Source organism: Lepisma saccharinum, chromosome 19, assembly GCF_977018435.1.
Source record: "Lepisma saccharinum chromosome 19, izLepSacc3.1, whole genome shotgun sequence".
NCBI classification, from domain to species: Eukaryota; Metazoa; Arthropoda; class Insecta; order Zygentoma; family Lepismatidae; genus Lepisma; species Lepisma saccharinum.
The window spans coordinates 68,612,272-68,756,450 of NC_139247.1; the positions used below are offsets into that span (position 1 = coordinate 68,612,272).

Here is a 144,179-nt window from a genome sequence, read left to right on the forward strand (position 1 = left end):
TCAAAATCTGCCTAAAAAATTGTGTTTGTGTGCTGATTGCCTAGATTTACCAGAGATGCAGTGAGTTGCCAATTATGTTTTAATTTCCACAAAGGCGTAAATCTGGCATAATAATAAAAAATGAAACTTAGGATAATTGCAGTGAACCTCACAATATTTTTAGTATTTTCCCAATACATTCTTCGGTTAAAGGGATTCTGACTTAATTTAATACCCCACCCCCATCCTAGTCGATCTTCCCTGGAAGATACATACTGACTTTCCAATAATGGGAAATTCGAAAGTACGGCTTTGCATATTTTTGGCTTTGCTGGGAATATTTTTGCATTTTTCTGACATATTTTTAATTTTATGAGATATTTTTCAATTTTTGTGACATAATTACATAGGTACATATTTTACAGTTTTATTGGACATAAAATCCGAGCCCTATGTAGTAATTTACATTCTCACCTTTGCTGGTTCACATACATTACCCATCTGGGATTCATATTCTGTTAACCTGATTCAGCCTCATCAAGTGGATACTGGTAAAATAAAGCATTCATGTATTGATTCCTTCAAAGTTTTAATTTACACATATTCAATACTTAACAAATAGGTAGTAAAAAGTACAGAATTGTAACAAAAGAACTGTATCAAATATATTTTGAAGCATTGATTTGGCCTGATGAAATCGTTCATACTAGAAGCTTAGGAAGTAATCGCACCCGCAAAGATGTTTGTTATTCGGTGACGCTCAGTTCTGCAGATCCAACAATGTCAACAAGCTCAATGGATGAGAAAGTTCCAACTAGTTTCAAATTCCCCACAGCTGCTGGAGTTATGTTGATAGTAACGTCCACAACGGCTTCAGGGGCCACGTTTCTGAAAAGTAAGTGATATACATGCATAAACATAAAGACATATACACAAGTCTATCAATTAACATGCTACTTTACGCTACTTTTCTCTGCTCTCTACGTTAATCAGGGCCAAGAGCCCAGGAATGGAACCTAAGAACTCTGATTTAGCCACTTTACCAAGCAGCCGGTTAGTGTCTTTCTTTCTTGTGTAAGTAGAGCCGCGAATGTGCGGGACCCTACCCCTCACATTTCTTAAATGTGCCTTCATGGCACGGTGCTATATGCACGGCGAACTTTAAAAGGAAGAAAATATGTAATTATTGCGTAGGAAATATTCCACAAACATCCTGTGTAATTATTCTATAGAACATAAATGTATGTTTATGTAGTAGTGTGTTTTGTGCTATTATAAACCCGAGAAAGGATGAACCCCTCTCAGGCAGATTTGGCTACACTTAAAACAGGCTCAACATGCCCATATGAGCTTTTTGCTCAAGTGTGGAACCCTGTCTAATCCAAGATTTTTGTGAAAATGCCCTCGGGAAGTTCCCGTGAAATGATCACCCCTCTCAGATTGATTTGCCTACACTTATAAAAGGCACTTCTGTGAGATTGTTGTCCATAAATTTGTTAAAAATATGCCCCTCTTGATATTTTTTTTGCCCACACCTAAAACTAGGCCAAACGTATTAACACACACACACACTTACACACACACACACACACTTACACACACACACCTACCCACACCCACACACACACACACACACATACACCTACACACACACCTACACACACACACCCACCCACACCCACACACACATACACCTACACACACACCTACACACACACACACATACACCTACACCTACACACACACACACACACACCCTCCCACACCCACCCACACCCACACCCCCACACACACACACACACATACACCTACACACACACCTACACACACACACACACCTACACATACACCCACACACACCCACACCCACCCACACACACACACACACATACACACACACACATACACACACACACACACACACACACACACACCCACACCCACCCACATATATTTACTTGTGGCCTATTTCTGCTTTATTTCTGTTGCATTATGTTTTGCAACGAATTATTACCCAATATTATGCATTAGACACGTGTTGTTTTCTGATTGGTTGCTTATGACATAATGTGATGATGTGTTAAATTCTGATTGGCTTATTGTTTCAGATGTTTTCAATGCGGTCCGTGCTTAGGGTATATAAAGAGATTTTGCATTGCATATCAGCCAGTATTGAAAAAGTTGTTGAAGAGTACAGATGTGTTGTTGCAGTGCTGCTCATATTTTTTAAACACAAAAATATTGCAGATTTGTATAAATTGAATTACAAATCTATTTGATTTAATATACAGAATTTTTGACAACCTGTCATAGGTTTATTAAGTATAAAGTTTTGATTTGGACCCCAAGAAATTTTATATAAATACCAAAGCCAAAAATATTAACACACATACACACACAAAATATACAAATCACACTGCTGAACCCAACTGATATTTTTTATTAAGCATAGAATTTTGATTTGGACCCCAGGAAATTGTATATAATAAACAACAACAAAAATGCCAAATCAAAAATATTGTAATCAATGCAAAAAGAATATATCCAGCCCCAATTGGGCCAGGCATCAAAGGAATTGTAATCCAGACAAATGCAGAACTCCCATAAAAATATGCCCTAAATGCCATAGAGAATATAATCTGGAATATTTCACATATAAACATAAAGGTACTTGCTCTGCACAGTTATCAACATTGCCCCCTCAACCATTTACATCTGGTCTGAAAAGGAAGCATGAAACACCTGTTAATGCTTCACCGGCAAAGCAGCCACGCTATGAACCCATCCATAGCAGTTTTAAAGGCCAATTAAGGGATTACCGGTTTGTATCAAAGCAAAAATGTGGTATTAAGAATTTTTTGAACAGTGTAAATCCTGATGTGCAGGCAATTCTAAATGCACAAAATGGCTCTTATAAGCTGTCCCTCAAATTGTTTTCACAATATAAGAAGCCAAATGGCACAAAATTTACACAGCCCCACATAACAGAAACTGTACCGGTATATTCAAATGCAAATTCAGACAAAATAATAAGCAGTTTGATAGAACAATTGAATATTAAACACTCTGAATTTGCAGCAAAAGAGTCAGGATGGAGCCTATGCGGATCTCCACACAAGCTCTATGTTAATATTTCTGAATTCAACCCATTACAAGGTTCCACTTATGTGCCATTACCTGCCAATATTAAAAACAAAAGAGCCGTGGTCAATATTGAAAATAATGATGAGAAATGCTTTTTGTGGTGTATTTTAGCTGCTTTGTATCCAGTTTCAAGGCATCCTGAGCGAATAAGTTATTATAAACAACATGAAAATGATTTTGATGAGGCAATGGAGGGTTTAGAATATCCAATGTCTGTTCAGAATATTGATAAATTTGAAAAAAAGGCCAGGCACATCAATGGCAAACAATTATCTATTAATGTATTTACTTGTTCTAGTGGCCGTGACAATTGCTTGATAGATCCTCTCAGAATCAGTACACTTGATGATGAATCTGCTGTTCCGATTGATCTGCTCTTAATTGAAAAGGATGGCACAAATCATTACACTCTGATACATAATCTTGAAGCTTTAGTCAGAACACAACTAGACAAATTTAATAGAACATTTAAGTTGTGCAGAAGATGTTTGTCTGTATTTGATGGTAGAAAAATGGTGAATGGTGTTTGTGAAGTGAATGCAGAAATTGCTAAAAACAAGTTAATTGAGCATCTGAAATACTGTGGGAATCATAAACCTGTTCATATGCTTATGCCTAAGCCAAGTGAAAATGCCAAATTCAAAAAGTTTGAAGCCTTGTTGGAACACCCAGCATATATTGTCTGTGATTTTGAATCAAACCTCAAACCTCTTGCATTCTGCAATCCAGATCCTGAAGAATCTTCAATTACACCATACCAGCTACATGAACCTTCCAGCTTTTATTATGTGATTGTACAGGATGGTGTTGTTAGTAAAGAAAATTTATACATGGGAGCAGATGCCATCAAAGAATTTGCACTTAGAATAGAAAATGAGTGCCATGACATAGCATCTAATATTTTATTAAAATCAAAACCCATGTTGCCTTTAACAGAGAAACAGATTGAAGATTTCAACAATGCAGAAAAATGCCCGGTATGTGATTCTGAATTTTCAGATGCAAATATCAAGGTGAAACACAATTCTCATACAGATGGTAAATTCTTAATGGCCCTGTGTAATAGCTGTAATATTAAGATCCAGAGACCAAAATTTGTCCCTATATTTTGCCATGGAGCATCCAATTATGATTTTCATCATTTGATCAGGTACGAGGGGTTTGACAAGCAGAATTTAAATATTTTAGCTGAAAATGATGAAAAATATATTGCCATTAACAAAATAATTAAAGTTAATGGTGTTCCTATTCACATAAGATTTCTTGATTCTTACAGAATTTTATCGGCTAGCCTGGCTACACTGGCCACTCAATTATCTGATGATCAATTCAAAATCACATGTGCTTTGTTTCCAAATCAGGACCTGAAATTAATTAGGCGGAAGGGTGTATATCCATATGATTATGTTACAGATTTTTCTAAATTTGATGAGTGTTCTCTGCCACCACAACAAGAGTTTTACAGCAAAATCAGAGCATCTGGAATCACTGATGAAGATTATCACCATGCCCAATTGATGTGGAACAATTTAAAATGCAAGACATTTGGTGATTATCACAGGGCATATTTAAAACTTGATGTGACCCTCTTAGCTGATATACTGCAGGCATTCAGAAAATCTTCCATGCAAAATTATGAACTAGATCCAATATATTTTTACAGTGCCCCGGGCCTAGCATGGTCTGCAATGTTTTTAAACACTAAAATGCAATTGGATCTGATCCAAGATCAAGATATGTATCTGTTTATGGAACAATGTATAAGAGGAGGCATGGTGCAATGTTCTCAGAGATATGCCAGAGCAAATAACAAATATATTCCTGATTATGATCCAGCACTGCCATCAAATTATATACTGTATGTAGATGCAAACAGCCAGTATGGTTATGCCATGATGGATAAACTGCCATATTCAGGTCTTGAATGGGTTGAAGATTTCAATATTGAGAATCTTAAGGATTTTGATGACAGTGACTATGGCCTCTTCTTAGAGGTTGATCTGACAATTCCTGGTGATTTACACAACAAATTTTCTGATCTGCCCCCAATTCCCGAGGTTCAGTGCTCACCTGGCTCTAAACAGAAGAAGCTCATGATGACACTGGAGCCAAAACTGGGTTATGTTATATATTACAAAAACCTCCAGTTCCTGATGCATCATGGTGTTCAAGTGACCAAAGTTGGAAAAGTTTTGAGGTTCAGGCACTTAAAATGGTTGAAGCCATATATTGATACAAACACAGAGCTTCGAACATCTGCATTGAGCCAATTTGATAAATCTTTGTTTAAATTGATGGTCAATTCTGTATATGGCAAAACTATTGAAAATGTCAGAAAACATACCGATGTTAAAATAATTACTGACCCCAGCCTGAGCAAAAAATTGGTTGCAAAGCCTAATTTCAATTATAGAAGAATTTATGATGAAAATATGGCACTTTTCAACATGAAAAAAACAAAAATTAAGTTTGATAAACCTATTTATGTAGGGGCTGTAATATTGGAATTGGCCAAATTACACATGTTAAAATTGTATTATGATGTGTTGAAACCTTTTTATGGTGATTGTGTAAAATTGATGTACATGGATACAGATAGTTTTGTTCTTGATATTAAAACAGAAGATGTTTATAAAGATATGGCACAGCCTGCATTGCTTGAATATTTTGATACCAGTGAACATACAGAGATTCAACACCACAACAAAAAGGTGCCTGGCAAGTTAAAAGATGAGACACTTGGTGATGTTATTGTGGCATTTGCTGGGTTAAGAGCCAAGATGTACAGTTTTGAAACATGTAGTGGTGCTGTTGCCAAAAAAGCCAAGGGCATTGGCAGAGTAACTGTTGAAAAAGAGCTCCAATTTGAAGATTATAAAAATTGTCTCAAATCATGTAGCACAATCAGAACATCAGAAAATAGAATTCAGAGTGTGGATCACTTATTGACTACAAATATTGTAAGAAAAGTGGCTCTGGATCCACATGATGATAAGAGATGCATTTTATCATGTGGCATACATACTTTACCTTGGGGGCATTGTGATTTGAAAAATGGAAATCAATGCCCAATTACAGAGCATGATTTGAAATAAATAAACATGCCTATGAACTTATTTGGGTTCAAAAAACAGGCTATTATGGACCTGCCAACACCACAACCCTCTTCTGATATAATATCTAAACTGAGTGGCTTGTTAATTATTCATCTGAACAGCATACTTACAGATGTTGATGATGAAACAGGTAAAATATTGTACATATTTAACAATAATTTAAACCATTACCAATTACCTGTAGGTGGGCAATTACAATTTATTACAACCCCTGAGGGTGATGTCAAGATTTCAGTAGGGAGAAATATTTATAGAATTAAGCACTCAAACATGATTTCTGGCACTGTATATACTGTTTCTGCTGGTGACTGCTTATATATTGAGGTCCCGGGATCATATGACAAGCTTATACCTTTTTTTATAGAATTAAGAATCAGATATTCAATAATAAATAACCACTAAAACAAAATGCCTAATGATATATTTGGCCATACAAGACATGAAGATCACAGTGATGAGATTCTGATGCTTGATGTCAGAGTCAAGAAATTAAGAAGTGATTTACAAGCTTTACAAACCACACTCAATGCCAGTCTTCAATTAGAAATTACAAATTTACAATCACAATGCATGGACCCTCTTCTTAAAATTGATTCTGAACTCAAATTGTTGCTTCAAAAATATACTGATCTGGCAACATTAGATAATTTTCAAAGTTTAGAAGAAGCTGTAGCAGCTCTTCAAGCCAAATTTAAGACCCAGGCCACCAACTCTGAGCAATTGAAACAACAATTGGAAGAGCAGATAAATAATGTCCAGACACAGCTCCAAACAATTGTCAAAAGCATAAAATCACAAGAAGATTTTGATCTAGTGATTTCCACTCTAAAAGAACAGATTCAATCACTCCAAATACCTAATCTGGATCCTCTGCACAATGCCATAGCCGAGGTTAAAGAAAAAATTGAGACACTTGAAAATTTTATGAACAATTTGCCATCTTCTGATGCTTTGAGTGCAATAACTCGGAGTGTAGCAAATATTAAGCTGCAACTTGAAACATATGAAGATTTTGGAAAAATTCAAAGTACCATAACCCATCTTGAAGGTACAATAGCAGCAGTGCAAAGTGATTTGGCAAATGTACAAGAAACTCTAGAATCTCGCCTGCCCGGTATTGTAGATACTCTTGTTAGTGTCCAGCACCAAATCACAAAGCTTGAAAACCTCAACACTGAATCTGAGCTATCTCATTTTCATCATTTGATTGATGATATTCAAACAAAACTTGAAATTTTACAACAATCCACACCCACTCAGGCAGATATAGCCCTGCTCCAAAATGCTATGCAAAATGTGGCTGATGCTTCTGAATTAAACAATGTAAAATTGGCACTTGAATTTTTGCAAAATACAGTATCAAATCTTCCCACATCACAGGAACTTAAAAATATTAAGAGGGCAGTGAATAGGATATTGAAATCAGAAGATATCAAGAATATCCAAGCAGAGATCAAACATCTCACTCAGACAGTGGCCACTCTACCAACCAATCAACATATTAATGAACTGCATGCCCTGTTTGAGGATATCAGAAGACAGGTCCATGATCTTACTGCTCAAAATTCAAAATTGGCAGTTGTTGAAAATTTGCAACAAATTGTAGCTAATATCAAGCAACAGCTAGGGACCATGGAATCCAATCAAGCAAATGCTCTGTCTGTTTTTGCCACCCAGCTTCAAGATATTGTGCAACAATACAAGAAACTTATTGTGGACATAAAAATCAAGCCAGGCCATGATGATGTTGTTAGGACCATCAATGAGCACCTTGAATCTGTAACAAGCAGATTGCTTACAGCAGAAAAAGAAATAACAGGCATAATCGAGAATCCAAAACATTCAGTAATTCTTGAATTGTACAGCATCCCCAACAAAGAATATGATTCTCCATTTACACCAGGTGGCAAAATATATATGCTGTCCCCTGCACAATTTTATTACCAGTTTTTTGTTGGGGGCACATTGAGACCAATCAAGATCAAATATTGACTTCAACCACAGGCATACCACTACCCCAACTTATCAATAACAAATGCTGATAACAAAGCAAAAATCACCAGTGTAGAATTGGAGGATTTTACAGATCCCAATACATTAGAAACAGCATATGTTGAAGATGATGGATCTCTGGAATTTAAAATACAAATAGGGGACAAATTATATTTAGAAAATCCTGCAGTATCAGCTGCTGAACACCCCATAGTTGCAATATTCTTGTTTTCATATTATGTCTAGAGAAATTATTGTTGATGAACTACACAGACAAGCCAGACATAATTTTAAGAGACTGCCAGTAGTCACAAAAGGCATAGATGATTTATGGCAAGGGGACTTGATTGAAATGGCAAGTGGACAGTTGAAAAACTTAGACAAAATCAACAAGGGCTACAAGTATCTACTCACTGTAATAGATACATTTTCAAAATTTGCCTGGGCTGTGCCACTCAAATCCAAGACTGGAAAATGTGTTACAGAGGCCATCAGGACAATTATCAATCAGAGTGGAAGATCACCGCGCTATTTGCAAACAGATAATGGCAAAGAATTTTATAATTCTGTGTTCCAACAATTTATTAAAAGCCAGTCAATAAAACATTATTCGAGTTACAGTGATCTCAAAGCCTTAATTGTAGAGAGATTCAACAAAACCCTAAAAAATCTTATGTATAAACAATTTACACTTCAAGGTAATTATAAATGGCTTAATATTCTTCCAGAACTTCTACATAAATATAACAACTCGGTCCATTCCACAATCAACATGAAACCCTCTGAAGTAACTTCATCTGATGAGCAAAAATTGATCAGGACTGTTTATTATCCTAGATACCAGCCAACAACAAGAAAGGCCAAATACAAGGTGGGTGATCAAGTAAGAATCAGCAAATATAAGCACTTATTCAAAAGAGGCTTTACAAGAAACTGAAGCACTGAATTATTTACAGTGGTTCAAGTTAAACCTGGGACCCTTAACACATATATAATAAAAGATCACCGAGGAGAAATTCTCAAAGGCAGATTCTATGAAGAAGAACTCAGCAAAACTAAACAGCCTGACACTTATCTCATAGAAAAAATCATCCGCAGAAAAGGCAACAAGTTATTTGTCAAATGGCTAGGACTTCCAGAACACAGCTGGATCGATGCAGACAAAGTGATAATATGAGCACCTGGGATGTTATAAAAAGGCTGCCAGAACCTGAACAACAGAATAAGAGAAATGGCAACTTGCTGCCTGATAATATTAGGTGTCTTATTGTTGGGCCATCTGCTTGTGGTAAAACTACACTAATGGTTGATATTTTTTTATTGGCAACCAACTGGTTAGACTGGAAAAACAGGCACTTGTATGTCTTCTCTAAGAGCTTGGAACAATTAAAATATCAGCAGCTGATGAAGCTATATGATGGATTGGATATTGCCACTTTTGAACCAGATGTTATGCCACTTCATGAATGTCTCGATAATTCTGTTGTTGTGTTTGATGACATTATATTGGATAATCAAATCAAGGCTAGAAATTTTTTTACACAGGGGCGGCACAAAAACATTGATTGTTTCTACCTGGCACAGACTTTTTCTAAAATACCGAAGCAGCTGATCCGAGACAACAGCAATTTTATATGTGTGTTTCATCAAGATCATACCAACCTCAAACACATACATGATGAATATGTAGGTGGGGACTTGAGCTACAATGATTTTTCCGAGTTTTGCAGTAGGTGCTGGAATCAAAACAGTTATGGGTTTGTCACAATTGATATGACAAGAAAACCCAATAGTGGCAAATACAGAAATAAATTAAACAATTTTCTAGATATTGAAACATATATAAATAACCATGAAAAGGCCAATCATTGATGATCTTAAATTAAGAGATTATCTTGTAAAAAGATTTAAGGGATGGAAATCACAGAACCGAGGAATTTATGAACAACACAAACAAACAGAACAGCCTATTATTGATGCTATTAGTGAATTAGGTAAAAATATCAAAACTGTTACAGAGCAAAATCAAAATTTGATCACAGAGCTTGTACCTGTAGCTGCAAGGAACATATCAGATTATCCAATCACCCCACTTTCCAGTATTCATACACCTAGTCCTGTTGCTCCTCGAAGAATTGAAGCTACTCAGGATCCTATTGAATTGGGTCTTCTTGCTCAAAAATATTTAAGCACACCTAAAGACAACAAAGATGAGGTCTTTGGCTTATATGCTGACACAGAGCGTGATGGTAGCATCATACATAGAATTGGCAATTTCAGAGTAACATTTATGGGAGATGATATAATTGTTTATTCAGAATCTCATCTTGGACAAAGAGGTGGTTTTGTTAAATATCCCGGCACACCTGGGTTGTGGGAACTGATGACTAGGAAAAGGCCTGGCAGCTATACAGATCAAGATTATGAACATTACAAAGAAATATTAATAAAATCAGATGCTCTATACCAGAACAATGATCCCACACAAAAAAGTGTCAAGTCTAGCAGTGGAGCAAAATACAACAATTTAATCAAGCCCATATGGTCACAGATCAAGACTGGCAGTGGAATCAAACAATACAACACCCTACCTAAAGAATTTGTCTGGGTTGATGATGTCAGGAAACTTGTGGATAGGTTATTGGTGATAGCTGGGGAGGAAAATGCTGGGAACCACAATTTTTACAATGAAAAGGTTGGAATTATGGACATGATCAGCACAAAATTGTCTAATTTTATAGTGAATGGCACTAAGGGGATTGGATATCTTATAAAAATTATTAATACTCTACCACCTAAATTCTGGAATATTTCTGAGGGCCGGGGGTTGGTTAATGACATTATAAACAAGCTGCCATTTGAACTACATATTCCAGGCTATCAGTATTGTGGTCCAGGCACAAAATTGGACCATAGATTAAACAGAGGTGATCCTGGTGTAAATCCCCTAGATGCTGCTTGTAGAGACCATGACATAGCATACAACACACATACTGATCTTGACAAGATACATGTTGCAGACAAGAAATTAGAAGAGGCTGCATTTGGTAGATTTGTAAGCAAAGATGCTTCTTTAAGTGAAAAAATAGCAGCATTGGGAACCACCATAGCTATGAGCACCAAACAAAAACTGGGGTGGGGTTTGTGAATATGTATATAATAAACCTACAATGAAGGCCAAGGGTGTTATGTATCAAATACCTTATGCAGGTCTCAAATCTCTTGGGCCTATTGATAGCCTTTTGACCAAAAAGCAGCGCAAGAAAAAAAATTCTTGTCTTGCAAAGGGACATGGTATGAAATTGTTGCTTAGTACCCCCCAATTAAAAAAATTACAGCCATCAAGAAAAAAATCACATGTGGGGGGTTTCATATTTACCATCCCTGCCATCTTAGCTGCTCTCGGGGCTGTTGGGAGCTTGGCTGGGGGATCAGCTGCCATAGCAAAAACAGTAATAGATGCCAAGAAAAATAAGGCAGAATTAGATGAATTGAAGCGCCATAACCTGGCCATGGAGAAACAGGGCAAAGGTGTTAAGAGAGCCATGAATAAGTTTAAAAAAAACAAGAGCCGCTTACAAACCAAGATATTGAAGCTTTAATCAAGCCACTGGGCATCAAAAATTTTAGAGGTGTGTACATGTCTGATTCTTTACCAGAACAACCACTCAACAAAGAGTGTGGCATTGTTAATTTGGATAAGTACAAAAATCAGGGCACTCACTGGATCTGTTATCTTAAATATTTAAACAATAAGGCATTTGTGTTTGATTCATTTGGAGGTGTTCCACCTGAAAATTTAATAAAATATCTAAATTCAGCTAATCTTTATTACAATAATGCCCGTGTTCAAAATTTCAAAGATGTTAATTGCGGACATTTGTGTTTATCTGTTCTTAGATATATGTCTCAAATAAATAAACCATCAATTGAAAATTTTCAAAAGGCCCTGTGGTATTTAAAACATCATGGGGGTATTCCATCTCACCAGCCAAAATTCAATATTGAAACTCAAATTACATGATGACATAGTGTATCTCAAAACAATAGCTCTCAGAGCATTTTATGGCATGTACTTGATCCCTAATATTACACACCACAACAATACAATTGCAGTAGGGGATCAAAAAATTGTCATCACTCCAGGGCAATATAATCTGTCCACTCTAAATGCTCAATTACCCAGAGGTGTAGTGTTAAGTCAAAATTCTGTCACTCACAGAGTAGAGATTGTATCTGCTACAGAAACAGTGGATCTGGGTACTATAGGAGAGTTGTTAGGCTTTGAGAACAACACAAAACTTGAAGCGGCCATCAAACACACTGCTATTAATATACCTAAATTCTTAGCCATAGAGACTCTGAATATTCACTGTAATGTGGCTGAGGGTATGATCACCAAATCAAATGGCATAGGCACTCACAAACAAACTGGCATCATTGCAACATTTAAACCTAATTCTGAATTTATGGAGCCAATCATCTACACTCCATCCCCAACATTATATTTTCCTGTGTGCCATAATAGAATAGATAATATTGAATTGATGGTCACTAATGAAAAAGAAGAATTAGTTGATTTTGCTGGAGCCACAACAACTGCAATCATAGAGATTAATATTTAAATAAAAATACATACAAAAAAATGGAAAATATTGAGAGTTATGAGCTACAATCATTCCCTCCAAACAGGAGGACATTTGCAAATTTAAATCAACCCAACACAGAAATTGAGGTTGATCTTGATGTAGGGGATGGCTTTATACACCCCCACAGAGCAGATCTATACATCAAATTTGATGTTGTAAAGCTCGATGGAACAGATTATCCGGCAAATTCAAATATAAGATTGGTAGATAATTTTGTGCCGCATCTGTTCTCTGAAATTGAGATCAGAAAGCATGGTGTTGTTATAAACAGAGTGGATTATCCCAGCATTACCTCCACAGCTTTGGCCACACTAAAATTATCCAAAACCGAGGCTTCTTACTACAAAATAGGTGGATTTGAGGCTGGTGATAAAATATTAACCAAGAGCCACACAGTGCTGTTCCCTATGCGCCTGTTGGCAGGATTCTTCTCAGATTACAAAGATATTATGTGGAAGGGTGGTTTAAGAATCACATTTAGAAGAGCTGCCAATGATAATGCTTTGATGAGGTACAGCACATTAAACTCTACAGGGGAAGCTCTGCCCAATACCCTACCTGATGAAGGCAAATGCATTATTCAGACTATGGAGCTAAGAATCCCAGTTGTTGAATATGAGGCCAGTTATGCTCTTAAATACAAGGCAGATATAATAAAAAATCCACAAGTACCTCTACAATTTTATACATATCAATGTGTACAGAAGCCCGCAACTGGTACTTATTATGAGTTTGATGCTACAAATTCATTCTCCAGTATACAATATGACATGCCGGATTTTGTGGTGGTATTGTTTCAGAATGGAAGACACAATAATCAGGAAAAAAATTCAAGTAGATTTGATAACTGCAACATCAAGAACATATATCTTAAAAATGGCAGAAATGAGGTATTTCCTAGAGAAAATTATAATTTAGACATTTCCAAGGATGGTTTCCTTAAATTATATGAAGCATTTACAGCATACAAAAGGGTCACTACTGGCAATACTGATATGTATTACACACCAGATGAATTCAAAGCACAGAGACCCATGTTTGTCATCAACACTTCAAAAAGAAAACAAGTTGTGGTGAATGACAGGACAAACATTAAAATTATCTGTGAATTCCATGAGGCATTACCTGATGACACTATATGTAGTGTTATTCTCATAGGTGAAAAATCATATGTTTATGATGTAAGAAATGAGAGAGTCACAGAGCAATTCTAGAGGAGCTCTGCACAATACATTGTTTTAATAATAAATAAACAAATTGAACCTGGTGCCCAATTGAACTTAAACCGGAAATGGATCGGAAATAAATATGTATGGGTGTGTGGGTGTGTGTGTGTGTGTGTGTGTGTGTGTTAATACGTTTGGCCTAGTTTTAGGTGTGGTCAAAAAAAATATCAAGAGGGGCATATTTTTGACAGGATTATGGACAACAATCTCACAGAAGTGCCTTTTATAAGTGTAGGCAAATCAATCTGAGAGGGGTGATCATTTCACGGGAACTTCCCGAGGGCATTTTCACAAAAATCTTGGATTAGACGGGGTTCCACACTTGAGCAAAAAGCTCATATGGGCATGTTGAGCCTGTTTTAAGTGTAGCCAAATCTGCCTGAGAGGGGCTCATCCTTTCTCGGGTTTATAATAGCACAAAACACACTACTTTATGTTATAGTTACATTATTACCTACTCTAACTTCAATACTTCAATACACAGCAATAATTCACAAAGTAGGGAGCTTTGAGGCGAGGATGAACTTTATGATCTAAACTCCGGCGTGGAGTTCAATCAATTCCAAGATTCGTTTTTTTAGCTTTATTAAAGTATTACGTTTTTCACAACCAATTATATCTTTGTGTTATGCTTAACCTACGTGTGAATATGCACGGCATGAAATAACAAAGATCAGAAAAATACAAACTATACAAAACTTAGTATATAAATTACTTAGTTATCTCTCAAAATTTTACCTGAGAGATATAATTTTATTTCTTTCGAGGCCTGGTCCTTCATAGCGTAGCTCACACTGGGTAAGCGGTTTCTTCAGTGGATTCTTGAAGCTGAATTTCACTTTGCCTTTCTTGTTAACTTTCATAGAGGATGGAACCTAAAAAAAAAATCAGTGAGGGCATTGTTAATATCTAAACATGTAATGAATCTAAAATCATTATGGTAAAGATTCATCGGTGCCCTACCTATAACGGCTGACACAGGCATAGCAATGTATTGGTAAAACCGATCCGATATTTCTACAAATATACTTAATTTAGTGCTTATGGCTGCTGTTTTGTTATTACTTCTGTGAGTATATGCGCCCATTCATTTTTTGAGAAAGAATACAAATTCACATATTCATTACCAAACATACAACCCATTGCAGAAACCTCGTTACATACATTAATTAAGAAGGCAAGTGGACCATTTAAAACTTATATCGGACCAGTTGAGTAATCGATTTTCAGTATTGATATATTTTATATTAATCATAAAGGCTCATCTCTATAAAATACTCTTTATTTAAAACATCCAACACTCGAGACATTACGAAAAGGAAGCATTTTAACACAGAGCTTTACTGAGATAAAATTAACAGCTTCGGTAAATTTTGGAGTTTTTTATTTGTGAAGAGCTTAAAACTGCAACTTTCAAAACGAAAAAAGTCCTAACTGGCCATTTTTGTTAACGTTCATTAACGTTTAATGTCCGATTGAAGTTCTAGCGCTATATATTGAAAAATGTTCTCCCTTTCGTAATTCTATCATATAATCTTAACACATTATACAATTAGGTACCTAAAATATAATATAAATCGGGGAAAAGCGTAACTTTATAAATGAACTTTCAGTAGAAATCTACGGTATTGATTGTAAAAGAATATATATACACAAGGAGATAATTTTACATCTTTTGATTTATTGTGAGTATATCAACTGGACGGACGTCAAAGATTATCGTTGGAGCTAGCGAGGGAAGAAATGAAACTACCAGTAGATGCGTGATATCCTTGAAAAGTAGCTGTTCTGAAGAGCGAAAATTCAAATAAAAGTTCGCCGTAAGGCAAATTGTTATATGCAAGTAAATGTCAACATGTTTTGTACTCCCAGAATTTCCACGGCGGTACGAGCGGTATAACAACCTCCTCTATTTTTGTCTTGTCCTCAGCTATCCTTTTTCACTGTGTTAATTTATTGAACGATAGCTTGTTAGAATTGTATTCTTGGGAAATTATTGGTAGCTATTATATGGTAAAAGTTATGCTAAAGCGTTGCGATTGTCGATTAAGTTTAAAATCCGCACTATCGAACTTCAAGTAGACAATAAAATCTTTATAATTATAATCGAACGAACAGTTATTTCAAGCATGCATTTTCCATTCTTAAGGTTGTAATAAATGTAGCCCCGTCTCACTGGCGCCTCTATCGGAAAAGCTCGACAGTGAACAGCCCCATTACGGTTATATTCTAGTGATAGATCAGCAACTGTTGGCCACATGTTCTGGCGTCACTGCTTCTGATTAAATCTCTCAAGGTGTATCGCACTGGTGCAAAAATCCGAATAAGGTTAATTTCGGAATTCATTTGTTCGTGCATGAATTAACCAGCTACCAGTCGGCACCACCATCGATGCTAAATCCTAATTTTCTCATTAAAAATTTAGTTTATGTATCTATTAATCAATGATGATCACTTGTACGTGATTTTGTATTTTATTAAATGCCTTTCCCTTCTTAAACATGTATAAGAAAAATCGTATTTTTAAAGTCACTAGTTCTACATGACGTAACATCGTTCCATATGATCTGTCATGGACGTACACTAACTATTTTAATAAGGATGTAGAAGAACAAAAAATAAAAACAATGGCTTATTGTGCAGATTTTTATTGTAAAAACTTTCAGAAGAGGAATCCAGAGCTTTGTTCGTGTTCTGTCATATCCTGAAAGGTTAGTTATTTATGAATTCTGTTCGCTCTTTATGTAAAAATAATTTCCATAAAGTTAGTTTCCACGGAGAATAATTTCTAGCATGTCTTCGTATTCTGTATTTTGCTTCATTTAAGTAAAAGGACATGTGTTAAAAAAAAAACGTCTGAAAGATTAAAGGTTCGATTTTGTAACTTATTGTTATTTATAAGTTACACAGGAGGATAGGAAGCCAACGAGAATAGTAGGAATGACTTGAAGTTTGTTTGAAGTTCGGAAAAGCTCATTTGTGCATGTTATAATACAGAAAGTTGCAAGTTATCGTGCTCCTATTCGCTTCTGCATGAAGTTTATTTCTTCTAGCATTTAAAACTTTGTCAACATGTACAGGAGATGAAAAAAAGCGTGTAAATATTAAAGCACCTAAGGTAACGGTTCCTATCGTTCTATGATTTTTTTAAAAATTCTCTTAGCAGGAAGACTAATTATCGTAGAATTTTAGAAATCATTGTCACACGAAATTTGAACCTTTCTTAAAGTAATTAGCACTCTTTGGATTTTTTTTAAAAAAATATTTATGTTGAAAAACAACTTAAAAATTACCTTACGCAAGCTTGCAAGCTTCCCAAGGACAATGTATTTTCCATTGACAAGGGACTGTAAGTATCGTAGACTAGTGGGAATTAATGTAGAAGTAAATCGGAACCTTAGTAAAATGAATTTAGGTAATTTATTTATTTATTTATTTATTTAATTTAAGAGAACCAAACCTGGCCTGCCTAACCTAACTACGAAAGCATACATTGAACCAAATCATAAGTAATCACTAGTTTTGGAAACGAAATGAGTGTAACTAACCTACATGTGCAATATATGCAAAATATTTTACGAACATTTACACATGTGTTACTGTAAAGAAAAATCCTTTCTCACTGGTGCCACGGGAGGAAGATTTTGTGTTTCAAATCGCATTTTAATCTATGTGCTTTAATCCAACCCTACAGAATTATGGATGTTACTCCTATTATTAATAATAATATATTTTGTTGATGGAATCATCTAATTATACCTGTAGTTAATATTATTGCTGTAATAGCTCCTGTTGTTGGTCATGGGCTTTGATCTACTAGACGGTATGGGTGATTTTGATTTGTTGACATATTTCCTGTCCTGGTATGTTCTTCAGAAATATGTTGTGTCATAACATTTTTCTTGAAAGCACTCCCGGGAATAGATTCCATGATCCATTTAATGACAAAAATTGCATTGTTAGCCAGTTGTAGGTTAGGCAGTAAGCTTCAGGGACTCTTTCTAAAAGATAATGTGGTAAAACTTTGCTTCATATGTTAGGAAGTTTAGTGCAATATCTATAATATTTTTTTATTTGCATTACCACACACTGTATGGTGCCACAAGAAGTAGTTACGATGAGAAATAATGTGAAAATTGAGTAAAAATAAATCAATTGAATAGTGACAAGCTCATAAGATTTTGCGCAATTGTTGAAGGAGCTATCATAGAATGGACCCTTATACATTTGACACTTCCTTATTCAACAGATACAGATAGTGATCTAATGCATATTCATTTTCAGTAACTTTTCTTTGTGTTGACACGCTTTGACCTTAGCTCACTAACAACTCTTGCATCTTGGAATTTATCTTTTTTGAGTGACATATAATGCAGAATGCTTTGTCTTGCATAGTTATATGTTTCTAAAATAATTTTTCGTCTTTTATTTTTCTCGTAGAGCTGAGATATAGTTGGCGAAAATATGGCGAAAGGACTTGAGGCACAAAACATACAAAAGTTACAGAGTTTGTGGAGACAATTTTTCAGAGAAAATGTTTATGAATTCTAATAGAAATAAGTTAGTGCATGATGCATACCCAGATGTAGAACCAAGTAAGTATATTGCATTTCTTATGGAATAATATTGTCATCAGTTATGTGGCTCATGCATAAGAAATTGTATTTTCCCCTTTCTGCATTAAAAAAATATATGCTTTAGAGATAAATTTTGCTTAAAGTACATAACACCTAACAACACGATACATTGCTTGAGGATGTTAGAAACAAATGTATTTAATGTTTCACTAAATATTCCAAGCAGGATGGATGAAAAAGATAGGATTTTCAGCTACACAGTCCTGTAAAATATTTGAAAAGTTTGATTAAAGGAAATAAAAATGCACATATTTTTCTGTTTGAGACTGTACATATGTGAACCTACTATGGAAATGTTTGTTGAGTGTGTTAATGATGCTTTAATAATTTCAGTAACTTTTATTCCAGTGAAAGTCTGTAGGACCTCAAAGAGATTATCATACCTTATGCAAAATATATTAATTACTAGTGATTCAATAAATATATATATACCTGAATAACAACGTGTTTGTTTATTTTCCCTTACATTTGTTATTAGCAATAGAATATAATGTTTTACATTTGCACAGTATGAGTATTAAATCATTTAGAGTAAAGTACTTACTCTGAAACTGTTCTCTTCTTTTGGAGTATTTCAACATGTAAATTCATTCTTGGTGAAGTATAACATGTCACCATAGTGAGTGTCCGACCAAGAAACCTATCAGTATGACACAATGGTTTGTCTAATGGAATTTCATTAACAATATTATGATAATATTCAATACAGTGGAAATTATTTGATGTAGGGTTTTAAGGATTTCTTATAGTATTTTACTTTATATTCCATATGTTTAATGCTAACAATACAATTTATATGTGTAATTAGAAGTAAGATGCTTGAATAAATTTTGGGACTTGTAGGCATAATGACCATATTGGGCCATTCAATGTATGTGAGGAAGAATCCTCTTATCTAATATCCTTACTTGAGTTTGAACTGTTCTTTTAGGTCTACTTTATGCACAGAAAGGCTAATTTGGTTGAAACTACAGTTTAAAGTGGGATCCGAAATACTATGGGTCTCCACCGGGTATCGAACTCATACCTGAGTTAAAAAATGGGTGTGAAGAGCCCCTTGAGAAAGGATGAAAGTGAAATGTTATAAAGACTTGAAAAGGATATACACAAAACTACGAACTTCCTCAGAGACAGTATAAGAGCCCCGGTCTTCTCAAAAAGGTAATGACATTTCTTAAACTGCTTTCATTATCTCCCAACCTGGTCAGTAATTGGTAAGATCAAAAGTTTGAGGAAAGTATAATCTACACATTAGGTAGGAATAAGCCAATCACTTAACATTTAGACATGACACATTGGATGGTCTAGCCCTTGCAGCAAATCATCATGAGTGAGACACCTATGTTCCATACGAGGCCAAGTTAAATTTACTTCTTGATGGAAGAGATGATATGAGAAACATGCACCAATGATCGACCTGATAGTGTGAAGCTTGAAAGAATGATTATTTATTAACTCTTTATGTTCACTTTCTTTTAGATTGACTAGAAACATGTGTGACATTATTTAGAAGTAGCAGGGATTTTGTCAATATGGCATCCACTATGAGTGAAATGTTGCTGTTCATTGGTTCATTTCCAAGTGGCATATGTCACATGTCACTTTGGTGTGAAATCTCTCTAAATTGCAAAAAATACTGTTGGTTTCTTTGTCATCAGCTGGAAATTTGCACATTTCTTTTGTTTTTTAATTAGCTTTAAAAATTCATGTGGAATATTTATTCTGAATGCATGGATTGTATCATCTTCAGTACTGTATTAAGTATATGAATATATAAAATACATATCTGTGCAGGATAAGATCTTTCAGTGGTGTATTTTTAATTCCATTGTGTGTGTGTTTAGGAGTGGGGGGCTGGGAGTGTGATTATCTAGCTTGATCCTACATACTCAATGACTGCTTTGTTTTTTATTGTAAGACATTCATATTTCGAGTCCAGATTTTTGTGTAACTATGAAATATGTAATGCCATATGATGAAATTGTAGTCAATATGTAGAGTGGTTCCAGTAAGTAACTTCGAACAAAACTCGCTTGTATGACATACTCCTACTCCCATTCTAGATTAAAAATTAGGGATTTTTGACAAATACTAAAATGAATAAGCATGCAGTGATTAGTTAATAATATATCTTACAAACATTCACACGTTTTTAGAAATGGGTTGAAATTACTCTCATGCAAACCAGAAAAGTGAAATTTCATACAACTTCGATTGATTGATTGATTTGGTGTTTTAAGTCAACTTTATTCACAGTAAGGCCAATCGGGACTGGAACTACAGTTTAAAGTGGGATCCGAACCACTATGCGTCTCCATATAGGTACAACTTCGAGATGGGGTGGTTGCTATATAGGCATTCTAGGTTAACTTGTGTAAGGTGTGACCTTTTCTTACTCTATTTTCCTATAACTATTCATTATCAGCATCATAGTAGTTTTTACAGAGAAATAGACTGATAGAATTAAAACAATTACAATTTTATTCCAGAAATTATTCTGTTTGATAACTTCCCCAATGAGCTGTGTCACTCATAACTATTTTTTTATTCTATTCTCTCATGGCAGATGGCACTGAACTAGTTTCTATGTCGTATTGTTTAAAATACTATTTCATCTACAGAACACTGAATGTAAGTTGTGATAGAAATTAACTGTAGTGTAAAATATTTACTTTCATCTACAGCATAACATAACCCATGGTTCTACAGAATAGTTTCTCAACCTATAGGATGCGACCAACTCCTGGGTCCTGAGGGGACATTTGGTGAGTCGGGAAGTTGGGTTCGAAACTTTGTTAACTGGGTCTTAAAAACCTATTACCTTAAATTACTTAGATATATTGTTTTAACAATTTAAATTCAGGCTGTGTTGTCGTGAAAGAGCAAATATATGATTACAGACTAGGTGCACACCCCTACAAAGTAATTCCGCTTGTTCCCATCTTATGGGTCCCATGAAGTGTAATATCCTTCAAGGTGGGTCCCCGACTGAAAAAGGTTGAGATCCACTGCTCTGCAGCCCTGGAAGGTCCTTGGCCTATCAACTGACTGCCAGTCTGCCTCCCACAACCCTATAGCTCGACCACAAGGAAAAAAACCTTCCGTCCAAAGCGTTCGCGCAACTTCCCTGCCGTTATCGGTGTTCGGGGCACTGTTGCCAGGTCAGATTTGAAAAATTCGGGAGATTGTTCCTTGGGAAACCAGAAGATCTGCTACAAAATCCGATGATCTAATAGTAGCGGATGAACGACGTTCTTGGGGGAGGAGGGGTGGCATAGTCGTGCGCACGGGGGGGGGGCAAGGCGAGTGGCGCGCATTGTTTACGGTGTAAACGTTACAGATACTTTTGTAACAATGGTGCTAAACCCAGCACCCTGTGTTTGGCAAAAATATACCGAAGATCTCAATTTCAGGAGTGGACATGTTTCAAACAAAAGAAAGTAAACCGCCCGAGGGAACCGACCAACATCTTTCATCTCTTCCGCATTTTCCGGTTAGAGGGTGCGTGGAAAACACCCTCAAATTTGCCATTTCTCAGCACCGACACAAGGGGTTTGCGATGCCTCTATTATCACAAGGAATTTTTATGACAGGAAGTGGTAGAAAGTTGTGTTCACAGATGAAGCTAACGTGTCGCCTTTCGTTGTCGGCGATTTTCCACAATCTTTCAAGTCGAATGCTGACAATAACAAATCAATTTGCCTTCTGCTGGTGTTCGGTGTACAGCTATCGATAGGGGTGGGCACGCGTCCTGCACCATAATGAGAAAATGCATTACGTATGTGAAATATATTTGGTGAATTAGACAGCATGTCTTCCTCAATAATTCAAGATAGCAACGCTTATGCTAGGTTGCCACCCATCCTCCCCATCTGCTAGAAATACACACACACACACACCCACAAACACATACATGTATAAAATAATTTGCCCACGCTACGAAGTCAGTTTTTCTACCTCGTAAGGCAAGGACCTTTCACTGTGTTTGTGTCACTTCATCCATTTCATTAGTTTTTCATTCATCCATATTGTCGTACTTACCCGTAGAGGCACAAAAGCGACGTAAAATAACTAAAATAGAAATAGAGTTTAGGGTGGGATAAAATACAGCCATCTAAAAATAGCAATGTAGTAAAAGTAATAAAATAATGTCCTAGCACAATTGAGTAGCGTTTGACATAATTTCACAGTTCAAACAGCACTTGCCATGGCTGAGTAGAGTTCCACTCCACATCTCCCCTCCATGTTCAAGTAAGATGAGCAGGAAACGTGTTTTTATGCTGGCCGTTGGAGGTTCCATAGCAATAGTTTATTAAGGAATTCTTCCGAGAAATCAATAGGCCTGGCAACGCTGACGTGAGCCAGCGCGAATGTTGCTTATCCCTGCCCTTTTCCGCACCCGCAGGCGCGATGTGCTTCTGCGCAGGGTTTTTTGCTTGTGGTTCCACTATACCTAGAGGTGTGGAGATCTTCAACCAGTAATGGGGTGACGTAGGGTCAGCACATCGAACCCTCAGCTGTTATAGGAGATTTCCCAGACTGGGTTACGCTACTCACTTGTAGGTCCCCAATTTTCTTAGGATGGTGGTTAAGTATGGAAAACAAGTACTGACTGACTGTATGTATATATCTTTTATTCCAGCATATTTCATACCTACAAGCCGCCAGCCGATTTGTAATGGTTTCGTTAGATGAATAGCGTTAATGTTCCATCAGTAGTTTTTAATATACGTTTTATGATTTTTTCTTATTTCCTGAGACAAAACCTTCGAATCCTGTCTTTTGTTTCCCTGGCATTTTCAGCATCAAATTTCCCCCCTCTCAGGGTACTCCACTGATATCAATTACAGAGAAAGTGGATGCATTTGTCTTTCGTTTTATGAGGCCATAGACAGATGAATGGAATTTTCTACGTTGGTAAATCAGAAGTGTCTACATCTTGCGATTCAATATGGTAGGCCTACACAACGGAGAAAATTACAGTGACGGCACCAGAAACAGTTGCTGGTATTAAGATGCTGTATCCTGCAGATTGCCACCCACGTTAAACTGTGCAGCAATTGTTATGAAGAGAAAGAGACAATTTGGGAAATGTTGCAACATGGCTCGAGCGCCCTTTAGAACACCTTGGGTAGCGCAATGATCTGCTCACCCCACCTTTCCATTCCGGCTTTTATTTTCTGCTAATAATTCGGGACATATCTCGTAAGGTCGTAGTATTTATTTTATTTAAGTTCATAAAAATGTTCTACAAGGATAAATACCATTGTTCGGTTAATGCAGGGGTCCTGGGTTCGAATCCCTGTTAGAGCTTTCTTTGTGTCATCAATTTTTCATAGCATCGTCGCGATTAGCCAAAAATCGGAAAAATGCGACGCTAAATAAACAACGACGAGGGAGGGGTAAAACGCATTGATCTACGAACAAAGTAATCGCTGTAAGAGTTTACACAAGATAAAATCGCGATTTGCCCAAAATGTCAGAAAAGCAACGCATAATAGGGAGAATACGACATAAAAATACTTATTACCACAGATAATACACGGACAATTTTTCATGCACAACAGAATGATTTACGTGCTGGAATTTCAGGAACTTGAAATTATTTTCGTATGTTGTGCTTCTGGGCTACTTATTCTGTATATCTCGTAACTTAGATGTAGAAATCATTCAAACGTAACGTGCATTAACTGAACAATGGTATTTATCCTTGTAGAACATTTTTATGCACTTATATAAAATAATTAATTCGACCTTACGAGATATGTCCCGAATTATTAGCAGAAAATAAAAGCAGGAATGGAAGGGTGGGGTGAGCGGATCATTGCGCTGAGACGCATTCAACTGTCACTGCCAAGAGTAAGATATGATTGGCGGAGAGGTTGCTATGACAACGCTTTACGTTTCGAAACAGCCGTAGTGTGGCTCCACATGTCCGGTTTGGTATACGCACAGATTACAAAGGAGAGATAGGAAGTAAGCGATCTTATTAATCTGTGGTATCGTAGCTGATCGTAGCGGGCAGAAAACTCGGGCCGACGCGGTACTGTATGAAATGAATTTGTAAATTCTCGTTCGTTTTTGTGTGGAAATATTTAATACTATGTAGTTTATATATTCAGTGTGTTGTTGTTATCGAGTGTTCTTTCATTGTTATCGTGGCTCTAATGCTCGTGAACCACATCAAATAACCTGAATTTATTTATATTGATAAGCTCTCGAGTCACAAAGAAGCCATAAAATGACTTCAACGATTTCCATTGTCTGTATGAAAAGGTAAGTGAGAATTGCTATTGTTTTAATGTATGCAACCTCTTAAGTCTTTTTATAGTTTATTAGTTTATACGAGCTTCCAATGGATAGTGTAAATTAGACAGATGACTTTCATTACGAACATGTCAGAGCACTACACTTTTATATCTTCCGATGTAAAAAGCTTCTCTTCTTACTCTTTTAATAAGTTACGGAGAGGCTAGTCGTACGAAGATATATCATTTTCCTCATTATAATTAACATAAAAATTTCGTGGTCTGTGTTCATTTAAATGGTGTCCAGGTATCATGTTTACCAAAAGACTAATAAACATTACTTTGAATCAAATCAAAACTAGTTTCGGTACGAACGACTAACGCAACTGCGCCGAGGATTACTGCGCAGTACACATTTAGCCTCAAAACAGGTTTCGTGCCATCGAAGCGGAGGGGCTCTAATAACTAAGGTCCGGATCTTTACGAATTACATATGTTTTCCTTTAAATGTAACCAAGCAAAGTGAGTTTAGAGTACATATTTTTACATAAACTGCGGCTTTTGCGCCACTCCTCTAGTTTTCATTGACTAATGCAGATTTATTTGTGGGTCAAATATTCAAGATGTGATTGATCTCGTAATTTTTTAATCGTAATGTGACAGGCCCGTACTGCCATTCTCAAACAATGTCTGCTGATTCTGGGAACACTGACTGCAGGTTGAAAGTTTCAGTGAGTGGCCCTGAGGGAATATATGAGAAATTCACTTGAACCTAAATAACAGCGCAAGAATGAAGGGAAATATACTTACATATATTTTATACGCATGTTTCTGTCATTTCTTTACACATTTATGTAGTATATGTTTCGGATGTTTTTGTTACATAAAAATCGACAATTAATATGCTGACTTCTTTTTTGTAAGCCCTTACTGATCCGTTACGGAATTTTAATTGTAGAGTTAAACATTTCCTCCGTTATTTATTAAGCTTGTTGGAACTTAAGGCCTTTATGAAAAAAAGAGGTGTAATTACAGTATTAACAGCGATTCATTTGTATATGTCGCAGTTAATCTGAAAGCAGTTACATATGATGAAAGTGCATACCTTTTGAACTCTTTCAGAGGCTATATGTTGGAGATGTAAGTTACGATTATATTTAATGTAAATATGTAGTAAATAAATCTGGCATAGTGAAGTAGAGAAACAAAATTGATAAAAAATACGTGAACTGTGAAGGAGATGTTTCCCAGTGAGAATCTAAGATAGGAGGACATTATTCACAACTACAAAACGTCTCCGCATAAGATAACAAAATTTGTGACAGGCACTCAATTATACAATTCGTTACCAAATAGTTGCAATAATATTGTGATATCCACAGTCTTCATAGTTGGAAAGAATTAGAATTACTGTTGAAATATATCCCAACAGTAATTATTTACATTTGCACATTATATGCACACACATTATATAATATTGCAAAACTGTGCCCAATTTATTTATAAATATTATTTGTGCTGGCACCAATAACCGTCAGGGCCTCTCCAATGGCGCAGTGGTAGCGTCATCGCTTTCTTCCGGGTTCGATACCCGGTGGAGGCACATGGCACAGTGGATCGGATCCCACTTTAAACCGTAGGTCTAGACCCGATTAGCCTTACTGTGCATAAAGTGGACTTGAAACACCAACTCAAACCAAACCAATACCCGTCAGGGGTATTTTCGGTATCAAAGATTCTCAATAAATCAATCAGAACTTGCGATAAATCGACTATTCTGTCATCTTGCGTCTCCTGACAGATTTTTTCTGATTTTAGAAATCCAGATTTTCATATTTTTGTAAAATCGTGACAGCGAACAAGAGCGTAAAGGAATTTTAACAATTAAATTAAATCTTTTGGAAGCATTTTGCTCTTTCAAGACTTACTGAACGACAGTCAATTCATAAGGTTCTACGTACATGCGAAGTACAGTATAAAGTTTAATCTATTTTCTTACCTCCACTTTCAGTGGCGGCTTCAACAGCTGGAAGTCGTCCTCATCGGCCCACGTTTGTCTGGTTTCCTGGACGCTGGCAATGGCGTAGATCTTAACGTTGCAATACTCGACTAATTTGTCCATATAGTGGTCGGGCGTAATGGTCAGCGAGAGCTGTTCCACTATCAAGCAAGACAATTAAATTACCAAAAACATAATAAACGTAATGGTATAGAATTATAGTATTCACTAATCAGTGGCACCAACTTGTATGGGTCTGTGGGTCTTGAGCCCAACCACTAATTTGCCTTTTGTTATAATTTATTTTAGAAATAAAGTCCCTGCACAAAATGTTTCATAATTATATATTTAAAGAATTTTCACAAATTAATTACTGAGTGGGTGTTATCAAAATATTTCATACTGATTTGTTACATCTCCAATATGATACTTGTCAGCATGGTCGTCGGCAGAGGGGGGGAAGGTCGAACAGGTTGGTGGACACCCCCGGGAAATTTACATCTTTCAATTAAAGATTCAAGAAAGCCGAAAGTTTGTTACTCTTATTGTTAAGAACAGAAAAAAGTTAATTTAGTTAGTTAGAACAGAATCATCAAAAACTCAATTTGCTGACCAAGGCAGAAATTTATTTTATTATAAAACATAAACTAATGATCTTTTTTTAAAAAAAATCATGATTTTTATGCACCCTGGTAGAAAATCATTATAAAATTGAAGTAAGTGCACCACAAATATACTTCTAAAAACAGAATAATTAGAATTATATTAATTACATTATCCATGTAATGACCGTTAATACTTTAAAAACGGTCATGGTCTTTTTTTGCGGTGGTTGAATTGAACCGACAGTTAAAAGGAGGATCCTTACGACTGGATATCGAACCTGGGATCCCTTGATGCCAAGGCGAGAACGTTACCACTGCGCTATCAGGGAGACACTTACCTGCATCTGGTGGTAGCTTGAAGACACCCGAGGCCTTCTTGATGAAATTGGCTTTCACTCCGTTGTAGTAGACGCTGCTGGTGGACAGCACTGCCTGGACAGTACGTTCCGCTCCGGAAACATTCTAGAAACGAAAAGCTAGTGAATTAGATTGGCGGTTCTTATCCTGTGGTCAAAAGGTCCACACAAATGTTTAAAGGAATATTAAGGCCTGTGAGTTTCTGCACTTGGTCAGGTTTGATAGCAACAGTATGCCAGTTATTACACTTAAACGCACGGCCATGAAATTAGGCGGGTGGCAGAAGTTCGCGCTGTTGCCACATCAGAGCACAACCCCGTGTGTTCGAAGGTTTAAGAGAATGAAAGATCTCGTTGTAGAGTCGGTCTTTGTAGTCCATGTGATACAAACTGACAGTATTTGCTCGAAAGGTCAGGGATGACACAAAAATGCCCCGGAGAGAGGTCGCGCAGCCCGGTTGACGTTGCCACACAGTGCGCGGGAACCAGCGACTTTTGTCCTTCTCTCGCTTTGCTTTCCCATATGTGGCACCAGCGCAATTCTGCTCAGCCGCCTATTTCCATGGTCGTGACTTTAGTTTAAAAATTACGTGTTAGATTGGGCCTATAGTTCAAAATAGGATCCGAAACACTGTGCCTCCATCGGGTATCGAACTCAGGATCCATTGATTACAAGGCCATAGCGTTACCACTGTGCCAACCTGGAGGCCTTTATTTTTTATTATTAATATTAGAGATTGTTTTATAATTCAAAGTGAAGAGGCGTTAGACTATATACGTAATTCAGTTTCAACTATGAATCTACCCTGAATGACTGCACATAAGCACTAGAGAATAGGGAATACGTTTTTCAAGGGCTGGTAGCGTCTATGTGAGGCGTCAACGAGCAAAACGTTGGTAAGAAAAATAGCTCGTCTGGTTGTCCCGTACAGTCACGGACATTTCTGGGTTTTATTGATACCATTGAAAGCCAATGAGGTTATTACCATCCAGAAGTGTACATGCTGTGAAAGTTTGTAACGTTGTTCTACAAAACGTACTGTTTTTTTCGTGCAAAGATGTTCGTAACTTACTTTTAAGTTGACGACAATGGAGAACTCTTCCCCTAAAGGCACTCTGTCGATATCCAGGAGTTCGAATTCCAGATCCTCTCCCGAGATACTTGGAATCCTGAAGAACTGCCTGGCTCTCTCAGTTCCTCTCACTGCATTCAACAGAGCAAGTCGTTCGGGTTTTGTCCCTGAAATAATATGTAAGGGAACGGATTTTAAGGTGCAGCACCTTTAAAAAATATAGCTGTTTATATACCGATCATTTGAGATATGTATTTTAGGACATGAAATCAAGTAAATTGAACACACTTTGTTGCACCTTTTTGTTAGATTAACACATTTATTCCCTTTTTATCTCCTCTTTGATGGTTCAGTACCTTTTCCCTTCATTTTCTCTCATGTTTTGTTAAAGAATTCCACAGAAAAATAAATAATTTTCACTCTTCTTCAGCAGCTACGTAAAATCCTATAGTCTCATTTTGTAGACCAGAAAGAGAACTATAAAATGGTATAATATAATCACTGTAGCCCCAATAGTTCCCAAGATAATGCAGCAAAAACCTGCGAGAGGAAACACAAACGTCAACAAAACCTATTCGGCAGAAACACAGTTCTCTACGCGGTCGACGCATTATACACAGAAGGCGCAGAAAAAGAGAGAATTGAATAGAGGCATTTTATCAGCACATTTTATAACCATATGCAAGGAGTACGAGTGAAAAGAAAGAAAGGTTTAGTTAGTTTGCCACCAGATGGCTTTAAGTTGGAAAAAGGGGCGTGGCTGAAATTCCGGTGGGTCCGAGGAAAGCCAGCCTCGTGTGGGAACTTTACTTCCCACTGATTAGCAGAGGTTAAGGCACGTTAAGTTTGTTCTCTTTGAGTGTTGAAAGGGGTCATCTCGGAATAGAACAAAGTACAGGGAGTAGTTGTCTTGTAGTGGTTTAGTATTTTAAGTTTTCATGTAGAGTATTTAGTTGGTTTTTTTAGTTAAAGCACTGCACACTTTGTTCTATTCAGAGATAGGTCTTTTGGGGGGAAATTAATATAAAAATGAAATTACTAGAATCTCTTTTTGGTTAAATAACGTGTAAGGAAGTCTAAATTATGTAACGATTTAATTCGATAATTTAATTGTTTCTTTATTATTTATTGTATTTATATTGGGGGTTTATATTCTTATAATCATTATTTATGTAGTCTCAAGCCCTTCAGGCATTTTGTTGTTAAATAAACCTCTATACTATCAAGCCTTTTATGTATAATTTATCTAAAAATACAATTTACGGCTTAAGTCTTCCACTGCAATATCTTTATATTTCTGCTAGGTTAATAGACCGACTTCGGTTGCAAGCCTTGTGTCCTAATGAAGGGCAATATTTCTTAGTGAATAATTGTAAAGGAACCTCAATAAGAAGCTGGTCATACTTTTTATGCACCTTTTTTTAAAACATTTTCAGAACCTTTCTTTTTTCCTTTGCCGACCATAATTTTGTACTTTAACATCCTTTCCCTAATGCTAAGATTTATAATTTTTATGCAAGGTTTATATTTGCGAAGAATGTATGAAACCGTTGTGTAGAGAAATAATTTTCAAATATAAGAGAAATGTGTAAGGGATTATCCTTTTTCAAGACACCCAAATGTCAAGCTTTTTCGTAGGACGCCCTGGACTGCATTTTGCAGACAAACGAGGCTCTGGCGTCCGAACTCACAGCCACTACACTCCTGGGTGGGGCTTGAGTTGTGTCCTGTCCTTGTGATTGATCTTTCATCGTATCACCTCTCATCACCATCTTCACGATTAGCCAAAAGTGGCAGAAAGGTGAAGAATATATTCATTCAAATACAGAACAGAAATTTTGTAAAGAACATTTTCATCAAAGTTATATCATTACATAGACATTAGAATGCAAAATATATCATTTAAATTGGAATTTTGGCAGCCGCCACCGCAAATGGGTGTTTTAAACAAAATGGACGATGAGAGTAAGTTCGGTTTACGGTCATTCTAGGTAGGCTAAACGGAACTGGACCTACAGTTTAAAGTGTTGTATGAACCACTATGGACCTTTATGAGGTATCGAAGTCTGGACCCTTTTATTACCAGACGATGATGTTACCACTGCGAGGCTGGTAAATAAGAGAAGAAATTGTTTCACCCATCTAATTTAATGATATTGTAAAGTTAAAACACTACGTTAATATTTATTTTTTAAAAAATATATAAATTACCTTCTTTTCCTTTATATTCACTCGTTATATCTTCTAAGTCCTTGTCTCCGTTGGGGTCGAAAATAAACGGAGCCTTGGTAATCACCATTTTCCCAACGCTGAAATATAGAGAAAGGTTTGTGATTGGACAAGCAAGGTGATTTTTTTCAAAACGTGGGAGCGGGGAACCTTTCCCACAGTAACAGTGTTATCCCCTTAAAAAACACTCCTTCAGTTTGAAGTTATCTTCTTGTAACACCTTTCCAATCAAAATACTAGTGACTGATATCAAATATGTGTGCAAAACTTTAAAATCACCATATCTCCGTTCCTAATCGAGCTAGGAGGATGGTTGATAGCTCGTTGGACTCGGAATGAAGTCCTCTTTCCGATTCTACAATACAAAATGGGGGTTTCAATTTAAAATTTCACAGTTGCCCCCGCCCCACCCCCCAGGGTGCGGAATCAAGTGTGATATCATTGAATAGCTTTCTTTCACTTATTAAACACGTATTTTTTTCGTTTTCCGATTTGATGTGCATTTCTCACGATATGTGACCGTTCCGGGATTTTTGGACCACCCGGTATAATTATATGATAACATAAATTTTCCAGGGAGCATGGCCTACCCCTTGTCCCCCTTCTGGACGACCATGCCTCTGCTTAAGAAGCGTGCAAATAAATCTTGAAAAGGGACTACAACAGCTGAAATTTTTTTATAGTACGCGTACGAGGAAAATTAACTGAATTAATTATACTTTTTATTTTCTTCAGTAAAATGAAGTCCATAAATTCTTACTCCATTAGACCGATCTAGTGCGCTCTGATTAGCTATTATGGCTAATATATCAATAATATATAATGAAGTATATATATATATCTCATACCCAGCGGAATATACAGGGTGATTAAAAAATGTTAACACTATATTGGAAATAGAAAACTTGCTTAAAGGAAGAAACTTTGCTGCATGGAACTTGTTATACAGGCTACATGGGACAGGTAAACATGTGAAGAATATGTGAAAACATTGTCATGTAAATGTGTTCAATATAATTCAATCAAAGAAGTAGACGGTGAGTAGTACATTTTCTATTTCCCATATAATGTTTAAAAAATTTAATCACTCTGTATATTACTTTGAACATGTGTGTCGTTTCGATGTTAAATCATTAGATTTTTAATATATAAATTCTGCAGCAACAAACGCCTTGAAGTGATCATACACGAATAAAGGTTAAAGTATATGTAATTTAGGATACACATTGCATTCACGTCTCCCAGATTATCAACGTGGTACTAGTTCCGATAGCTGGCGTAAGAGGACGCAACAGAAAAGGGAAGACCAGTGACATCTACGGCTAAAGCTCGAACTACGTGCACAATGGACAGTGGCTTGCCGCAAACAGCGATAGTCTTCAATGCAGACTACATTTGCGCTTGGAAAATGCAAAAATATTACAGCAACAAATAATGTTGAGGAAAATAATGGAGGTTACTCATAGATAGTGCTCTTTCGTTTGGCGCGAGTGGTCCCGGGTTTAATTCCTCTCAAAATATAGAATGTGTGTGTCTTAGGTTCTTAAAAGGTGATTTAAATTAGCATGAATGTCTCAAATGGAGTTTATTTCTTCTAGAAGGAAAATTTCTAGAATAAACACACTGCGAATGATGCTTTCGCCTTGTGCGTTCCTTAAGTTGGTAAAATAACTGGTTCCGCTAGGTTTACGAATTTTCTAATTTTCGGTAAGAGTCGTGCATTTCGTGTCAACTTAAGGCAATGAGTGTTTCGCACCCCAGGTGTGTATTTATTTCAATATTGTCGGAATGGGCAAAGCTACGGAAAAAATCTATTGTACAAGAGAATATGACTTTCTCCCCATGTTGTAAGTAGAAGCTGTATTTTAAGTTGATTATTAAACAAGGTACGATCAAATAGAAGTTTCGACTCTTCCCCACCACAAACAAAATCTTCATCATGTCCTCCTTCAGTTCATGTGTTTTTCTACGCCATCGGAAGTTTGAAATTTCAAAGTGAACAAGTAAATAATACTCCAAAAAGCGTAATGTTAAGTTTTCTCCCCCTCCTCAACCATCCAGGGCACAGAAGAGAGTTCTTGTCCAGCTCGCCGCGGGTGGGGGACGGGCAATTTAGGATCTTTTCCAGCTGGCTGGACACAAACTGTTCTCGTGTCCCTAAGGTAAGATTCCTTAGATGCTAATAACTAGGGCTAGCATTTTGATGCAAATGCATATTTTTTTTTTGGTAAGACAAACATTGCATAAGTAGGTAGAAATGTGTTTTGCAGGTAAGTGAATTAATCGGGAAGCATTTGTTAGGGCATTTTTTGCATTTTTGACCCTTTTGGAGTAAAGGTCATTTTTTAAACTTTTAAAACCGTTTGTAATTTTTCGGCCTTTTAAAAATCATTGTATACATTTTTCTACATTTTGCTGAAAGAAGGGGCATTTTACATGCAAATGGAACCCTTTGAAAGAGAGGTTCCCGACCTTCGTCTCATTGCCTTCAGTGCAGTTCTGAATGACTGCGTTTGAAGAAACAAGGAAATTCTGTGCAGTATTGTTGACACAAGCTGTTGTGTAACAATTCAGCTCAAACAATGTGATTTCCCTCTCTATCAGTAAATATATTGTCGCCAGACGGATTATTGTTAAAAAAACAAGGGGTACAAAGTTTTGTGCTCTGTATCGGACATTTTGTCAGGGAAGCAATTTGCACTCTATGGATTTGAAAGTGACTTAACAGCATGTGCTATTGGTTTCGAGTACGCTCCTCTTGTGTCGGTGGAAGTCGAGATAATTTTTTTAGTGTACAAGACTCTTGTCCGAAAACCGACAATCATTCACTTTTGGAAATTTTCATATGATTTTTGTTTTGTACTGCAACTCAGTACTGAAAGTGTAAAAGATGACAAAGTAAACTTTCTTACTTGTACTGCCATACACTGATCCCTCTTGATTTTGCTAGCGATAACATATCGCAAAAATGTGTATGAACATGTGATAGATACTGTAACTTTAATTTGTAATTTGAACTTCTCTTGGTAGTTTATAAATTTGTTTTACAAATCTTTCAGAATTTTTAGGTAATTGAAACCGTTTAGAAAATGTTTAGCCTATCAGGTAAAAGTACAGTTGACAAGAGAAAACCACCTGCTAGAATGTTCCAGAACAACTTTCTAATAGTCTGCAGGGGAGTAATTTTTGTGTGTATATATATCGTCCTGTTTTGTACCTTGTTACATTTGTACTTGGTGCCGAGTCTGAAGAAGACCTCGCTAGAAGGTTGAAACGTTACGTTTAGTTTATGTTTTATAATAAAATAAATTTCTGCCTTGGTAAGCATATTGAGTTTTTCAATTTTTCTAAGTTTATAGGGCATTTTCTTGCATGTATTAGGTCATAAATGCATTTTTAAAGGTAATTTTTTGGCAATTTTAAGGTTATCAAAATCCTAGCACTACTAATAATATTAAAGAGTGTGTCTTACTGGTACTTGTTGCAGTCTATTTTGGAGTACCCCAAGGGGGCGGACGCGTCCCTCTTCCATCGTACAAGATCTGCATTGACCTCGGCGATCACAAACGGGACGTCGAACTTCAGTCCAACCTCTCCGTTGCGAACTGCTTCTAAGGAAGCCGGGCCGCACTGAAATACACCTGTTATTCACAGAATTATATACATGTAATCTATGAAGAACTCCCACACAGAAAACGAAGTGCAATTAATACAAATAGGCAAACAGAAAAAAACACTTCCGAAACTGACTTCGTGAGCAGATTTCCGTGGCGGAGTGGTTAGCAAGGCGTGCTACGCTGTCAGGGGTCTCGGATTCGAATCCCGGGCTGGACATTTGTTCTTTGTGAGCACTTGATCAGTTTCATCATATTCTCACTTATCCTCGCGATTAGCCAAAAGTGTCAAAAAATCGAACCAAATCAATCATGCCATCAAACCGCCTTCGTGCTGTCAGTACAGCTAAGTCGAGTACCCAAGCGCGTTCAGTGGTGGCATTACCATCTCTGGTCCGAAGGTTCTTGGCTCGACTCCCAGCCAGGACATTGATGCCATGTTCTATTTAATCATCTTTCGTTATCTCATCGCCACGATGCACCTAACGATTAGAAATGCGATGTCAAAAAACAAAACCGAATACAGTAAAATAACAGTCTTCTATCTTGTATATACTCAATGGTGCACTTAACAGTTCTAAAATTAATTTAAACTAAAATGTTCACTACAAATCTACATATTACATTACATTAAAAGGTTAACTTTAAATCCAAACGATTATTATTACGTAGTGCCACCACTTTAAATTCTTGCCACAAGATGGCACTGGCAGAACAGAAGATAATACAATGCACTATCTACAGATAATGAATGTCTTTATTACAGGGACAGATGTGCAAAAAAGCATTCCTGAAGAGGCTTTCTCTGCTTGCTTCCAAGACCCCAGAAACACTGACAGATGTCTGCAGATAGAGGACTACTTTGAAAGGACCATCAGTTGGCGAGTCGAATATATTATTTTTTATGTCACCAGTCCTAGAACTTTTCTGACAACTTAAACCTCATAAGGTTTAAAAATATGTATATATTTATATATTAATAATATCCATTAGGTAATATATTAACCACACACAGATATACAAGTTGTGTGCCATATTGAGTTTTGATTAATACGTAATAGTCTTTATAATATATAAATATGGGACATCCCATTGTCATGGGTGGGACGCCCAGACTACAATTTTTACATTCAAGTAACTACAGAATATTCTACTGATAGTTAAGCAACATTTTTGTTAGAGTTTCTGTGCAGTGAAATATGAAACTAAACACTGTTGATTAAACATAACTACCCTTAAAATATTTTCCCATTTATGTGAACAAGCTTGTGTCACGGGTGGGAGAGAGAGACTAACACTGCCTCTTCACTTCATAAGAAATTTATTTTAATTTCTGTGAATTGTCAAATGATGAAATATAAATTATTTAAGGCAAAGCGAGATGGTTACTGACCTTTGAATATTCTAGTGGAGTTGAGAGGAAAATGTAACAGTTAAAGGAGAAATTAATTGTTTTCAGGTGTCACGGGTAGGACACAATACAAAACAATAGTAAATGAAAAAGTTAAATTAAGCTAACAATATGTAAAATACCTTCTCCCTGTATAATTCTTGCATTTTTATCCAAATGACAGGGCTAGATTGTAGACTCAGAAGATAGAATAAAGTTAGCATTTCAAATTTCAACAATTGAGATTCAGAAGCACCTTGACATGGAATGCCCCATATACATTAAATTATTGTTATTGTTGCATTTATATAACTTAGTGTATATATCTCAACAAATCTAAAAAATGAACCCGATAGGGATGTAAATGCGAAGTAAATAATTTAGAGAATTTTAAACTTCTAATCTAAGAAAAAAATTGGGCCAGTGCCCCTGCCTCCCTTAACGACGCCCCTGCTTTGGGGGTAAGAGAATATATCCATAATGGCCTCACCGTCGCTCGTTTCCTGAGGGGTGGCGTCGATGGCTTGCCACCCTCCGTACCCCAGAATCTTGAGATCGGGGCGTGCCATCCACACGTCGTTCCACACGTGGAAATTCCAGATGGAGTCCATCCCGCCGCTGGCGTTCATGGGGTCGTAGGCGATTTCCTCGTTGTTTTCGTCGAAGTACTTGTCCACCGTGAGGGAGCAGTTGGCGTCGTGAGCGGATACCAGGTTGGACACCACTCGGCAGGGAATTCCAAGAGCTCTGCACACTGAAATAATATACACCAATAGAAGAAATTACCTAAATATGGAATATCAATTCTCATTGTTTGCAAATTCATCTCAGTGCAGTGGTTCTGAATTCTTTTCAGTAGACCTTGAAGGACATTACACCTCATGTGATCATAATTATGGGCGCCGGCAGAATCACTTGTAGGGGTGTGTGCACCCAGTTTATAATCATATTTTTGCTAACATCGAGTACTTTAAAGAGGCCCTCTTTTAAGCTTACTTAAAGACATTACGCATACTTCATTCTAGGAAAGTAAATATGTGATTTAAAAGAGTTAGTAATTTAGTAATTTAAATGTAACAGGTTTTTAAGACAGAGTAAATACATTTTCGAGCCGGACTTCCCGACCCACCAAACGCAGCCACGGAACCCAACAGTGAGTAGCGCCCCATAGGTTGAGAAACGATACTCTATAGTATTTAAGTACTGACAAAAATATATGTGTTGCTTTCATTTGTTTCTTAAGAGTATCCATCATTCAGTTCCTTAAAAACACAACAGGGAAAAAAATGAAATCGTAAAAAATATCAACATTCTATCCTAAGAGAAAGTGTTTGAAATATAGAATACCACAGGGCATGCAAAGAAGGGCTTGTAAAATAAAGTAACTAGGACGTATCCCGTTTCTGAAAATCTAAAATACTATATCTACAGGATTTACGGGTGGGATGTTGAACCACCAAAATTTTCGGAATCACTGCAGTTGTACCATTTGCACTGAAGAAACCATCCATGTGGGCAGAGGTTGGAGTACAGGCATCAGGGGTAGATGGGATAGGAGCGAGAGGTGTTTCAGATGTAGCAACATAAAACTTTTGCCCCCTATATCAAGATACTGTAACATTTGTCCCTCCAACTTGGGCGAAAAAATTGGTTTGCACCCCTAAAATACATTCGAAGTAGATTAGATGCTACTGGTGTTGGGCCAACCACGTTTTTGCTTTAAAGAATGCAAAGAACTAAGGAAAATAAACACACAGTGGCGGCGATTGGTTTCCAAAACCAGGGGGGCAAAGACAATATATTTTCCATTGTAGATAAGATTTAGCATAGTACGGGGGCAAATGTGGCGGGAAGTGGAGGGCAACTGCTCCCCCTCGCCCCCTAACCACCGCCACTCTAAACACACAAAAGTTTTCGCAGGTGCTTGACTCTAAAAGGCAAGGTAATAACGATGTTCATCATCAGTGATTGGATTATATCTTAAATTGTCTTCAGTGAAGGTACACCTTAAACTGTAGGTCCAATCCCAATTAGCCTTCCAGTGCATAAAGTGGACTTAATCATTCAGTCAATCAATTCAATTGGCCCTCAAAACATATATGATGAAATATACGCTTTCTTGGACTACCAGTAGAACAGCCCCAGGCTGAACCTTGCCCACTTGAAAAATGAATTTATTATTGTTATTATTATTAAAAAAACTTAACGGATGAACAGCAATAGTGTAGAATAGACATTTTATCGGGTACCTGTGTTTGTGACGGCTGCAAACACCCAGCACTGTCCGTAACTGACAGGCTTCTGGGTTTGTAGATACTGCTCGAGGATGCGGACAGACCCTGTCCACGCAGAAGGTGCTGTTCCATCCTCGTAACTGCCATCCCATCTTCCTACAACAACTCCAAAGTCGTCGTTGGAATTCACCTACGTAAGACATTTCAATCGTTAGAACCTTTCGCCTCAGTGTAAATGTAAGTTTATATTAGAAGCAAACGTAAAAAAATGACCACAATAGGGTTGATTTTTGTTCTTAATTGTGCAGATTTAAACCGCAAAAGAGCCAAATTAAAACCTTAATTTCTTTTTTTTTGTAGTCTAGTAGTTTTCTGCATGTACGGTTGCACAAGTTTAGCTGCATTTTATCATAAACTCCATTGCTGATCCACATATATTTTCAACTTTGAGTTTGTGTCTTAAGAAGAATATGTCTTTGTGGTCCACGTGCAGTCACTCATGAGCCACTGCGAAGGCCTTTCCACCCATCTGCCTGCGAACTGAGGCCATTGTCGAACTTTCTCCTCCATTTGTAAACTTGCTGGTGTGGTAAGCATGCACAGAGATATTGAATTTTCATTGGCCGGGAAATTTCTGTAAGTTTTTAGGCTAGCAGAGAACAAGAAACCACTCCTCTTCACTAGTGCAAGTGTGTATAGGAGATGCCATCTTTACAATGGCAAAACTGGTGTTTTGACGCTCACTTGATCAGTGTTGCAGCCTTGAGGTCGTTTTGTAAATAACAGTCGGTACCTCATGTAAATTTGATCTGTATACAGTCTGACCTACAATTTTTACAATTTTTTTTGCCTCTCCTAATACATGTCACTAAGGAATGAGATCCCGTGATTTCGGGACTAGGTATTCTAATTCCTGGATCTAGATATTTGCTACTGACAAATCATTTATACACCCTCCTTCCTTCTCTTTCGATCATTTCATGCGGCTGCAAAAAAATTAGAGTTGATATGTGGCGAAAGTGGAAATTCATAACGGATGTATATGCGTCCATAAAACATAGTAGAAAGAATGAAAAGAAAGTATGTTCTGCAAAGGGTCTTGACAATCGTGACACTACTCATTGTATTAATATTGCTATTACAAATAACATCATTGTGCCTTCTTACTAGGGCTGAGCCGATACCGATGACGATGTATCAGTATCGGCCGGTACCAGTAGTATCGGTATAGGAAAGTACCGATTGGAATTTATTTACCTATATCGACCGATATTTTCCCTGCATTATAGTCTTAACCGGCTCCGCAAAAATGCCTGTAGACACTTTCGAGGATGCAAAATTAGAAGTTTATTTTTATTTTGCACCCGTTTTTTGTGAAAAGACTTAGTTTTGTAATGACGTAACGTATTTTGTAATGTAAGTTTTACATACAGAGTGAACCAAAATTAGGTGGACAGTCAATGATAAGCTTTGGACCAGGCACGTATCCAGAAATTCTTTTCGGGAGGGGGCTAAACATCATTTTTTTACAGGGGTATAGATAGAACCTCCCAAGGTTTAAGGTTGATGGTGGCGATTCAGTTCCAAAACGGTGGGGGAGGAGGGGGCAAGAAAAGTTTACTTTCTCTTGGTAGACAAAGGTTAGCATTAAAAAGCCATAGTGCGTGGCCAAAAATGGAGAGCAACTGTCTCCTAAATCTGCCACTGTTTAAGCTGCTGTTTTTTCCTTCTTTCAGAACGTGATATCGGGACATTTTTTATCACTCGACTCCTCTGTTGCAATGTATGGACGTTGTGTTTGTGCCAAAACGATCTCAGTATGTGTGTCCGTTTCACGAAGCTGTTATGCAATGCACAATCCATTCGAATGTGTTCTCCCAGATTTTGATATGATCCTTTATGGTGTTGTCGCCTGCCTTCGAAAAGTAACCTTAACAAAAATCCTAATTTTCCATCCTTGTGACTTGGAACTTCAAGATTTGGGAAGAATTCAGACCGAAGGCACACACACGTCGTTTGCAATGAGTGACCCGATCAACAGAAACTTTTCACACCGTAGCGACACGACAGGCTGCACAAGCCTGTGTTCGATTTGTGAAATCCTCAAGCGACACGTATAGCTTGTAGCTTCGGTGTGAAACCTGGTGGGTCAGTCTCATTGTCACCTTGAAACGGCAGCTCGTGTTGACCACAGAAGAAAAATATCTTGTCAACCGGTGGGAATGTCCCTTAGTTTTATTCTATCTCTTTTTTCTGTGCTTGTTAATTAAACAGGCAACATCTTACGGTTGGGCATACACAAGAGATGTGCCATGCAGAAATGTTAGCGGAAAATGCAGGCTCCACCAGGCATACCGTGCCATTGCTCTACAGTGACAGCAAAAGATCAAGCGAAGCCAAGGGTGACTCGGTAGCTCACTTGGTAGAACAAAGAATGGCACGGTATATGCCAGAGACCCTGGTTTTGGAGCCATGGTCGAGCTTGCCTTTTCCGCTAAAATTTCCACATATGCAACATCTTCTTGCTTTCTCTTCTCGACATTCATAAAATTTTCGGCCTTCATGGTTGCCCCTTTGTGGTAGTTAGTGTTTGAGAGTTTTTCCAAAACAGTTGACTTAAAAGTCCTTTTTTAACCCACGAAACTCTCGGACTGCATACACGAAACTTGGTCCGGTCACTAATAAATCGTCACTCAAAACTTATATTTTCAGTCGATCTGTGCTGCTTATTTCCTTTTTTTTTATTATATATATATATATAAATGATGCTCCAATGCCCATTACTGCTGGAATATTTACTTTAGAGACCTTCGATCTCTTCGGCTCATGATCCGAAACTAGCACTACACTGTCGGCAATGTCTTCAGCTTTGGACCCGAACTTGTACTAATAGAGGTAGACTTCAGCACTTTCCAGGAAAATGTGTCACTAGTCCTCTTCCCCCTCCCCCCCCGAATTTTTTAAAACTGTCAATGGACACTGACTGATCACTAATCGACTGTCACACTTACTCGTGAAGTCTTATTGAATTATTCTGTTGTGCAGACCAACTGTGAAATTGAATCCGCGTATTTATATCCATATTATATTCTGGAATGTTCCGCACTTTTTTTATGTAGTAATACAACGAATCGCCCGACTCATGGCGCTACCTTCAACAGTGCTTTGTTGTGCATCTTCCAAATGCTGACAAATCTTTAAATAATGCTCAAGTTCGTTGCGACAACACCGAAAGAACCAGAAAAGTTTACATACAATAATATCAATAACAGGGTTATCTTTCAGTGTTCTAGAACATTCTCCGCCTTTCCTCGATAATTATATTTCTCCTTAAATTATAATCACAATATTTTATTTCACACTCACAAGCCAAAAACCTCATTTTATCTAGTGTAAATCGAAAAATTTCGGAGGGGGCTCGAGCCCCCTGAGCCCCCTTCTGGATACGTGCCTGCTTTGGACCCAATAGATTTCAGGATTCGAATAATAGAGGTTTGTGATTCTGCTGAGGCTCTTCTTGCAGACTTTTAGGGACTGTGAACACAACCACCATTGTTATAGTATAACCCTAACACAAACCTATTCCACCTATTTTCACATGACTTTGAAATTCGAAAAAAGCCAAATTCAAAATGGCGCTGCTCCGTTATTATTGACCGTATAAGAAAAACAAAAAATACCACGTGGTAGCCAAAACCCTCCTCTTTGCTCATCTGTCACGGTTCTAGCGCCAGAAATTCCCAGAGCAACCCATATTTTCGGATCCGGTGGCCACGTTAAAAATGCATTTTTTAGACTTTTTGGGACCCTGTAGCCAGGCCCCGGTGCCGATTCGGTTCGTACTCGACTTTTCGCACTTGCATGGGATACCATTTCGATCGCCGCCATTTTTTAAAAAAATCGCCAGCGCGTTTCCAAAATCCGCTCCCGAAGGGCCAATTTTTAGGTGGCCCGGGGCCCCGTTGTCTTGGCAGCCACGCCGAAATCCTTATCCTGATGTTTTAGGCCAAGGTCCAAGGTACCCGAAAATGGACCCGGTTTTCATTTTAGACACTCAGCCTAGGAGTTAAAAATCGCACAAAGTGGCCAAATTTCGGGGCACCGCCAAGGCCCGGGAGAGGGGGGGGGGGGGGCGGACGGGACCGTCGTCGTTGAAAATACCCCTATGGTTTCTATAAAAGCCCCCCCCCCCTCTTTAGCTATGTCAGATTTCTCGCTAGACCCACTGTTTCTTCTACTCTTGTACAGCATTAGCTTATCATTGACTGTCCACCTACTTTTGGTTCACTCTGTATTTTAAAGATAAAATCTTGGTCAATCGATGCATTTAATTAGAGTCGAATACTTAAGATTGTTATTTCGAATAAATTTTAATTATTACAATTTTCAAGTATCCGAATCGGTATCAGTTCAATAGCATCGGCTTAACCCTACTTCTTACCTTTTTTATTTTAATTACGGGAGGTTGAACTTTTTCTAGTTGCTTGAAGACGACGCCAGGGGCATCTTTATTCTCATGTTTCTTAAATATTTATTGATAAGTTCTGGTCGTCAGAAGGAGGGGAAACACTTTCCTCTGCTCCTTTGTATCTGCCTGTGGGGATACAAACAGAAAACACACGAAGCACACTTTCGTTATTTTGCCCCTTTTTTGAAACATTTTAGGCACTATTAACCGAGTAGGAATTAACAGCAAAATAGGCAATTGTATGCGCTATTAAATTTACGCATAATGATTGAATTAAAATCTACTTCTGTATTGCAAGTATACGAATCTGATAGCAGAAACAAAGTAAGCATTTAGGCTAATATCCGGGCTGTATACTGATCTCCGGACCAACTGACGGCTGACCTATGATATAGTTCCATCTGACCACCAATCGTCATCGGGGGTGTGTGCCTCGATGAGTATCAACAACCTTAGTTGCGAAGCTGTAGGGGTAACATCGCTCTCCAGTTACAACGTCTGTTTTTGTCAGTTGTTTTTATTATCGTATTTGTATGGTGTTGGCCAGCAACGTTCGTTTGTTTTGTGACACGAACATGTCCGATGTCAGCCGAAGAGAATGCAACTGATCGCTGAATTAGTTGTTTCCAGTATAGTAGCAACAAATAGGACACTTACTATCTTCGATATGGCTCTTGACACTCTGATTGGATTGTGCCTCTGAGCGTGCTCCAACCCCGTCCTCTCCATCATGAGCATTATGGCCGGCAGGACAGCGTCGTCGAATTGCCCAAAGACCCACTGGCGGCCCCTGCTGGACCCAAAAGGTCCCACCCACACCTTCCCTATGTCGTTCAGAATGTACTCCTCCAGAAGGCTCTCGTTTTCCATGTACACCAAGTCGTCTGCAATGAGAAAGAACTCTGTTGGGTGCCACAATGCTGTATTGCAATGCTTCGAGCCGTTCCCAGCAAGATACCACTACTGGTACACGTACCAGGTGCTCATAATTATGTTCCACTGTTCAGAGCCCTCTGTAGCTCAGTCGAAACGGTGAAACTTTGTATAGAAGCTATGGAGACCCTGGGTAAGCGAATGCTGATAATAAAATAAATAGTTCAAATTTTCACCACCAGGTGGAAATGTGGCGTTGATATTTGGTCCACAGTGAACATCGCGGGAAACGCTTCGAGCGACCATTGATCACACTATCTTACGCTTCCAAAAGGTCATTTGCGTTGAGGGTGCGCATATTCAGCACTGCAGTACCGACATAAACTCAAAATATTATTTTCCATGCCCAACGTCAGCGCCACATTTCCACGTGGTATTCAAAATCTGGACTATTTTCATCAACATTCGAGTCTCCATAGCCTCTATACCAAGTTTCACCGCAATCCGTTGCTCCCAACGGCCTCCAGAGGGCTGGGGTAGAGGCAATGCAATTCTAAGCGCCACATTTCCACCTGGTGGTGAAAATTTGGAGCATTTTTCATCAGCATAGCAATACAAGTCAAGTTAGTGCATGATTGCACTAAAGCATATCCATCTGGTTCATGCAATGCTTCATTTAAGAATAATTAATCACACCAATATGTCGTAAGTTGCAGTTTTTCGCATATTGTAAGTAAACATTATTGATACAACATAAATATAGTTGTTTCTTATTTTAATATCAATAAAAGAAGGTAACATGAATACATTGACTGATTGATTTATTTTACTTCGTTTTTCTTCCTCTTTTGGCTAATCGCGAAGATGAGGATGAATGATGATTAGTTGAAATGGATGAAAGGACAACCACAAACATGTATGGACAATACAACACCCAATAACCTAAGTATAGTTGTACTAATTGTATAAACATTAGTTACTAGTATTAGGCAATAAAAATTTGAAGTATTAACATTAAAAAGACCATAGTGGTGTGTCAACTACCAACTTTGGCCCAGTATTCCTAAAAAAACCCGCCAAAGACAGGAAAAGATGGTAAAATAAGGGCCGACTTCTATTGAAAAAGTATAAATAATCTGCCCCTTTCAAAAATCCTGTTTACGCCAGTATAAAAGTTTGAGAACCCCTAATCTTTGGCCAAACAGTTCAACTATGGGCTTATTTTACTGGTCGTGTGAAACACTATCATTGTGGTGAACATGTTCAAGAACTACTCATGTAACATATACGCTAGGATTGCTTTCTGAAGCATAACAATTGCTAGTGAATTATGAGAATATAAGAAAATATGAGGTAATCTTACCTTTGCACCACGGGTTGAACAGAAGGTAAATGTCCTCAGGACACTTGAAGGTTCGCGGCTTCCCTTCCCCATTAATGGGTGCTGTTTGGACCGCAAGGTTCCACAGACCAACTGGGGCATCTGGTGGACTCCTAATCTGAAGCCAGAAGACAAAGAATAGGTCATAATAGATCTCAGTACTCAAGGAGGCTATGACCCCCCTCCCACTCGAACTATGAAATATTTTAATGTGAACCTATAATAGCCTACGATTTTCCAGATTTCGCAAGAATTTCATTTTGTCCTTGCGTAAATTAATGGCTTGTTTGTAGAAAGAGAAGGCTACAGTAGTCTGCAGCTAGAATAATCGGTAATTTTAGTTTTATAACTAGGGAACGCATTTTAATGCGCTGCACCCTTCCAAAAATGTAGCTGTTTTCATGCCGATCGTTTGAGATATGCATTTTAGGACATGAAATCAAGTAAAATGAACAAGGGTCTTCCAAAATGTACTATAGGATTTTAAATGCTCATGACTAATGAATGCGCTTTTGTTTTCAGGTGAAACTGCATATACCCTAAGTTGAGAAGGTTTGAGGATGGCACCATTGTCACAAGATCAACGTATTCTGAGCATAAAAACTTATTATGAAAATTGACGTTCGATAAAAGAAACAGACAGAAAAAATCGTGAATCTTTCGGTGCTTTCAATCGTCCCACTGAACAAGCAATTCGCAATCTAGGGAAAAAAATTGAAGAAACTGGATCTGTTCATAAATGCAAATCTTCGTGCCAAATTCTCCAAAGACTGGTTTGAGAGATGTGTAATTCTTGCGAACGTCGAGAAATTTATGTTCATGGATCATTTCCAATACTCTCACGTACAGTGCCAGAAGAACGTGCAACCTTTGTTCTCCCTGAAGATGGCTTATTATGAACAGATCCAGTTTCTTCAAACTTGTATACTTCTCAACTTAGGGTATATACAGTTTCACATGAAAACAAAAGCGCATTCCTTAGTTATGAGCATTTAAAATCCTAAAGTACATTTTGGAAGACCCTATACTTTGTTGCACCTTTTCGTGAGATTAGAACATTTATCCCATTTTTACCTCCTCTTTGATGCTTCAGCAACTTTTTCCTTCCTTTTCTTTCATGTTTTGTTACAAAATTGGACACACAAATTAATGATTTTCACTCTTCTTGAGCAGCTACATAAAATCCTATAGTCTCATTTTGTAGAGCAGAACGAGAGCTACACAATGGTATAATATAAATTACACCATATTTACCAAAAAATATATTATTTGCTACAGTGTTAAATAAAGAATGTTTTCACCTGAATAAAGGCATTTTATCAGCACCTTTTTTGAAAACATTTTCAGAACCTTTTTTCCCCCTTTCCAGACCATAATTTTGAACCTTAAAATCCGTTCCCTAGTCATAACAGATGCCAGTATTTGTATAAAGGCCCGGACTCAAGGGGGGCATGCCCCCCTCGAACTATGAAATGTTTTAATGTGAATCTACAAAAGCCTACGATTTTTCAGATTTCCAAAGAATTTCGTTTTGTCCTTGCATAAATGAATGGGTTGTTTGTATAAGAGAGGCAGGCTATAGAAGTCTGCAGTTTGCATCATTCGGCACCTTTCAGTTTTATAACCATTGATGCTGGCCTACCAGACATCCCGATTTAGTCTCTGTTCCGTCTCTTTCGAACTGCAGTCGTGATGCGAAAATGTCCCTTTTTTTGGTAAAGTAAAATTACGACATGTTCTTCAATATAAGAATCATTTAATTTATAAATATATTATTTTCGAAACATAGAATTATCGTGACTGTTGAGTGCTGCTGGTATAATTTGAGGAATAAAGTACCACTTTTATTTCTATTTTAAGTCTAGTTTATGCTCTTTACCACTACGCCATCGGGGAGCACTACAGTACTATTCCAATACTTTTGAGAATTGAATGTAAACAGTAAGCACCAAGCTGTATGCCGTGTGACCATCTTTGTCTGTAAGCGACTCTGCTGCTGATTGTCGGGTCAGGGTGTGTTGAATTTCTTACGATTAATTTGGACCTTAATATTGTACCTCTTCAATTGAATTAGTCACACGAAAAACGTTGACTAACTAACTAAGTCTCTAGCCGTCTTAAACCCAAAGGTTTATGGCTGCAGCAACACAAGCCTTCCATCTGTCCCTATCCTGGGCAAGATCAATCAATCTTTACCATCCTTACCGATTTCCTGTAGGTCCATGTCAACGTTATCCCTCCATCTTCGTCTTGGCCTTCCTACAAGTCTCTTACCATCAGGTTTCCCAACAAGAATCCTGTAAACTCTTTTTTCCTCTCCCATTCGTACCACATGGCCTCCTCATCTAAGTCTTCTTAATTTAATTATTCCAATAACGTTGTATCCAACAAAGAAGCAAATGCCACAGAAACAGGCAAAACAATATCATGTTGCTTCCTCTCATACGTTTTTCCTCAAGCAGGAAGTTCCACGCTGCAGAAAACTCTTCCGTCCGTTCATAAAACGTGTCACTACTTTATTCTAGAAGTCAGAAACAATTTTTCTCCAATTTAATATCTCTGGCCACAAAACTGCTGGTTACGACTTTGTTTGTATCGTATCGTTCCACAAGGAACTGGAATCAAATCTAGGGTAGTGTAGCTCGTTCATCATTCATCCTTATTGTTGGCATACTCGCTGCTCATGGTGAACTGAATGGCAATGTGCGAGATGTGATAAACATGCACGTAGAATGGCAAAACACAACACTTGAGTTTTACACCCTCAAAGAAAGGATCAGCATGGTAATATGGAATAATATACCTGTCTCTGCCTGGAGATGAATGTTCGGAGTTTATTTATTATGATCGTGACTGTACAGTATCTCAAGAGTTTGACTGGCAACTCGCTCCGACGTTTCCTCGCTCAATTCTCGTTCTGTCCCCCTCAATGTTCGTTCTAAAACTAGCTAATGACCTCGCGTGTCCCAGATATTTATTGTCATAGATTTTACTAAGCAATGCAGAGTCTCACCTGTATTCTCTTCCTGGATTTCACCTGTTTGCGCCATTGGAGACCCAGTAAAGCTAATATCTGACACCGCATTCCTTATTGTCGAGTTCCTGTCTGGAAAGTGAAAGCCAGTGTCTGGGATTTTGAGCTGTTTCAATCTAATGTATTTTCAATATTTGAGGATTATTACGATATGACAGATTCAATTGTACGTCTTGCTGTATTGCTACCATATCCGTGGACGTGACATCTAATACTCCAACAGCATTTAGGATGATCTCTCTTCTTCCACATTTTCGAACCCCCCCCCCCCCGCAAACACCCACTAAAAATATTCTGGGTGTGGCCTGTTTGTAAATTTCCTATACAATTCAAGTTTATTAAAGGGGAAGACTAACAGTTTCGCTATAAGTGTTAATTTATTTCATTGGTGTCGGAATGGGCACTGCTAGTAAAAAGAACGGCTGTAAAAAGGAATATGAATTTCTCCCCATGTTGCAAATGGAAGTAGTTTTTAAAGTTGATTATCAAGCTAGTCACGGTATTTGAAAAACAAGATAAGTAAGTTTTTTCATAAGCCCATATTCCTTATGGAGAAAAGAACGCAACCACTTAAACTTACGTCTAATCAATGTGTGAGTTCGACTTTTCAACAGACAACTGAAATCTTCAACGTGACCTCATTCCGTTCATTTGTTTTTCTACGCAGTCGAAATTTTTAAATTTCCAAGAGAACAAGTACAACAATACTCCCATAAGCGTAATGCTAAGTTTTCTTCCCCTTCTACAACCATCCAACGCACAGCTTTATCTTTCTCCAGCTCGCCGAGGGGAAACGTCAGAGGGGGAGGAACAGTTTGATTTGATTTGATTTAGTTTAGTTTATTTTACTTCGCGTTTTGTGCCTCTTGGCTAATTTGCGAAGATGGGGATGAGTGATGAAATGATGGAATTGATGAATAGACATTCACAAACAACCAAGCCCGACCGGGATTCGAACCCAGGACCCTTGGCGTCGCAGCGCGATGTCCTAACCGCTCGGCGGGGAGGAACAGTATAGGGTCCTCGCGTCTGGCTGGACACAAACTCTTCCTCCTGCCCTTAAGTACATAATATAATCCTAACTTTGGTTGAAAGAGCACTGTTCTTATTCGTACTTTGTGTGGACACGGGGTGCAAATTAAGGGGGGACAGCCCCCCCCCCCACGATACCTAAGTGTACTCACCTCCAGTGTAATCGAGTCAGCATGAGTTCCCACCAGCTTTGCGTCCCACTCATCACGGTGACCGGTGAAATTTTGAGATCCTGTGAAGTTGATTATTGACTGTGTACCTTTGACCACAGTCGGACTGGGACCTGTAGCGAAATTGAAATAATCCTTTAGTACATTTATTTTATTTTTCATTTATATATTTAAACGTGTTTTTAAACTGCCGAGAACAGATTTTTAGCCTTAGTACAGCAATGTTACATGTTACAAGGTACCCAAAACCACAGTATTGGACAAGAGAACATTCCAAAAAATTTAACAAACATACCTAAAACTACAAAAAATTTACAAATGTATTAAAAATATACATTTGATACATTTCGAACTATAGAACTATAAAAGAGTTCTTAAATAATTATCCTTGTACATGAAGTTGAAAATTATTAACATTATCAATATCTATCTCACGGTGTTTGAATTATAACTGTTTATGAGATACAGAACATACTTTAAAATCAGTATTGACGGGATTCGAAGCCAGATTCCGTGGTTTTGGAGGCGCTAGGCTAACCACTACATCAAGAGTGGTTCATGACCTTTGCAAGAGAGAAAGAGGCAGGGGCTTTTCATACTCCTCACCATACTTTCCACCTCGCAATTTTTTAAAGAGATGAGAACTTGCTTTTGTTGAAGTCATTCGCTATACTTCGTCCCAGGATCCTGTGAAGAACGACGCGTATAAAGCGAGTGGGCGGAGCAAAGCAGTGGCTCTGCTGCAAACTGCTGGTAGCAGCAACAGCGTTTCCCCCTCCATGCAATCCATTCCCCTCTCACGCGTTCATTGGTCGAGTCCTCTCGAGTGACTACTTGCGCAGAGGACTTGTTCTCGTTCACTTGCTCTTGAGAGAGTGATGCTCCCAGCATTCCCAGGGGAAACGTCCCAATAACGGGGAGGGGCTCCCCAATGGCGCAGTGGTAGCGTCGCCGCCTTGTAATCAAGGGGTCCCGGGTTCGATACCCGGTGGAGGCACATAGTGGTTCGGATCCCACTTTGAACTGTTGGCCCAGTCCCAATTAGCCTTACTGTGCATAAAGTGGACTTAAAACACTAACTCAATCAACGAACCCAATAACGGGGAATTTTCGAGGAAAGGAAGAAACATTCAAAATTTGCAAGAAACATGGAAATAGACATCATACATTAATGCAGTACACAATTTCTGACTCGCGCTTGCTTCTGTTTTCCTCTTCTAACAGAGTATATGAGTCTGAAATATCATATTTCATTTCAATCTGTACTCCGCTGATTAATTGTAATGAACTGTAAGAAATTTAAAATTATATGTTTAATTAATAGAAAAGGCCAGGGTGGCGACAGACCTGGAAAACCTGGAAAACCGGGAAAAGTCAGGGAATTTGAGGTGTCAAAAAAAGTCAGGGAAATGTCAGGGAATTTCGTCATCATTGACTTCGAACACTCTGTTGACGAAAATTGTTATAACTCGGGCACTATGGGAGCAAGCTACTTCGGATAACTTTTGTTTTGCAGCTAAAACATCAGTGCATGCAACGGTGTACAATTTCCAAACCGGACCGAGGAAGGGGGTTTTGGGGGGCACGTCCCCCGAATTTCAATGGAAAAAACAAAAATCTGGAGTTTGCCCCCACTTCTCCCGCTATTTTGGGAAGAAGTAGCAAACTTTAGTATTATTTTCAAAGAATGGACACTTCTCAAGAGAATGAAACATGTTTTATGTTCTTGGGTGCCATACAAGTTGAATAATAAGCCAATTTTTTTTAATTTTTTTTTTACGAAAAATAACTATTTGCATTTTTGGAGGAAAATTGTTATAACTCGGGTACTATGGGAGCAATCTACTTCGGATAAGTTTTGGTTTTCAGCTAGAACATCAGAGAATGCAACGGTGTACAATTCAGAACGCTGAACCGAGGAAAGGGGGTTTGGGGGGAGCGACTACCAAATTTCAATGAAAAAAAAATAAATTAAAAATCTGGAGTTTACCCCCTCTTCTCCCGCTATTTGGGAAGAAGGTGCGAACTTTAGTATTCTTTTCAAAGGATGGACATTTCTCAAGAGAATGAAACATGTTCCATGTTCATTGGTGCCATACAAGTTGAATAATATACCAAAATGTGATTTTTCTTTTTTTACGAAAAATAGGTAATTTGCATGTTTGGAGGAAAATTGTTATATCTCGGGTACTATGGGAGCAATCTACTTCGGATAAGTTTTGGTTTTCAGCTAAAACATCATAGCATGCAACCATGTACAATTCAGAACACCGAACTGAAGAAGGGGGGGGGGGGTTGTGGGCGCGACCACCGAATTTCAATGAAAAAACAACATAAAAATCTGGAGTTTACATCCTCTTCTCCCGCTATTTTGGGAAGAAGGCGCAAACCTTAGTATTCTTTTCAAAGAATGAACATTTCTCAAAAGAATGAAACATATTTCATGTTCTTTGGTGCCATACAAGTTGAATAATGAGCCAAAATGTGAAAGAAACTCTGTTCGGAAATGTGGCATGGATATGTTGCAGAGAGCGGGGGGGGGGGGGGGGTGAGGTTGGTCATCAATATGAATTTCCCAGGCTTGCTCCAGACCTGTGTCCGAGTTTCCACACAAACATAAGAGTATGAAGGTCCAAAAAGCACATTCATTTCGTAATCAGCACCATGATACCATATGGTATCATCGGGCCAGTACGACCTTACTCTGATGATACCATGGTTGGTATCATCGGAGGAGTAAAGGTTAAGCCTCTAAATATTATGTTATTATGTGGAAAATGCATTGAATTATCATTTTTTCTTGTTCGTATGGGAGTAGTAAGGGGACCTGTCGACAGATGGAGGGGTAAGAGCGGGTGGCGCCGTCCGATAGTTGTCGGACATCGTAGTAAGGCATTTTGTTGGGCAAACTGAAGGAACATGGAAACAAATATGTTCCATTGATACATACGATTTTTGTTGAATATCGCCACCCGACAAAGTACCTCACTACAACATGCTACAGAAATTGAATGGACTGAAACATCCAACAAAAATCGCATGCATAAACAAGAAGAGCTTTAGACTGAAAATATGCTGCTGGAATTTTATTACTCTTCTGGCTCACTTCACCTTATTGAATGTAGCAGTGCTTGCGAAGGCTTTCTTTTATAATCCTGACGTATTACTGGTTTCGCACAAGTTAACATACGTTTACAATGACATTTCAATATTCTTAGATATCAAGAAGAATCCAACCAAACGGGATATATATTGAATACTATCACGAAAAAGTGAAACATAAAACTGCATTCATGAACGTTTTAAAAATTGGCAAGTGCATGCTCCCAACCTCAAATATACTGCAACACTAGTATTGCAATGAAATTAACGCCACCCTCTGTCCTGTCTGTTTAATCTCGTGAGAGATGGTCTTAAATCTCTCACTGAGTGAAGTTAATGTCCAATATTATGAAATAAAATACTAATAATAAATACGTAAATATTCTAATATCATATTTACTCAAATTATTCAATCATAACAGCAAATCACTTTCTTCAAGAATTGACTTTTCTCTGCGAGCCCTGCTAAATTTTCACTTTCCATCTACTGATTTATACGAGGGGTGGCCAGAAAGTAATTTCCAATTACTAGGTACACTGATTTTTTGCAAACTCCAAAACTGTGAAAAATGGTAATTGCTGCGAAATTATGTTTAGGAATGTGCAGTGATGTCTGGACACATTTTTCGCCCATTCGAAATATCGAAATAATGCGAATTATAGGCATTTTTAGCGATTTTTTTTTAAAGAAATGCCCTAAAACAATGAAAAATTCCATGAAATCCAACACCCTTGTCTTTTCTAGGCCATGTTTGTGTACATAGAACATGTAAGTTTTCCAACATTTTACTCAAGAGTAAACTATAGAGTTCTACGTACGTGGAATAATTCCGACAGCCACATTAAATCATTTATTTCCCACGATTTTTTCAACTTCTATCAAAACCATTTGCATCACAGAGCAAAGTGGCAGGGTTCTAACAGGAGATCGAGTGTGTATCTACCGTCAGACAGGAGCCACATCTTCGAATTTGTCGCACGAGATATGTTTTGAATTACCAAGCTAAGTGCGCACTATCGGCATTTGTCGAGTGAGTAATAATGGAGCTCAGTCGTTAGGGCATCTGACTACTATGTGAGAGACCCGGGGTCGATCCCCTGCGGGGGAGAACCGGGATGTTTTCCACCTATTCAAACTGCTACGGCGCCCACCCAGCATCATATGAAGCTGGTACCTTGAGGAAACTTTGAGGGATAAAGGTAGCCAGGAGTGTGGTGCTGATCACATTACCCCCAACTTCAGCCGTGATCAAGAAAGTGTGGGGCCCTAACTCCACACCAAAATTCCATTATCTAAAATCCTTACCTTAAAATTAATAAAGGGGTATGGAAAATAACTTTCCCAAAATAACTTTCAAGATATCAAACTCTCGCGAAGAGGCATAAGCCATGTGACTTACAATTTGAAACAGTAGTTTAAAAACACCATGAAGGTATAATTTTAGATATTTGCCAGAAAATGTGCTAAAATGAAAATGTGAATTTTGGGAAAAATTTTCGGCATAATCACCACCGTTGTTCTGGCATGTGTCGCAGCATGGCACTAAATTTTGTATGCCCATGGTATATGTGTCTGACAGCAAAGACTGGAACTATCTCTACAGCAATGTAGCTGTCAAATCGTTGCCTTGCTAGAAACCTCTTCAGTTAAACAAAGAGATGAAAGTAGGTACATTCAAGGCCAGCGCTGTACAGGGAGTGGTCTAAGATCTCTCACCTGAAGTGATGCAAAGGGCCCGTGTGTACTCAGCTCTATGGGGTTGTGCACATTCGATTGGCCTTCCGTGAATTGTCTGCACCATCGTCTGACCATACTATCACGCACGACGTCCGGTCTGCACAACTCACACGATTGCTCTGTGCCAAATTCTGAGCGTGCAATGTAGGCTACATCGCAGTCGGTGAGAGACTTTATGAGAGCTGCAATCTTTAACCTAGAATCGTCCTAAACCGGCTACATTGCAACTGTACCAGATTACAGCTACATGCCACTTCTTCCTGCCTGTATGCGTGTGTGTCGCTCTCCGACCACTAGTGTTGCGTATAGGCACTATTGGAGCTTTTTCAGGATGCCCCTCGTATATGAACTTTCAGAAGCTTTTATTATTAGAGTGTTCCTGTTTTAATGTGTTGGTTAGCTAAATCAGGTACCTATACAATGCAATTCTATAAATTCCTTGCGTTAAATTTCTAATACTTACATACCCTTTTCGTCAGCATTAATGGTATAACTGCATGTTGTCAGTTTCACAGCACTTCACTTGGATATACTGTACTGAAGCAGAAATCCCATCGATAATGTAAGGAAATATGACACTTTCTTTTGTTTGATTCAGTTGTTTCACTTATATGCAAGAGTTAAGTTGTTTGCTTTACAGAGAAGAGAGAAGTAGCTTTATACATTGAAAAATGAGTCCGCACTCATAGTTTTTGCAAGCAGAGGGTTCCAAACCTCAGTGGAAATATCAGCATATAATACAGAGAATGTATAAGGAGACTGATAAATTACAACTTGTATTTCTTAATCAATCACTCTTATCTCATTTAGTCGTAACTTTAAAAATAATCAAGTATTTTATTTTAAACTTACTGCGTATGACAAAATTCCATAATCCTTACTTAGCTTGTGAATTGTAATAATTTTCCAAATTCATTATTTTGCAGTTTGAATTGAAATCATAGAGAATAGAGAAATTAAGTCAATTTAATAGAAGATAATATTGGTACTTAGCAAAACCATACGTGGATCTGTATGAGTTTATTATTTCCATTTGCAAAAACATCGATTTAGTTTAGTTTGTAATTGTCAGGGAAAAATTTAAATTTTGTCCTGGAAAACCTGGAAAAGTCAGGGAATTTCATTTCTGCTTGTTTGTAGCCACCCTGAAGGCTCAAAGTAAAGCAAATTTTGTAAATTCATATTTTTAAGTAAATTAACTGTAAGTAAATTAACTACACGGTACCAGATTTATCGGCGATGGTGACCCACAGCGTGATTGACATCTTGCTAATGTACGAGAGGCAGACGTGTTCCGACGGGTTTCTTTCTTATCGCACAACACTACGGCAACCTCTCGTTCAGACGTCAGATGAGGTTAGGTTCCATTAGCATAAATGCAAGGCATTTAGCCTAAAATTAAAAAGCATTCTAACGTGACGACAAAACACAAGGTTGATCAAGTGTTGTGCGATAAGTGAGACCCGATATGTACAGGGCACGCACTCGTGGTGAGTAGACTGTGATTCGTCTTCCACTTCACACACTGCCACAACGGATTGGGAACTGTATGCTTTCATTTATCTTGAAGCATTAGGTCATGATGATAATAATTACGCGTTATTGTTGTACATGTTTCGATGATTTCTTGCGTGTATGATGAAAATTTCTTCAAATAAGTTGCGAAAGTGGTGAGAGTAGCGAGGAATTCGACGTCCGTTGTCACATTTTGAGGGTAAATATCTCGCTTATTTGTGGTTTCCAAATTTTAAAATTACACCGAAATCTGAAAGTTGAAAAAAAGAAAGTTGTAATTTTCGAGGGGGCACGGTCGGTCACCAGCCCCGATTTATCTACGACCAGTAAATATTTTTTTATGACACGCACCCATAAAAGTGTTCGCAAGGACCTAATTTGAAGCCAAATTTGCCTCCATACCCCCTAAAATTGTTCGTACACCCTTCTAGATCTAAATATGTGGATAAATGCTCAATATATTTTTAAATTCATTGTTTTAGAAGAGGAAATTTTAAGATTAGAAAGGGAAAATTTTGACAACAGAAACATTTCCACTATCCAGAAATTTCCGATACAAAGCACAGTTGAGAATAATGTAGGAGTTAGTTGAACCGATGGATGGACGTTAAACTTACCGAAAGAAAATATAAGTTTGAGCTCGTCCCTCTGGCTGTTGAAGTTCCCCTCTCGGAATCTGATGACCACGGGGAAGCTCTGGCCCCTCCTCAGCACGGGGGTTGGAGGATCCCTAACGACAAGTTCGAACTTGTCTGTGTGGTGCTCCTTCGCGTTCTCTCTTGGGCACAGGTTCACCAGCGCCACTTCCAGTGATAGTGGGTCGACGGTGTAAACTGAGAAGAAAATAAATTGTATAAATCACACCCACAGCATTGACACACACCCTTCTGTCTTTATTAGCACTTTACCATCAGTGGTAGATTTCCAATGACTGGTTGTGTGGGTCGGGAGGTGAGAAGGAGGCAGGGGACAAGGTTGACATGTATTCACATGTGCTAACCTTGTAACAATATGTTATCTGAAAGATTCCCTGCCTTGTTTGTTTACCGACTTCTTCGGATGATATCCTGCAAGTGTATAATACGCATGAAAAAGGAATTTGAAGCTGTTACTAAAACTTTGAAATCCAATCAAAATAAATTGTTGTTAATCGTTATGTTACGTTATAAGCACAAGTACTGGTCAAAGGCAGGTTTTTCAATTATTTTTAAATATATGAAAGAACACTTCTATTTTTAAAAATCTGTTAGTGAGGCCGTGAGGTGGCTGTGTAAAAAAAAATCAGTAAAATAACGATTTTGTGCTGAAATATGTAAAAAAAATTAAAGTTTAGAATGTAATATGTATAATTAAAGTAGTTTTCATATTACTAATTTACAAAAGAAAATGAGTTATTTACATCTGAGCAAAAAACTGATTTTCTACGCAAAGTAAATTACTAATAAATTACGCGTAATTCACGTAAAAAACGTAACGAGTAAATTGCCTTGCCACCCCTGCTTGTAATCAAGAGATCCCGGGTTCGATACCTGATGGAGGTACATAGTGGTTCGATGCAGGTCCAGTCCCGATTAGCCTATCTGTGCGTAAAGTGGACTTAAAACAAACAGACAAGCAATACGGCTCCCTTCAGGCAATAAGAAAGCATTCACTCCGACCTCCGTGGCAGAGTGGTTAGCACAGCGCGCTACGAGTTGTTGTTTTAAGTTCACTTTATGTACACGTAGTCAAACTTGGACTTGACCTACAGTTTAAATGGGATCCAAAGCACCGTGCATGTGCCTCCACTTGGTATCCAATCCTGGGGCCCCTTGATTAAAGGCGATGACGCTACCATTACACCATCAGGGAGGCCCACAGCTCGCTACGACGCCAGAGGTCCCGGGTTCAAACCCTGGTCTGGGCACGGGTATTCTTTCTGATTCATCGTATCATCATTCATTCTCATTATCGTAGCGATTAACCAAGAGTGGCAGAAAAAAGTAAAATTAACCAATCAAATCGAAATACTAAACTACGGAATAAAAAACAATTTAGAAACCTGCATAAAAATTGTTCGTTTGAATAAGTTTTAGTTTCTACTTTAAGTCCGGTTATGCATGAATAGGTTAATTACGACTGGACCTACGTTTTAAATGGAATCCGAAGCGTTGTGCCTCCACCGGGTATAGAACCTGTGTCCTGTAGACGACACAGTACTCGGGAAGTTCTTCATTTGAATAGGAAAATGGTACACCAGAGTTCATTAAGGATGATATCCCGCCAGAATGCAAATTCGGGTCAACCGTTCTGGTGAATAAACTTGGAAACCAATTTGTACTTACGCGCCCTGCTTGTTCCGTCGTGAGTCCTCCGTTCTACTTCGTTGTCTTCCGCTCTGCGAGTCCGGTACTCTTCTCGTATCTTGTGTACCAACGAGTTGACGTAGTCGAGGTAGCCTGACATCTTGCGGTGGAACCTGGAAACGAAACGAGCAGATTCGTGAGCGAAAATTATTTCTCTCGTAACTGGTGACATCTGGCGACAGGTTAAGAAAGTACGTGCAGAAGGTCTTTCGAGAACGAGACAAGTTATGACGGACGTTCAATTAAAGAAAAGTCAGTGTATGTTGGAAGCTGACAAGCATGCATGCGTGTGTCCAGATATAACCACAGAAAGCAACAAATTGGCGCAAGAAATTTGTAAGCCTTTATCAGGCGGGGTGGTCAGTGACGGTCAAGTTACACAAAAGTAGAAAGGTTGTAATTATTAATAACAAAAATAAAGTTCAGTTAGATTGTATTCGAACCGAACAGGAATCATGTTATATTTTTTGTAGAGAGAAAGAAGGAAGGGAAGCTGAAAAGGCAGAGTCAGAGAGAGAAAACAGATAATAAAGAAATAGAGAAACCAGACACAGAGAGAAAGAATGAAAGAGATGTGAAAAGTGAGAAAGAGAGGAAAGGAAAATGAAATATAGGAGCGATATACACAAAAAGAGAAGACAGAATGAGAAAGGAGAACGATGAGAAATAAAGGTGAGAGAGAAAGAGGAACAAGAAGAAATACAAAGAACCGAGAGAGATAAGGAAAAAGGTGGAGAAATAAAGAAGCTACACGCACACACGAACAAAAGAGAAAGAAGAAACTGTTAGAGAATAGGAAAAAGAAGTGGTTATGAGGACAGGAAGTAAGCACGACAGAAGATAATAAAAACTGACAAAAGAATGTGTAAGGAAGAGGAAAGAGAAAGATAAAAGTAATAAATAAGCAGACGTATTCTCCTTATCGAGGGGAGTCAGAAAACCTTCCTTCTCCCAGACCCTGCCTGCAAGAGCGTATTGCAGAAGAGAAATATTTGTGTGTATGGAGGAAGGATAGATAGTTCTATAAAATTTTCTCATGGAACCAATCGAATAGGAAAAGAGAAAATTAAGAACAAATGGAATGTGAAATTAAAAAACTGTGAATATGAAGGTTTCAAACACTCATAAACAGTAATAGTGTCCTTCTAATAATCCCTGGTGTACCAAATTATTTTAATTCACTCCAATTCTCTATAACCGGTACTATGTGGCGGTAGGGTCTTTAACCTTTTGTTTACCAGCTATCTATAAATAGATACCTCTAGGTATACCCCTTGTTTACCAGCTATCTATATATAGATACCTAGACAAGGTCGTAGTTTTTACGTCATAATGTCGCTATTTTTCGCTGGAATTTCGATTTTCTTCTTTTATATTATTGTTAACACATATACTGCACCGTAAAGACTCTTTCTCCCATAAAAGGGGGAGGAAAATGCAGGGAAAATGGCAGCTTCCTTTGAAACTCAGTCAGTGGCGCATAGACATGTCTTTTCGGGGTTACAAGTTGTGTTCTATTACTCGTATGATAATTATTTTCTTGTTCCAAATATGCCTGCGATCATTTTCATGTGTATTTTCACAATGTCCTGTACTTTGTTGTCCAGGGGCGGAGGGGGGAAGGGGCATTTTTCTTCAGAAATTTTGGAATTTTCCGGTTCCTCCCCTCCTCCCGCATCCATGTATACACTCAATGTACATACATTGTATGTAGTCCGAATGTATAGTTCATTCCGCGTATAACAATATATCATTCCTCTGTCTAGGGCAATTAGCCTCCGATCTACAGTTATCTAAATGAAACTCTGCATTTTGCTTAAAATTGGCCCGGTAGCAAGGAACTTATCTGGCAAAATGGGCTTGGTAAAGAAAACCCTTGAAAATATATTTAAAAAATGTCAATCTTTACTTCGAACTGTTTACCAGAGATTATTTTTAATTCGAAGTTGGATAATTCGAATAACTGTTAATTCGAACAAAAGTGTATTCCCCTTGAAATCATGTTAAAAGATGCTTGTTTTTGTTGATTCGAATTTTGGATAATGGAGTACCAAAAGTTTGTCAAAGTTCACTGACAGTTTAAAGTTGTATCTGAACGACTGTGGGGCTTTTCGTCGATTGATTGAATTATACATGTATAATCTGTCCAGGGAATCTCTGGAGCTAGCGAACGAAAGCAAGTCTGTGCAAGTTGTGACTAGAGAGGGCTCGACCAATGAACACGTGCGAGGGAACTGGGTAGCGTGGGGGGGGGGCTGCATCTCCCAGCCTTTGCAGCAGCGTGTACTGCTTCGCTCCGCCCACTGGCTATCTTTACTTTTATGCGAGGCCTTGCTCCAGAGATTCCCGATTACTTTTCTGTCACTTTCGGCTGATCGGGAAGATGAGGATGAGTGATGACTAGACCTTGGATTCTTAGGTTCTAAAAAGTGTGCTTTTACGTTCCTAAAATAGGCTCTAAAAATCCTAAAATAGGTTCTAAAAACCATAAATTAGGTTCTAAAAATCCTAAAATAGGTCCGACAAATCTAAAGTTAGGATCAAAAAATCCTGAAGTAACTTTAAAAAAAACCTAAAATAATTCAAAATTCCTGAAAAATGCTGATTAGGTATAGTCACCGGCAATGAAAATGGGACACCTATATCCTAAAATACGGACTACCTTGCATAACGTTATGCGTGTTGCCTAACCCTACGGCGATGGCAGAACTTACCATTGGAAATGTGCTATTAAAATCCACTCTTCGCCGTATAGTTAGGTAACAATCTTTATTCATGTTATCCACAGTCAATTTTGTCTGTGAATATCATCTTACTATATTCTGAAAATAATCTTTCAAAAAAAAAAATAGTCAGTGGTGCAAACTTCAATGCCGTAATGTTAGTTTGCAAGGCATGAATGCAACGAAACACCAGTGTGACGCGAAAGTGAGCACAGATCAGACCATTTTGGATTGTACAGGTAACAGTGGCACCAGACATTTTGCTTTGTTTAGAGCTTTGAAAAATCACCATGGACTTTGAGGAAGGGAAATCGACAGAGAGTACGTTTCAAACACGTTCGTCATTGAATTTTTTCGTGACCAAACAAAGCAAATGTCTCTGCGTGACATAGAAATCCTGTAAAAACTTTAAAAATATATATAAAAACCTAAAAATAGGCTTGATTTAGGCACATAAACCTAATATAGGTTCTAACAACCAAATTTGTTTTTTTTAGGCATGTAACGACCGCCATGTTAGGCAGATTTCAGTCGTATATTGGCATTTATGTTATTCCTATACTTTCAAGTTAAGAACTTGGATTAAATTATTTATACTTAATTGTTTTCAAAATTCATGCATATATTTACGTTTCATCTTATGTTATAATATTATTCGCATATTTTTGCAACATTTATTCAGAATTTATAGGCTAATAATTATTCCAAATAATATATGCAACGTTTTCATTGGTTTTCAAATCCAAAATGGCTAGGATTATTACTATCTTCCAAGCAAATTTTGTTGTTTAAGCACAAGCTAAATACATTTCTTCTTAATATCGATTTTTGTTCAACAATGTGCAAGATTGAAGTAATTTGTCTTCGTTATAAACTAAATCTTTATTTAATCATTTTTATGTGCAAGGGCAAATATGAATTATTTGATAAAATCAGTTTAGTTATTTCTATATAGTTTAATACGAGAGCAAAGTATTTCTCCCTCGTTTTCAATAAAATATCGTTTTCCTATTGGCTGTTTATGTTAGGAGTGGGGGAACCACGCTACGTGTTTTTGGCGATGTAAAAACTTCCACGTTGGCATTTTTATTTGTTGCGAACCTGAACTTTAGCTTACTATCGCTAATTAACATTTATATGTTATATAAATTATCAGTTTTCTTGTGTTATTTTATATTATGAGTTGTATTATTGTAAGATAGAACAATCTGTTATGCTGCGCCTCGCGCTTGAGGTAGCAGTTGAGGTCTTGCTATTAACTGTGAAGGCGGTGCGCGGATCCTCGTGTTAAATAAGTTGCTTATCACTGCCTACGAGCGTGCATGACCCAACAAAATCCAATTTTAACTTTTGCGAATCAGTATGTACGCGCGCGAATCGTAATTAAAGAGTTTGGACAATTTAATTATGAAGTATTTGGAATTTTATTTACTGTCACGTGTCGCAATTCGGTGGTTTCCTTCCTGGAGTAAGGGTGGATCGTCTTAATCCCGAACCCTGGGTGAGAACTGGTGCTCCCAACTGACCAGCCGGAGCAAGGAGCGGTGTGTTGCCAAATCGGATCTCCATACCCTGGAGTTACGAGTGGTGGCACGTTGCAGGCAATATAAAACATTATCAGTTTTTGCATTTTTTAACGGAACGCTGACATGACTTATTATTACTTATATACCTTTAAAGGAAAAAATAGGTTAAAATCCTAAAATCTGAGTTCTAGTGATGATATAATAAAACTGATGAAGAAAAACGTATGCCCAGTGCCCAGGCAGGTATTCGAAACCAGGACCCCTTGATTACAATGCGTCTGCGTTACCACTACATGATGGAGGAACCAAAGTGGCCGAGTACGTACTGATTAAGATCTATGCACGGTTGCATTGAAAGCAAAGTTTTGTGCAGAAATTCAATACGAAACAACTAACGTTCCTTTTCCTCCCACTCGCGTTTTTGGAAGAAGGGGGGCTGCGTCACTTCACTCCCTTCTGTTTTTCATTTTTTGGACATCTACGTCATTTCCGATATAAAAACACGTTTCGCTTACTGAGAAGCGTATGCGTGGCGCTTAGCGGTGAGGTTCCCGGCATTCAATTTTTCAGGTGGACAAGTTGACATCTGTCTGAAATCTTAAACCGATATAGGACACGGAAAGCATGGGAGGGAAAGGGTGGTGGGGAGGTAGCATGCAACTCGGATATCATGCAACCTGCCCACCTTTTCAGCGGAAAGGAAATTCAGGTTGAATTATATTCCCGCCACACCTTGCAGGTCGTTAGGTTTTTACTTTGACTGAATATAATTTCTCAAAGCGTAAGGCGTGTTGCTTGTATATGAAATCTCTAAAACGTTGTGGTAAAAAAAAATCCGGTACGTACACTTCTACACTTGCGTTCACGACCAGAAGATGGCTGAGGGAACAACACCATTTTAATATCGTGGGCGGTCACAGTGGCGCGTACCAGCGTGTTTCACGATCACCGAATGCAACCAAATCATCCCCCCCTTTTTTTTGCCGTTACGCCTGATGTGTAGTGGCATGCTCTGTTTATATTGATTGATTTGGTTTAATTTACTTAGTTTTTTGCTACTTTTGGCTAATCGCGAAGATGACAATAAGTGATGATGTGATGACATTAGTGGCCGCGATTGGGTTCCAAAACTAGGGGGGCAAGGTGCCAAAACGGGGGGGGGGACTGTTTTACATTCCCTTTTTAGATAAGGTTTAGCATAGTGGGGAGTAGTCAACTGCCCACCTCGCTCCCCCTAATTGCCGCCACTGGATGATATTGATGATGGGACAGTCATAAAGAACATCCATGCCCAGTCCGGGATTCGAACAGGCGACCCCTGGCGTCGTAGCTCGCTACGCTATCCACTCCGCTACGGAATTCAGCCTGCCCTCTTTATACTCTCTCTATTTCTGGTGTTATTTTGGTGACAATAGTGGATAACACTGGGGAACAAAAAAAAAATTAGTTTGTGACATAAAGTTTAATAACAGTTTCAGCACACAAAACAGCTGTGATTGCCAATTGTATGATTGGTTCAGTTGAATTGAGTCCAGTTTAAAAAATAAACACACCTTGGAAAATGTAGGAGGTAAAATTACTCTACGCTTTTCTCGGTAATATCAAAATTTGATAATGGGCTGAAATTCCCATTAAAAAACTTATGAATATATTTTTAAATTGTTGCTAGGCAACTTATGAAGCATTGCTAGGCAATATATCTCCTATGTTTGTGGGATAGTCGTGATAGAGAAAAGCATTGGACGATAAAAGTTTGGGCCCCAAGGGAAAATATTACAGTGGGAAAAGCTAATATCATTCACGAACCGCTGATAGATAGGGACAAAATCATCCTTCCGCCACTGCATATTAAACTTGGGTTGATAAAACAGTTTGTCAAGGCCTCAGATACAAGTGTTGATTGTTTCAAATATATATGTCACACTTTTCCAGGACTAAGTATTGAAGGCAGGAATCTTTGACGGACCACAAATTCGTACACTTATAAATGATGCCAATTTTACAACTTACATGTCTTACATCGAATCTGAGGCCTGGCTGAGCTTTGTGTACGTCGTCAAAAACGTTTGGGGGAATCACAGAGCAGAAAACTACCCGCGATATAGTTGGAAATATGTTGAAAAATTTTTAGAAATTGGGAACTAATATCAGTGTGAAGATACATTTTCTACATAGCTACATTGACAGATTCCCTGAGAACCTTGGTGATTTTAGTGAAAAACGGGGAGAAAGGTTCCATCAGGATATAAGGATAAGGGAAGAAAGGTACCAGGGACGGTGGGATCGCCACATGATGGCCGACTGCTGTTGGAGCTTACGGAGGGATTGTCCTAAAAAGCAATACAGCAGGAAATCGTATAGAAAACGTTTCACATAGTTTGTTACTTCATTGTGTACATATTTTCTTAATTATTATGATCATAGGTACATATAAATTTATTTTTATAATAATTATTGTAATCACAAAAAGAACTATTAAATTGTTGTTGGGAGTTCATTTATATGTATGTCTTATGTTTCCGCCATTTTGATTTAATTGCATTTATTTCATAAATTAGAGCCAATTCAGGAAATATATTATTATATCATTATTCACCAGCATGAAATCGCCCTAAATTAGCTCTCAAACACTGTGCCGCACTTTTACTGTTCCCCAGCGTAATTAAACACCTATGGATTTGATTTAAAAACATACGAAGCAAGAACTACCACAGTCGATAACTGGGGGAGCCGTTCCAAAATTCATTCATATGTAATGTATATTATGTATGCATGCATGTATTTGGATGTATATTGGTGAGTGGGGTTGTTTGTAGGTATTGGGGAGCTACGAAGAGTAACCAGCTCATGGAAACCTACAACAAGGACTAGGGTTTCTTCGTGCTGACCACTCGTTCCCCCCATAACTGTTTGGATGATCTTCCTCCTCTGCTGAGGCATGTGAGAGTGGTAGGTAGGTAGACCTTGGACCTCAAGGGCTGTTGTGTCACGGGTTTATTACATTGTGTGTGTTTGCTCGCATGTGTGTATTAGAGTTCTTGGGTGTAATGGTTGACCTTTTGAGAAGGCGCTCAAAAGTCAACAACACTTTTTTTATCTACATCTTCGCGATTTGCCAAAAGTGGCAGAAAAGCGGAGTAAATCTAGCAATATAATTAGTATTTATCTGCTACTTATAAGAATTATAAAAGTTTCATTATTTTTTTTAAAAAAATCTAAATTCAAGGGAAAATTTGGATGAAAGGGAAACATGTTGCACTTTTAGAAAATAAATTATCCTTTCTGGGCTGATTGTGGGCGAGGCTTCTTGGCTTACCGCGCGAGCTACACCAAATTCACTTACAATGCGTTATATTTCTCCTCACAAGTCAGCCTAATATTGAAACCGTACAGGACATATAGCAAGATCACTGGCTCAGGCCCTAGGGTTGCGCCTAAGGGAGACCCTGAACAGGACACCCCTGTCATGTGCACCAATAGAAACACCAGGAGCATCTTCTGTTTGCCAGGGGTGATGTATGGATGTATTTGCCTCATATTCTCCAATAACTATTTACACTTGATGTTAGAGTATTCAGTAAGGTATATGTCCAATCAGTGGCTGCGATTGGGTTCCAAAACCGGGGGAGGGGGCAAAGACAGTACATTTCCCTTTATAGAAAAAAATTAGCATAATATGGGGGCAAAAGTGGGAAAAACTAGGGGGGCAAATGCTCCCCTTGCCGCCACTGTGTCCAATGCAATGGACAGTCTATAGAACTAGACGTGTCAAATGTTGTTGCCTTAAAATATTGACCAATTGTATCTTGTGAAATAGAGCAAACCCAAAATAAATATTGCCAAAAACAGAAGGAGTTTCAGGGTTGAAAATTTCAGACACCATGTTGTAATCAGGTGCAATTATGAACTGTAAGAATGTAATTTTTAATTCATTCGTAAAATAGCAGAATGAAGTAAATAAGAATGTGTGAAAGAATTCAGAACTTCAAATTTTACATTTATTACATGCCAAATCTTAGGAGCTCAAATCTGTTTACATGTAGAGTTTTTGCAGGAACTGAAAAAAAAACATTAAAAAAATAAGATGTTTTCTAAGGTGCATATTTATTGCATATTTTGTACCTTTGTATGCGTATTTTAGGTATTTTAGTGCAGAACTATAACTAAGTTAAGAATTTGTTCTATAATGCCTTTTTTCTCATAGGGCTTGCTTTACGTCATCCTTATGCCTTTGTGAGTGTCCATTCAACCATTTCACCTTAGTACCAGGGCATCTCCGATGGCGTAGTTTTAATGTCGCTGCCTTGTTCAAGGAGTCCCGGGTTTGATATACCGGTGAAGGCACATGACACAGTAGTTCGGACCCTACTGTAAACTGTAGGTCCTGTCCTGATTAGCCTATCTGTGCATAAAGTGGACTTTAAAACAACAAATCAAATCATCTTAGTACCATTCATCCCCAGAGTCGCGATTAGTCTACAGTGGCACAAATGCGACGTTAAAAAAATCAAATCAATCAATTACGGAGCTTGCTGGAGGCACTTTCTGGTACACCCAACGGCGAAAGAAATAGTAGGCAAATTGTCCATCACCATTTCCATTCAGTCCGTTTTCCGCAATGTGATGATCATCAATTGAAGTAAAAACATAATTAGGCAGAGAACAACATCTGCTTTGTATCAACAGAAATGCATTCTTTAAAACAACACAGGGTGTGGAATAAAGAGTAATGAAACTAGTGATGGACAATTCGCCTACTATTATCTTTGCCCTTGACTGTACAGGCTGCAGCATGGGCGTAACGTGGGACCTAACTTGGGGGCGGGGGATAGAATTAAAACGTTTTCTATTACATAAAAATAGCGTTTAGGACTATTTTGCTTAATAACTTAAATTTGCGAATTCATAGGTTCGAGGAAGTTAAGAAAAGTACCATTAACTTGTAAATTTTAATAAACTTGCAATTTTTTTGTGTGTTTGGGTCAGTAGCGACTCGTGGCTTTTCTTAGGTATAGGAAGTTATGATCAACAGACCAAAAGAGAGAACAAAGAAAGTACTTTGAAAATATGTTCAATTAAACAGGCACACGCATCACTTGTACTGTCCACTGCATTTAGAATGTTAGCTACAACCCTGTACCCAAGGGCGCCATGCCCCTCTAACAATAAAATATTTACATGTGAACCTAAAAATGCATACGAAAATATAACATTGACAATTTTCAGATTATGAAAGAATTTCGATTTTTCTCTTGCGTAAACGAATGGGTTGTTTGTGGAGATAAGGAAGCTCCAGAAGTCTGCAGTCTGCAATATTTGGTCGTTTTAATTTTTTAACAATTGGTGGGAGGCTACCAGACGTCCCGATATCCGATTTAAATTCATTACAAGAATCATTGCTAATACATAGGCCTACAGCATTTAATTTATAAATATATTATTTTCTAAATATAGAATTATCGTGGCTGTTCAATGATACTGGTAAAAGAAAATTAAAGGAAATTTGAAAATATGACAATTTGCGGAATACAGTACTATTCTAATACTTCCGAGAATTGAGTGTAAACAGGACGCACCAAACTGTACTCTGTGTGACAGCCTTGGTCTGTTAGCGATTGCGTTGCTGCTTGTTTGTCTGGTTGGGAAAAGGGGAGGGGGGGTATATGGGGAGTTTTAATTTTTTCCCAACTCTGCAATGTCCAGCTGCAATACTACCATAGCGTCGTTGTCGCATCTAATACTCCACCAGTATTTCGAATCTTCCTCCACTAAAATAATAAAAAGAATCCTGAGTATGGGCCTAGTTAGCTTGCAAAAATTCACACACCGCGCCACTTGTTTCGGTAACAACCTCGAACTTTTGAGTGAACCAAGCTGGTTCGACCACAGATATTATGTATATGCGTCTATCTGTGGTTCGACGTTCTTGGGGTCCTCCTTGCCTGTTGTCGCGTGTATTGAGGACATCGTTGCCAACCTCCTGATAAGAAGAATTGCCGTTTCAACTCTTAAATTATGCTAAATGCAATTAATTATGTAGTTTTAAGTTCAATTTATGCAGCTATTTTGGAGTTGTGGAACTTGGGTTATCCATTATTTACTACAGTTAAGCAACATTGAGAATTGCGTCCATCAAATCAATTACAATCTATAATGTGCTTGAAAAAGTTGGAGAAAATTCGACGATTGGGAACGGCGGCCCGTATGTTTTATTTGTGACCTCCAACTTTCTACCGATTTCCTTTCATAAAATGTACATTTCCTAATCGGGGAGTGTAAAGAAAAGATAAAACAAGAGGATGGACCGGGATGTGATTGTAAAACCTTGTCCTTTAGTCGACATACTTTCTCTTGTTTCAAACAAGCCCGCTAGAGAAGTACAAATGAGATATAAATATATATTTCCTCAAAGTATTTTCCTTTGTATTAAATTTATCTGTCTCCCAAAGACGCGCATTTAGAGCACTTTGCCAAACACAGGGTACCGGATGCCAGCGAAGTTCAAATTATGTTAGGTTTAGAACAATAATCCAGGGTTGGCATCACTGAATGTAGGAAGCCCTCGATGCTTTCTCGCTGGCTATTTAACCGAGCAACCCCGTCCCCCTCCCTTCCAAACCCCTCGCCCATCCCTCTGTAGGTGGAAGATCAAGGTTCCTCAGCAGCAGGAGCAACTGTCGTCTTTGGGTGGCAGATGGGGCAAGCCATGAGCAAGCGAGTGACAGCGAACAGTAGCAAACCTAGTAAAATGTACGCATATTGCGCTCATAATTTAATAACGTGCATTAAACTCCTAAAAAAGTAGAAAACTGGAAATAAGTGTAAATGAACTGTAGGAAGTTCCTCACTTCCTGCATGGAGGAATCGCCCCTGGTTTGGGTGGGGGTAGGGCCCCCATGCTCTCGCAAAGTTACGCCTAAGGCCTGTTAGGCCAAGGGAAATTCTCGTGGTATTCGACGTTGCCAAATTTTTCGTTCCGCGTTGCTTTCGAAACAGGTGGCACCCTCATGAAGGCCAAGCTCGGCGAAGCGTAATGGTTGCCTCCGCATAACAAGCGGATGGGCCTCATATTAAATGCAAGCGAAGGGTGCATGTTGACAGCAAGTGGTGTCGTGTAAGACTCGACAAAAATCAGGCTTGTAGCAACACCACTTCCTCCCCCCCCTTTGAAACTCCCACAACTGGAGGCGAAAAGTCTGGGTTTCCTAAAGTTTATTCTCGGCCGGTCGGGCTTTATGGGTTGCAGGTGGCAACACTTGCTAAAGAGTTAGCAGGGAATGCAGAGAGGCCTCTTCTATCTTGGAAGAAATACAAGCTTTAGGAATAAGATGAACAGCGCGATTCGGAATGATCCCATTGACCGGAGCACGTCAGGAGGTCAAGGGCCCTTCGATATATTGAAAGCAGGTTCGATGGCGTAAAAGAAATCACCCCTGAAATAATGGAGGCAGCAGCCTGGTTAGCGCACCGATCAACGGGGGTGGGTGGGGGGTTAAATCGACGGCCGTAGATAAATTGGCATCCCGTGGAAAATTGGGTTGTGGTCGCTAGGCTCAGGGAAAAAACTAATTCACGAAAGAGGATCAGAGTGGGTGAGAGAGAGAGAGAGAGAGAGAGAAAACACGCTGTCGAGATTTTTCTCATGAGTCAAGGAAAACCGAAGAATAAAGCCCCTTAAATTTAGTCTCCCCGGTTCCACTTCTCACGTTTTGGAGAATGTACGAGAGTTCGTGTGGATTGGAAGGTTGTTTAAAATTGTACAAGCCGTCGACGTGCAATACTAACAGAATTTTAGTGGGTACACGACATCAAGAATGGTACGTTTTTGCCATTCGTTACAAAAATATATATATTACAACAAATATATTCAAAATGTTAATATGAGGCCTAGTGAAACTGAAAGAAGAATGTTTGAGATTTCTTAGGTATAAATGTCAAGTTTCTGCCTGTTTTGGTAGCTTATATATATGGAATCAAAAACTACCTCTCTCACACCGCTATACTCTACAGGGTGTCCTGTAAGTCTGAACCGATAGGAGCTTTCAACAGGATGGCGCACCTCCACATTACGTCTTTACAGTGCGACATTACCTTGACACATATTTTCCTGCATATTGGACTCTACCGCTGAGGATGAATGAAATAGTCCCTAAGGAACCTAGATCTCACGGAGTGGTAAGCACGCCAGGGGTCCCGGGTTCGAATCCCGGCCTGGGCATGGATTTGTGAGCGTCCATTCATCAATTTCATCATATCACTCATCCCCATCTTCGCAAATGAGCCAAAATGGCACAAAGAGCGAAGTACAATAAAGCAAATCAATCAATCAGTCAAAAGGTGGTCTTAAAGAACGCAAGTGTGGAGGCATGTCAGCAAATTTCTGTAACAATGTTCAACTGCGTGTGCAATACAATGACGGGGGGTCATTGGTAACGTCGTCACCTTGTAATGAAGGGGTCGATGCCCGGTGGAGCACTTAGGGGTTTGGATTTCACTTTAAATTGTAGATCCAGTCCTGATTAGCCTTTTGTGCATATAGTGTGCTTAAAACTCAAAGCAAACCAAACACAATGACGTACACTTTGAACAAACTCTGTTTTTCTAATTGTTTTTCTCCCATTGGTGCACACTTTTGGGACACCCTGTGTATTTTATATTTACATGCATGCATATACATACGTATATGTATGTAAAGGAATTCATTTGTTACTTTTATGAGATATTTGTAGAGTATCAAAGGTGTCAGAGGTTCGAAGCCTGATCAGACATGATGTCTCAACAGTTTCATCAGTACATTATTCATCCACATCGTCGCGATTAAATCAAGGGGTAGAAAAGCGACACTTAAAATAACAAATAGAGAGTGTGTTTAACATCCCAAGCGATTACCGGCGCCATTATCATTCTACGAACAGCACAGAGATGTGACGTCACGAGTACGCCTGAGCGTACGAAAATAGCTGTCCCGTTTTTGCTGTAACATAGGCCGAAAGTACAGCGCTGTCGTAAGGCAGTCGTTACAGCCGCCAGAGCTTTGATAACCTGCAAAACTATTTAAATACCGTTTTTCAAATACGTAATAGTTGTAATGTGTTAAATACGATAAAAAAACACTACTGGCTTACCGTCAAACCCCTTAAAAGACTTGACTAACACTACAGCCAATGTGGAGTTTGTTCTCCTTAATATCAGTTACAGCCAGGACGTTGGGATTTCCTGAGGAAATAGCGGGATTCCTCTGTTGACACAAGCTCCGCAATGCGCTCTTCTTCTTCGGAGAGAGAATGAAGGCAGGGTGGTGTGGGGGGGGGGGGGCGTGGAGGAAGTTGCTCTGATGTAAACAACAAGGTCCGTATCAGCTGGCCTAATGAGAATAATTAGGGTATCAAGTGGAAATTTTGACAAGAGGGCACAGCGGAACTTTGAGAGTTTGCTGCTAAGCGTGTGGCGAAGGATAACATGTCACTTAGCAGCTAGTGTGATGGTTTATTTTAGATGAATATCACGTAACCAGCTTCTGCAGTATCTTGAGTGATTAACTTGTTTGATTTGAATTCACTTTTCTGCCAGTTTTCGCTAATCGCTTAGATGAGTGATGATATGATGAAAGAACATGGACCGTACTCATCACAAACCCCACAGAGAATTATACTGGCTACAATTCCAAGCACCAGAGCCTCGTTAGACTGCAGGAATGCAGTTTACGGTGTAGTACATGGAACAGAGGTTGCGTACATACGGGAATATCCTCCCTTACTCGGTCCCGGGTTCGGTACCCGGTGGACGCACAACTGGTTCAAATCCTACTTTAAACTGTAGGTTCAGTCCCGATTAGCCTTCCTGTGCATAAAGTGGACTTAAAAACAAAACTCAGATTTTGTAAATTCTGCCGTTTACTAACCATGGTTGTATACGAGAAGGGGTTAACGGGACCATGCCCCTTCTATTGGCCTAGTAACAATTTTATAATCGACCGAAGAATACAAATGGCCAAATGCTGTAATGTTCGAAAGAGATCAAATACTTTTCATGTGCTGTTTTGTTGATGACACCCTGTATAACAGGTATACAGGTTTGGACATGCTTTATGTGAGTGGATGTGTAGGAAAGCTTCCCATAGCTTCACAATCCTGGCCATTTGTTGAGGTGATGTAACTCCCCTCACCCGCGGTAGTTTCCAGGTATTAGAGGCTGTGTGACCTAGGCATAGGTGCTCCACGAAGGGACGTTTCACGTGATAGAAAGCTAAACCCCTCCCAATCTTTATGCATAATGGTCAAGTTTATTATCCTTCATGGTATTAAACAATTTAAAATAAATATATCTTTAAACTGTTATTGGCAATATCATATCGGTGTATCTGTAAATTATATATGTGTGTGTGTGCGCGCGCGTAGTTTCTCCCTCCCAAGAGCCAAAACTTGGCAAGCAGAGGGACGATGCAAAAACCAGAGGTGAGAATTTACCCTCGTCCCCCAAAAATTGCAGGTTTATTAAAATTTACAAGTTAGGGCACCTGAGGATGAAAGTAATAAAGAGTAATGTTTGTGATTTATCAAATGTCACAGTTTTTTTAGCAAATAATTTTAGATGCTGTTTTTATTGGATGGAAAACTTTTCAACCCCAAACTTAAGCCCAAGGTTTAATTCTGAGCCCTCAAAATTAGGTCTCAAGTCTGATTCTAAGCCCACAAAATTAGGCCCCAAGTCTGATTCTGCCCCTTCAAAATTACGCCCCAAGTCTGATTCGCCCTCTTAAAATTAGGCCCCAAGTCTGATTCTATCCCCTCAAAATTAGGCCCCAAGTCTGATTCGCCCTCTCAAAATTAGGCCCCAAATCTGATTCTGTCCCCATCAAAATTAGGCCCCAAGTCTCATTCTCTCTCTTAAAATTAGACCCCAAGTCTGATTCGCCCTCTCAAAATTAGGCCCCAAGTCTGATTCTGCCCCCTCAAAATTAAACCCAGTTTGATTCTGCCCCCTCAAAGTTAAGTCCCAAGTTACGCCCATGGTGTATCGTGTTTGTGTGTGTGTGTGTGTGTGTATGTGTGTGTGTGTGTGTGTGTAGTGTGCATTGGAGAAGTGGTTAGAACATAGGTCTCGGTTCGGAATACAGCCTGTGTATGGGTGTTCTTTGTAAGTGTGTCTTCATTGATTTCATCACTCATCCTCATCGTCGCGATTAGACGAAAGTGACAGAAAATCGAAGTACAATCTACATAATCAATAAATACGTATAAACATACATGAGTTTTTATTTAACGTGGATTTATGCACAGGTAGGCTAAACGGGACTGGATCTATAGCATAATGTGGGATCCGAACCCCTATGTGTCTGCCTCCATCAGTTATCGACCCCGGGACCTCTTGATTACAAGGCAACTAGGTTACCAGCATATATACCATCTGGAGAGCCCAGTGTAAACACACAGACGCACACCCACACACGCTGTTTATAACACAGGAATGTGGATTCTGCATAGGCATCCCCTTGCGCATTCTGTTCTTAGAGAGACCATATGATGTTGCCATCCTGAGAATATGAGGTGACCTGGGAGGAAGGGAAGGACTGTTTAATGTGTGAGAAATGTTGGACGGAAGCAGGAAGTTGTAAACGATTATAACTTCCTAACATCGTTTCCTGTTGTGTAAAATTAAGCAACCCTATGTTGCCCTCAATTTCTAACCACTTCCACATGCATAAATGGAGCTAAGAAGATAACATGCTCTCGGAGCCTCTCTTGCGTGTGCTATGAAGAATTTATCCATGTCGGTGCCAAGGGTGGGTTGGGGGTTTCGGATGACCAACGCCCAAGAAGAGTCGCAAGGTGTCATCGGAGAATTTCGTTCCGTTGGGCTCAAGGTTGGAGAAAATATTTTCAGTTTCCTAGTCCTTGGCTGCTATGCTCTTGAAGGGTTCAAGCGGATTGAAGATCACTGACTTAGATGATCATATATACAAGATTCTCTCACTCTCTCTCTCTCTCTCTTTCCTTCTTTCTGGTTCAGTTTTACTTTCTTTTTCCTATCTTTTTGTTTTCATCTCTTTCACCCTTTCCATTCTTTCTATCACTCTATATTTCCTTCTTTCTAGCTTTATCTTTCACTCTCTCTTTTCCTATATCTATCTATCTTTGTTTCTTGCTTTCTTGCTTTAACTTTCACTTTCTCTCTCCCTTTCCTTTCTCTCTCTCTCCTTCCTATATTTTTCTCTCTCTCTTTCCGTCTTTTTGGCTTTATCATTCCTCTATCTCTGATTTATTATTTTTCTCTCTATCCTTTGTTATGTCTCTTCCATTTCTGTCTCTCTTTTATTTATCTTTTTCTCTCTCTTTCCTTCTGGTTTTATATTTCACTTTACATCTCTTTTTCTTTTCTTATATCTATCTCTCTGTCTGTCTTTTCTTCTTGCTTTATCTTTCACTTTCTCTCTATCTTCTTCCTAACTTTTTCTCCTTTCTTTCGAGCTTTATCTTTCACTTTCTTTATCTCTTTCCTTCCTCTCTCTCTCTTTTCTATTATTTTCTCTCTCTCTGTCTATCTCTTTTGTTTTTCAGGCTTTATCTTTCATTTTCTCTCCCTTCCCATTCTCTCTCTCTCTCTCTCTCTCTTTCCTTCTATCTGGCATAATCTTTCACTCTTTCCTCTCTCTCTCTCTTTATTTATGTTTTTTCTCTCTATCCTTCTTTCAGTCTTTATATTTCACTTTGTCTCTCTCTTTCCTTTTTCTCTCTTTTTCTATTTTTTATTTCTCTTTCTCTCTCTTTTCCCTTCTTTCTGGCTTTATCTTTTATTTTTTCTCTTTCTCTCTCGTTTTCCTATTTTTCTATCTTTCTTTCCTTGTTTCTGCTTTTATCTTCGATTTTCTATCTCTCTTTTCCTATTTTTACCTCTTGCCTTCCTTCCATCCTTTCTCTGTTTCGTCCCTAATATCCTTGATATATTCCACGTAATGCAAATCGTCGCGGCTAGACAAATATGGCAGAAAAGCGACATAAAATAACTTAATCAATCAAATCCATGTAATGTATTAGTGACTCCATTTCTTGTTTGACATCATCATTATATACGAGATAATGCAATAGCGGTTAATTCCTCGCATACACACTGCCGTATTAAACCCATAATACCATCCCATGATGTTAAATAAAATAAAGTAAATAACAATATTAATAATGGTGATAGAGCATTAAAAATGAAAGTATCATCTACCCGTGGGTTCCAAGAATTGACGGGGTATACGGTATAACAACATTGCTTCATCCAGTTCCCTAATGCCCTCCATCCGCTTGAAAAATATGTCCCGAAGGACATAACCCATTATTGGCGAAAGATTAGGGGCTCTATCCCGATTAAGTGTAGAGTTCACAGTTTGATGAAAATTATCACTCCCCTCTTTTGGGTTTGCTCGCCATATATCACGCAGATTAGCGACTCTGTGCACTGCAGACTCGCTCATAAGCCATTTGAGTATTGATTTCTTCATTCTCCCATGTCATTGTTGCGTGGTCCTAGCGTAAACATAGGTTTTAATTACGGCCAGAGCCCTCGATTGTTGACATGAAGGCATTGTTTCCAGTTTGGCCGTGGGCGGGAGGACTGGAATGTGATAACAGTCGACCCTTTATAACTTTATTCCCCCTGCGGACTGTTTCGACTGGTTCTGAACGAAGTGCTGTTGCGTTGAAGTGGCAAATGGTATGAGGAATGCTGCTATTGAGCGGTGCAACTTCTAGCACCGGCGTGGAGGCTCTACCTGTCGAAATATGTTAGAAATTGTCCGTGCCTTCGTTTGGTTATTGTGCCGATAGAACGCGGGACACATAGCGGCTGGTGTCACGCTGCTTGCCAGCGAAAACAGTCACCGGTAATAAAAATGCGACACCTACATCCTGAAATATTCGCTTCACGGCAATGTGTTGTGTGTGTTGCCTAAATCCACGGCGGTAAGTGGATTTTAATCAGTGGCGAAGCGTGGTGTCGCTGGAAGGGTAGGCACAGGTGTGTGGGTTCGTGTTGTTGGTGCGACTTTTTTAAAATATAAAAAAATATAACCTTTAAAGTTAATTTTGAAACTGTAACAACATATTCTTGCATCTATCAACGTACCTGAATAGTAACGCTTGATGTGTGCTAACTCGTAAATCGTATATCTTCATTTTATTGTAAATTGATGCTTTAGATGTCATTCGAGTGGCAGTCCTCAATGTTCCGATGCCCCTTCTTTCTTCCTATGCCCGGGAATAGGCTTTTTATGCTTGTTTTTTAGCATTCGAGAGTAATACAAGTCATTATTCCGCTTTCTTACTTCACGCTCACAACAATGAAACCCGACCCCCGTGGCGGAGTGGTTAGCAGATCGTGCTACGGTGCCAGGGGTCCTGGGTTCGAATCTCGACCTGGGCATGGATATTTCTGAGTGTCCATCCATCAATTTCATCATATCAACACTCTTCCCCATCTTCGCAAATTAGCAAAAAGTGGCACAAAAAGCGAAGTAAAAGAAATCAAAGAACAATAAAAAATGAACGAAAAGAAAAAAACAAGATAAAATATAACAATAAAACAACAACGCGACAGTAGTAAATCGAGAAACCAACGAAAAAGCAGAACAGTGGGATAGAAACATTTTTTCGCCCTCGGAACAAGTTGTCTTTGCCATTCTACCCACACCTATCCTTTCCCCTGATTGGACACCCCGCGCTGGACAAGAAACAGATGTGAAGCCCAGTTTGTACCGTGTGTCCAGCGTTGCCAACCTCCCAATCAGGAAAAGTGTGCTGTTTAAACTCTTAAATTTGCTAAATGCAACTAAATTGTGCTCGGATGACTTAGGTCTTAAGTTCATTTTATGCATCTATTTTGGGGGCAGTTGTGATGTGAATATGCGTTGTTGATTTAGGTAGGCAATATTGGTAATTTCCCCCATTAAATTAATTACAATGGTTTAACCAATATAATTTGTTCAATCGCTTGAAAAGGAAAATTCGACGACAACAAAAGGCGGCTTGTTTTATCTCTGACCCCAACTTTCTAGCAATTTCCTTCAATAAAATTATAACACCATTAAGCCTTGTTTCCATGATATGAAAAACTCAAAATGCTGACCAAGGCAGAAATTTATTTTATTACAAAACATAAACTAAACGTAGTTTATGTTTTATAATAAAATAAATTACTGCCTTGGTCAGCATATTGAGTTTTTCAATAAAATGTTCCTCGTGAGCTAAGTAAGGAAAAATAAAGAAAATATGAAAAGAAGACGGTGGACCAGATGTACCTGGATCGGCATGCTACCTTCTCTTTGAAACAAATAAGATTTGCGATTATATTTAAATTAATTTTTCAAAATATATTCCTCTGAATTCAATTTATCTGTCACCCAGGGGTGCTTGTTTATATATTATGCTATATTTTACCATTATTCCAAACACAGGGTGCTAGGTGCCAATGAAGTTCAAATTGTACTATGTTTAGCACAATTATGCTAGGGTTGGCATCACTGCGCGAGGCCGGATTCGCTGTGTCCATTTCGGGCGAACGCGCCCCTGAAATTATGCTTTTCCGCATGAGTCACATAGAATGTTATGGGACCAGCTGAGGCCCCTCGGAGAAGTGGCTCAATATGCGACGATATAGTCTCTGGCAGGGATGGAAATTTGTGGAAATTATCGTAAGGCCTAGAATTACAGTTTATTTGTATTAAGGCGTCGTTTAATGGAATTATAAGTAATAAAATAATCCGAAATAGCCAATTATATTAGGGCAGGCCTGGCCTCCGGGCCTCTTATGCCACTTCGCCACTGATTTTAATAGCAAGTTTGCACTGGGAAGTTTGTGAAACGCCCTCCTTTGCCCGCGAAAACAAATGCTACCACTATCTAGACAGAGGTGGCAAAATCTCCCTCGGACAAGCGAAATAGCGTTACGGTCCAGGTTAAGTTCGTGTGTAGGAACCGGTGACCAACAGTGCATAGTGATAAGCCATATCGAATAAAAACAAAGACATATGTACGTTCAAATTACCACCACTTTACCTGTAGCCGGGAAGCGGCTAGCTGCGTACCTGAAAAATCACGGGTAGCGACATGCGTACGAAAATGATATAGCCCAAAATTAACATGAAAATAAAAAGTATATTCTATTCATAACCAACAAAAATCAGTTTACTACATCTCCCCCTCTTTCACGCTCTCACTTTTATTCACACATTCAGTTCTCACGGGGTCATCGACACACAGAATGATACATGACATGTACAGGTTTTATGACGATAAGCCCTAATGATTGCATTCATATTTAAATTTACCTTAATTTTTGTCTAACCAGGTCATTTGTGATTTTGCTCCAGTGCTACTCAAATCCTAGCCAGCCCTTACTTAAGTTCACCCTTTTTTAAAAAGAAACTAGGTCGGCGCGGTGACAATACATTATTTGACCAGCATAAACAAAGGCGTCTCAACGGCAATTACATTCACGTGGGCGGACGTTTTCCTTTTACAAGACCTCACGTGGTTCCAAACATAACAAATAACCTCCGTTGAGTGACGCAAACATATACTCTCTAGCAGGCGGGACTTAAACACTTCGCCGCGACGAGCAATTCATATTACCAGGCACATACTTTAACAAATAATCACACATGCGGCCTGACGTAGCTAGCAGCGACACAGCACTGACACATAAAAAATGAACAAACCTCAAGTAGATCAAACAATTAAGTGGGCGGCGCTTTACTCTAATAGTACGCACTTTAAAAAAATACAAAGGAGCACAAACAACAATGAATTTAAGATCATAAAAAAAATATCACAAGGAATAAGAAAAATTGACCTGAGACGAATAAATTACAAATGACAAGCGCGACGGGAGTTGGGTATGAAGTTCGAGTTGAGTGGGCGTTTTCAAAAATGTTGACGAATTTCAAGGGCGTTCTCTAAATCAATCGGGCCGTCACGTGCTGACAATCACACAGATGAATACATTACCATCTCTCAGCTTCCGAGGTGCATCCTGGCGTCTTTATGGGCGATTGAAAACACATAGTATTCACACGAAAGGTTTCCTTGGTCGCGACGATGAAGATGCGAAAAGTGTTCATACGTCTGGTTCCTCGGTTTCTCTTCCCCTCGGGATCGGTGAAAATCTCCGTGGTCTGGGCGTCGGGACGTCAACGTGGCGGCTGGTAGGCGTCGTCGGGGCATCAACAGGGCGGCGTTCGTCGTCTCTCTCTCTCTCTCCGTGGCGGCGGATAGGCATCATCGGCGTAGTTTCTTCTGACATCGGGCGAATCGACGGTAACGCCCTCATCTCTCTTCTTCCTCTAGCCCGCCATAGTTTCCGGTGTTCCTCGTTTCTCAAAAATTATAAACGGCGTAAGGTAATCACGGAAACACGGTCTCGCTTCAACTTCTCCCAGCGGTTGAGGTAGGCGCACTCGTGTAGACGTACTGCCTATCACACACACTGGTGTTCGCAAAACACAACAAAGTCCACAGTACACGAAGAGGTAGCACGAAGGTGCTCTCGTTACAAGAATCGCGGCAAAACTGTACACGGAGAGGTAGCACGGAGCTGCTCTTGCTACAAGGATCGCGGTAAGACTGTTCACCGAAAAACCATGTCCTTCGTTTTATTTGGATTTTGAAAAACGACGCTAGGCGCTCGTTGAAGTGACGCTTCCGGAGAGGTCATTCCACTTCGCTCTATTGTCTCCCAACTTGGACGGGCCGTGCTCGAAGTTCGGTTTCTGCGGATTAAGCTTCCGCCTGGCCGTCGCCCATAGCTCAATTGCAACCGGTGTCCACAAACTGATCAATTACAACCGATTTGATCTGACGTCCGTAGTTGTTGCTTGATCGCGACGAAACTCCACACATCCGTCCTTGCACACATGCTGCTGCGCTGGTATACGTTTCACATGAATCTGACCGCTGGAAACCGAGATATTTAAATGTTTGTCACTACGGTCGAATTTCCCAAGACCCTTAAGACACGCGAACGTCTCGTTCCTCCCGTCGGCTTGGCAAAAAATCAAATATGTATTCTTACAAATTAAAACACTCAACACTTTGAATCAACACATCTTTTTACCGCTATCAACATGAATAATAATAATAATAATGACGGTAAATCTGACTGTCACAAGTTCTATCACCGCATTTGAGGTAGGCAACACACACAGACACAACGCCGTGCATGGAAGAGAGTATTTCAGAATCTTGTTAACAAAATAAATTTTTCATTTATTTCATATTGAAATAAGAGAAAACTCAGCATATCTACCACATATCATTCTAATGAATGATAGGATCGAACCTGCCACCCCCAATGGGCGATGTAGCTAATCATCATTCATCCTCATAAATGATGAGAGCACTTGTCATAACGACAAGTTAAATGCTTGGCAGCAAAAGGCACAACTGAAATAAAATACCTTAAACAACTAGAAAAGGCAAATGGTCACTCGTTGGATTTTAGAACCTTGAACCAGAATCATACATGGTAAGGATTAGGATAAATACTTGTCTAGACTTAGAAGAATGATGATGAATTTAGTAACGTAGAGTAAAATAAAACTGGGCTCTCTGTAGGCTTCGTCGCTTCTTGACCTAAGTCAGGATAACTCCTCCTTGCAATCTCTCCCCAAATGTGCTCTTCTCCGTTTTCAATCTAATCGCAAAGCGAGTCCCTTTCCAGTCTGTCCGCTCCTGTAAAAACCTCTCACTCAAAACTTCCTATACGCTGATGAGTGAGTTTTTACCTTCCTATTAATGTCAGCTGCTTACTCCTTGTTTACCTGTTGTAAACCTTGCAGCCTCAATGTACCAGGAAGTGGAAGTCTGCTTAACACTCGACTGTGCACAATTCAAATACCTGACAGGAGTGGACAGCTGGTGTAAACAAGTGAATGAACTTAGGTGAAATGAAGCTTAGAGAAAGTTAAATTAAAGAATAATCCTATGGATTGATACGCCTGTTACTGTACCTAACCCCTTAACTCAATTAATATACTTCACACCTTCAAGCAGTGTAATCAAGAACTTTTTGTCACAGGAACGTTCAAAATGTTCTCAATTATAATTGCAATTATTGTTTATCGTTGTCAGTAGTGACGGCACCAGAGGCACCCTCCGATCGACTGATTTACCCTTTTACTGCCCCAGCAAAGAAGAAAAACTAGATACTGTTGCCATGTTATCGATATTTGAGGTCTGTAATCGAATCCCCGGTGGAGGACATTGGACAGCGATTCGGTTCTCACGTCTTGATTGATTTGCTTTATTTTACTTCGCTTTTCTGCCACTTTTGGCTACTCGCGAAGACGAGGGTGAGTGATGATATTATAAAATTGATGAAGGGGCAATTACAGAAAACATCCATGCCCTGCCCGGGATTCGAACCCGGGAACGCTGGTGTCGTAGCGATGTGATAACCTCACTTGAAACTGTAGGTCCATTCTCGATTAGCGAAACTAACCACACAGTTGAAGTAAACGTTGACTTTTTTGACACAATACATATACATTTAAATGTATTCCTGTCCTTCTCTCTTCCAGGTATATGCACACATGTGTGTGTGTGGATGCATATTTGATCTATTTGCATCACCACGATTGAAATGATTGGCATGTCCTAATTTCAATTCCGTGTTCTCAATCCCTCGCTCATCAGTCCGTATTTTTTTCAAATGACAGGAACAATTAACATTTCAAAAATTCTATGTCCCCCTTTTCAGATCCTCTTAGCGTCACCCACCCCCTCCAACGCAGCCATGGGAAGGATTTAATTTTTGGACTCAAAGTGACGGTTGCAACACAATGGAGGACCCCGCTCACGTGGCAGGTGTTGACACAATCAGCGGCGACCCACGTCAAATACGTTTGATTCCGATGCCTCAATTGGGAGACCGCCATGACAGGCGTCCCCGCTACTGTGGTGCCCTCCCCACCAGTGTTGCCAAACCCGATCCGCATAAAGGAGCTAAGTTGAATGGAGCTAAAATTAACATTCAAAGAGTTAGATTTTCGAAGGCGCGATAAGTCACTTCCCAGGGTAGCTTTAGGTATCAAAAGGTGCACACAGAGAACTAAATGCATCATATCGATTGATGCACCATAATGCATCGGTTGATGCACTAAAGTGTTTTTTGTAGTTTCTTCGAAGAATCAGATTCACATTTGATGCATTTTGGTGCATTTTTGTATGTCGTGTAAGAAACACCAAAGTGCATCATTTGATTCAAGTGAGGATTTTTTTAGTCGAGAGCGCACTTTAATGCACCAGCTGATGCGTTTTGATGCACCTCCATGCGTTTTGATGCACCAGCATGCATCTCTTTTGATGATGCAGTTAAACGTTTCGTCTGAGCTACATAAAGTCTGTAGCTCAGACCAAACGTTTAAGTGCATCATCCAAAAAGATGCAGGAAGGTGCATCAACTGATGCATTAAAGTGCATCCCGACTGAAAGGAATCCTCACTTGAATCAAATGATGCACTTTGTTGTTTCTTTCAACGACATACAAAAATGCACCAAAATGCATCAAATGTGAATCTGATTCTTCGAAGAAGCTACAAAACATACTTTAATGCATTATGGTGCATCAATCAATATGATGCATTTAGTTCTCTGTGTGTGGGGGAAGGGGGGCTATTACCATTAGGGACTGGCGCGGGACACACCCAGTTTCCAAGGAACGCTCTAAACCTCGCCCTCCAATCTTACAATTCCGCTTAAGTCTAATAATGCATGTGTTTTTAGGTTAGGAGGGCCCTGTTTAGAGCTCTTGGCATTTAGTTTTAGCGTTTGCTGCAAGCTGGGTGTGTCCTGCACCTGACCCGTGTGTGACGTGCACGCTTCATTGAAGTTATGGTAAACAAATGCAGTTTTATAACAGTGACTCGTGCTTCCGATGGATTTTGTAAATAAATTGAACTGGCTTTGTGAACGTAAAGGCTGGTTTACATTGGTCGAGTAGACGGGAGAGTAGCTGGAGCGAGTATTGTAAAGCGAGCTACTCTTCTCGTGTAAACAACTGGGAGAGTACTGGAGCCAGTACTCGCTCCAGTAGTCCGGACAGTCGAGTGGCTGTACACGGAGGAGAACGACTCTATCGAGTAAACGCTTTCTGAGGACAGTAAAGAGTCTGTGTTGTGTCTGAGAGTGTCCATGGAATTTGTGTCGATTATAGGAACAAACAAAATAAACTACGGATGTATGAAGTTGAAGAGATGAGACTTGATTGGAGTAGGAGAAATAAAATTAAAAATAACGAATTTACGTTCAACCAAGAACGATCGAAAATAGAAAAATCAAAGAAATTAGTTTTTTCCCCAGACATGTCCTTGTGCATTATTGTATTCATTTCTTGCGAAAAAAGTGTGTAAACCGTTTAAGAACTTTTTTTAAATCGACAATGACGTCGATGGGTTCAATCTGTGAAAAGAGCACCAAACAGCTCCAGCTACTATCCCACTTTGCTGGAGTCTAGTAGAAAGTGTGTAAACAGCTACTCGCCATAGAAGGGTCGAGTCGAGCAGACAGGCCAGTAACTCTCCCGCTCACTCGACCGATGTAAACCAGCCTTAATAGTGATGGAAGAAAAAGGAATTTGACTTTGAAAAAATACATTTTTACAGACAACTTAATACTAAGAAGGCTGGATTTGGAGGTAAATTGATACTACTTTACTATAGGGGTGACACCTATAAATCATTTATTTCGCACTTTTTTACATTGCTAACGTACTATTGTAGAATGCGGAACATTTCTTTAGGTGAAATAATGAATTTCTAACGAAAATAATGTCTACTTCTTACTTTTTAGAGTACTTACTGGTACTCGTTATTGGGGCCTCCCCCATGGCGCAGTGGTAGCGTCATTGCCTTGTAATCAAGGGGTCCCGGGTTCGATACCCGGTGGAGGCACAAGTGGTTCGGATTCCACTTTAAACTGTAGGTCCAGTCCCGATTAGCCTTACTGCGCATAAAGTGGACTTAAAACACCAAATCAAATCAAATCAAAATCAAATGGTACTCGTTATTTCGATTGTGTAACACACATTATGGCGATAGCGTACTGGTTCATCGCGCGTTGTGATAGTGTTTTGTCGATTTATGCAGTGTTGCAACCTTCTTCACCGGAAAATACCTACTTTCGTGACTGGATTTGAAATTATGCTAATACTTCGCAAACCATTGACGTTAGCCTCACAAACCATTGACGTTAGCCCCACAAACCATTCACGTTAGCCCCACAAACCATTCACGTTAGCCCCACAAACCATTTCCCGTAAAGTTAGGTTAGGCAAGCATAGTTAAAAAGAAAATTAAAAAAATAAAAATGTTATAGTGAAAACACTGCGAGTTTGAAACACTTACTACGGAGTTCACGTCATCTAACACACGGAACAATGTGCTCTCGTGCAGAAATCAAATGGCGGCAGCAGAAACAGCGTGTCGGCCAGAGATTTTCGCAGAAAACAACATGTATTCGCATTAAAATGGACCAAAACTACATTCACGAACTTCCAGAACGCTACAGAAAATGATTTGCGTAAGTACTTTCTCCTGTAAAAAGTAAGAAATCCGTCACCCCTATAGTAAAGTGTTAACGGTAAATTACCCATGTGGAGCTAAAAAGCTCATTGGAGCATTTCGAAATTTTAGGAGTCAAAGAGTGCGACTCCTAAAAAGCTAAGTTGGCAACACTGCTCCCTACGGCCGAGCGTTATGCGAACTATAATCTTGCCACAATGGACCGAATCGAGCCGAGGACAAGTGACAAAAAAAACGTCACAATAAATCAATTTACGCTTCGCAGAATGAGATGATCAAGCTTGGATTTGTGCGCGTCCGTGCGTGGGGGAATGCGTATATATGTTGTGACAGAAACGCGGGGTGAGGGGGGACGTTCCCCTGGTCCCCTTTGGAAGTCAACATTCATTGCTTCAACGGAGGGACATTGTAACAAGGAAATTCCATTAGTATGTTCTAAGTAGGGGAAGGCTTTTTGCATAATTGCTGAAATTCATATGCTTTGAACATTTAAATAAGTTGGGACCCATTTTCGAGCTTTTTTGGCCAAGTTTTGCATGGTTAGGGAATAGCGAACTTAAAACCCAGGATAGTAACACTAATTGTATTGACGTTGCGTGTAACAGGAACATTTTTTTTAAAACAATGAATATTACTTTATGTTACTTCCGTTAACTTGTTATTTCAGAACGCTAGTGTATTTGGTCATTGGCGTAACTTGACGGTGGCAAAGAGGCACTCTACCCCATATTTTTCAGTTTTTTTTTTTAACATTTTCAAATTAAGGGTACTTTTATAACTTCCTGAGAACTGAGGAGCAAATTAATAAAGAATAATTTTCATGACCTCATAAAGTTAACAGTTATTAAGCAGAATTGTCACGGACGCTATTTTTATGGAATGAAATACTTTTCGATTTCCCTCCACTCCCCAAAGTTTTCCCTAGTTCAGTGGCGGGGCTTAGGAGGCAATTGTCCCTCAAACATTTTTTGAAGTTATTGCCGCTGCACCACAACATATTAATGCTAACCCTTGTTCACCAAGAGAAAGTAAACTATAAACGTGTCGCATGTCGCTTCGGTCTGAACGGTCCTTACAGCTGTATCTACCACAGCCATAACTTTTACAATCACACCTAGACGCAAGTCCATGAAAATAGGCGGGTGGGCAGAATTGCGCTGGTGCCACATATGGAAAAAGCAAAGCGAGAGCTGGACAAAAGTAGCTGATTCCCGCGCACTGTGTGGCAACGTCAACCGGGCTGCGTTGCCTAGTTCGAGCGTCAGACCGACGCGACCTCTCTCCGGGCCACTTTTGTGTCATCCTTGACCTTTGGAGCAAATACTGCCAGTTTGTATGACATGGATTACAAAGACCAACTCTGCAACGACATCTTTCATTCTCTTAAACCTCAGAACACACGGGGTTGTGCTCCGACTTGGCAACAGCGCAATTCTGTCCAGCCGCCAATTTTCATGACCGTGCGTTTAGATGTCCCATTGTTACAATACTTCCCCCCAGAATTGAAAATTCTAGATACATATCCCTGCGTGTGCTGGACATATCTTTCTGCAGTTGTACCCAGAATCAAAATAGAATGTTTATCTGATATTACATCAAGTTGATTGCAACATTGCATGCCTGGCGAAAGGTGTGCATAGCCTTCGGAAATGGCTGCGAGACTTCAAAATCCACACGGTGGCGTGCGTGTAGATTTCGTACGCGGGCAGCAACTGCCATGGGAACAGGAGTCGGCAGCATGAAAAGTCACGTGGCTAAGTGCATGCGAGGGAAGCACTAAATGAAATCTAAATGTTTTGAATTCTTTCCCTCCTAGCAGCAGCAATCGTTCTTTGTTTCATTAGAGATCACGTCTAAAAATAACCAGAGTAATCGTCATCATGCAAGGCCGCCATTACGTGTTGTATTTTGGCCATCTCCCCACTCATCGTTCTCATATGAGAGTTTCCACATCGTACACTGATACGGTATGTGCCGTTTTATGAGTGGTACATATTTACCGGCTAATGTCATGTCCAGATATATCGCGAGTGATCAGAGCGCTTCATTTTAAAAGTAGATTTGCTACAATCACAGCTACTCTTACCAAAATGTACTATGACGGTTCATAGGGTCATGTTTAATCACGAAGAAACCATGTAAAGAATTCACGAAGGGCTTACTTATTGTTTCTACGTGGGTAAAATTCAAATACGCCATGTAGTTATCGTCCACTTAAATTGAATAAGGAACCGCAGATGGAGTAAGATGGCCATGTAACGTAGTATAAAAAAAATTGAAGTAGTTTGGAGAAATCCGGGAGATGTCACTAGTGCCTTCCTGGATTGGGATTCCTCTAGAAGCTTAAATAGTATGAATGGAATCACAAATGTATTAATGTAAAATATTATTGTATTTGCAAGAATCCGATGTTATTAAGTACTATTCTCCGTGCTATAATATAGCTAACTTGATCTTTAGTTCCGGAAATTGGATAAAAATTTCCGATCGGAATCGTCTTTGGTCATGGGCATTTCGTCAGACCGAAAAAAGGTCGGTAGATGATGGATCTCACTTATCGCACAACACTTTAGCAACTTTTTGTACTGACGTCACGGGAGAAGGCTTTTTAATTTTAGGATACATGCCTACATTGTTAGGCTAGGCTAGCTACGTTTAGTTCTCTTAGCCTAAATAATAATTTTTAATTGTATTTATGCTAATGGAACCTAATCTAACAGACCTAACCTAACCTCGTAGGCATTCCTCGTCTGACGTCAGAAAACAAGGTTGGAGACATGAAGTGCGAACGGGCAGACCCGGTAGATGATCGAAGAAGGGGAAAGGACGCGGGATGATAGTTGCAGGCGTCGATCGCAAATTAGTTGGAATTTACAGTTGGACAAATGACAGCCCGACTTGTAAGAATGGGTTAAGTGAGGGACGTGACGGAATCACGGTTTCTGAAGGAGTCAGTTTGCCAGTCGGTTTTGCAATCTCTGAATTGTTTTGCTTAACCAGGTTATAGATGTTAGTCCAGTAGCATAACCTTTCAGGGGAAATGAACTAAGATAGTCAACCCTTTGTTTCAACCATTTCGGTGCGAATATCTATCCAGCCTAATCAAGTTAAATCAGGTTACGTGTGAAATCTGGAGAGTATGTGGCTTAACAGGAAATCTTCTAAGTAGTAAAAATAAAAGGGAAGTAGGAATTTTTCACAATCTAATATTATCACTAGTCTTTACAGTTACCTGTTCCAAGTCATAATCTGAACCTGTTTGGGAAGATATTATTTTGGAACGTTAGGGCGGTGTGACTTTAAGTGGAACTAAAATTACCTTTGACATATTTTCTTTGGGGGTTACTTTCTTTTAGTTTCAAAGGAAACTGGGGGTTACTCTTTTTGGTAGCAGGGCTTGGGCTTCAGAAGACCAATTTGAAATTCTGTGTTACCGTACGGTCGGGTGTGAAAATGGGTTGATGTTTGGGGAAGTTAGGTGGCGATAGAACATGGATGGGATTTTCATACGACCCGATGGGGTGGGGTCCCACGCCAGTGGCGGACCGTAATAGTACTTTTCGCAACATGTTAATTGACCACCCCAAAATAATTCCAAGTCCTGAAATCGTAAACTTAGCAACATTGCACTTCAGTACCAGCTGAGATTAGCCAACTTTGAGTCGGTCTCTGAACTAGATGAAAAACGTTGTGGTGAAAAGTCTCCAATTTTGCACATTCCATGAACTTATAAACTATAAATCGCCAATATAACACACACTCAAACAGAAATAGTAATAAGAATAGTAATCTTGCGGAAATGTAACAATTCTGCGTGCTAGACTTGAATTCACATAGGTTTGAAACACTGAACAGGGGTTTTCTCCACCGGAGGAAATCGTCATCAAGTTTCAGTAGAAAGAGGCAAATTCCTGAGGAGTTTATGCGACATTTTACTTACAATACCCTGCACAATATCGAACAGTTCTCAAAGGATCATTTATTTCACGACTTGTGGAGATGACGTGCTGTAACACAGGAAGGTTGATTTTATCATAAACGTCAACGTATTTTTAAGGGGGGGTTGTCAGTAAATTAATGTAGAGCAGTTGGTTAAATGCTGGTATTCTTATTTTTCAACACGCTTGAAAGGTCTCGGGTTCAAAGCCCATGATCTCCTTCTTTTATGTTAGCTGAACAGAGACAGTTGATATTTGAACAGTGTAAAAATATCCGATGCACACTTCGAGGGATGTCTCTTCTGCACATTTCTTTTCCCTAAGAAGGTTAATGCTTATTCAGTTGGTTGCCAGGATTTAAGGTTAAACCTTTTTGTATTTTAGCTATTCTTCATAAGCTGAGTTAACACACCTTATGACCAGTGGCGTCTCGTCCCTTGGGGCTTCCGGGGCTTAGCCTCTAAAGAAAAACGGACGTATTCACGTAATTATCAATCACCATAACGCATAACTATCACACAGTCTTTTAAAAGGCGATTTTTACCCACGTAAATTCATCGTCTGTTGCACAGGATACGACAGCGCTCCTAGCGGCATTGATGTCAATTATCGTTTTCCGGGGCACGTCGCAAAAGAAGGCGTGGCCTACAGCCACCTACGCTACAGTGAAGGAGAGGAGGGAAGAGTGCAATGGATTTGAGTGCTGATTCGGGGCTAGCTCCGTTGCGTCGTGTTCGATCTCGCGTGTTGTTCTGTAGTGTTGTGGTGGCTTTCATTCGCTATGTTTGAGTGAGTTTGGCAGGGTTGATGTTCGAACACAAATTGATGAAGGACATAGGCTGTCAATTACAAGACACAATGAATTTGTCCGGAAAAATAGGCATATATTAAATAGAATTATCGATTGCTTAAAATTCTGTGGTCGACATGAAGTTGCTCTACGAGGAGGGAACTTAATGTTCTTTATTGTAGTGAAGAGTTGAAAAACATAAACTCTATCAGTAGATTGCATTCATTTTTTACTTAAAATTCTTTAGAGGGTACCTTTTCAGAAACAGTAAAAATGACAAACATATAATAACTCCAGTGGCAACAGCTGAATCTGAACGATGTTTCAGCACATTGAAGCGTATTAAAACCTGCTTAAGAAATGCAATGGGACAAGACAGACCAAATGCCTTGGCACTTGCTTACAATAGAGATAGAATACATTTCAAACATAGAGGGCTTCAACGAAAAAGTAATAACAAAATTTGCTGAACAGGAGTCAACGTTCGTAGAAAGGTATGTTTCACAACAATACCTGTTTCTTTTGTAATCATGAGAATTGTCATTATATTTTAAATTCTTTAAAAAAAATAAGTCCAGTTTTGTAGTTTAGAAGAAGATAAATACCCGTTTTTTTGTAATTCATGTAATTTGTCATTACATTTTAAATTCTTTCAAAAAGTAAGTCCAGTTTTGTAGTCTATAAGAAAAAAATATCTTTTTTTGTAATTCATGTGAATTGTCATTATATTTTAAATTCTTTAAAAAAATAAGCCCCGGCCAAATTTGAGGCCACGAGACGCCACTGCTTATGACTAATTTACATATCATATATATGCATTCAGGATGCTATAGGTAATGGTATTTAGTCCTGGGTTCGAATCCTGGTCAGGCATGGGTGTTCTTTTTAAGTGTCCCTTCATCAATTTCATCATACCATCACCCATTCTCATCTTCGCGATTAACCAAAATTGTCACAAAGGCGAAGTAAATTATACCAAATCATCAATCAAGTAATGGAATTTAAGATAAGTATTGTGAATGCTCTTCACTGCACACCTAAAATATTAATTATCTCGAAATACTAACACACACACAATTATATTATGAAATAATCCACTACATTGATGTGGTGAATTTTTGTAACGAACGAGAGAGTATAATGTGTTCAATTCGCTAAGATTGGTTATGTTATGTCTGTTTCTATAGTAATGACTGTTCTCATTACCCTCACTTCCATCTTCCAATGAATTTACAACTAATAATAAATCTCCAATTAACGTAAGTAAATGGCTATTGCGACCGAGGCCGATGCGATTAAAATCTACTATAAATTATTTATATACTGCATGACATCTAAAATATGCAAAACTTGAGAATGATCATTAATTCGCCACTGTTTTGTATCCAAAATACTTGTCTAATTTCAACAAAATATTTGTGTTATTTCAACAGAAAGTATTGTATCTAACGAACTTTTCACCAAATTCACAATAATCAAAACAACCAGCCTCAGACTTTCCTATACGTTACTTGATTCTGTCATTCCACGTGGCGCGTGATTGTCTAATATTATTGAAATGGTTTCCGGAAATGCTAAACGCTTCATCGTTACTTCCACCTCGTGAAATATACAGAGATCATCCAAGAATGGTATATATATATTTTACGTCCGATGCCATACTCTTTCTGAAAATAAAATTCTGCAGCATGAGCAATCGAAGTTACGACCACCCTTGCCAGGAAGAATCATTTATTAGTCATCACTGAAGATGAAAGAGCTCTCGAAACTTCGGAAGCCTATACGGAAATAACCTCGTTGATATCCCGGTAAATCCTCTTCATCAAAGTTTGCATGAGTTTAGGCAAAATTTGAACCAAAATACACTACACAATACCGGGTATTTCTGTAGAAAGAAACTTATCCACAATCTGTGGCAAAGAGATGTTTGGAACACTGGCAGGTGGTTGTTGCCGCAACCGCGTTAGGAAACTTTTCGTCCATTTCCTTTTAGAACAGTTTGTAACAGTTTCTTTTATCTAAAATGATAGATCACAGGTTCAAATCCCAGCCGCTCCAATTTTTTTCTGTAGAAGTGAACACACAAGTAAGATATTTACTGAATACAAGAATTTGGTAATAATTTAACTTCGATTATAACAGATCACTCTGCGAGAAACAAATCCCATGATTACAATAGTTTCAAGAGTAATCCTTACGCATACTTTCATTCGACTTCTTGTGCAAAATTCTATAATAACATGAGGTTGTATATAAAGCATCGACCATAATGTGTCCCCAAAACTGTTTATCGTTCAATTTCAAACATGAATGTTTCGGTGATGTTGCATTGAGAGCCGAAGGAAGGAATTTTGTGAGTGGAATAGATTTATTATGTGAATAAATATGTTGTTTCAATAATTGTTTTTGGAAAAAGATCGTTTGATTATAGTTTTTCTTGTTTGTTGTGGACGAAAAGATAGTGACAAAAACTTTACATTAGATATAACATAAAAAAACAAAAACGTGGAAGCTGAGCCGGGTTTGAACCGATACCTCAAAGGGAAAAGATGAACGTAAGAAGAGGTATGCTCGTCTGACACGTTACCACTACGGTACAGATGTTCTGAGCGTGTGCGCGTGTTCAGTAATACCAATTAATTTTACAAATGGACGTAAAGAGAACTACTCGTTGTAGCACATTTGTCATAATTATTCTTTATTTGTTTATTTAATTAAACTAATGTAATTGTAACAAATGGTTAATTTCTTTTATTACTCTTGACATCTTTTTCTGGTATGAATTCGTACGAATGTTATTGGATGTTTTCTTTGAACCAACTGCAGCATCACGTGATTAACTATACCAATACAGAACCTTATTTCCTTTAACCTACGCTCTAAACAGAGGCAAGCAACATTTCTTTCTTCAATCTCGACAAGAATGGAGCAGTACGACAAATCCACAAGAGAAAGGGTGATCGGTTTAATCGAGGGAGCTGGATTGTCACCTCGTTTAGCTGGTGAACAGTATGGCGTCCCAGCAAGGAGGTGGTGGGCTCGACACGAAGAAACTGGTGAGGCATCACGGAAAAGACGTGAGAGCTGTGTCGGCAAGACGATCGGCTGATAGCGGAGCGTGAAGCCAAGCCATTCCAGTCAGCCACTCAACTCAAGGCAAGGGCCGATTTTCCTGGTTGCCCGCAGACAGTTCGACGGAGGCTGGCTGCTTCTGGTTTACGGGCAGGAAGGGCAGCAAAGAAGGAGGTCTTGACGCATACGTACAGAACCGATAGGCTAGCTAGCATTTGCTGAAGAAAATATTGATCGAGTTTGGGATAGTAATCTTCTCAGACGAGAAAGTATTTTCTACTGCAAATGATGGTCCGGTTCTTGTCAAGGACAACGATTTGATCCCCATTTTGTTGCTAACTCACGTCGGCGTGGACGCGTGAGCGTGCCTGTCTGGGGTTGGATGTCTCTCAGTGGCGGATGTGACCTACACCGCATGGAAGGACGTCTCAACGGGATACAGTTTGTGCACATCCTCGAGCATGTTATGGTTCCTGGAGTGCGAGCTTTGTATCCCGAGGGAACTATTTTAACCGTAAAGATCGTAAAGCATAATCATTCATTAGTTATTTCCTTGCTTTGTTGGGGATTTTCCTGTAACGAAGGCATTGATTTGTAGCTAAAATTGAGCCTCCCTTACCTGCTTCTCCCACCGACTTTAACACGTGTTCGTTTATTGTCTGTGCAATTTCCTTGTTAAATTATGTTACATTGCACCTCTGAGAGAGGGTGTGTAGCTTGTGGAAAGCGGGCTAGAAATATATTCAACACTTCATAGAAATATGTGTTAACAAACCGGAAACTACGAACGATGTTTTCGCGAAAGAAAAACGTCTTCTCAATTTCTTAACTTAATATTATTGACTCATAATGTGTGTTAACACAACTTATGACGCATAGCTGAATGAAATAAGATTTTTGCCTAAAATATTGCCAATCAACCGAATTTGATTGAATTTCTGACGAGTACCGAGTCAGAGAAAATCGGACTGAGCTAAAGGAACATTCTTCGAAGTATACAGTCATGGACATAAGTATTCATACAAAGGCATTGTCTGAATGAAACATGTTATTATACAAAGAAGACCGTAAAGGCAAGTCAAGTCTGTAGCACATATGCTCCATTGGAATGGCAAGAATAGAAACGCGTAGCAATTGTGTGCATACAATTGAAATTGTCATGAGAAATGTGGGTAATCCTTAGATAAACTGCTTTCTGGATGGTCATAAGTATTCATACGCCAAGTTATAAACCCCAAAAAAAGTTCGTGAAACAACCGTTGCCATCATTCTGTGCCAGATATTTGTTTACTGCACTTGCACCTGTGTAAGGAAGTGGTTGGTTTGGTGTTGGCGTGCTGCAGGAAGTCAAATGGGCCGCAAAGGGAAGGAAACCACGATCGAAGAGAGGAGAATTATGATATCATTATACCTCAATAAGAAATCATATTCTGAAATCGCAGACATAGTTGGGAGAAGTTGTGCGACTGTGCAAAGTGTCATCAAACGATATAATGACACAAAAGTGCTGATAAATAGGGAAAGGGTTGGGTGTCCTCAGAAACTTACTTCGAGAGAGAAACAAGGACTGTTGAGAATGATTAAGAAAAACCCAAAATTAACGTCGTCAGCAGTGTCGGCACATGTTCACGAACACCTGGGCAAACAAGTGTCCTCAAGAAGTATTAGAAGGCTTTTCAACCGAGCAGGGTACAGAGCTAGGGTACCTAGAAGGAAGCCGTACATCAGTAAGAAGAACAAGAAGGCCAGATTAACATTTGCGAAGGAGTATGTGAGTAAAAGTTTGGACTTCTGAGATAAAGTGTTGTTTACGGACGAGAGTAAATTTAATATTATCCATAATGATGGTAGAATTTTGGTGTGGAGAAAGCCCAATACTGAGCTTGAGCCTCGAAATCTCTTGGGCACAGTTAAACATGGAGGTGGTGGCGTTATGGTCTGGGGCTGTATGTCAGCCTCAGGTGCTGGAGAACTCATCTTTATTGAGGGAACTATTGATAGATTTGTCTATTTGGATATTCTGAAGAACAATTTGCAGCAGAGTATCAATCATTTGGGTCTTGGGAATGATTTTTACTTCCAGCAGGACAAAGACCCTAAACATACAGCTGAGATTGTCCGCCTTTTGTTGTTATATAATACTCCTCACACACTCAAAACTCCACCTCAGTCCCCAGACCTTAACCCGATTGAACATCTTTGGAGCCATTTGGAAACCAGACTCCGAAAATATGACATAACAAGCAAGAATAGACTGAAAGAGGTCATTCTGCATGAGTGGCACAATATCACATCTGAAATAACCACGCCTCTTGTTCATTCTATGCAAAAGAGACTGACAGCTGTTCTTCATAACAGAGGAATGCATACTAAATTATGACGACATGGTATTTGTTTCTTTCTTTTCTTCAAAGTGAACTTTTATGTTGGTGTATGAATACTTTTGTCCAGCCAAAGAAGCGGGTATTGAGAATGTTTTGTATTTTATTTTTCTACAAGCAGCATCTGATATTTATTTTTGTTGTCAATATATCGTTTGGTGCATACATGGTCAAGCATTAACAGTTTTGACTTCCTTATTGTTTTCCTACCTGCTGAAATTCGTCCTTTCTTCCTTTCAGTTCCACTGTATGATTACTTTTGTCCATCACTGTATATGTAATAACCCATGGCGCGACAGCCCTCGAAGGGCCTTGGCCTACATTCTAGCTCGGGACCCCTTCATTACAACATCCTGTTTAAGAACAGATATTAATAACATATAAGGTCTTAAAATATGTGTTAACATAACTTATGACAGCTGAATGAAAGGCAAAGTTTTGCCTAAAATCGTGCCAATCACTGAAAGATTAAGAACATTATTGTCGGGACGCGCTAGGAAGCGGCGTGGAACCACCCACTCTGGTAGCGACGCGCTGTTGCCGGATTGACCTACTTCAGGATTTTCACGAGTCCACAGAAACACGTGTAGGATTAAACATCTGGTTAAACAGTCAACAACAGGACACTTCCATTGTTCTCATCGAACGTATTTGGGCACAGGTCAAAGGGCTGGTAGCACAGAGGAACACTTTGCCACCTTTTACACCGTCTAAAATTTTGCAATTGACAGAACAGGCCATCGGGGATGTGACAGCAGATATGTGACGTTCAGTTATACAACACACAAGGAAGATTATTTCCGAAGCATGGGAAAAGGAGGGCGTTGAAGAGCAGCAAATGGAGGATTTTGTAATTTCACTTGGGCGGGAAGACAAAAGTGACAGTAGTAGCTCAGATGAAGATGTTCCTTTACCAACCAACAATGAAGATGATCTTGAGATAGCGCCACTGCAATGGTAGCCGGTAAGCAAAAACAACTGATTCTTTAACTACTACTTCTGTTCTTTCATTCATTTTTTATGTTTTTACATACACGTAGCTCAAAGCATTAATAACACATGTACCAAATGTATCATTAATGTTAAGGAAATCGAGCAATTGCCAAGCGTCTCGTTGTAATTTATTTAACTCTGTATTGTCAGAGCATGTATTCTCATATAGCTCCCAAATTATCTCATTTCACACACCCACATGTGCCTCCCCGATGGCACAGTGGTAGGGTAAGTGTTGTCGCCTTGTAATCAAGTAGTCCTGGGTTTGATACCCTGTCGAGGCACATAGTGGTTTGGATCCCACTTCCAACTGTAGGTCCATTCCAGATTAGCCGTACTGTGCATAAATTGGACTTTAAAACACCAACTCAATCAATCAATTCACACACAATTGATTTGTTCTTGATAAATTCTTCTCCGTAATACAGTAACTCAGTTCTGTAAAATTCTGTTTTGGAGGTGAATTTTTGTAGGTTCCTCGAAATATAATTTAAAAACGTGTTAACGAAACGAAGTTGTACGTAATTTGCCCTAATTTTCAACAAATACATTTCATTTGTACGTTCTGAAGCTTCAACAATCGCGGCGTGACAAAGAAGGCAAAGAGAGGCGGCATGAAATCAAAGGAGAACGATTTGCCACAGTGACGCATTTTCTTTTGTTGGTAATTGTGATACGATACAACATAAGTAAAAAGATGCCGGTAGCTGATGCTTGCAATGTACCAGAATAAAAACACAACAAAGGTTCTTTCAGTGAAGGTTTTCGGTTGCTGTGTAGAGCAGGAAGATAAAATGTTTCATGCTTGCCAGAATGTAAAATTCAGAATGTCAACCTACAAGAAACTTCAGATTCAAACTTCTAGATTTGTTAAATTATCACTTTACGACGGAAATAACATATATTAGCATACTGATACGTACGTGCTTAATTTCGCGTGACGCTTTTTTCCCGACCTTGCCAACAGCTGATTAGCCTGTCCGCCTGTTTGTGCGAACGTGGCAACGCAGAAACCTCCCAGCCACATGGCAGCCAACGAGGAGACAGAATTTGGTCACGTTCTGCCGTTCTGCGTTCTGATTGCACGCCGCTTCTTATCGCGTCCGTACAATAGTAGAAGCATTACTTGTGACATGCACAGTGGCGACGAATAGGGGGGTGTGGAGGGGCAGTTATCCCCGCACTATGCTTAACCTTATCTACCAAGGGAAAGTAAACTGTCCTTACCCCCCTCCTCAGTTTTGGAACCCAATCGCCGCCACTGAGCATGAATCGCATAAATATTTACAGAACTATCATATAATCTTATATTACGTTATTACAACACTTCGTACTCGGAAAAAAATAATCAGGAAAGGGTGGGATTTAATCCTACGATGTTTCATTCTTGACGGAAACACCAAAAACAAAAGTGCTGTTATCTAAACAACTACTCCAGGCGATTACTTACAAAAAGCTCAGTAAAGCACCTTGATCTCAGTTGAAGCAACCTTGTGCCGGACTTTCGAACCATTTTTTGCCAAGGACTAAGGAAAAGATACACTTTGCAGAATCGTTTGGTGTTGTGCAAGGTATCCGTACTGTAATTTCGCCTAAAATCGTGAGAAATTTGCCTCATTGCATTCAAAAGTGATGGGAATTGTCTCCAGGTGGATGATAACTTTTTCAGTGTTACAAAATGCACATACTTTCTCTATTTTCAAATTCAGAGCGAAGAATCGTGAAATATTTTCAACATTCTTGTTTCTACTTAAGATTTTTTTGTCTACTAATGTATTGTATTACTAGTTTAGGATATCTATACTTCAAGGAATGCGAAAGAATGAAAAAAGATCACAAGAGCGTTTCCATTTAGGAAAAAGAAATGTTTCAAAGTTGGCTACTTTTAATTGGCTCTGGAGTGCTATGCTGCTAAATTTACGAATTCCGGACTTTGAAATTTTTCAGGGCGGTCAAATAACATGTTGCGAAGAGTACCTTCGCTACAGCTGCAGCTTCATTTGCTAAAAAGTATCTTCGCTACAGCTGCAGCTTCATTCGCTAAAAAAGTATCTTCACTACAGCTGCAACTTCATTTGCGAAAAAAGTATCTTCGCTACAGCTGCAACTTAATTTGCTAAAATGTATATTCGCTACAGCCTCAGCTTCATTTGCGAAAAGGTATCTTCGCTACAGCTGCAGCTTCATCTGCTAAAAAGTATCTTCGCTACAGCTGCAGCTGTATTTGCGAAAGAGTAGCTACTCGAGTGTGCTGCAACGCTACTTTTACATACCAATGTAAACAATCAAATGGATATCCAAAAGAAGCCCTTAGCAGTTGTAATCTCTAGCTAATAGGTTCCATTATTTTTTATCACAATGCCCGTCATTCGATATATATACTTTGATAGCAATTTTATCATATGGTCTAGTCTACCATTTTTTGCATTGAGTCCAAGTATATTTCAAATGGTTTATTCTGGTACCGCTACCGCCACTCGGTGGTCTGTCGTCTGCTGGAAGACCTTAGCAGATGTCACGTGGCCCCTTCCCACCCACTAAGAGGAGACTGGAGGCAGCACGTGCTTAGTTCTCTGCCAATCAGAGCTCGCCGTTCCCTTTGAGAGGGGAATTTGAACACTTGGCAGCCACGTTCATAGCGGAGGGGAGGTGAAGGCAGCAGTCACATAGAGAAACAGAATTTGCTTTCTAAGGGCTTATATAGCTAACGGCCAGCAGATGACAGATCATTCCTTGCTGGGAACTGTACCAGAACATAAACCTTCTTGTGAGAAGCCTTCGAAATAGCGGAGGTACATAAGTATAACAGTTATGAAATTCTAAGTTGTGTATCAGAACGTAACAAAAAAATTAATATCTTAAAACAAAGAACAAGAGACAAACGTAAACATAGGGGCCAGAATAGTTTCATGACTTGCCGCAGATGGAATTCCACCTAATATCTCGTCAGAATGTTACAAGCTCTTTCATCCTCGTACTTCGGCTCTGAATATAAAAGTTTTTTCGCGGGATTCCCGCGACTTTTATAGTTTCTAGCGGGAGAAAGTAATATTGGAAATCGACTCAGTTACAGAAAATCCTTCAGAAACTTGTCTGTGAAGCCCCGAAAAAGAAAGTAAAAAAAAGCACGAAAATGGGAAAAATGGGACAAAGCTCCGTTCGCCAAGGCGTCTGGCTTCGAGATTATATCTTCGAGAGACTACATCTCCCGTTAAAGCGCCGACAAAGGGCTCCGAGATAACATGGAAATACATGGTCGTATAGCTGAGAAGATGAAGGAGAAAAAAAAGGTGACGGAAGAAAAAAAACAGTGGATGGAAATGACGTTGGTTGCTTAAGGATAGAAATTTTGTTGAAAGGTTATGGCGGAACTTTTAGAACTCCTAACCAAATCCCTCCGGGGGTAATTCTATCGGATCTTCTCACGGGGGTTGTCTCCTCAGGGTGGTTCCCTTTGTGTTGGGGGAAATGTTGAAACATAACCTTTCGACACGATAGAGCGTAGTAAAAATACGAAATAAACAGAAAATACACAGTTTTTCACAACACTTTAACGTCGTTCCAGTCACCCCTTTCAATTTTCTATTCACTTTCTTTGGTTCTCGTGCTCCTATGCAAATTTATTCATGAAGCAAAGTAAATAAAAGTTCATTCTGGGAATCCAATATATCGTAACGTTCTGCTAGGAACGTGGGATCGAACCAGGAACCTCAACCGTCCTGGTGGGTGATGTAACTCAAGGTATCATTCATCCTCTATAATATGAGCACTCGCCCCTTGCAGATAGCTTGATGATAATGTGCGAGAGGTTAATCATACACACTTAGAAATGGCAAAACACAATCACTTGGATTCTATATCTTGAAGTCTGGATCAAACATGGTTGAAATAGGATAATACCTGTCTATCACCGATGATGAAGATTCTTGCAGAAAGCTCTTAGAGATGCCTGTACTGGATCGCTCAATCTCACCTGTTGCTTCCCGTTCTAAGACCAAAGACCTCTCATCACCCGTTGATCTCTATCTTATCCCTTCCTATCTCTTCCTGATCATTGCCCTGCAATCAGTGATGTGCCGTACACTATACGTTTACGTGTACAGTCATGGAAAGTAGTTCTTGGGCCACGAGACCTACGATATCGTAACATCTTAAAGCCTGTTGTCTATGCAACCCAAATAACAAAATTGTCGCTTGGGTTTGCCTGGCGGACCTGGATTCTCGGGAATAATTGAGTATTGACAGCAGCGTGAGTCATACTCCCAGCCCCAGCCATAACAAACGACAGCTGGGTGCCGTGAGACTACCAGAAAAAGTTTCAGGAATTGGTTTCTTAACAACAGCTATTCGTAAGAAAATGTTCTCTTTATTGATATTAGAGTCATTGTCAAGAAAAAAGGTAAAGTGTTAAGTGTTTCTGTGCTTAGCACTATGACGGTTTGTAGTCATAATTTCCTTGGTGATGAAACGTGAGCCAGCTGCAGTAATATTCCGATGGTTGGAAAACTAACCTAACCTGTAAAGATTGCTTGTCCGTGCTGTGATTGCATACGTAACTCGGAGAAATTCCCGAGAGAGGGCAGCTGCTTACGGGGATAAATTGAGCTGGAAGCCAAAGTTACAAATTTAATCGCTAGAGATCGCTCTTTGTGTTAATTTAAAAAAGGAACAAATACTAGTTGAATTAGTATTAAACATTATTAAACTTTGTGTAGAAATTTCAGTTTATTCATTAGAAACTTAACTACCATCAAATATTTATTATTAAATTCGCGTGAATATTTTTTAATCTAATTGTCGCTCGATGAGGGACATTCTGACTAATCAGTTAAAAACAGTAGTGTTCGGAAACTGGGAGGCGGAAGTGATAAAAAAGGAAAAGGGGACATCAAATATCTAATATTCTAATAATAAGGTTTTAAAGATTGGATATAAGTATTTGTTAATTATACCTTAACACACACGCACGCACTCCTGTCGTAGTTAGAAACCTGTGGATGTTAAAGTGATTTAAGTGTGAACGTGTGATAGTGTTTGGTCATCAGGTGTTCGGAAACTGCGTCAGGCGTGGAGGAAACAATGAACACACTCAAAAAATGGAGGTAAAAGTGGTTGGTCGACAAAAAAACGACGCAACAGAATTGGGTTTTTTGGCACGGTAATGATCGAAAAAGGAGATCGAAAAAGTACTCGTGACCATCAAAATGGGAATCCAGATGGATTGTGGTGTTTTAAGCAGTGAGTAACGACTGCAAGGACTGTGAAAGGTGACAGAGGAGAGTCCGCCCACGAGGTAAGGCCTTTGTTTTTCCAAGTGCAATAAATGTAGGTATACAAAAGAGCAAGATTCTAAGGAGAGTCTAGGTCAGGGAGATAAGGTGGGTTTGAAAGAGGACCAAAAGGTCAGCTCTCACCATTCAAAGGTGTTAACGGTTAAGCCACAGGATCTTTTGAAATTTCCTAAATTTGATGGGTTAATCACTGATGTGACACCTACCGAGTTCATAGAGAAGGTTGAAGAGCTTCTGGAACTGTATGGGATAGATGAACCTGCTTACCTCCAATATGTACCTAAACTATTAACGGAAAGTGCTAAATTATGGTATAATAATAGAAAGTGAGAATTAGACACTTACGTCTCATTCAAAGCGGAGTTCATAGCTCATTATGAGAGCTCTCGTTGGCGGAGTTCGTGCCTAGCCAAAATATTGAACTCACCGTATGTTAGGTCTTCGGATGATACAGTGCTGCATTTTTTCTCTAAAAACTTTAAGTTATTGAGATCAATACAGCCAAAAGCTGAGGAATCGCATATTATTGCTCAAGTGGGTACCTTGTTACCATACCGATTGCGAGAGCATTTTGTCATGCAAGATGTGAGCACGTTTTCTGATGCGATCCACGTGATTGAAAATTTTGAATCATTGAAGGAAGTAGGGTCAAAGAGGGAGCTCACTCTTGGTCAAAAACCAAAAACCTTCAAAGGAGGGATAAATAAGGTATCGTTGTCTGTCCCAGGTTTGGAGAAGTCGCCTCCAAGCGAGAATAATGACTCGAAGGGGACATCGAACAAAAACGATAGCAATAACAGGTTACGCTTTAGTCCAAAAAGCTTCAGACGATCGCGAAATAAAGGGCATTCTTCGGATGGTACAAGTTCGGGAAATGGCGAACAACTCATGCCGTAGGGGGTGACATGAGTTGGTTTAGGAATGATCCTCCTGTTAACCAGGTCTCTGTGACGGATAAGGCTAGTCTCGGTGAGAGTGAAAAATCCTTTAAACCGGTTCTGGAAGGTAAACAGTTACTAGGGGACAGTTTGATGGTCAGGTTGGCAGAAAAATTTGGGGGCTATCATGTGAATTTTGAAAATGGTGGTGTGAGGAGGATAGGGTTGTCAGTGAGTGGACAGACGAGCGAGCAACTAAATGAACGACTTAAAACATGTACGAAGTTAGCTGACTCTGTCGTGGTAATGATAGGCACTAACGATGTCATGAAGTTTATGTCTGTGGATAAAATTAAACGTGATCTTACTGAGACGTTAAATTTACTTAAGGCCAGAACTAAAGAAATCCATTGGATCACTTTACCTGCTATACCGCGGACAATGCTAGTTGAGTCAACGTATGGTAGAATAAGGTGGGAACAAGTGAATAAACATATTCTTTCATTCCATAATGGGGATTCAGTAAAGGTCTACGATATTACACATATATTCTTTGATGAAAAGGGGAACATTAAAATGGAATTATTTGAGGAATTCCTTGGAAATCCCTCTAAAGGAAGAGTCGATAAGGTTCATTGGAATAGGGAAGGAATGATCAGGGTCTTGGCTTATCTTAAGCAAAAGGGAGTATTTTCGGGGCTAGGTCATTTCGTATCTAATCAAGGAAATTCAAACTACGGAACTAGAACTGCTAAGAGAGAAGGTGTGACCAACAGTAACAGTGGCCAACATCCTTCGGGAAACTGGGCAGGAACTCTTACCAGCAAGCAGGGGGTGAGAGGAAATTGAATAATCCTGCTATTTATTATGTAAATATTATGAATGAATTTAGTGAAGAAGATTGGGGGGAATCAGTTGGTGTAGAAGTACCCATGAATACAAATTTTAATAACAGGGCTTCTGCGATGGTGGAGGTTCAAATATTTGATCAAAAGTATAAGGCCTTGTGTGATACAGGCGCCGAGGTCAGCGTCTTGGCATTTGACGTTTGGAAAGGGATATCTTCCGTGATATCCAGGCCAAGGCTAGAATCTTCGCGTAACATAAAATTGGTGGATTATACAGGTTCTAAATCAAAGGTGGTAGAAGGTATCACGCAAATGAAGATTGATCTAGGGGGATATAATCTTTATGTCCAGTTTTTAGTTGTCAAGAAGTTAAATGTAGATTTGATTTCGGGTCTTGATGTAATTTACAATCTTCAAGGGGAGTTAAATTTTGATCGAAATGCGTTTTTCTATAATACGCCTAACGGTCGTGTTTTTCAAAGGTTTATGCCTTTAGAGCAAGTGGATCTCCCACTGGGGGATATAAGTGTAGGGGAACTGACAATTGAACCAGAGATGGGTGAAAATAGGGCGATTGATTTTGCGCAAAAATTGGATCACGATTGTTGTCTAAATGAACATGAAAAGACTCTGTTCACAAACGTGTTAAAAAATTACATGGTCATGTTTTCAGACAAGCCAGGGCTATGTACCGAATATACACATAAAATGGAACTAGATACGGATCAGCCGGTTGTGGCAAAAAACTACCCCATACCCATGGCATATCGCGAAAAGGTTAGGGACCAACTTCGACGAATGTTGGATTGGGATGTAATAGAGTTATCCGATTCAGAGTACCATTCTCCGCTTCTGGTGGTTCCGAAATCGAATGGGGATATCCGGTTGTGCGTAGATTTGAAAAAATTAAATCAACATGTAAGACTCAAACAATTGGCTCCTTTGAAAGTAGATGAGTTGCTATCGTCTTTTCAAGATTGTACGTTTCTAACATCTCTAGACATGGGCAACGCATATTGGCAAGTTCCGTTGGACGTAAATAGTCGGAAATATACAGCGTTTTCCTTTGAGGGAGTTCTGTATCAATTTAAGCGGGTCGTCTTTGGATCCATCAATGGTACAGCAGTCTTTGTAGATGTTATGAATCGAATTTTAGGACCATATTCTGATTTTGTGGTAGTATATGTCGACGACATCATCGTGAAGTCAAGGGACTTTGAGTCACATTTGGAACATGTGCGATTAGTTCTAGACAGATTGCATAAGGCTGGCTTCACTTTGAAGATCGACAAATGCAAGTTCGTAGTTCAGGAGTTGAAATTCCTTGGACACCTAGTCAGTACGCGAGGGTATAAGAAGGATCCTACGTACGTTGAGAGCGTGCTTAGTTTGAGTAGGCCGACGAATTTAAAGCAATTACAGAGAGTTTGGGTTGTTTTAATTGGTTGTCTAAGTATATACAAAACTTCGCCTCGACGGCCAGTCCACTTTATGAGTTGTTGAAGCAAAAAACTAAATGGAGGTGGACTGAAGGAGCTGAAGAAGCATTTGAAAAACTAAAGGTCTTAGTAGCACAGAATGTGACTCTAAATTATCCTGATTTTAACAAAATGTTATATATCCAAACCGACGCGTCTCTAATTGGCGTAGGTGGATATTGTTATCAATTAGAGGAAGGAGATGTTAAACCGCTGGGGTTTGTGAGCCGATTGCTCAGACCTTTTGAAAAAACGTACACCTCCACAGAAATAGAGGTACTAGCAATATTGTACACGATTAGTAAATTTGCCACTTATCTTAAAGGTAGAAAGTTTGTTATTGTTACGGATCACAAATCACTTACATGGCTCGAATCTGCTCATTCGTGGAATGCGAGGCTAACTCGTTGGTTCCTGCAAATCCAGCAGTACTCCTTCGAAGTCAAATATTGTAAGGGATCCGATAACATATTAGCTGACATCCTCAGTCGAAACTTTCCCAACATGCCAGATTCATGTTATTTGATTAACGCTGTTACAGCTATGAATTTAGATCAGAAACTATTTTCAGTTGAGGAGTTGATTATTTCCCAATCGAACGATGTTGCGCTCAGGGAAATAATTGATCACTTAAAGGGGAAGAAAGGTGAAGGAAGTTCTAGGTCTAGATTATGGGATCAGATTTATTGTCTACATAATGAGGTGCTGGTTATCAGAGATTTTCATGTCGCATCCAAGATTCGTGTCTGCGTGCCGGTGAGTTTGATTGGTACAGTTTTGTTTCATTATCACGACACTCTGGGACATTTTGGGGCAGCTAAGACTCTAACCAGTATATATCAGTCTTTATTCTGGAAAGGAATGAAGTCGGATGTGAAATCCTACGTCAAAGATTGTGAAGTCTGTCTACGAACTAAACCTAATAAACACCCCTCCAGATTTGTAGCCAGGATACATGTCTCGGATCGGCCGGGGGAAGATTTGTTTGTAGATTTGCAAGGGCCGTTCGCATCTGGACCAAAAAGAGAAAGATTCCTGTTCACAATTTTAGATTCTGCTTCTCGGTATCTTGTGGCGTATCCCGTAGTTAACAGCAATGCAAAAACAATAATAAACAAGATAGTAAACAGTTATTTTGTTCATTTGGGGGTCCCGAATCGCATCTTTTCAGACAATGGGCCTCAATTCAAATCGAAACTCTTTCAATACACCATGAAATCTTGGGGGGTTGCAATTGTATATATTCCGGTATATCATCCCAGCACAAATATGGTTGAACGGTATCATGCCGAATTGAATAGGCTGATGCGAGTTTTATGTTCAGACAATCATGCCAAGTGGCCGGAAAAGGTATCACAAGCTCTGTTTCTTCTAAACGGTTCCATTTCCTCACAAACTGGGTATTCCCCAGAGGAATTAAGATTGAACTTGAACAAGAGCTTGATGGCTGTGGCATTGAAAGATCTGTTTCAGGATGACATTCCGTGGGATAAAAAATTAATCATGGCAAATCTTGCTAGCATTGGCAAACGGAGAGATAAACTCCAGAAACTTAATCAGAAAGGGATTAATCATTCTAAAATTGCCAGAGGGGATCTTGTTTTCATAAGGAATCATGCTCTCGGTAATTTGGGTAATAAAGTAATAAGAAAATATTGTGATTTGTTTCTGGGTCCTTATTTGTGTGTTGATAACAGTCAAGATTCAACATTGACATTGGTAGATTGTGTTACCGGCGAGAGAGTTGAAAACCAATCTGTGGAGAACTGCAAGCTGTGGAAATGCACACAGAACAAGCAAATGCAATGGATCACAAAAATGTTAAATTCGGGTTATATCAAAGATGATCAGGTTAATCCTAACTTGACAGACTCTCACAGGCTTAGAGGTTCTGTGGGAAGTGAGGCAAAATGAGGGGCGAAGCGGCGGGAATTCAGATCTCTCAACTGACTCTTGTGGGCCAAGTGAAATCTTTACCGCGGCGGATATGAAAATCAAGTAGGAAAGATTACGCGGCGGGCTGGCACAGAGTTAGATGACCTGTCACCTCGCTTCTTGGTTCTTCAGTAGTCTCTAAAGTCGTTAGTCAGACAAGCATTTGGGATCTCTCTCACTTTGGAGGTGAGACTAATGTGAACTGTGTTGTAATAAAATGTTGTAAATAGTGTACAGAATATGAGTGTATGTCTATACTTAGGTAAAGAGAAAATTATTTATTTGTAATATGTGATGTGGAAGCTGTGTTGGGATAGAGTTAGAGGGTGCAATGGGTTTGGCCCATGTTGAGCGCCATTTATGACGGTTTGTAGTCATAATTTCCTTGGTGATGAAACGTGAGCCAGCTGCAGTAATATTCCGATGGTTGGAAAACTAACCTAACCTGTAAAGATTGCTTGTCCGTGCTGTGATTGCATACGTAACTCGGAGAAATTCCCGAGAGAGGGCAGCTGCTTACGGGGATAAATTGAGCTGGAAGCCAAAGTTACAAATTTAATCGCTAGAGATCGCTCTTTGTGTTAATTTAAAAAAGGAACAAATACTAGTTGAATTAGTATTAAACATTATTAAACTTTGTGTAGAAATTTCAGTTTATTCATTAGAAACTTAACTACCATCAAATATTTATTATTAAATTCGCGTGAATATTTTTTAATCTAATTGTCGCTCGATGAGGGACATTCTGACTAATCAGTTAAAAACAGTAGTGTTCGGAAACTGGGAGGCGGAAGTGATAAAAAAGGAAAAGGGGACATCAAATATCTAATATTCTAATAATAAGGTTTTAAAGATTGGATATAAGTATTTGTTAATTATGCCTTAACACACACGCACGCACTCCTGTCGTAGTTAGAAACCTGTGGATGTTAAAGTGATTTAAGTGTGAACGTGTGATAGTGTTTGGTCATCAGGTGTTCGGAAACTGCGTCAGGCGTGGAGGAAACAATGAACACACTCAAAAAATGGAGGTAAAAGTGGTTGGTCGACAAAAAAACGACGCAACAGAATTGGGTTTTTTGGCACGGTAATGATCGAAAAAGGAGATCGAAAAAGTACTCGTGACCATCAAAATGGGAATCCAGATGGATTGTGGTGTTTTAAGCAGTGAGTAACGACTGCAAGGACTGTGAAAGGTGACAGAGGAGAGTCCGCCCACGAGGTAAGGCCTTTGTTTTTCCAAGTGCAACGACGATCGAAAAGAGGAATCGACGTCGGGTGAAATTTCTTTCATGTTGGTCGCGACGAAAGAATATAAAATAAACGCCACGTACAATTACTAATTATAGTACTAACTGTCAATCGTGTCATTCACGATACTGGTTCGCATTATTAAGTTCAAATCCAGACGTGCATGCGGCTCAACGGAAGCCGCCATATTGACCAGAGAAAGGATATCCTTTGTTGAGGAAATTCACTTCAAGTAGATTGAAATTAAACTACGTATAAAATGTTCCGCAGTGAGTAACTGAAGAATCGGAACAGAAATCAGCATTATTTTGTTCGTACGTTAAAGTGACGTCACGCATGCATTTCTTCGCGTTGTTCGAGCACGAGCAATTGGCACCAAAGCTGTTGGGTTAGGGTAATGTCTAGTGCACGGACAGTTCAGATATAAATAGCTATTAAAAGGAACAATTGACTTTGGATATATATATTGTAACCCACTTTCACGTGATATGAGGTCATTTGGTAATTTTCAGTTTGTGTGTGTATTGTGTAGTTAAGCTAGGTGCACCAGCTGGTCGATCAGAACATAAAAAATATGTTTGACATTTTAATATAACTTCAGTCTATTTATGAAAAAGAGGTACCTCAGGTGTTCTTTCTTTTGATGTCATTAGTACGTTAAAATTAACGTCATAGTTGTCAAGTCGAGAATTAATTACACGAAAATTGTTTATTCGTTATCAAAAGTCTGTCACTTAAAATAATTGCAACATTTGGTGTAAACTCGCATTCGTCACTAATGTGAATAAAGTATTGAACGTTCCTGTGAGTTAGATTTCACCCAGATACACATGAATGATGTCTAGTTTGTAAGTAGTGAATGTTTACTAACTATGAAACCTTTCTCAGGTGAGAGAGATGTCAGAATGTTTGTCTGGCATTAGGGACAGGTATACTGCGTGATATGGATCTTGTTATAATTCGTAAACCAAAGGTGTGTTGGTGAATTGACATATTCACGTCTTGCCACAAATTGATTTCTTAGATGTGTCAAGCATAACACAGGGAAAGGACGCGAGTGCCAAGTAAAGGATTTTTAGTAACTACTTTGCGTTACTGCTTAATACAGGATGTTTTCCTTCAGATTGGCTAATTTCTGAATTTCTTATTTTTCATTTTAAATCAGAGTCAATTTGAAACTTGGTTGTACTATTTCTTTTTAGCAAGGATTGACTTATTGAGACCAAACAATTGTCGCCGGCGCGACCGTACGGTAATTCTATGATGTGAGAGGGAATTGATAGTGAGAAAGTTAAGTGGTTGGAATCTTGGATGTGGTAGATGTGGATGTGATAAGTAACCTCACAGAATAGATAGGCTTAGGCAACCCCGCTCAAGCGGACCGTATCATAGCACCAAGCCATGAAGGCGTATAGGGGGTGTGGGGTAACGCCCCACACTTTCTTGATCCGGTCGTGAGTGGGGGTGATGTGATCAGCATCACGCCCCTGACCGCCTTTACCCCCCAGGGTTTCCCCCAGGTACCCAATGTTATTCGACGCTGGGTAGGCGCCGGGGCCGCTTCCACCGTTAGAAAAGTTCCCGGATTTTGAACCGGCCGGGGATCGAACGCGTTACCGACTGAGCCACCGCGGCCACTCATTGTGAAGAAAGTTCACTGAAATGGTGGTTTTCGTCGAATCATCATCGCGCAACACACATGCTGTCAACCCAGAAGTCCTTGAAGAAGATTGGAGTTAAAAGTAACTACTTGACAAATTATAAGACGAATCGATATTCATTAGTCCCAACTTAGAATTTTGTGTAAGGCATGGATCATCATGTCCTATCATCCATTTCATAACTTCATTAATCATCCTCATCGCCTTTGTTGACGCCAAGTGCTAGAAAAGCAATATAAAATAAGCAAAATTAAGAAATTAATAAATGACATTTTCAGCTATTTCACGCAGCGACTCAGTCGCATGTAGACAAAGTTTCATTAATTGGGTGGCCGCGGTGGCTCAGTCGGTAACGCGTCTGACTACCATGCTCAAGGTCCCGGGTTCGATCCCCGGCCGGTTCAAATCCGGGAACTTTTCTAACGGTGGAAGCGGCCCCGGCGCCTACCCAGCGTCGAATAACATGGGTACCTGGGGGAAACCCTGGGGGGTAAAGGCGGTCAGGGGCGTGATGCTGATCACATCACCTCCACTCACGACCGGATCAAGAAAGTGTGGGGCGTTACCACCACACCCCCTATACGCCTTCATGGCGTGGTGCTATGCACAGGGGAACACTTTACCTTTAATTGGGAACCAAGGGCCTCGTTGTGTTTCATTGTCATTTTCCCTCCACTTTGCCTGCCGCGATTAACCTGATGTTGATTAATGCACAATCCACAAAGTGCACCAAAGTTATGAATAGGCAAACTATGTGATATTATGCTAATTTAGAATTTAGTAATAAAATGTGAATTTTGGGGGTTCAGTTAAGTGGCTGCACATCCATTACGTAATCGCGATATCATCAAATTGTACGAAGCGTGTCTACACCTACGTAAAGTGTCAGTCCCCGTCATAGGCGTGCGCAGACCCTCTGATTAGGGGGGGATAGCCTTGATGATACTTCAGGCCGGAAAAGAATAACGTAATTTCATCTCACTTGTTTAAATTTTATTGCATTGATGGGTGTGTTTATATATACACACCCCTCCCCCCGCCCCACACACACATATAAATACATACATACATATATATACACAACACACACACACACACACACACATATACTTATATACCAACAGTAAAAATCATATAAATTGTCTCTCAAATCTGCGCGTTCCTTTTCCTCCAAACAATTGTTCATGCACTTAAGAGAAAACCTTTTAGCAGCAGTACTTCTCTCCTCGGTAATTTAAAATGCATTACAGAAAACAAATTGCGAGCGAAGCGACCAATAAATTTTCAGATCCAAATTTTTCCAAATTAAAACAATGTCGATTTAATATGGGGAAAAAAATTCATGGAGCGCCATATTATTCTCTTTTATAATTTTTTTTCATTTAGATCGTTTGGCGTCCAGGGTTAACTCCCGTCGACCCCTAGCTACGGCTCTGAACTTGACTAGACTGTAAGAAAAGCAGACATTGCGAGCGAAGCGAGCAAGAACATTTTACAAAAGGTATTTATATTTGTATAAAATTTGAAATCAAGGGGGCAATTGCAGCTCTGTCTCCCCCCCCCCGCAGGTGCTCTTGGCAGTCTGGAAGAAATAATGCAAGAAAGACGTCAAAACAAAATCCATCGTGAGTATCCTGTTGTCCTGCTACTCTTAGATTCTGCTACTCTTGCTTTCCTTTACTTCCATGTTTGACCATAAAATTGATTTCCGTTCAAGGTTGTGGGGGGCTGTGGTTTCGCCACTGCACCCCCTTCCCCCGTAGTTGCTTTGAACTTTCATCGGCTTGAAAATACTTAATTTTCTTTAAGAGTATAATGTAGTTTAATAACGGCGATAGGATTCATCTATCCTAAATTTCTAGGTGAAAATATAATAATATAGGGGCATAGATGTCTGGAAGGGGGGCAAGGATTGCCACATCTTTCCTTTAGAAAACGAATGTCAACCAAAAACTACGTTTTCACATGTATAATTTGATTTCAGTCATAATAATTTACATTAATGATTATAATGAGGATGCAGGAATGCGATAATGCAACACTATTATCGGGGTAATATGCCCCATGGAAAAATACCTTGCTTGTCTCTTCGTGGGAAAAATCTGCAGACGTCCATGATTAGGGGGGTATTTGCCCTCCCCCTGGCCTCCTGGGCGCACGCCTATGATCCCCGTGATGGAAGATGTAGCGCAAAGCCAGGGCTTTAAGATCAAATTTGTTTTGTTATTGTTTTTATTAGTAATTACCTCAGTTTTCTTCCTCTGAAGTTAAATTATTCATGGCGACGATTTGTGATTACATTAAAGACAAGAATGAACATCCACAATGAACCCATTTTGGTCGCAACTCGAACTCGGAACCTTGTTCGGCAAGAAATACAAATATCTGTAAGGCATGAGTGTTTCATTGGAGATGTTCCTCTACTTCCGTCATTTTATCACTAATATATTTCTTTAATATACAATAATAAATCACAACCACCTAAAAATAAATATTATTTTGCATTTTCACGTGCATATGTTTTCATTACGGTTAGAGTGTGAACTGGCACCTGTTTATTTAGATCGTTCTTTATGTTTCGTGTGTAGTTAAAGATAGGAAAAATGCTTGAGGAACGATTAGGGCTATAAGAATTCCGCCCGTGACAGAGTGGTTAGCACAGTGCGCTACGATGTCTGATGTCCTGGGTTCGAATCCCGTCGTGCGTATGGGTGTTCTTTGTGAGTGCCCCTTCATCAATTTGATCATATCACTCATCCTCATGCTTACACAACTTTTCCTTCGTGCTCGACCTTTGGGTTCAGAAATGTTTACAACACCCTCATCTCCCGCGTGTAAATAGCAGGAGGCAACAATACTCTGGAAGACCATAATGTATACAACTTGTTTACTACATATTTTACGAAAATATTAGAATGTTAGCTTGATATAACTGTGGATTGGAACGAACGAAATAAAATACCTGTTTTATACGCACACTGGAACGAGGGAAGGCCAGCTGTGAGTCACTCTGGCAGTGAAGGTCAATGATCGAAGCAGTTAGTGCTTGCTTCCTACAAGCAGACGCCTTATCTTTCCTCAAAGAAACACGGAAATCTTCGTTACTTTTTTTCGCCAGACTAATGGTGAACATTTACAGGAACGTAAGGAGTAGTATCGTATTCTATTGGAATTAGATTTCGTGGTGTTTAAAAGATATCATAACAATATGTAAATCTCTTTTGTGACCTACACTGAACTTATTTTAAAGTTTCATTGACATGTGAAAGCGGAAATTTAGAGATCCTTCTTCCTTACGATTTCTAAACAACCGAAGAGTGTGGTGAACGTGAAACTACTTATTGTTCGCAACACCGATATGTATTATACAAATGGTCTCTAATCAAAAACCCTATTACATCACAGGAAGTGATATTTAAAACAATTCTACCACGTAACCAACGTAACCAATATTCAGATTGATTCCAAGCTTCCGTTTGGGTTATTTTGTGTCGCATTTTTACCTCTTGCAATAATCGCGACGATGAAGATGATGGGTAATGATACGAATGCAATGCTACATCTAAGCCTCAACAGGTTTCAAAAATGGCTTTGTAGAGAGTTACGGTGATTTTTATTTTTATTTTCATTTGGTATTTTAAGTCCACTTTATGCACCCAGAGGCTAATCGAGAGTGCATCTACAGTTTAAAGTGGGATCCTAACCACTGTGTCTCCACCGGGTATCGAACCGGGGACTCCTCTACTACAGCGCCATCGGGAAGGATGAGAGAGAGCGAGAGAGAGAGAGAGAGAGAGAGAGAGAGAGAGTTACGGTGACAACGATAATGACAAATTGAAAGTAGCAGAACGACTAAGCTATTCTTTTGTCAATATTAGGATTGTTAATGAATGTTATGAATGTCAGTTCAAATTAAAAAAAATAAACTAAAAAATTTCCAGAGTACCGTTACAAATCGTTAATTTTTCTCTTTCCACACATTACTTTGCTACTATGTAGATATTTGTATGCTAAGATGTAGAAAGTGCTGCATATTCAGTGTGTGGAATTGAGATTTATTTCTGAGAATGGAGTGAGTAGTGGGAAAAGGATCATCTCACATGTTTGGATTATACTCCCCCCCTACATACACGCACACAAAATATATCGGCTGTTATAAGGAAATATAACATGTATGAATTGTGTCAAGAAATATTGTAACCTATTCACATCCCTACGGAACTTGGAAGAAAGCCCACGTAGCGATTGGGAAGTTCTGTTCCGACAAAATCGGGATGTATAGTAAATTAATAAGCAAAGTCCTACCTTGTGCTTTGCACCAAGCCATGAAGGCATATAGGGGGTGTGGAGTTAGTGGAGTTGGGGCCCAACGCTTTCTTCATCAGGCCGAAGGTGGGAATGATGTGATCAGCACCACGCCCCTGGCCGCCTTACCCCCCTTCCCCAAAGTGTCCTCCAGGTACCCACTTTATACGACGCTGGGTGGGCACCGAAGCAGAGTGAACAGGTGGACAAAATCCCGATTATCCCCCGTCGGGGATCGAACCCAGATCTCTCGCATGGTAATAAAACGCCATAACGACTGTGCTACTGCGGCACATACAGTAATTAAGGCAAGAATTGTTTTAGCGTTTCGTTCAACGTTTCTAGGGGAATCACTTTCGGAGATACAACGTGTAGCTCTTGTCGGTTCTGCGACCTGGCTTGAGAAAAGGCGATTTTCTGACGAACAACATTCCACCTGACAAGTCACGTGGCTTTTCTACATTTCCTGTGCCTGTTGGCTTTTGCATGAAAGACGAGTTGCTCTTGAGACAGACAGAATCACCCGATCACCTAATGGTGCAATGTGTGTTGCCTACCCTTCCGGCATTATTTACTGTCATTAAAGTCTTATGGGGAAGAACTTTTTTCCACCACTGTACGTGCGTTGTCTTCACGTAATCTACGCGTAGATTACATTGGGTTGTAGTTTACATAGACTACGTAGACAATCTAAAGTACATTAAACTTAATTTCCAAGTCTTTCATGAAAGCAAAGTGACATTTTTGAACTATATTTGTTCCTAACGAACTGACAAGAATCCTATTTACAACAAAATTTCTGTTCTCTTTTCTCATCAAGTATGGAAGAAGATAAATCATATGCATAAAAAAGAACAACAGATGGCAGTTGTGAGGCAAAAGTAGTACCTTTCCCATAAAACAGTAGAATATTTCCTACGTTAAGGTTTTTCCTAGGTGAGAAATTGTTCAAAATTGTAAGGAAAGGTATGAAAGTATCTTCTGACACATTAACAACTGATACGCAGTGTAATTTTGTTTTACCTCTACAACGCCCTTTTCTATGTTATTATGTTGTTTACATATATTACGTCATCTACATGTTTAAATTAGTCCGCGTAGAATGTAGACTATCGTTGTTTACGCGTAGACGCACATCACTGCCTGCAATACCCGTTGATCAGTACCTTAATTGCCAATAATCAAGGAATGTTTGTTAAATACTGACATGACATTCCTTGAATGCCTGAGAGCGCAACGGCTGGTGAATGAGTTTCTGAACTCTGGCTTGATACAATTCTCTATTTTCAGGAGATTGACACGATATGTACAGTCACTGCCAATAAAATGGGACTCCCAGATCCTGAAATACTTGCTACGGGGGTTGCAGAACTTACCATTGAAAAGTTGCTATTGAAATCCACTTTAGTTAGGCAACACACATAATGCCTTTCAGGGAAACGAGTATTTCAAGATATAGGCGTCTCATTTTTATTGCAGGTGACTGTACAGGTTGTCATCATACAATAGACGCAAACTTTCACAGAGTGTAAAAGTAAATTTCCCCTTGCACATTGAACAATCCCATGAAGGCACATTCTCGATCTCGGGCATTTTTGGAGATGATGCGCTCAGCACCACACCCCAGCCGCCTTTACCCTCTAGGTTTGCCACCGGGTAGCCCTTTTATTTGAGGCTGAGTGAACCTCAGAGTCGCTTTATGAAGGGGCAAGATCGGAAAATTCACAACTTAGAGCACCCACTCCGGGAATAGAACGTGGGTCTTCCAGCTAGTCCACATACTGACTAGACCACAGATTGTAGAGAAGATAAATTCGGACATCTATTCTTAGTACGGTTTCTTCTCTTAGACACTTTGGACGCCAGAAGACCTCGAAATGACACATGAAAATTGACACATCCTTATTAACAGTCCATATGGTTGATTGATTGATTGATTTGATGTTTTAAGTCCACTTTATGCACAGTAAGGTTAATCGGGACTGGACCTAGAGTTTAAAGTGGGATCCGAACCACTATGTGCCTCAACCGGGTATCGAACCAGGGACCCCTTGATTACAAGACGACGACGCTCCCACTGCGCCATCGGGGAGGCCCAACAGTCCGTATGGGTTAGACGCGTAGGTGGCCAGGCGGGTTAAGTGATCTATTTTCTATCCTGCCACCCAAATTCACGGGTTCGAGTACCGGGCTGGGCATGGGTGTTCTTCGTCGCGATTAGCCAAATAAATGGGAGAAAAAAAATACATAATACCTTGTGATTACAATCCACAATAAAATATCTAACCAGCATTCTTAAACCCAAAGGTTTAAACTGCTGCAGAAACACAAGCCTTCAATCTGTCCCTATCCTGGGCAAGATCAATCCAATCTTTTCCATCCTTACCGATTTCCTTTAGGTCCATCTCAATGTTATCCCTCCATCGTCGTCTTGGCCTTCCTACTGGTCTCTTATCCACAAGAAAATGGAGGCAAAATTTAATATAGTTGTATATCTAACCATACGACAACCGACAGAAGTCGACCTCCGTGGCTGAGTGGTTAGTACAACGCGTACGACGCCAGTGATCCATGTTCGAATTACGGCCTGGACATGAGTGTTCCTTATAAGAATGCCTTCATCAATTTCATATAATTACTCATCCTCATCGCCCAGGGGTCCCCAGGTTCGAATCACGGTCTGGGCATGGATGTTTGTGAGTGTCCATTCATCAATTTCATCATGTCATCACTCATCCCCATCTTCGCAAATTAGCCAAAAGTGGCAAAAAAGCGAAGTAAAATAAAGCATATCAATCAATCAATCATCCTCATCGTCGCGATTAGCCCAAAATGGCAGAAAAGCGACATAAATTGATTGGTTTGATTTATTTTACTTCGATTTTCTTCCACTTTACGGCTAATCGCGAAGATGAGGACGAGTGATGATTTGACGGAATTGATGAAAGGACTCTCACGAGAAACACACGTCCTCAGACCGGAATTCGAACGCGGGACACCTGACGTCGTAGCGCACTGTGCTAATGCTAGCAACTCCGCCATGGAAACCGGCAATAATAACCAAATCCATTCAACCGATAGCACATTTTCCTTCTTCGTTGTAATATTGACTACCGTTATAAACCTGAATTTGTATTTCTGATGGGCAGATATTGGAGTAGATTTGTTATTTCCGGAAGAAACTTTCTGCAAAGGTGGAGTTCGAAGAGAAATCTGGCACCCCTTTCTCATTTGCGGTATTCTGGTGAACCACTGCTTCCAGGGGTAACCGAAATCTGCGTCTGACAGATCGAAAGAGCATGAATTCTCTCAGAAATGTGGCAAGATGGTTTAAGACGGGTTAACTGCTAACTGAAATGTGTTTAAAGATTTTTTTAAAAAAACTACTTATGCTACATTCAACACCAGCACCATGAGGTTGCGCCATGGAATGCAGGCAAATGTTTACAATGCGTATAGAGTACATCAAGGCAAACGACCTTTCTTAGTGAAGTTATGTACTATTGAAAGCCAATGGAATAGTTACAACCCAGAAATGTCCATGACTGTACATTGATGACTCGTTTCGATTCGAAAGTCGAAAGAATGCATTTGCTATCCTGTATGTATGAAACCAAACGGCACAGATTCATTGTTGCCACTGGCATTTATTTTTTCTGTCTGATACGGAAGCGATATGGTATGGAAAGCACACCAACAGAGACTCCTAGCGAGAAGTAGTTGCATTATTTTTTTCCCTTGAAGTTGCTTTCATCAGCATACTCAAACACACACTCACCTCGGTTTGCGAGATTTAATCAGTCATTGCATCTTATTTCGGGGATGCTCTTATTGTGTGATCTACACTGTTTTCTGACCATACATTGGTTCCAGCATATACGTTGTACAGGGCGTTCAAAAAGGACTGTAACTAAACGTGGTCAGACCATCAATATCAACTCTCAAGTGTACCGGGAGCAGATCTTTACCAGCTTCCATGCCAATTTACAGACCTTCTGTGCGATCAGTGGGTTGTATCCACACATCGCCATTGGTATTCTGGAATTCATCGAGGAACCCCTTCCGAAAAGGATAGTTTCCAGGGGATCTGGAATGTATGTAATGTTACGTGTATTTTACGTAAGTGTTCGGCATTCTTAACAAATGTGACTGTTTTACGATGCTCCACGATGTTCCTACGTAGTCCTGAGCCTCCCTACGAAGGCTATTCGGATATCAACCTCTGGGTGGCTGGTACGAGCGCATGGTTTACTGCAAAGCTGCGGCGCATGCGCAAAAATAAGCTCTCACGCCACACCAAGTGGTCGGTCATTGTGTTCAGTGTTGGTGTGTAGTGAGCGTAGAACGATTGCTGGTGCAGTGAAAACTCCCGCCAAATGTGAGGTTCGTGGTGTAATTTGCTTTTTGCAGGCGGTGGGCCATAGCGCAGCCGAAATCCATCGCAGAATGAGTGCAGTGTATATGCTCATGAGTGAAAGTTGAGTGAAGGAATGGTGCCTGAAATTTCGAGAGGGACGAACTGATTAAGGTGGACAAGGAAGAACGTCTATTGTGACGGATGACCTTGAACGAGTGGATACCGTGGTTCCCAAGCGCCTGCTTTACAATAACGGAACCGTCTCAAGAATTTCCTGAAATTGGGCGAACCACTCTCTGTGAGTTTGTAACTGTTGAGTTTCCTGGTGCACAAGAGATGGTGCAACTCCACGACAAATGCCTGAATTCAGATGGCAATTATATTGAAAAATAGATCAGGTGTGTGTGCACCTTCGATGTATAGAAAATATCGGTTTTCCTTAATTCTGTTTTATTTCATGCCTCTAGGAGGTTGATTTCCGAACAGCCCTCGTATATAAGTCCGCTCGGAACATATTCCTAAATTAAAGGGATTTGATTGTTATTCCATATAAGTGATGGACTGCAACAAATAATATAGGTATTCTGTTGTTGGTGGGATATTGGCTGCGGCTAATATATACGTCGACAAGCAACACAATGCAAACATTCTTAGAAAAGCAACATGACCTTTCCAGTGGGCAAACAGGAGGTCCATCCACAGATCCATTTTAATCACCAGAACCGATCGATATATGGTATTTGAACTGTTGAAAGAGAACTGCGCGTCCACAAGACTCTTTCCTTTCGCATTGATAAAATGGAAAAAACAAACCACGGAAATAGAAGAGAATGGTGGAAGAGAATGAAAGAGAGAGAGATGGGACAAAAATGATGGAGTAAGAGATGGACAAAGAGAGAGAAAACGTTCATTCCCTTCCATGTTGAAAAACAACAAGCATGGCGTTTATTCGGTTTCCCCTTAGCTGTTTTTTTTTACCCCCAAGAGGAAAGGCGGATTTGCTCTTTGATGTTTTTACCTTCATTCTGTGGAGAAAAGGACATCATTGATTCCGCATTCTTTCTAATTTATCTTTATGCCTCGTGCGTGGTTAGTGTGAAATTTTTCTCTCTCCGCGGAAAGAAATTCACAAAGTAACTTCAACATCAGAAGCACAAACGACGGAAAGAAAACCGAGGGAAAGGGAGATTTGGAATATTTTCAGCTGTGGTTTCCCTGGTTTTTTGTCACGTTTTGGCTTCTTTTCCAACTAGCAAATAGGTTTCCTGAATTTGAATAAATGCCTCCGGATCTACCTGTAGAAATAGAAACGGGACATCCTCACAGCAGGCAGATCTCTTCGTTTGTCTTGTGCTTGTGCTACAAGGCTGGCTATTGTTATTTTGCTTTAGAAAAAGATGAAACTCTTGCCTTTCTCGAATTGCACTGGTTATATCCCTTGCTTTTCTGATCTAGCTGTTTCACTGTAACGAGTCACGAGTAGAAACCAGCAAGTCGACTAGGTTTTTAGCACAAATGTGAAATTTCCGTGATTGTTTACCAGGGGTGGCTCAAGCCAAAGGTGGATTTTTAGCGCCCCCTATTTTCTACCCTGGTCCTCCTACTCTTCACCTTCCTCCAATAATAAACATGACCATTATCCATTTGCGGCTTTAATCACAAAAAATAATTTATTTAAAAGAGGATTCCAAATACAGCATTAGCCATTTTATACTTGAATGTTATAACAATGGAAAATAACAATAGAAAGTAACAATATAAAATAATAACATAAACTAAAATTACATGTGATAATGTGACTTACATATTTCTATATAACAGCCTTCTAACACGTGCCTGTTTTTCAAAAATGTCGATTCCATTCGCTAGATTGTTGTATTCCTCGGGTAGTCTGTGGAGGAAAGCATGCTGTGTGAGGCACAATCTTGGTTTCTGACAGGCGAAACGTTGAGTGCTTCTTGTGGTGCGAGACGACACTCGGAAGTTATTATTTTAAAAATAATTTAAGTGTAACTGTTAAATACAGCGCCTTGAATAATGTAGTGCGGAAAACGACCCAAGAAACTGGTTCCCCGAGACGATGACCAGTAGATGGCAGTGCGATCGACACAGCAGCTAATTTTGTTATGAAAGTAATGCGGCTTAGTTAGTTTTTGGAATATATTGTGTAGATTTGTTTCTCTAGAAAGGCGGTAAGTGAATTGATGGAAACAGTTATATTTGTGGAGTGATTTGCAGTCACGAAATGGCATTAATTTACACAGAAAAGTAACATAAATACGTTTTATGTGCAACGCAACACAAGCATCAACATATCGCATGTGAGGCTGGACGTCAAACGTTGGATTGTGTACACAAGTTTATTTTTGTATACTAATAAAATTGAAATAGTGTCATGAAGGAGAAAGATGTTTCGTGGCGTACATATTATGAAGTCATTTTCCCGAAATGCAGATATTCGAAAGAATTTAATTTCATATTCCATGGAGTTGAAATAGCCCATTACGATGTACCTTGTCATCTCTATCAACAAATTGCTTTACATTCGTGTCGATTGGTAAGTAGAACTTTGGTGTTAAGGACTGTGCATTTTTACTCGTGACTTGGCTGTAAAATGTCTACCTTGTACTTGATGAAAATAAACCGCAAATTAATTAAATTAATTAATAATAAAATTAATTAATTAAATAATTAAAATAAACGAGTATTGTCTGTGCGAATTTCCATAAAAATAATATTTGTGACAATGACAATATTAATGAACCTTTCAGGATAATGCATACACAATACTAATTCTCGCAGCAATTGTCATGATACGTGTTACAATCCATACCTATGTTTTCTTCCGTATTGTTAATAAAAAACTCAAGAACAGGTCATGATAGACGGTTCATAATATTCTTTAATATTTTCGCGACTACTGTACCAAATATCATAACAATTTTCTGATGCAAAGAAATGTTACAAAGAAAAGAATCAGACGTTGCAGCAAAAACCCCATTTACTTCCATTATAAGCAGTCGAGCGCTGTACCCCGGTGTCAACACCAGCGCCTCTAGCGGATTTCATTTTCCAGTGGAACCAGCGAGGGAGAGCAAAACCATGCCGTTTTCCACACTACGTTATTCTAGGCGCTGTACTGTTAAAGATAATGATTATTATAGGTATGTGCCTATTTAATACCTACATAGTAGGAACGTATATTATAGGCTAGCTAGGCTATTTGCGACGCCTAGAGCCTAGATAGTAAAATACTGAAGAAAACTCGATTAGAAACTATGAATAAATTTACTCATTTCATTACGAAAATATTGACGATTCTGAAGTTAGCAACCTGAATTCTTAGGAGTTGGCAACCTGGATACCGTTGAGATAGCAACATGGCTTCCTTGAAAACGTAGCAGGTGTCACAGTGAGCTAGCCCAGCTCTTGGATTCGGCATACGCCACTGCTACATAGTGACATCAAAATGACAGTAATATCTTATCTTAAATTGCCACATGATTTTGCATACGTCCTTATTGTGTTAACAACATAATGTCTCAACAATAGCCACGCAGCCGATGGAGGCACATAGTGGTTCGGATCCCACTTTAAACTGTAGGTCCAATCTCCATTAACCTTTAAGTGCATAAAGTTGACTAAAGAAAGTCAAATATACAAATAGCCACGCTTATGATATTAGAAATAATATTTGACGCCTCGGGCAGTCGCTTACTTTGCTTGCTCGGTATTTACCCCAGAATTAATAAACTTTACATGGTTTTGATTGATTGATTGATTGATTGATTTAGTTTATTTTACTTCGCGTTTTGTGCCTCTTGGCTAATTTGCGAAGATGGGGATGAGTGATGAAATGATGAAATTGATGAATGGACATTCACAAACAACCAACCCTTGGCGTCGCAGCGCGATGTGCTAACCACTCGGCCACAGGGTTTGTATAACTCACAGGATAATACAGACTTCAGAAAGTGTTGCGTCGGTAAACAAACTCTAAATTTCCTGTTTAAGACTTTATTTCTCATTTTGCATTTCATTTTACATCATTTATTGACAAAACATGATAGGAAAATGTACCTCACACGTATCGGGAGCATGAAAAATATACAGGGTGTTCATAAAGTCCCGGTACCATTACAATATACATTGCATTTGTAATGGTACCGGGACTTTATGAACACCCTGTATATTCCAGTGTCTTATTTCACATTCCGCGTTTCAGTCAAAATATAAATGTACAGTCACAGGCAATAAAAATGGAACACCTAGATCCTGACATACCCGCTTCCCAGCATGGAGTTATGTGTGTTGCATAACTCCAGAACGATAGCCGACTTTTCTATCGATATGTTGCTATTGTCGCCGTAGAGTTAGGCAACACACACAGCGCATTGCAGGGAAGCGGGTGTTTCAGGATCTGGGTGTCCCATTTTTATTGCCGGTGAGTGTACATGTCTGTTTACAATCACTACTGTCGGATTAACAATTTTAGACGCTCGAGTTTGGGCTGCAATTAAAAATTAGCATAAAATCGAGTTACATTAAAGTTTAGGGTATTCAATTCTGCGTTAATGTAAGCTAATCAATTTTGTTTTCGTGTATGGCTTTTTTATCGTCGTGAGAACAAAAAAAGTACCGTTTCTTTAGTTTTGCAAACGATCCCTCTCTTTGAAACTCTATAAATAAAAATCGGGTTGTCTGATTGTAATGAAATTTTACTATGGTGCAGGCAGAAAGATTTTAAACACAATTCTAAATTTTGAGATTTCTAAAATTTGTCAAAAAATAGTTCTTATCAATTTTACGAAACAACTTTTCCTTAGTATTGGGTAGTACTACAAATAAAATATCGGTCTTGTTTTGAAGCGCTTTGCATCTGTTTTTTAAATCCATTATCATTGTCAATTCGCATTGCAAAACTTGATGTTATTGAACGGAGTATAGATGCATGACGCACGTGGCAACACTATACTCATTGACTCGCTGGGTCAGCCTGCAGTTTCCACCGATCAACGGACATCGCCATTAACGATGAATTGAATTAGCTAAATTTTGATGTAACTCTTTTTTATGTAGGTTTACTGGTTAATTTTTAATTGGAGTCCAAACTCGATAATAGTGTTTACAAGCCCAACCCTCCTTGAGAGTTAACGCTCGAGTGGAAGTTGAGGAAAGAAAGATCGACCTGGTCATTGACAGCCACATGCTTTCTCCGCAAGTTTTCACTACGCAACTTGAAGTACCTTCAAGGCCTTTAACTCTTTGTATAACCGCTCCTTTTACTTCCCTTATCACCAGAAGTTTTCCTCGGCGTATCCACTGTTTGCGCCCTCTCATTCAGCGCAGACAGTTACACATCGAGATCATAATTCAAGGTTACTTTTCCACCCCCTTCCACCCCTTTCAACGTTCCCGAGCAAAATTAACGGAGACCGAATTTAATAGACGATTTAAGCTTCTTGGGAATTTAACTGAAGTTCCTAATTTCGGTTCCGGGACATAATGATTCCCTTAGACTCCGGAGCCGATTGTTCCGGGTTTGAAAAGAAACCCTGAGAAAGAAGAGGAAGCTGTTAACCTTGGGGGGAGAGAGGAGGGTTTCGACTTCTTGGAGTCGTTAGAAAACTGAAAGCATTTGTTTGTGTGAGAAATTCATTAGAGGCCTTCTAAGTAGGGGATCAGAAGAGGTGACTGTTCCTGGTGTTAATGGGGGAAGGGGGAGCCCAAGGGGATGGGTGGGAGGGGGAAGGAAGTGTGGGAGTTCAGCAGACCCTAAGAATCCAAGTCTTCCAAGGGAGGATAAGAGACCGGATCAACTTCTCCTCTAACTGCCTTATAAGTATTCACAAGTAACGTAATTTGTAGCTGCGAAGACCAAAAGCTAGGAACTGCACCCTGGTGGAAGGGGGTGTGGATGGAAAGGAGGATGAGTGTAGTTCTCGGTGGTGCATTATGGACCCTTTGTAGAAAGTAGATTCAGTTCAAGGAGAGAGGAAAAACCACGTACGAAGTTTTATCCTTGGGCGTTATATAACCCGGTTTATTTTAATGTAATTCCGGTTGCCTCTGTGCAAGGGTACTAGTTGGAACCGCACTAACTTTTGCCACTGACCGTACACATTCAAGAGTTTAAATTCACTGAACAAACAGATTTTTTTTGTTAATTCCCGCATTCCAGGTACAGTCGTCACCGGCTGGTTTGTAATATTATTAATTTAAAATTACAATGAAAACAGTAAACGTATTATGTTGATAGTGAAATATCAGAAATAAAGTTCAGTCAATAAGCATTCTATCAGAATATCCAAAACATATGTCCAAATTGTTCTATGAGTTTAAAATTTTCAGAAATGAGGTATTTAGTGTGAGAGGTGGCAGAACGGAAACTTATAGACTAAAATTTCCTCTTGACTTTCAAAGTTTTTCGTTGAACGAAGTTTGTGAAAGTTTATTAAAAGGTAGCATCTTCAGCATGAACTGTAAAAAAATTAGGGTTGATTGATTTGTCGAATGATTGTTTGATTAACTGGTTGATTGTTTGTTTGGATAATCGCGAAGATGAGGATGTGTGATTCACTGGGGAACAAAATTGAACTTTTATTTGGCACACGAGGAAAAATAGCTGATCTTAATAGAACTTTTCACGCTGAATTCAAATATGTAAGTAGTTTTTCTCCATCACCCACAGTTTTCTTGTGACGCCCAGGTTAAGTGTAAAACATTTTTGTGCATATACATACATATATACATGGCGCTATTCTACTTACCTAAAATGTGAGCGTTGTTGATTTCCTTCCGCATTGTGCATCTGGAACATCTCTCTTCAGCATCCAACAGTAATGAGACAGCATTCTTGCACTCCACTGTCCCTGGCACCTCTCTTTTCCATGGCAGAGATGTCTTGGTGGAAACGCTCCCAATGTTTGTCACAAACGGCACCAAGGTTGTCAGGGAAGAAATCCAGGTGAGATTCTAAGAAATATATTTTGAGGGTCATATTATACCCCATATATTCGCATGACTGTAACAGTTCACCCAGTCTCACGATATTTCGAAGCTTTATGATTTCATAATACGATTATATACAACGGTTTTAAATAAACTCCACGCTGATCTTTCAACTTCGCCTAACAGACCTTCAATTTTTTTATTCGTTATCAAAGCTCTAATTTGGATCACACAAAAAATCCCTTCCTTTATTCTAGTGTACTTACACATGAAAAGTTTTCCTTCAAATAATGAAAGCAACACAATTTTTGTCCATCGTCTTAACTAAGTTTTTCAAAAGCCCTCCCTAACTTGATATGAAGTGGAGGAATAAGAATCACATATGAATTGACTAGTAAGGAATATACAACATTTTTCTGTCCAGGCGTATGTGATTCACGCTTTGGTCACTCTTTGATGTAATCATTATTCTTGTCCCTGCTGTCCCATTCGCACACAAAACAGCAAAATTTAGTGTAGCCGAGCTGCAAACCCTTTAACAATGCAATTACTATTAAATCGAAAAGTTCGGCCTGTTTTCCTTCCCAATTTCAAATCCTGAACAAGTTTGTATAATTCACTCTGTGTTAACACATGAGGTTCACAAGAAGAGGCTTTGAAAGTAGAATGATCTTGCTCCTCATTTTGAACTTCGGTAGCTGCCTTATGTTCCCATTCATCTTCTACAGTTGATATGTAGGGGGTGTGGTACAAGTACTGGTCTCATAGCAGATGTCAAATTTGGGTACTTGACTGTATATTTGATTTTACTACTGTAGTTATTCCTTTTACCTTTGTAGTACAGAAATAACAGTCCGATGAATGATCTTGTGTTTCAAGCCACACCATTCCATTACCACTGAAGTCACATTACCTACGAGGTTCGTCCCCCCCATCAATGCAATTCAGCCCTCTCCGAAATAAAACCCTGTGTGCGTCATTGTGCATTCGTACAGGTTAAATTGTTTGTGCCCAAATTCTGTTCGAAATCATTGAAAAACCTTTTTACATACATTACTTACCACAGAAAAAATAACTAAAATTCCGAACAAGTAATACTTAAAAAATGTCATTGTACAAAAACTGTGGGTGATAGAAAAATTCTGAGTGCATATTTGAATTCAGCGTAACATTTTACATTAGAAACCAAATATATGTTCCATGTGCCAAAACCTGTGTTCCCCAGTGTTATATGATGACATGACAGTCACAAAGAACACCCATACCCAGTCCAGGGTTCGTCATAGCGCGTTGTGCTAATCACTCCGCCACGGTGGGCGGCTTAAAAAATAGGGAAATCCATCCACTGGATGCTCGTTAATCAGTTGTATCGAGTAAAGGAATCTTCCCAACAGTATAAATAATATTTGGCACTATTTTAATAACAATATTCAATTTTCTGTCATCGTGAAGACCTTCCCTACAAAACTTTCTGGTGACGTCCATGCTCCTGGCTTTGTAGCGTGAACAGATTGTGATTTTTTGGAAAACACTTAATTTGAATTTGATTTTAAAATTTCGGGTGCGTCAGCATTTTTCACCCGTTACATTATACGGGGTCCAGCCCCTTACCGTTACAAATAACAACTCTAACGTTGCATAACTAAAATCTTAAAATATTCTGACTTCCGTTAAAAGCTGAAGCTGTAAACAGGCACTCAGCACACATAAGGACAAAAACAGTACAACACACAGAATTATACTGGCCATAGGGTCAGTCGCCAGAGCCTCGTTAGTCTGCAAAATGCAGTCCAGGATGTACTAAGTGGAAGTGAGGTTGACAGTTGGGTGTACTACGTTGAAGATCACACCTTACACTCCGGAAGACACTTAATGAAATGCACTCAGGATTAAAAGCAAATGTTTCTTGTCTGAGCGTTCGAACACATCCCCGCGCGAACTCTTGAAATTTTGATGCTCGATTCAGGGAACCGCTTGCAATGGAGAAGAATATCAGATAACAGCAGAGGCGGTACTCGATGGGCAGACCACATGTGACGCGGTGAAAAGCCGCTGGGCATGGCCTGAATCTTAAAAGAGCTCTTTCGCGAAGGACGTGTGTATCTGTCTCTTGCGTGTGTGTGCGTTCAACCACGCAAATGTCTCCGTCTCCTTTAACGAGATTCCATGGCGTCAAGGAAATGTCGGTGTATTGTAGGTCGTTTGCAACGCAAACAGCGACCACTGTTGAAAACAGCCGCATGAATGAAAAGCAAACAGTAATCCGCTCTGGGTGTTGAAAATGCTTAAATGACACGGGTAATAAGCTCCCTGCGTAATAGAATGGCAACTTTGCTGGTGTTGGGTTAAACCCTGCAAGAGTTAGCCGGGGGAGAAGAGGTGCCCATTAACCTTGTTGGGAAACTACGTGGGCAATGCGTTTTGGCTATGTGCGTCATCATGTTGAAATAGGTCTAAATCGGGATTGTTTACAAGTTTTAATGAATAATATACGAAAACTTAAAAATTGTTATTTGTCAAAAGTAGAGAAATAACTTAGGCTCTCGCACGAAGTGATGGACAAAGTCTGAAAGCACAGTTCAAAAGAACTACCTCCTCGACACAACAAAAAGTTATGGCTAAGGTCTGCGTCCTTTTTTTAATTAGCCCCGTCTTCACTTATGGACTCTCTCTGCACTCACGCGTCTAGTTGTTTACATGGTGCAACACCGACTCTGTCTACTTCGTTAGTGTCAAGTAGAATATTTGATGTCTGCACCGTTTGCACTACGTTCTGGAGCGGTGTAATGTGTAGTGTAGTGTCGCGTGGTGCATCGCTATTCGTCTACTTAGTTGAACATCATTTCCTTGCACCACCCTGACACCGGGATACACCTGCACTACACCCAGTGCCAAAGAGTGCAGCGAACTAGACGGTCCTATTATAGTTCGACTAGCCCGACCCTGTGGCCGAGTGGTGTCGACCTCCGTGGCGAAGTGGTTAGCAGAGCGCGCTACAACGCCAGGGGTTCTGGGTTCGAGTCCCGGGTAAGGCATGGGTATTTGTGTTCGTCCAGTTGATAAGAAAGAAAGAAAAATGTAAGAGTTGAAAAGTGTAAAGTGAGAAAATGAGTGAATGGTGGGGGATACCTCCGAGTAGGGAGTATTTCCTTTTGAAAAAAAAAAAAAAAAAGTGGTTAGCACATCGCGCTGCGACGCCAAGGGTCCCGGGTTCGAATCCCGGTCGGGCTTGGTTGTTTGTGAATGTCCGTTCATCAATTTCATCATTTCATCACTCATCCCCATCTTCGCAAATTAGCCAAGAGGCACAAAACGCGAAGTAAAATAAACTAAATCAATCAATCAATCAATCAATCAATATAGTTCGACTACAAGCACATAAGAAAACATTCCGTCAAAAGCGTTCGCGCAACTTCCCTGCCGTTGTCCGTGCTCGGGGCAGTGTTGCCAGGTCAGACTTGAAAAAATCAGAAGATTGTTCCTTGAGAAACCAGAAGATCTGCTACAAAATCCAATAGTAGCGGATAAACGACGGGTTTGGGGGGGAAGGGCTAGAAATAAACCACAGACACACACACACACACACACAAACACCCCCATATACCGCGTGAGGCACCTAAAAGTACCACCTGAAATAGCGAAGAAACCAGAAACAGTAGCGATGTGAGGTTTGCGGAAACAATAATATCAAATGGCCGTCAGTACCACGGCATGTACACTTCTCAACTTCTTATTTGACCGCCCCGAAAGAATTCTAAGTCCGAAAATCGTAAACTTAGCAACATTGCACTTCAGCGCCAGCTGAGAGTAGCCAACTTTGAGTTCGTCATTCAACTAGACGAAAAACGCTGCGGTGAAAGGATTCCAATTTCGCACATTCCAATCGCTAATATAATAAACACTGAAACTGAAATAGTAAATTGAAATAAGAATAAGAATGAGAATCGTGCGAAATTGTAACAATTCTGCGTGCTCGACTTGATATCACATAGGTTTGAAACACTGAACAGGGGTTTTCTCCACCTGGAGTAAATCGCCATCAAGTTTGAGTAGAAAGAGGCAAATTTCTGAGGAGTTTATGCGACATTTTATTTACAATGCCCTGCACAATATCGAACAGATCTAAAAGAAATCATTTATTTCACGACTTGTGGAGAAAACATGCTGGAACACAGGAAGATCGATTTTATCATAAACATCTACGTGTTTGTAAGGGAATGTTGTCATTAAGTTAACGTAGAGCAGTTGGTTAGACGCTGGTATCCATATTTTTCAACATACTTGAAAGGTCGCGGGTTCAAATCCCACCCTCTATTTTTTTTTTTTTTTGTGTGTGTGTGTGTGTGTGTGTGTGTGTGCTAAACAGAGACAATTGATATTTCAACACTGTAAAATATCCGATGCACACTTCAAGGGATGTCTCTTCTGCACATTTTCTCCCTAAGAAGGTTAATGCTTATTCAGTTGCTTGCCAGGATTTAAGGTTAAAACTTTTTGTATTTTAGCTATTCGTCATAAGCTGAGTTAACACACATTATGACTAATTTACATATAATATATATGCATTCAGGATGCTGTAGGTAATGGTATTTAATCCTGGGTTCGAATCCTGGTCAGGCATGGGTGTTCTTTGTAAGTGTTCCTTCATCAATTTCATCATCCCATCACCCATTCTCATCTTCGCGATGAACCAAAAACGTCACAAAGGCGAAGTAAATTAAACCAAATCATCAATCAAGTAATGGAATTTAAGATAAGTATTGTGTACGCTCTTCACTCCACAACTAAAATATTAATTATTTCAAAATACTAACACACAAACACACACAATTATAATAGGAAATAATCCACTACATTGATGTATTGAATTTTTGTAACGAACGGGAGAGTTTAATGTATTCAATTCGCTAAGATTGGTTATGTGATGTCGTTTATTTAGTAATGACTGTTCTTGTTCCCCTCACTTCGATCTTCCAATGCATCTAAATCTAATAATAAATCCCCAATAAACGTAAGTAAATACCTTTTGCGACCGAGGCCGATGCGATAAAAATCTACTAATAACTATTTATATATTACGTGACATCTAATAAATGCAAAACTTGAGAATGATCATTAATTCGGCACTGCTTTATATCCAAAATACTTGTCTAATTTCAACAAAATAATACTGTTATTTCAACAGAAAGTATATCTAACGAACTTTCCACCAAATTCGCAATATTCAAAACAGCCACCCTCAGACTTGCTTATACGTTACTTGATTCTGCCATTCCACGTGGCACGTGATTCCGTAATATAATTGAAATGGTTTCCGAAAATTCTAAACGCTTCATCATTACTGCCACCTCCTGATATACACAGAGAGATCATCCAAGAACAGTATATATATATTTTACGTCCGATGCCATACTCCTTCCGAAAATAAAATTCGGCAGCATGAGGAATCGCAGTTACGACCATGCTTGCCAGTAACAAGCACGTTATCCGTCATCCCTTCAATCCCTGAAGATAAAAGAGCTCTCGAAACCTCGGAAGCCTATCCAGAAATAACCTCGTTGATATCCCGGTAAATCCTCTTCATCAAAGTTCGCATGAGTTTAGGCAAAATTTGAGCTAAAATACACTGCAAAATACCGGGCATTTGTGTAGAGAGGAACTTATCCACAATCTGTGGCAAAGAAATGTTTGGAGCACTGGCAGGTGGTTGTTGCCGCAACCATGTTAGGAAACGTTTTGTCTATTTCCTTGTAGAACAGTTGGTAAGACGTGTATTTTTTTATCTAAAATGAAAGATCACAGGTTCAAATCCTAGCCGCTCAATTTCTTTTCTGTTGAAGTGAACACAGAAGTACGATATTTACTGAATACAAAAAATTTGAAATAATTAACCTTGAATATAACAGATTACTCTATGAAAAACAAATCGCATGATTACAACTCTAGAGTTTCAAGAGTATTCCTTACGCATACTTTCATTCGACGTCTTGTGTATATTTCTATAATAACATGAGGTTTTATATAAAGCAATGTGTCCCCAAAACTGTTTATTGTTCAATTTCCAACATGAACATTGAAACTTGAATGTTTCGGTGATGTTGCATTAAGACCCGAAGGAATCAATTTTATGAGTGGAATAGATTTATTATGTGAATAAATATGATGGGACAATTATTGTTTTGGGGAGAAGATCGTTTAATTATTGTTTTTATTGTTTTTTTTGTGGACGAAAAAATTGTGACAAAAACTTTACTAAGTATTACATAAAAAAAACGTGAAAGCCGAGCCGGGTTTGAACCAATAGCTCAAAGAGAAAAGATGAACGTAAGAAGATGTATGCTTGTCTGAAACGTTACAACTACGCTACAGATGTTCCGAACGTGTGTGCGTGTTTAGTAATACCAAATACTTTTACACATGGATGTAAAGAGCACTCGTTGTAGCACATTTGTCATAATTATTCTTTATTTATTTGTTAAATGAAAGTAATGTAATTGTAAATAATGGTTAAATTAATTTTATTATTCTTGACATCCTTTTCTGGTATGAATTCGTACGAAACTTTTCATGGCTGAATGTAATTGGAAGTCGTCTTTGAACCAACTGCAGCATCACGTGATTAACTATACCAATAGAAGACCTTATTTCCTTTGAACTACGCTCTAAACAGAGGCATGCAACATTTCTTTCTTCAACCTCGCGAAGAATGGAGCACTACAACAAATCCACAAGAGAAAGAGTGATCGGTTTGATCGAGGGAGCTGGATTGTCACCTGGTTTAGCTGGCGAGCAGTATGGCGTTCCAGCACGGACAGCAAGGAGGTGGTGGGCTCGATACGAAGAAACTGGTGAGGCATCACGGAAAAGACGCGAGAGCTGGGGCCGTGTTTCGACACCAGTGCAAGACGATCGGCTGATAGCGGAGTGTGAAGCCAATCCATTCCAGTCAGCCACTCAACTCAAGGCAAGGGCCGATTTTCCTGGTTGCCCACAGACAGTTCGGCGGAGGCTGGCTGCTTCTGGTTTACGGGCACGAAGGGCAGCAAAGAAGGAGGTCTTGACGGATGCACACAGAACTGATAGGCTAGCATTTGCTGAAGAAAATATTGATAGGATTTGGGATAGAGTAATCTTCTCAGACGAGAAAGTATTTTCTACTGCAAATGATGGTCCGGTTCTGGTCTACCGACGTCAAGGACAACGATTTGATCCCCATTTTTTTGCTAACTCACGTCGGCGTGGACGCGTGAGCGTGCCTGTCTGGGGTTGGATATCTCTCGGTGGCGGAGGTGACCTACACCGCATAGAAGGACGTCTCAACGGGATACAGTATGTGCACATTTTGGAGCATGTTATGGTTCCTGGCGTGCGAGCTTTGTATCCCGAGGGAAATATTGACTTCCAGCAAGACCACTCCTCCATCCATGATTCAGCCATCGTTCAGCGTTGGTTTTCTGAACGAAACGACATACATCTAATTGACTGGCCACCCATGGGATGCGACATCAACCCAATTGAAAATATGTGGGCCGAGGTCGTTCGATGTTTGAAAGAAAGCTGGCCCGATCCACCACCTCGCAGAAGTGATGAACTATTTGACCACGTCAACAATGCCTGGAATGAAGTGTGCACTTCGCACAGGTATATTCGACATCTTGTGCAATTCGTTCCTCGACGCCTGAGACATGTCATAGATGCAGGTGGCTACTGGACAAGATATTAAATAAATGTTCAATTTTCCCAAACAGTCCTTTTCAGGACTAACAAATTAAAAAAAAATACACTCGTGTAAGAAATAATTTGGAACCTTTCATATATTATTGTCTTACAGGCCTCAATATAAATAAAAATATCCAGATGAAGTGAGGCTCGAACCCTAATCAAAGACACAAGTGGAACTGGAAATGGGTGCCTTTACCGGATGTGCCACAAAGCTACAACAGAATGAACTCCACAGCTAATACAATATCTTAATTTTTGTTTTCTATTCATGCATACACCTATTCTATCTGGAAAACGGTTTTCTTTTAAAGATTTAGATCACCTATTTTTAACCCTAAAGATATTAAAGCATAACCATTCATTAGTTATTTCCTTGCTTTGTTGGGGATTTTCCTGTAACGAAGGCACTGATTTGCAGCTAAAATCGAGCTTCCCTTACCTGCTGATCTTACCGAATTTAACACATGTTCGTTTATCGTTTGTGCAACAATGGCCTTCTTAAATTATGTTACATTGCACCTCTGAGTGAGAGAGAGAGAGAGAGAGAGAGAGAGAGAGAGAGAGAGAGAGAGAGAGAGGAAGAAGTTGTGTAGCTTGTGGAAAGCAGGCTAGAATTATATTCAACACTTCATAGAAAAATATATTGAGAAACTGGAAACTATGGAACGATGTTTTCGCGAAAGGAAAACTTATGTAAGAGGAAAGTGAACATGCAGATAGAGTAATTTTAATCACAATGCCGAGCTGGACACAGTAACGACGTTACAAGAAAACAACCTCTAGTTACCTTCAGTACAGAAACGTCTTGTCAATTTCTTAACTTATTATTATTGACTCATAATGTGTGTTAACACAACTTATGACGCACAGCTGAATGAATTTGATTGAATTTCTGACGAGTATTGACGAGCATATAGGGCCTTGGCCTATCTCCCGACTGCCAGTCTCCTTCCCACAATTCTACCTAGAGGTGTGAGTTCTTCAACTGGTATGAGGTGACGTGGGGTCAGCACGTCGAGCCCTCAGCCGTTATAGAAGATTTTTATGACCGGGTTACGCTACTCACTCGTAACTTCCAAGCAAAGAACATTCTATTTGTATCAGTGGTGTATGCTGGTTCTAACGAGTGGGTAATCTCCGACCTTTTGATCCTCAAACTCCAAAAGTTTCCGTGCAATTTATGTCAAGCTCCATATTGGATTTAGGAATATTGTGTCGGAATATTTGTCTTATTGCTACGATCACAATCAATTAATTCTCGTTATTGCAGTTTACTATACGTGTAGAATTTCAAATAATAAAACAAGACAGTATTATAAAGCTATAAAAAACAACCTGTGAAATATAAAATGAAAGACGTGCACTAGTGAAATAAAAACCCGCAATATTAATTTAAGTGCAAAATTCAACTTACTCCAGGACCCGATCACTTGTGCCGTACCACATCCAAAGCACGCTGTTTGTCCAGTTCACGTCAATACGTGTCTTTGCGAAAGATTGCAGCTTAACAAAGGAAGTTATGTGACTTTTGGATTTTTTCATGTTTGACACAAGTGTTGCAAAGATTACAGTCACGCGTCCATACATTCTTTTCAGCCCCGAAAAGTAAGCACGGCCAACAAAAATGCAAAGCTTATTAACACTTATACTTCCTGTCAACCATGGTGTTTTGTCATAATTTGCTTGCCAAAATGCCTCACATATTCCCGATTTTGTCTTTGTGTGTAGAAATAAGTTCAAGCGATGACACTGGCCTACCTGTATTAACAATTTGCAACTTCTCCTGAAAAGATCTTGTTCCAAAAGGTTTCACCAGCAAATCTTGTATCACATCCATTACCCTTTAACACAGCACTATCACGACAAACACTAACACCTTAATAAATAATAAACACGAAGCCAACGACTACACGCATTCAGTTTCACGCGCCAAACTTCTGTTGTTGTGCTCCTGGCTCAGAAAGAAATTCCCTATGAATGATAAAAAAAAATCCCTTTCCGAGCTCGAAATGACAGGTTTTTAAAAGTTCGAATCATTGCAGGTCAGAGCCAGAATTTTATTTCGGGATGGGGATCATCCCTTATTAGCAACCGCCACATAAAGTTGAAACAGTGGGGTTAGAAGTCCTGAAGATGAATCTCAGATTATTACAACGTATTATGCAAAGTGTTTAATCCTGCTAATGAAGTAAAATTAATTATCACTATACACTTTTTAAATTAGATATTTGTAGGATTTCGGGGAGGGGGGTTTCAGCCCCCCCGAGTCCTCCACCTGGTTACGTGCCTGATGTGTTTTTTTCGTTTATGTTTAATTCGTTCATCTTCATCACTATTAATCTAAACAGGCGGAATATAGCAACTTAAATTAACTAATATATATAATTTATTTTTCATATCTTTCCCTTTAAAAAATATTCAGTTCCGTAAAAGAAGTATTCTCGCTGCTTTTGAAGATTAGAGAGGAGAAACAATCACTATTTTTGTAAATACAAGGATTGGGGGGAGTCAGCAAATAGGTGCTTTAATTTCTTAAGCTTTGAATTTTAATTCAGTATGCTTCATCTTCAATATTTAAGTTTTTCCCTTTTGATAAATTTATGTTCAAGTAACAGAAATCAGCAAGACAGAAGCAAATGTAAAGTGAAAATTAGCGTAGAATTGGTTTGCCCATGTTATTCAGTTTTCCTGTTCTTCGCACTCTACCGGGTATGTTTTCCCTATTCAGCGGAGGGAATGGAGAGGCTCTGAAGGTTGAGAGTGCGACCGGTGGACTCTCACAAGAAGGAGCTTACCCTGGGCACGGAATCACCGCGCCTGAAAAGCAATGTTTCCTCCCCCTCTTTCCTTTCTCCTCCCTCCTCGCCAAGGGTTGCAAGGGAAGCGGGAGGAATGACGTCAGGGTGAGATTCCCTGTAGACATTCCACCGGCTGGAGAAAGGTTCCCGGACATTCGGCGGCAAACGATTGGAAGTATTCGCGCGCTGGAAGCAAGGAAATGTATGCATCGAAATTGGTTTGGAAGAAAATTGGGAAGAAATGTGTATATATATAAATTTTTTTTTTTAAAAAAAAAGAAATACAGCCGGGTCATCTGCTATTACCTAGATGACCCAGAGTATACGCCGCTGATTTGTATATGTTTCTCTATTGTTGTTTTAAGTCTACTTGCTGCACAGACAGACTATTCGGTACTGGATCTATATTTTAAACTAGAATCCGAAGCAACGTGCCTCCACCGGGTGTTGAGCCCGGGACCCCTTGATTACAACATCCTGTTTAAGAACAGATATTAATGACATATAAGTTCTTAAATACGCGTATGTGTTAACATAACTTATGACAGCTGAATGAAAGGATAAGTTTTTCCTACATCCTGCCAATCACTGAAAGTTTAAGAACATTAGTAGAAATATTACTTGAGGCATGCACAGTGGCAACGATTAGACGGGGGGGGGGGGGTAGAGGAACAGTTGCCCTCCCACTATGTTAAACCTTATCTCCCAAGGGAAACCCCCAGTTTTGACACCTTGCCCCATCAGTTTTGGAACTCAATCGCCGCCACTGAGTATGCATCGCATAAATATTTACAGTAATATCATATAATCTTATATTACGTTATTACAACACTTCGTATTCGGTAAATAAAAAAGAAAACATAATCAGGAAGGGGTGGGATTTGAACCTACGATGTTTCGATCTTGACGAAAACAGTAAAAAATGAAAAGTGTTGTCATCTAACCAACTACTCCAGGAGATTTCTAACGAAAACCTCAGTAAAGCACGTTGATCTCAGTTGAAGAAACCTTGTGCCGGAGTTTCGAACCATTTTTCGCCAATAACCAAGGAAAAGACACACTTTGCAGAATCGTTTGGTGTTGTGCAAGGTATCTTTCATAAAAATTTCGTATAAAATCATCATGAATTTGCCTCCTTGCATTCAAATGTGACGGCAATTCTTTCCAAGTGGATGAGAACTTGTTCAGTGTTTCAAAATGCACATAAATTTACCTCTTTTCAAATTCAGAGCGAGGAATCTTGAAATATTTTCAACATTCGTATTTCTACTTAACATTTTTTTGTCTACTCATGTATTTTATTAGTGCTTTAGGGTATCTTTACTTTATGGAATGTGAAAGAATGAAAAAAAAATTCACGAGCGTTTTCATTCAGGAAGAAGAAATGTTGCAAAGTTGGCTACTCTTAGTTGGCTCTGAAGCGCTATGCTGCCAAATTTACGAATTCCGGACTTTGAAATTTTTCAGGGCGGTCAAATAAGAAGTTGCGAAGTGTACAAGTATGAGATGTCGGAAGCCATTGGACAAGATGAAGACAGAACGTGTTAAAGGAAGAAAACATACAGTAGACATCGTCAGCACCATGTATTTGACAGTGTTACAGCATAATGAAAATGACCATGACAGCATGTCGAAGAACCACTGCGTAAGAAGCGAAAACCTGTCAAAGTGTGTGTTCAAAGTGGTGGCCGTCAGCTGCGATACAGGCAACGAGGCGCCCACGCAAAGATCGTTGCGAATGTAGCATCTCGTAGGGAATGTCTCTACAGGCCGCAGTAATGCGGTGTTGCATATCCTCTGGAGTTGTTGGCACATCCCGGTAGACAATGTCCTTCAGCTTTCCCCACAGGAAAAAGTCTAACGGTGTCAAATCTGGGGAACGAGCCGGCCATTTGACAGGCCCTCCACGTCCAATCCAACGATTTGGAAATGTATTTTCCACACATGCTGTAGCGCGTTTTGCACTGTGAGCTGGGCACCCGTCATGTTGGTACCACATTTCCCTCCTTGTCTGAAGTGGTATGTCCTCCAATAGTACAGGCAGTTCATGTTGTAAAAACTGTATGTATCGGTCAGCATTCAGTGTCCCTTGTATAGAAAAGGGCCAATGAGATGTTCACCCACTATACCACACCACACGTTCACACTCCATGGGCGCTGGCGTTCCACTTGGCGAAGCCAATGTGGATTTGTCACCGACCAATAGTGCATGTTCCTTAGGTTGACATTTCCATGATTGGTAAAAGTTGCCTCGTCAGTGAAGAGGATACGTGACAAATCGGGTGTGTCGTGTCGTAACATCCATGTGCAAAACCGAACACGGTGCACAAAATCACTCCCGTGAAGTTCCTGATGGAGGGAGATATGATATGGGTGAAACTTGTGTGTGCAGAATGCGCAATACACTTCGCTGACTCATCCCAGCATCCCTGGCAATTTCACGGGAGCTAACGTGCGGATTCACAGCAACAGCGGCGAGAACATTTGTTGCACCTGCCTCACCTGTAGTTGGCTTGTTCCGCACACGTGCTCGTGGTGTTACACTTCCGGTGTCTCTTAATTTAATAAATAACTTACCAAACAGACGTCGAGATGGCTGTCGTCTGTCCGGATATCTCTCTGCGTACACACGGTAGGCTTCTGAGGCATTCTTTCTGCATTCCCCATAAATCAGGATCATGTCCGCTTTTTCTATGTTTGTGAACACCATAATCTTCGCTCTTACCACTACGACTGCTTGCCATGAACTAACACGATCTCGTGGACCTGCTATCAAAACTTGCTCTGCGTAAAGGCAGTTCTGTCAGGCACCTGAGAAGTCTCACATGCCGTGGTACTGGCGGTCAAGTGGGCCACTTGTTAGTTTGTTTACATATTTCCACATGGCCATATCTTCGTTCCTATGTGCAGTAGATGCATGAGACCAACGGCGTTGTGTTTCTCTGCGTGTGCTCTTTTATATTATGCATGTTATTGTATATCGTTCCATTAAAAAAAATATGACTTTGCTCCAGATGCCCCATTTGTCGATATTTTTCGACCCACCCCATACCTCCGATTTACGAGCCCCATTTGATATTATTGTTTCCCGCAAACCTCACATCGCTACTGTTTCTGGTTTCTTCGCTATTTCAGGTGGTACTTTTAGGTGCCTCACGCGGTATATATGTACATATATATATATATATATATATATATATATATATATATATATATATATATACACACATGTACAAAATAATTTGCCCAAGCTACGAAGTCAGAGGTTCTACCTAGCCAGGCATGGACGTTCCACTGAGTTTGTGTCACTTTATCCATATCATCACTTCTTCATTCATCCTTGTTGTCGTACTTACCCGTAGAGGCACAAAAGCGACGTAAATTAACTAAAATAGAAATAGAGTTTGGGGTGCGATATAATACTGCCATCTAAAAATAGTAATGTAGTAAATGTAATAAAATAATGTCCTAGCACAATTGAGTAGCGTTTGACATAATTTCACAGTTTAAACAGCACTTTTCACGGCTGAGTGGTTCCACTCCACCTCTCCCCTCCATGTTCAAGTAAGATGAGCAGGAAACGTGTTTTTGAGCTGGCAGTTGGAGGTTACATACCAATAGTATATTAAGGAATTCTCCCGAGATATTAATAGGCCTGGCAACACTGACGTTGGCTTCCCTGAATGTTCCTCTCCCCTGCCCTTTCCCGCACCCGCCGGCGCGATGTGCTTCTGCGCAAGTTTTTTTTTGCTTGTGGTTCCACTATACCTGAGTTGCAGGGGAAGGGGGGAGGGGTACGAACTACCGATTTGTCGAGGTGAGCTCCGGCAGCATAATGACCCTTCCATGATTGTTCCGGGAAATGTGTCGTGAAGGATCACGTGTAGAGCTGTGCCATTAACCACCGTTAGTTTCTGGAGCTGACGGTATCAATGTAGGAGACACAGTCCACTTTTAAACGGAACACCCTGTACAGCCTGCTGAAACAAGAAGCAATATCCCTTCTTTGCCATCACACAGCACACACACTTCTGATGCAACGTCCTGTATTGTATAAAGTTATTACTCGCGCGTCTGGGCGAAAGAAATATATACGGGAAAGGAAAACCAGACTCCCACATGTGTTGCATGCTTCCCGGGGGGAAAGGAAGTCCTTATTTCGATCCCCCTTCCAACTCTTGTTCTTCTGACGCTTCCATCTGGCACACAGCCTGAATAAGTTCTTAGCAGGAAGATTGCATCCGCACGCAATGTTTGTGCGTACGTGTGAGTGCGTTTTTGTGCGTCGCTTGCGGCTTCCCCTTTCTTGTTCTTCAGAGATTGGTTCGCATTCGTTTGCATAGAATTGCGCTTTCCTATGGAAAACCTGCCAAAATGCAATGTGCAAACTCATATTGCAAGCGCTATAATATGTATGAAGCCTAAAGGGGCGAGGGCGGGGGGTGAAAAATGAAGGAACCAAGATAAACCAGAGAATTTTTACGTGGTTCTTTACTTCTGGCATGTAATTTGTTCTCTCGTAAGACCACAGGACATAATTTATTCTTCAGGGTTCAACAACATGTAGTTTCGTAAGAAGTTCATATCTTATATTTCATCCCGATGAATATCTTTTATTCAATGTTGTTACATTAAAATAAAATATTGTGTGCAAAACTTTGTTTTTACACAAACACGCCCTCCCTTCTATAGTAATTCTGAAAATATTAATTTATTTTTCAGTTATGATGAAAACAAGGATATATATTGCAGATAGTAAATTACCACTTTCATAATTTAGCTTATAATTAAGTTTTCTCTACTCAGAGACCTCTAGAGCCCGTTCGAAGCAACAGATTGCGGTGAAACTTGGTACAGAGGCTGTGGAGACCATGGGGAAGCGAATGCTGATGAAAACAAGCAGTTCAAATTTTCACCACCAGGTGTAAATGTGGCGCTTAAAATTAAGTTTTCTCTACTCAGAGACCTCTAGAGCCCGTTCGAAGCATCGGATTGCGGTGAAACTTTGTATAGAGGCTGTGGAGACCATGGGGAAGCGAATGCTGATGAAAACAAGCAGTTCAAATTTTCACCACCAGGTGTAAATGTGGCGCTTAAAATTAAGTTTTCTCTATTCAGAAACCTCTAAAGCCCGTTCAAAGCAATGGATTGCGCTGAAACTTTGTATAGAGGCTGTGGAGACCATGGGGAAGCGAATGCTGACGAAAATGAAATAGTTCAAATTTTCACCACCAGGTGTAAATGTGACGCATAGAATTAAATTTGACTTAGAGGTCAGCCAGTATAGCAGAGCCTTAGGATGATGATAGCCTAGTGCCTTCACATGTATAAACCCGTGCATCTGACATAAGCGACTTATAAGAACATCGAAATCCCCTTTCCTCAAACAACACTTCCCAGAAACCACTACGAGTCATGAAGTACGATTGAATAGAAACACGCGCGCCACAGTGTCAGCAAAAGAGAGAAACCAGGGCGCATTCGTTTTCCTTTTTTTTTTTATTTGGATGTGCGGGGGATAAATCGGCACTTATCCCTGGCTTCAGTTGTGAAGTTCAAACGGCAAATCGGCTGGAAACAGTTATCGGCGCCGTTCTCTGGAAGCAGGTGCCGCCACTGGTGATTCCTCGTCTCCTGTGGGAGCGGGAGAGCGGGAACGACATGGAGGTCCCGCGGGTATCGTGTGATGTGATTCCCTCTGATTGGATCGGACGTCGAGGGAGGGGGAGGCACAGTCAGCTGTCCTGGGAAGACACCGGGGAAACAGAAGCGTTTGATAAGGATCGGCGTGCTCTTGCAGGAGGCGTTCAGCATGCTTCATCCTTTCACCTCCTTCTCATCAATTTGCATTTGGCGATGAATGCTTCCCTAAAACATCATGTGATTTGCTATGTTGCACAAGAACCATAGCCGGGCTTCCCCGGTGACGTAGTGGTAACATAGTCACCTTGGAATCAAGGGACCCGGGTTCGATACCCGGTGGAAGCACAGTGGTTCCGATAACACTTTAAACTGTAACTCCAGTCCAGATTAGCCTATCCGTGCATAACATAACGTACACTTCAAACAACAATTCAAACGAAGAAACAAGAACCATTGTTTCCTGTCTCCATGGCGGAGTGGTTATCACAGCGCGCTTCGACGTCAATGGTCCCGGGTTCGAATCCAGACCTGGGTGTTATTTGTGAGTGTCCCTTCATCAGTTTCATCATATCATCACTCATCCTTGTCGGGGTCTCCCCGATGGCGTAGTGGTAACGTGGTAATCAGGGGGTCCCAGTTTCAATACCCGGTGGAGGTACATTGCACAGTGTTTCAGATCCCACTTTAAACTGTAGGTCCAGTCCCGATTAGCCTATCTGTGCATAAATGTACTTATAACTCAAATTCATTCATCTTCATTTTAGCGATTAGCCTAATGTGCAGAAAGCGAAGTAAAATCAATCAATCAAGCAATCAAGAACCATTGTCAGAGAAATAATAAAATATAGTTTCAGTATTGTGCTTTCTCTTACGGAACTTTCAGACAGAAGCGACAGGCGACATATATCGCTTGGGAACAGTGGTGCCAACTTATATTGGCTCGTGGTGCCAGAGCCAACTCAATAATTTGTCGTGTTATTAGTATTATATTCGTTACTGTTCTAAGTAAATAACAGATTCAAATAAATTAGGATGCGTTTTTGGTCGGAAATGGGAATCAATATCGTAATGCATGGAAGGGAGGCTTTTGTGAACTAATAATTCAACTGTTTAAGCCCACCCAATGTTTTTGAAAAGTTGGCGCCCCTGCTTGGAAACGAGCCATTCAACAACAAGGTTTCACCGTAGCGGCATGACTGGCCGCACAAGCCTTCTCCAATAACTGGCGGTTTTAGGTACAGCATGCATGCAATATATATAACGGAGAGTCAAATGAAATACTAAAAACAATATTGGACGGGCTGCACACTGCTCAAATTTACATTAGGTATGAGCAGTAATTTACAGATCGACCTCAAGGCTGCAACACTATTCAAGTGAACTTCAAAGCACCATTTTGTGCTCATTTCAATGATGGCGAATCCCCCACACACTTGCACAAGACAAGTGAAGTGGTTTCTTACCGCCTGGAAGCCTAAAACTCACAGAAATTCTCCCGCAAATGAAAATTCAACATCTCTTTGAATGTTTACCACAGCAGCAAGTTTACAAATGGCCTCTGTTCGAGGAGGGAAAGACCTTTGCAGTGGCTCATAAGTGACTGCACGTACATTCTAAAGATTCTTCTTGTTGAGGTATGCAGACACTAAATCGGAGTAGAACATACAGGTCAGCAATGGATCTATGCTAACTTGCAGCAAACTTGTTGCAAACGTGCAAGATTCAAAAACCTTAAAAGTCCAATAAATAATGTAGGGTAGACTGTATACAGCTCAAATTGACATGAGGTATCAATTGTTATTTACAAAACCACCTCAAGGCTGTAACACCGATCAAGTGAGTTTCAAAACACAATTTTTGTTATTTTAAAAATGGCGCTACCAATACACATCTGCACCAGTGAAGATGAGTGGTTTCTTGTCCTGTGTCAGCCTAAAATTAGACATTTCTCGGCCAATGAATATTCAATATTTCTGTGCATGCTTACCACACCAGTACGTTTACTACTGGAGGAGAAAGTTCGACAATGGCCGCAGTTCGCAGGAAGATGGGTGGAAAGGCTCTCGCAGTGGCTCATAAGTGACTGCCTGTGGTCCCCAAAAGACTTATTCTTCTTAAGGTATACAGGCACTAGCCCAAAGTTGAAAATATATGCAGATCAACACTAGGTCTTTGCTAAAATTCAGCAAACTTGTGCAACCCTACAAACAGAAATCTACTATTATAGATAAGAAACAAAAACAAATTTATTTTTCATTTGACTCTCCTTGTAGTTGACTGTATCACGGTGCATATGGATACACTACCTAATTTAATATATTTCCCCAAAACTTTTGCGGTGACTAGAATAACGTGTCGTTTTATTGTGACGTCCCAGGGGCGTGGGGACCCTTGATAGGTGTCGAGGGCGTCACCAGAGGAGGGAAGTGAGGACAAAATGACAAGTTGAAGGAAAGGAGATCCGAGCTGTCTTTCTTAGTCGCATCCCTCAGGGCGTCCTCCCAACCTGGATCCGATCGATGGGCTCGGGGGGAGGGGGATTGAGGAGGGGAACCTAAACTGCCACCACTTTCAGTTTTAATTAAAACCTTATTAGTCCCATCAACGTAGATTTCAAGAGAATTCATAATGCAACGTCGTCTCCTCCTGCCAGACTTTAAGAATAAAAAGGAAGTGCAAATCGTTCTTCCGGAACAAAGTGTTGGAAAGTTAGGGAAAGGTTGAAAAAAAAGGGCGCTCCCATCGTGGAAGAAGTCTGGCGGACAAAATTGCTATAGGAAGAAAGCAGTGTTTCCATCCTGCTGGGAACTTGCGATGTGTTACTTACGTTACTGAACATAATAGTACAATATCGGAAAGGAAAAGAAAGCAAATCTAAATTTTAAAAACCTGAAGAACCTGGATGGCATGGAAGAAGAATAGTTAGAAGGA

General features: G+C 39.4%; 1 protein-coding gene across 1 annotated transcript; it reads right to left on the bottom strand.

Moving 5' to 3' along the window:
• Positions 1 to 549: 549 nt before the first annotated feature.
• LOC146003189 (hemocyte protein-glutamine gamma-glutamyltransferase-like) lies at positions 550 to 71,568 on the bottom strand. The gene is made up of 15 exons (XM_083141377.1): positions 71,524 to 71,568; positions 58,129 to 58,262; positions 56,422 to 56,637; positions 49,432 to 49,562; positions 45,196 to 45,331; positions 43,617 to 43,843; positions 38,507 to 38,681; positions 36,748 to 37,011; positions 34,726 to 34,894; positions 31,236 to 31,333; positions 29,025 to 29,191; positions 27,934 to 28,057; positions 26,991 to 27,151; positions 14,845 to 14,981; positions 550 to 867 (listed from the first exon to the last, which is right to left on the bottom strand). Exons 2-15 carry the CDS (start codon positions 58,247 to 58,249, stop codon positions 726 to 728), a joined length of 2,268 nt encoding a protein of 755 aa, XP_082997503.1. The 5' UTR covers positions 58,250 to 58,262; positions 71,524 to 71,568; the 3' UTR covers positions 550 to 725.
• Between the last annotated feature and the right edge of the window lie 72,611 nt (positions 71,569 to 144,179).

Excerpts from the sequence above, each read along its gene's own strand:
- LOC146003189 (XM_083141377.1), bottom strand. The coding sequence starts at position 58,249 with ATGTCAGGCTACCTCGACTACGTCAACTCGTTGGTACACAAGATACGA. Across the intron at positions 38,682-43,616 it reads CAAGAGCCATATCGAAGATA|GTGAATTCCAACGACGACTT; the intron begins GTAAGTGTCCTA and ends TGTCTTACGTAG. Across the intron at positions 868-14,844 it reads AATAAAATTATATCTCTCAG|AAACGTGGCCCCTGAAGCCG; the intron begins GTAAAATTTTGA and ends CTTACTTTTCAG.